Source organism: Orbicella franksi, chromosome 15 (assembly GCF_964199315.1).
Source record: "Orbicella franksi chromosome 15, jaOrbFran1.1, whole genome shotgun sequence".
In the NCBI taxonomy this organism is placed as follows: Eukaryota; Metazoa; Cnidaria; class Anthozoa; order Scleractinia; family Merulinidae; genus Orbicella; species Orbicella franksi.
In genome coordinates, this window is record NC_138159.1 from 20,279,016 (window position 1) to 20,420,602 (window position 141,587).

The 141,587-nt window shown below is 38.7% G+C and overlaps 13 protein-coding genes and 2 long non-coding RNA genes across 20 annotated transcripts in view; 8 read left to right on the forward strand and 7 right to left on the reverse strand.

The window, feature by feature from the left end:
• The first annotated feature begins 1,280 nt into the window (after positions 1-1,280).
• On the forward strand, positions 1,281-10,923 carry LOC145469371 (endoplasmic reticulum resident protein 44-like). The gene is made up of 14 exons (XM_081453075.1): positions 1,281-1,428; positions 1,582-1,657; positions 1,860-1,899; positions 2,898-2,967; positions 3,293-3,397; positions 4,574-4,690; positions 5,401-5,469; positions 5,906-5,952; positions 6,571-6,628; positions 6,853-7,084; positions 7,843-7,916; positions 8,450-8,517; positions 9,041-9,143; positions 9,276-10,923. Exons 1-14 carry the CDS (start codon positions 1,387-1,389, stop codon positions 9,471-9,473), a joined length of 1,299 nt encoding a protein of 432 aa, XP_081309201.1. The 5' UTR covers positions 1,281-1,386; the 3' UTR covers positions 9,474-10,923.
• Positions 10,924-11,057: 134 nt separating this feature from the next.
• Positions 11,058-15,632, reverse strand: LOC145469370 (uncharacterized). Of its 2 annotated transcripts, none has more exons than XM_081453073.1 (2): positions 15,297-15,632; positions 11,058-13,724 (listed from the first exon to the last, which is right to left on the reverse strand). In XM_081453073.1, exon 2 carries the CDS (start codon positions 13,714-13,716, stop codon positions 11,479-11,481), a length of 2,238 nt encoding a protein of 745 aa, XP_081309199.1. In that variant the 5' UTR covers positions 13,717-13,724; positions 15,297-15,632; the 3' UTR covers positions 11,058-11,478. The 2 variants fall into 2 exon arrangements, with proteins under 2 accessions (XP_081309199.1, XP_081309200.1); XM_081453074.1 differs by having other exon boundaries at positions 13,869-15,632.
• A 2,599-nt stretch (positions 15,633-18,231) lies between these two features.
• Positions 18,232-38,680, forward strand: LOC145469101 (uncharacterized). Of its 4 annotated transcripts, none has more exons than XM_081452757.1 (16): positions 18,232-19,198; positions 28,148-28,224; positions 28,753-28,791; positions 28,947-29,024; positions 30,005-30,123; positions 30,327-30,417; positions 31,098-31,176; positions 31,873-31,946; positions 32,726-32,782; positions 33,414-33,488; positions 33,603-33,659; positions 33,974-34,005; positions 34,306-34,357; positions 34,624-34,697; positions 35,160-35,371; positions 35,951-38,680. In XM_081452757.1, the coding sequence occupies exons 1-16, from the start codon at positions 19,102-19,104 to the stop codon at positions 37,714-37,716; spliced, it is 2,979 nt and encodes a 992-aa protein (XP_081308883.1). In that variant the 5' UTR covers positions 18,232-19,101; the 3' UTR covers positions 37,717-38,680. The 4 variants fall into 4 exon arrangements, with proteins under 4 accessions (XP_081308883.1, XP_081308884.1, XP_081308885.1 ...); XM_081452758.1 differs by lacking the exon at positions 18,232-19,198 and adding an exon at positions 19,209-21,575; XM_081452759.1 differs by lacking the exon at positions 18,232-19,198 and adding an exon at positions 21,584-22,960.
• Positions 38,681-41,222: 2,542 nt separating this feature from the next.
• On the forward strand, positions 41,223-42,936 carry LOC145469861 (small ribosomal subunit protein uS14-like). The gene is made up of 3 exons (XM_081453673.1): positions 41,223-41,333; positions 42,397-42,496; positions 42,787-42,936. Exons 1-3 carry the CDS (start codon positions 41,224-41,226, stop codon positions 42,793-42,795), a joined length of 219 nt encoding a protein of 72 aa, XP_081309799.1. The 5' UTR covers position 41,223; the 3' UTR covers positions 42,796-42,936.
• Positions 42,937-44,163: 1,227 nt separating this feature from the next.
• On the forward strand, positions 44,164-54,483 carry LOC145469673 (ectonucleoside triphosphate diphosphohydrolase 5-like). The gene is made up of 13 exons (XM_081453427.1): positions 44,164-44,934; positions 45,352-45,431; positions 46,765-46,908; positions 47,293-47,407; positions 47,704-47,792; positions 48,279-48,358; positions 48,775-48,842; positions 48,953-49,040; positions 49,276-49,355; positions 49,637-49,708; positions 49,933-49,989; positions 50,602-50,708; positions 51,012-54,483. Exons 1-13 carry the CDS (start codon positions 44,658-44,660, stop codon positions 51,087-51,089), a joined length of 1,335 nt encoding a protein of 444 aa, XP_081309553.1. The 5' UTR covers positions 44,164-44,657; the 3' UTR covers positions 51,090-54,483.
• On the reverse strand, positions 53,280-54,439 carry LOC145469294 (fibrinogen-like protein 1). Its single transcript, XM_081452976.1, has 3 exons — positions 54,432-54,439; positions 53,920-54,293; positions 53,280-53,539 (listed from the first exon to the last, which is right to left on the reverse strand). The coding sequence occupies exons 1-3, from the start codon at positions 54,437-54,439 to the stop codon at positions 53,280-53,282; spliced, it is 642 nt and encodes a 213-aa protein (XP_081309102.1).
• Positions 54,484-61,598: 7,115 nt separating the features above from the next.
• Positions 61,599-64,879, forward strand: LOC145469313 (uncharacterized). Its single transcript, XR_014042297.1, has 3 exons — positions 61,599-61,800; positions 62,251-62,320; positions 63,488-64,879. It is a non-coding gene; the product is annotated as an uncharacterized LOC145469313 (long non-coding RNA).
• A 105-nt stretch (positions 64,880-64,984) lies between these two features.
• On the reverse strand, positions 64,985-69,937 carry LOC145469315 (uncharacterized). The gene is made up of 3 exons (XR_014042298.1): positions 69,894-69,937; positions 67,176-67,251; positions 64,985-65,543 (listed from the first exon to the last, which is right to left on the reverse strand). It is a non-coding gene; the product is annotated as an uncharacterized LOC145469315 (long non-coding RNA).
• A 5,356-nt stretch (positions 69,938-75,293) lies between these two features.
• On the forward strand, positions 75,294-79,054 carry LOC145470168 (kelch-like protein 7). Its single transcript, XM_081453999.1, has 5 exons — positions 75,294-75,686; positions 76,384-76,673; positions 77,130-77,539; positions 78,013-78,165; positions 78,597-79,054. Exons 1-5 carry the CDS (start codon positions 75,294-75,296, stop codon positions 79,037-79,039), a joined length of 1,689 nt encoding a protein of 562 aa, XP_081310125.1. The 3' UTR covers positions 79,040-79,054.
• Positions 79,055-79,075: 21 nt separating this feature from the next.
• Positions 79,076-86,184, reverse strand: LOC145470170 (adenosine receptor A2b-like). Its single transcript, XM_081454000.1, has 2 exons — positions 85,488-86,184; positions 79,076-82,092 (listed from the first exon to the last, which is right to left on the reverse strand). The coding sequence occupies exon 2, from the start codon at positions 82,030-82,032 to the stop codon at positions 81,037-81,039; it is 996 nt and encodes a 331-aa protein (XP_081310126.1). The 5' UTR covers positions 82,033-82,092; positions 85,488-86,184; the 3' UTR covers positions 79,076-81,036.
• Positions 86,185-87,980: 1,796 nt separating this feature from the next.
• On the reverse strand, positions 87,981-91,529 carry LOC145469897 (allatostatin-A receptor-like). The gene has a single exon (XM_081453710.1). It carries the CDS (start codon positions 90,821-90,823, stop codon positions 89,798-89,800), a length of 1,026 nt encoding a protein of 341 aa, XP_081309836.1. The 5' UTR covers positions 90,824-91,529; the 3' UTR covers positions 87,981-89,797.
• A 2,843-nt stretch (positions 91,530-94,372) lies between these two features.
• LOC145469312 (uncharacterized) lies at positions 94,373-101,096 on the reverse strand. The gene is made up of 2 exons (XM_081452996.1): positions 100,873-101,096; positions 94,373-96,523 (listed from the first exon to the last, which is right to left on the reverse strand). The coding sequence occupies exon 2, from the start codon at positions 96,501-96,503 to the stop codon at positions 94,641-94,643; it is 1,863 nt and encodes a 620-aa protein (XP_081309122.1). The 5' UTR covers positions 96,504-96,523; positions 100,873-101,096; the 3' UTR covers positions 94,373-94,640.
• A 910-nt stretch (positions 101,097-102,006) lies between these two features.
• Positions 102,007-112,689, forward strand: LOC145469408 (angiopoietin-related protein 7-like). The gene is made up of 7 exons (XM_081453113.1): positions 102,007-102,142; positions 106,623-106,933; positions 107,868-107,969; positions 108,919-109,041; positions 110,187-110,423; positions 111,063-111,446; positions 111,902-112,689. Exons 1-7 carry the CDS (start codon positions 102,036-102,038, stop codon positions 112,168-112,170), a joined length of 1,533 nt encoding a protein of 510 aa, XP_081309239.1. The 5' UTR covers positions 102,007-102,035; the 3' UTR covers positions 112,171-112,689.
• Positions 112,690-114,575: 1,886 nt separating this feature from the next.
• LOC145469409 (uncharacterized) lies at positions 114,576-120,755 on the forward strand. The gene has a single exon (XM_081453114.1). It carries the CDS (start codon positions 115,527-115,529, stop codon positions 116,205-116,207), a length of 681 nt encoding a protein of 226 aa, XP_081309240.1. The 5' UTR covers positions 114,576-115,526; the 3' UTR covers positions 116,208-120,755.
• Positions 120,756-123,680: 2,925 nt separating this feature from the next.
• LOC145470800 (uncharacterized) overlaps positions 123,681-141,587 on the reverse strand; it is a 23,744-nt gene continuing 5,837 nt past the window's right edge. Inside the window, exons 5-11 of one of the 2 annotated variants that reach the window (XM_081454645.1) lie at positions 139,913-140,111; positions 133,062-134,858; positions 130,032-130,153; positions 129,224-129,371; positions 128,247-128,423; positions 128,038-128,112; positions 123,682-127,748 (exon numbers count right to left, since the gene is read on the reverse strand). In XM_081454645.1, coding sequence (XP_081310771.1) covers positions 127,686-127,748; positions 128,038-128,112; positions 128,247-128,423; positions 129,224-129,371; positions 130,032-130,153; positions 133,062-134,858; positions 139,913-140,111 — 2,581 coding nt within the window. In that variant the 3' untranslated portion in view covers positions 123,682-127,685. Of the gene's footprint in view, positions 127,749-128,037; positions 128,113-128,246; positions 128,424-129,223; positions 129,372-130,031; positions 130,154-133,061; positions 134,859-139,912; positions 140,112-141,587 lie in introns of both variants that reach the window. The other variant, XM_081454646.1, reaches the window with a different exon arrangement.

Here is a 141,587-nt window from a genome sequence, read left to right on the forward strand (position 1 = left end):
GTTCGAACACAGTTTATTTCTTCCTTTATGTTATATTCTCGAGCAGCAGTATTCACTGGGTGAGAAATTCCCAGTAAATAGGAGTTTAGCCGTCTAGCTGAGTATCAGAGTTACAATGATTTGACCAACAGAGACCAGGTGGGTAAATATTAGCTACTTTAAGAAATAACTCAATAATAAATTAAAGTTTGCTTGAGCGCGTTTTTCGCCATTCGCACGTCTCTATAGCGACAAACTCAATGTAGCCAGTTTTCAAAGTCATTATTTTCCAAAAGAAAAAGTCATCAATCTTCCTGAAGTTTTAGTTTCATCAAATGTATACCTTCTAATAACTTGATGTTTTGGAACGTTTAAGCTCGACAAAGTTCCTCATTTTGTTATAAAGCTAGCACTTTTGAATTTTTAAGTTTATGCGACAGAAAAATGGCGGCCCGATAACGCTCTTGCTTAGGTCAAAAGATGAATTGTCGCACACGGCTTTGCTAACTGATCAGTTCTTTCAGCGGTAACAACAACAACAACAACAATCCTTTTCTTCGTCTTTTAGTAGAAGAAGTATTAGTTTCAAAGTGTCAGAGGCTCGGAGCTCTAGAGTGATAACCTTTCGTTTCAATGGCAAAACTCAATGAAAGATGTTTCTATTACTTTACGGCCGCCATGTTGGTACCCCTCCGAGGAGCGCTAAAATGGCTTCTCTATACAAAGCTCTCATATAAATCTGGCCGAAACACTTTATCGAAAAACGCGCAAATGAAAAACCGCACGAACCTAAATCTTGGTGAGGTTATTTATACATCAATCATCAATCATATCCCAGATTCTTGACTTAATTTATTGACTGGTTATAATTTTTATTTTTCGTGGAGTGACAGTGTAAACCAGCGATTTGTTTCACTCGATTCGGCACCCTACCCCACGTGAAATATGTTATTTGTAGTGAGCGCTCTTATTCGGTCCTTGTACAAAGTTTGTAGTTAGTTAAGTTTTGAGAACGATACCTTTTTTAGGGTTTTCAGCCAGTTTAGAGTACGAATATATATTTGGAAAATTGCTTTCTCCTTTTTCTCGATTTTCTGTCAGATAAACTGCACAACTAGACAGGTAACCAGCTGTTTTTACTGCACCCAAAAGGCTCGTGCGCATTGGTCCGAATTTTCCCGCTAAAATGTGTGGACATTCTTAACTAAATTTTAATTGGTTGGTTCCCGGTGGGAGCTTCTGACCAATCACAGCTGCAGTTTTATTATGCAAATTTTAAAAGGCGCACTATGTCGCATGCGCATAACAGACCAGTCACAATTTGCCGTGTCAGTGAGGAGCCGGGAAAAACATGAGTTTTCTTTAGTCCTGTTAGCTAAATTATTTTTCCGACTCTTTTGTTTAGACATGGCGGATTTATCACAGATGTGGCTTATTTGCCTTTTAGTGGTACGTACTTATTTTCAGATGTTTTCTTCCCATTGCTATTTTTAATTTTGCATCGCTTGATCGCCCGCCTGCACATAAGGAAGAAGCCACGTCGTAAATATTCGTTCTTCGTGGTAACTATAGAGAAACTAACTCGATGATTATCTTTTGCAGGCTATACTATACTTTTCTTCCACATTTTGTGGCCATGTTGTGCAGCTTACAGGCCAGAATTTCGATCAAACATTAGGTAAGAGTTCTAAACGGATTGAAGACATTAAGATTTAATGTTATTGTAAGTTCACTTCAAGTCGCCAGCCGCTACAGAAGCTCACTTCATTGAAATACACTTAGTAGATTTTCGTTTAAACTGTCGCTTTACTGTTTGCGATTGTATTCTTCAAGTAAGCGTCCTGTATTAATTTGATTTCTGTTGTCATCTTTTCTTTCAGCCGATAACAAAGTTGTATTCGTCAATTTTTATGCAGACTGGTAAGTTTGGAAGCCAACGTGTAGATCTATGTTTTGCATAATTTGAAGGGCTTCCCATCAGCTGAAATGCAAAACAATATTCTCAGGCCGGTTCAATGTTGTTTGGTTTTGTTTTGTTTAAAAATGTCATGAATCGGCGTGGACAATTGATTAGTTTCTATTCAAAATTGAGTTTTTCTTCGCTTCACTAATGACTTGTTTAGCATTTAGTGTTGCATATTGTGTCAGCCTACAATGTAGCTTGTGTTGGAATCCGGCATCTTTTCAAACTGCTCGTCTAAACGTCTTTATAATTTAACTCATATCAATGAATATATATAATTTTTAAACAGCACACAGAACTGTTTATACAGCTGTCGCAGATAATTTGCAAATGTTCCCTTCTGCCACATTGTAAATAGATGCATAGAAAATACTATTTGTAAAATATCTGTAGTGTATTTTGTCTATGTTTATGTCTTCATCAGCTTTAATATGTATGATGAGACATAATTGAGGAAAAATCAACTACTTTCATTGCAAAATTCCTGGCCATAGTTGTCTGAACAACAAAAACTTTTATTTCACTCCAGGCCTCGAAATAATTTATTACAATATTGTAAATTGGGAAAAACAGTGTAGTTTTTTAAACAATAACATGTGGTACAAAATATTCTGACACTTTTGAACCTGACGTCAATGGTACAGAAATTTTGGGGTCAATTTTTGGAAAATGTGAGAATTACCGAATTTCTAAGATGTGAACCTTTCAACCAACTTCCCAGCATACTCAAATGGAAAATAAATTTTTGATGTTTAAAAACTTTTCAGAAATGTGTGTATGCCTTGGGAATAGATTGTTGTCAGTTTCCAGAAAATCTGAAGTAGAACTACATTTTTCAGAATTCCCGACAGTAAATTTCCAAATTGCACAGTAAATATTATGCTCTCAAGGTGGACGTTCATAGCTGGGGTCTTGTTTACCTTGTGTTCAACTTGTCCATGCATTGTCGTTGCAGGTGTCGGTTCAGTCAAATGTTGGCTCCGGTTTTTGATCAAGCATCTGATATTGTTCACGAAGAGTATCCAGTAAGTTTATCTCCTTTTTTCGTAGTACAAGGATGATAAGTAATATATCGTAATGGCCATGAAATTTATAGTTCCGTGTTTTGCAACAGCTTCATTGACTATTTGTGCATACAAAACTAGGCTCCTAGTCTAGTATTTTGATCAATTTTCATGCCAAACTTACTTGTATAAATTTCAGAGAATTTGAAGCTTTTCCTTGTTTGAAATAGTAAACTTTTTTTATTTATTTTAGCCACCTTTATTTTGGTAAACTTAGTTCCGTCTGCATGAGCACTATTGACAAAATTCAAGTTTTAAAAATATGTTTTGTTCCATTTCTTTGTAGAATGGTGTAGTATTTGGCAGAGTAGACTGTGAATCAGAACAGGAAATTGCACAAAAATTTCATATTACCAAGTATCCAACATTGAAAGTCTGGAGGAATGCACAGGTACATAGATTGTAATAAATAAATTATTTATTTCATAATTATTTTTTCTTTCTATCAGTAGCACATCTACATTAGATTCAAAAGTCAAATCTGATTGGTGTGCAAACACTGTTAGCTTTTGTCAGAAGCATATAACGCCTTTCAGGATTTATGCATCTGCTTTTACTGAATGATAGTTTTCATTGCTCCTGTTAATTTTTCAGCCATTGTTGAGTAAGGCAATTTTCACCCTAAGGGGGCTCCATAGGGTAGTCATTTATGGCATTGCGCACGCAAGTGTTATGTTTTGAATGCTGTGTTTACATTCGTTTTTACACCCAGTCCTCTCAAACTTATTACATGTAATAAGCAATGATGAGAGGAGCTCAGTCACGGTATTTTGAGTTATTTTGGTCACATACAAAATTACCTTTAAATAGTAGGAAACCTGAAAATAACAGTTTAATAAGATAGAAAACCACCAACGAGATAGTGATAAACCATGAAGGAACAAGGATGACTAAGGATGGAGGAGATTGACATGGATTACAGATGACAAATTTGGAAAATTGAGGCTAAACTTTTCAATATGCACAAACTGTGACGTAGCTCCTTTAAATAGTGTTTTACTACATCTCTGATAAAATTTTGGGTTTTATTCTTGAATTATAAATGCCTAAACAGATGTGTTTTTTTGCTTTTTTATGGACAGTTTTATTTGTGATTTTCTTGAATTTTCTTTGGTGAAATCTTCCAAAATTTTCACAGCACATGGCATCCTGCGGGATATGAATTTTTAACACAAAAACAGTCTACAGGGTTTGTAAAGGCAGATTTTTCGAGTTTTGCAAATTTATGTCTTTTACCACTGTGGCCTTATGTGCCTACTGGTGCCTCAAGAACTGATGATGATGACTGCTGGGAAAAAAACTGGTCATATAGATTTCCCTGAAAAATGGGCTCTGGCTAAAATGTAAAATATTTACTACTGGTACCAGTCTGCCAAATGTTATGGAATTTCACTGAAGGAAACCCTAGAAAATTCACTGTCAGTTTGCTTTTTGTGTTCATGTATCTTGACGTCATAAAATATTGAAAACTCTGTTTTCCTTCGAGCACGCGCAGACTACTTGAGCTGTTGTTCCTTGCAGACTGATAAAATTTTTCTTGAGACACTGTTGTGAATCATTCCTCTAGGTTAACAGAAGGGAATACAGAGGCCAGCGGTCTGTGGATGCATTCTCAAACTACATCAGGGAACAAATGAAGAGCAAAGTCATGGAATTTCATGCATTAAGTGATATCAATGTAGATGTAAGTTTGGTACAATATAAGAACATTCAAGCAAAATATTGTTTCATTAGTCTTGCTGGTATTAAAGGCAGATAAGTAACAATGTCATTCATGTTGCTGTGCAAGTGGTAAAAGACATGATTGTATGTGTAGAGTCATGACTTTTTAAACATCCCTATGTGCTGTGTGTACTTTCACAGCACCGATAAATATCCATGGGAAAATGTTTGCCTTAAAATATTGGTGGGTGTAAGTTAATTGTACAAGAGCCAGATATTCTCCCATTTGGCCCAACCTAACTCAGTAAGTTTATACAGGTATTCACCTCAAAAATTGTAAGAATGTCTTGTTGAACTTTTTCTCGTTGAAAAAAAGAAACTTTCTGAAGTTTTCTTAGAAAATATCAAAATTCAGGCATGGCACATAGTGAGGCTTTCTACTGAACTTCCATATTTGGAGTTAGTTCTTTATCAAGCCTCTTTTGGGAGTTATCAGACAAAGGAATTCAAGGAAATAAGCCATTTTGGGCTGAAAGTCTCAGAGTCATGATGGAAATTTAAATATATTGAAAAATTTACATACTATTGTGCCCAATTCTTTCACTGGATTGTCTCTGGGGGTCTTTTTTGACTGACCAGAGTTAAAAACCTTTGATTTTTGGTTTTACAACACTCAACTGAAAAGCACCCCAAATTAATTGAAGATTCTGTTTTCTTGTTTTATTTTTCCAGTCTTCAAAACGAAGCATCATTGGTTACCTGGAGAATAAAGACAGTGATAGTTACAAGAACTTTGAAAAGGTACATAGTACAGTCAAATGTCATGTCTCTTACTCAGTGTTTTCAAAACAAGACGGCGACCGCCAAGAGTTCTGCTGCCTACTTGATTATATATCATGGGTTACTGGTTATAGCAATCAGCTTGTGTCTAGCAAGCTCGGTACTGTATCTTATCAATAAATCTTTAAGGTGGCAGAGGAACTTCAGACTCAAGGGAGAGGGGAGATGATCCAGACCCCCTAGAATGAGGGGCCTTGTGGCCCCTAACTTGTCACAGCCGCCTACTCTTCCAGCAGCGGATGCCTACTTCAAAACATTTTAAAACCCCTGAACTTACTAATGTTATATTATCAGACAGTGTGATTATATACTTGAGCAACTTGTGAGTGGCATAATCTACATGTAGTAACTCGTAAATACCCTGTAAAGTTTTAAACTGCTTTTAATTAATTTGCAGGTGGCTGAGGAGTTCAGAGATGATTGTCATTTTCATGTAGGAGTTGGGTAGGTTACAAAAATTTAATATTTTTCAAGTGAATTTATAGTGAAAGTTTACAATATAAAAATAACTAACTACAGTTCAACCCCTATTAGTAAACCGCCACCCTCAGAGAAATGGATAGTGGCTGCTTAAAGGGGTTGGCCACTTAATAGAGGTAAAAACTATGGAAAATCCCTCATTGTGACATAGATTACTGGTCACCTAATAAGGATAGCCATTTAACAGGTGGCTGGTTAATAAGGGTTGGACTGTAGATCTTTGAGATAGTAGTTCTCAAGTTTTTATTTGTTTCTTGAAGACGATCTCAACACATTTTAAAGCACATAACAGACAGTTTAAATGTCCTACAGGTACATGTACATTATATACAGTATATATTTCAAGAAGTATGTCCTTAGACCATGTGAACTACTGTCCTCCCCCTCCCTAGTAGAATTGCCATGTCACTAGTAGAGTTTTGCATATATGCATATACAATGGTAATGAGCAGATACTACTGTCAGTAATTAGTTTCAGAAGTTATTAGGAAACTGTGCGTAACTGTTTACAAGTTTTTTTTTTTCTCTGAAGAACTTTTTAGCTTTATAAATTACAATTGTTGCCTGGGTTTGTTTTTGTAGGGATGCATCCCTCAAAGAAAGACAAACTGGAGAAAATATTGCCTACAGACCTCAAAATGTGAGTGGAAACTGATTCAATCTGTAATTAATACCAGTGCACATAATCTCACTGTCTCATTAAGTCTCTTATTAGCTTAGGATTCCTGGTACTTTTAGTACAGGGTATTGTTTCTCCTTTGCAGTATGCACACACTGTTGACAATTTCTGTAGTTAAATGTGCAGTTATATGTAATATTAATTTTATTGTTGTTCTTGTTGATGTTTTATTTTTTTTAATATAGCGAGGGCCAGAAGCAGACATGGTGTACATGGGAGATCTTGGCAACTATGATCTCTTGAAGACTTGGGTTTCTGACAAGTGCATTCCTCTGGTTAGAGAGATCACATTTGAGAATGCAGAAGAGCTGACTGAAGAAGGACTTCCATTTCTTCTGCTGTTTCACCATCCTGAAGATACTGCCAGCATTGAGCTTTTTAAATCAGAAGTTGCTAAACAGCTCATTCAAGAGAAAGGTAAGCCTGGAACCCCTTTTTAATCTACTGTAGGTAGGTTTTTAAAGGTTAAGTCTGCATATGAGCCAAGTAGCTCATCGGGTCAGAGCTTATCCTGGTTTCTTTAGCATGAAGCGACTAGAGGAATTTCTGCTCCCCGGGATGGGATGCTAGTCCATCCCAGGGTTACCTCCAGCATCAAATTTGCTGGTACCCATTTATACATTAGGGTGGAAAGAGGTATTGTGAGAGTAAAGTGTCTTGCCCAACACAATGTTCCCTGCCAGAGCTTGAACCCACACCACTCGATCTGGAGACGAGCACACTAACCATGAGGCCACTGCACCTCCCTATACTACTGTGGCAATGATTTTTACCCTTTAAGCCTAAGATTGTAACTTTAATAATTATTTGCCTTTTGCTGTGAAGTGATGGATGTCGCACCAGTACACAGAGTTTCTTGTTATGAACATGTAGGACCATAGTTAAGAGAAATCAAATGGTATGAGTTTTTTCTTCACCTGTTTCATTCTCTCCTCACTTCCTGCATGCTTTGTAAAAAGGTTATAAGTGGTTAATTAATGATTACAACAAGTTATCACATCTTTTTGCATTGCTTCTTTTATCATCACTGCCTAAAACCATTAGTTCTCAACAGCAGCTTTCTGCCAGCAAAATGTTTCTTCAGTCACAAAGCCACCAAGACCATGTTATTGCCTCAATGTAGCATACATGTAGGTCTGTATGTTTGTAATTTTTTATTTTTTATTTTTTTGCAGGAAGTGTTAATTTTCTCATCGCTGATGGCCTGAAATTTTCTCATCCACTCCACCATCTAGGGAAAGGACCAGAGGTATATAGGGATTACAAAAACTCAGTTAATGATGATGATGATGATCATCATCATCATCAGCTTGAGCATTTTACCATTACTGCCGCTAAGAAGTCTTACAGTTATTAAATACTTTTGAAAAAAAATTGTAAAGCATCCATTTCCTAGTTGGAGTTCGCAATCATTGCATGCTGTAGTTCAACAAGCATAGACGTGCAAATAGATTCCACAATCATAGTTTGCTTGATGTTTGTGCAGATGTTGTGGAAAACCTGGGTCATTTACACTGAATTTGAGTAGTTTCTAGTCATACAGGTAATCTACCAAAACATGTCCTTGCAAAGATTTTAAGACACTAGATTTCAAAATAATTTCTTTAGGAGGGAGAGGCTGGTTTCATGCATTCTTGGGTAGCTGTGTGCACTCTGCCGTGGCCCCCTATTAATGTCTTTTCAGTCTACTTAAAAGTGTAGTGACAGGTCTCCATACAATGTATCCTCCACAACTGGTACCGTCCTCTTGTCAAATGACTGTTCATCATGTTATATTTTCAGGACCTTCCTCTTGTTGCCATTGACAGCTTCAAGCACATGTATCTTCTTCCAAAGTTTGATGATATCAAGTAAGTGCAAAAACTTGAAGAAACCTTTGCTGCTAGAGCAAATTGCCACTGGTACATTACACAATAGTTTTTTCAAACCTCCTGGTAACTGAAACCAAAACTTGTTCCCTCCCCTCAGTTGAACACTGTAATTTTACCCCTTGATTTCTCCAATTTCCTGATTTTTAAATCAATTTTCATTTGCCTTCAAGGTTGGAAAGTAGGTATTTACGAGATTTTTAAATTTCTTGAGTCGGTTACGAGATAAGGAAAATGTGCCAGTAGAGGGGATAAGACTTCCTTTAATGTGATTAGATGCTTGAAGGTGTAACAAGCAGCTTTTAATGATAAGAGTCATATTTCTTCCCTCAAAGACCAGCAGTCACATGGTGTAGCCTGTTGTAACCGGTTTATCACTGTGGTGACTTCTGTGCCACTAACCCTCTGTATAAGTATGTACAGTGTATGGTGGATAATCGAGTAAGGTACTAGGAAAGATTTTGTTTGTTCTAAGTGCCAATGATAATGTTTTTGTCATTTGTAGGACACCAGGAAAGCTAAGGAAGTTTGTTCAAGATTTGCACTCCGGAAAGCTTCACAGAGAGTTTCACCATGGACCAGATCCTGAACAGGAACAAGAGCAAGAGGTAGTAACATTGTCCACAATCTGTGTCAATCTTTGTTCATTCTTGGTTTATCCCTACCCTATTAAAATTTTTCTGTATCTCTCAAAAAAAAATTCAATGGATTGAGATCATGAATTCTTTCATTCTATTTAGGATCCCACTGCTGACCAGACTGATGATAACACAGGAACAGAAACAAATCAAGGTACAGAAACTGAAGCTGAGACAGGCAAGACAGGAAGAACTGGAAGCGGATCAGGCAAAAAGGAACAAACCTCACCGCCAGAGACAGTGTTCAAAAAACTTGCTCCAAGTTATAACAGATATACCTTACTCAGGGATGAATTGTAATAGAAAATGTTTAATACTTAGCTGTAAATTTAACAAGCAGTATTTTTGAAAGAAACAACAAGCACAACAAGGGCAATGGTTGTGTTGTGAACTGGCAGTAAGAAGTAAGGGGGGGTGGCAGTTGTGGAGATTTAGGGGAGGGAGGGGAGGGGTTGGAGTCGTGTTATGCCCAGGTTGTCCAAGTTTTCCCAGTATGGCCATGTTTTTCAGTAGGAAACTGTCATCTGAAATATTATTGTTAGTCTTGAAAATGTATTTTGTTACTAAAAGGATAACAATGTCAGTTCAAACAGTTTTTAGCAGCGTTTTTAGAAGAGCTAAAAATAGGTTGCCAAAAGTGGCGCAAATTATAACTGTGTATTGGTAACTGAGAAGTGAGAACTTTCAGAAATGAAATCAAAGCACCCATTATCGACTGTTATCACTTTTATCCTGGGTAATCAATAAAAACAGATTTCCAGGTTGGAATTGTGATTCAACACCATACATTATATTTATGAGCAATTAAATGGGCAAATCATTTTCATTATAAGATCTTTAGTCTTAAGTTATCTATTGACATATACTACTATGTCAAGAATCAAAATTGAAAGATATTTCTTTGATGCTTAAAGTTTTTTTATTTCTATATATACAGTTTATTGTTTAGTGGAGAGTATAATGCGAGAAATCCAGCAAATCAATTTGAGTGGTTGTCAGTTGTGTAACTTGTTGTAGAAACTGTGCTGTTGTCCCTAGAAAGTGACATTGCGCAGTATTTTATCGTTATCTAGTGGGAAACAAAGTGTATTTTGCAAAATGGCTTACTCATGGCCCTGGTTAACTTAAAAAAAAACCTTGCGGTTTTTTTGTTTTTTCTTTCCCGTTCAGATTTTTGAGACGGAGGTGTGAGTATGACTTTTCAGACCAAGTGCGCATGCTCAAAACCGTCTCTTGTCACACCAGTCTCGTTTCCAAGCCCTTCACTTCTGTAAGACCAGGAAGAACGAGGGCCTTAGGAGCGAATTTGGGTTGAAATAATTCAAACGTCGCGCTCATTTTTGATTGGAAGAGAAGCCTGTCATATTTCATAAATAATGCAAACCAGCAAAAATAAACAAAGAACTTGCTTTTATGAATAAATGATTGGAACTACCAGACATATTTTGCATCTTTAACAAACGGTGCCTCTTCTATTCTTTTTAATTATTCATCTAGGTTTTATGCCTTGTTGTGTACTATTTTGTTAAGTGTGAGTTATTTATAAAATGACAAGAAATCTTGTCTGAAACCAAGCCTCTTTTGATCTAATAACATAATTTCCTATACCTGGGAGAAGACAATGAGATCTTCCCTAAACAAAACCAGTTATTCTTAGAACTAATAGTAAGTTAAAGTGACCTCTGACATAAATCTGAAAATCAGTGTTCTTTTGAGCTAATAAAATATCCTCTGATACCATAATGGTGAATCCAGTTCATTTTGCATGGAGTACTGACACTACATGTTCTGGAAAAAATTAGACGTTAGATTATATTGTCTTGCCACAAAACTTATTTCTGTGTATGTGAACTATTTGTCGATAGATCGAAAGTAGCCCTTCGTTGGTTTGGTCGAAAGTCGTCACGCAACGTACTTTGAACAACTGGGCGCGAGAAAAACATTTCATGGATTCTGCCTGATGCATTAGGCCAAGACAGGTGTTTGAATTCTTGTGATTGGTTGTAAGATCAGGTAGGGAAACTTCAAACACGCTTATCCTGTCAGCAAGACAAGAAAAGAAAGAAAACTTATTTCCACAAAGGAAAACTATTTACTATTGTAATAAAGCGAGTTTTTAAGGTCAATCGCAGGATGTAGAAAAAAAAATAAACATCAGTTCCGACATTCAGTTTGAAATCGCACAAAGTTACATTCAACCTCGTTCCCAGGTCTACCTTCCTCCCGCCTCCTGGAGCAAGAGAAAGACCCTGGGAACGAGGTTGATGTCACAGTTCGAAGAGAACAGATAGCGATCCTCAGCAAGTCACATTTCTTTTGTCTCGTCGTGATACTCATTGCTGACTCTCATGACGGCCTCATACCATAGGCCTCCACTGATGGTAAACGTGCGAAGTGGTGGTGGAGTGTTGTACTTGAAGACATGAGGCTGATCGGGCTCGCACCAACACCTTTTGAAACGATCGTATTTCTTGATATCTCCCCAAAAGGGACGCTTCACTTGAAATTTCACCTCAAGTCGCGTTGCGTTGCCTGGAACAGTGACAGACTTTCCGCTCCCACGAACTTCTTGTGTGTTTCTTTTACCTTTTAGGAAATAGCTGACAACCATGTTGGAGATCCAAGCACCCTCAGATATATATTTCACTTTGCAGTCTTCTGGTTCATCACTGACATTTGATTGTACGGGGACGACATCTTCATGATCAACAACTGTGCTATGCCTGACAGTTTCATCGTCGGATTGGTCACGGACGCCATCTTCTTCAAAGATTGTGCTAAGCGTGGCTCCTTGATCTTCCTCCGGGACAAGTGGCTGGTAGGAAAACGAGTATTTGCTATCGTTTCTCCAGTTGATCCGATGCTCGTTGTTTTCTTCAGATAACTCCCGTCTGACTCTTCCACGAGTGATATGTTCGTTTTCACAGTCCACACGGGGTCCGATCACGCTCGTATCATCATCAACTGAAGGAGTGATGAGCTGCTGAGAGTGCTCCTTCTTTACCCGCTTGTCAACTTTGAATTCGCTCCACGCATGCGATGCAATAGCACTACCGCTTTCTTGAACAAGACCTTTCACGCTGCTAACAGCCACATTCTGGACTCCGTCCACCAAGTGCTTCCCGGGGCTTCGATTTTCCACAGAATCGTCGAGTCGTTCCTCAGTAAACTGAGTGACAGAACCCATGACCGCCTCCGTTCCGTTTTCGGTTAACGCGCGAGGAATTCTTTGGGCGAGAATTTTGCCAAGACGTCTTGCTCCAGTGAGTATAGCAACCTGTTCCCCAATTTCTCCCTCGAGGTTTGCAGTGGCTGCAGACGCTTCAATGCCAACAACGGACTTGGTTACAGCACCTCCAGTTGCTCCTGCAGCAGCACCCACAGCAGCCCCTAATACCGCATGACCAAGGACCTGCTTCCATGTAACATTCTCTCCATCCGCAAACTTCCTGCCAGCATCTGTGGCAAGGGATGATGCAGCTCCACCCACAGCGCCACTTCCGGCTCCAATTCCTACGTACTGCCCCATTGTGAGAGCAGCAGACTCCATGGCGGCGCCTCCGAGGCCCGCTACTCCTGCTGTGATGCCTACAGCCGCACCTCCGGTTGCAGCTCCACCCACAAACCCGATCCCTGCTTTGATCAGCCATTGCTTTTTGTCACACTCATCAACAACGGACTTTCTGCTCACAGTGTGTTGTAAGGACTGCAGTCCAGCTCCAATTAATCCACCTCCAAGCACCCCTCCAGTGGCTACTAATGCTGGTGTCGCTAATCCACCTGTGCAGACAGTTAGGGCAATGCCTCCAATTACAATTCCAAGTGACAAAGCAAACATAATCATTCTATGCTTGCGGGATTTCTTTTGCTCCTCTGTGACGCATTCGGGCCAAAAAATTGCTTTGAAGCGTTTTAGTGACAACCAGCCATTGTCGTAGTCAGCCTCATTGTGGTAACGTGCTCTCTTTTCTTCATCCTTGAGAATTTCATGTGCTATTATTATCTCCTTTGCATTCTCATCATCGCCAAAATTTTTATCGGGATGCCAGCGCTGTATTTCTCTCTGGAACCCCCTCTTGATGGCTTTGATTTGGTCTTGCTTTGGCATTTTTCGAACTTGCTTCATGTCTAAACCCAAAATCTCATACAGATTTCGTCTACCGCTGGTACTTTTCAGTTCTTTGTCTCGTTGTACTTTTCGTAAACATATTGTTTTCTCTTCTGGGAAATCTTCCAGCCTTCCCTCAGAGATATCAAGTGACTTAGTGATCTTGAGTAATTTGTCTTCAGTCCACTCCTCAAGTTCTTGGAGGGTCTGCTTTGATCGACGGCAATCTTCAAACTTAATAGCCTCGAGCTTGAACTTGAAACCCTTACTGCTGCGATGAAGGTACTTCCCGCCGTTTGGTTTGATTATTTTTGACTCGAAGGAAAGCCAGCAAATGAAATCCCATGTGGGATAAAGGTAGAGAGTGACCTGTGCATTGCTTGATTCGTTTACGATTAACAATGATTTATACCTTTCTCCAGCTATATCTGACATGTCACTTGCTGCAATAGAAAAACAAATAGAGTTGCATTATTGTAATTCCACGAAAATCAACAGAGCATTCCAAGATGATTCCAATAATAATTCCCTCGGTCTTTTTTCCCTTAATCAAGATCTTAATTAATGTTTATCCATCTTTAACCAACCTAGGTTATCAGTTTATCATCAGGATGTCTGCCGCAATGTTGCAAATTAAAATATGGACGCGAACAGCTCAGTCAGTGGGAGCGAGCTAGAGCTCGAGGAAATGGAGCTTTTCCACTTCACTTCATCTGTCAGTCTTCGGGATAAACAGATAATACGATATCGCTCTTTAACAAATGTCTTCGATCTCACTGGGTTTACAGCGACAAGAAATCAGTCCAGCAAATTAAGGTAGTTTGCCTGTTTCCTTTACTTTTGCGTACGATCTCATTGCATTCCGACACTGATGCAAATAAAGCCAAGGGGCGGCTTAAATATTCTGCACAGACGTAACTGCTGTATGTGAGTCAAGAAACCTGTTTGTCAAGCTGATTCTACTTGGCGGTGCATTTACGACAGACTGACTAGAATAATCAAGACGAAGTTGCTACTGAACTGCTATTCTGTGCATGCTGGCCAAGAATTGCCATGCGAACGTCTGGGGGCGAGAAGCTAGGATTTGATTTACATGTACATAGGAAGTTGCGTTTGAGTTCACCGTGACAACGTTGGTATTCATCCCTTCACAGATACATAATTATAGACTGACATCTTTGTTTAGTGTATATAGGTAATTTATATCAGGGTGGACAGAGAGGCCCTGCTAGAAGCAAAAGCACCTGATATCGAAGCCAAGACGACTAATTCGCTTTGAAATTGGACAATTTCCTACGTACTCTGTAACCGATAGTGACGGCGTCTCCTGGGGGGGTACTCCCAGAAAAATCGGGTGGGGGTGTGCGGCCCGCTTCCCAAAACCCTTATCCTATTTATGACCAAAATCTGCGATATTCCCTACCCTATTTATGACCTGACCAAAAATTCAAAACCCTATTTATGACCTAAGCCTTAAATCAAAACCCTGTTTCAGACCTGCGTTATAATAAGTTCCCTAGTTCAGACCAATGTTAAATTACCGTAAACGTAATTTGTGAAGGGCTTTTGTTGATTTTCTTTTCGATAATGACGAAAAAGTGGCTTCTTTTTAAAAACATACCCATATCAAGGCTGGGGTGCAAAAACCATACTCTATTTATGACCAAAATGGCCAAAATCAGCGAAAATCGATACCCTATTTATGACCAAAACAGCTGAAAAACCATACCCTTTGGGGCCGCACATACCTATAGCCCATATGGGGAGAACCCCCTCCCCCCCGGGCGGCGTCTATGCCGGCCTACTGTATAAACAGTGGGAGTTTCTGATATTACCGACAGTTTTTACGTTCAAATTAGCTATAACTGGAAAGAGTTTTCCTCCGATCTCCCACATGTGAGAGACTTCTTGTGGAGAGAGCTACCAGAGGCGAGCGATGTATATATATATATAAAAAAACGTCTGCCCCACAACTCATTCGCAGAAATAAGCAATGTTCAAAAGCAACACCTTACCTTAGCTTGATCTCTTCAAAGTTTTCTCTCCCGTAAACTTTCTATTATGAAGTAAGTTCCTTTGAGTAACACTTGTATAATTCTTGATTACGAGTTAATCAGAATAATCGCAGAACCGTAAGATTGGGAATCCTTTATTTTGAATTGACTATACATTAATTCCCTAGGAAATTAATGTGTTTGATCCATGACACGTGATACGTTCTCCTCCAATCGGAAAACTTGTTTGAGTTGGCTAGCTCAAGTGATGATTCTTTTGGTACAAAGTCGATTTATTTACTTCCAACAGAAAAATGGGATTAAATCGAAATCACATGACAGATGACTGCTGCGCTTCTTCTGAATTTTCTGATAGTTGAACAGAATTTTTTTTAATCTTCGTTCCTCCTGATAATGGATATGAGGATGTAAATCAAAGAAGATTTGGTACGTGATGACAAAATCTACAAGTGTTTTTCTGTGGACTGGTTCAACTCTGTTTCATGTACGTTGGATCAAAGACAGGAATCAAACTAGTCAAATGATAAAATAAATTGATGTAGCAGAGACCGATACAATATATCGATTTCTTCGAAGTCTTGAGCAATCGATTGGTGCAGGGCAAACCAACATTCTTTTCCTTTGGTTCTTTAGGTGCAAAAAGGATCGCGGCCTTTAGAGCTGGGGATAAACTATAGGAACGAGAATGCTGGTCGCGCTTAAAGGTCTCAATCAAGGCATTTTGAGTTATTTTGGCCAAGTAGATATCTTAATAGCTCAAATTAATATAACGTGGATCCCGCATGCGCAATGGCAAGGTCGCGCGTGGCGAGTAAGGTTCCTCTTTGTGTCTTCACGCTAGCCTCACGTTTTCAGAATCCCGGGGATCCCGGGGGATCCCGGCTCTTTGGCGCACGAGAAAATGATGCTTTTAACTGGTAAAGAAGCGCAATACAACACAGTTGAGTTATGAAGATCTTAATCCGTTTCCGTCCAAATTTCAGCCGTTAAGAAAATGCAGCATATGTAGTAAACTTACAGGAACTTGCATCTAATCACGGCGATATTTCGATGCGATGAGTGTGATAATCAACCGAGTACCATCGTTTGTACATGAAATGCCGCTCCTACAACACCAACTATAATTATAGACACTAGAGCCTGTTCGCAAGCTATGGGTAACTCTATCCACCCGAAAAATCACTAACCCTGACTGAATAGTCGGATTTACCCAATGGATAACTTTATCTCCCTTTTGAACTACCTGACCAGATATATAGCTAGGGGTTGTTCAAAACTAAGTCATTTTTTATACCTTACACAATTACACTTTGTGGTTGAAGTTAAGTAAATTTAAGAAAATAAACAACAACAAAAGGTTTTTTTCCCTTAGAGTATATTATTTTATTTATTGAGCATTGCTGAAGTGAATTATTTCTGTCGTCATTGTTAATATCAGGATTCCGGACTTCGGATTCCGGATTCCGCCAGGATTCCGGTTCCGTATTCCATATTTTTTTCTTAATCTGTGGTTCACATGTACAACTTTATGTAAGTGTAACCCGTTGATCACTCCCTTAATAGTTTCAACGTTCTTATATACTAGTTTTTAACCAAACTAAATCAATATATTTGGGATTCTATCAATAAAAATGCATCTCACTAAAGGTTTTGACTTTTCAAGGCATTGAGATATATCAGGAGCCATAATCGGGGACGGAGACCGTAAGCGCGCGCCATTTCTAGTACTGGGGTTGTCCCCATGATATGGGACAATTTTTCTATTTTCAGAACAAATTGTGCCATCATGTGCGGTACACGCGCGTACACGCTGCGAGGATTTTTGCGGATGTACCGCAGGGAAATGGCGTCCAAAATTCCCGAAATGTTTTGACACTTTTGTCACACAACTCAATACGTTCATATCTGTTGGAATTTTCACTTCAGTATTTTCGTCGTAAGCTGCTCCAGTTTGAGTGAAGTACGGACAGTGTCGAATTTAGTATTGTCCCGCTTTATATCACTGACCAAGTTATGTTCCGCTGCTTCTTTTACAAGAGCCCCACATTACTCCACTCTACTGAAGTTTCACACATGTTGAACATTAACGGCTTTTCTATAACACAACAAAAAACTAGTTGGATATAGCAGCGTTTCAGGACTTCAAAATTTCCTTCCTCTTGCCACACGCTTGCGAGGATTTCGCCAGTCGATCACGACCGAAAAGTAAAAAAAAACATAATTGCAAGTTTGAGTTTCGCCTGAATTGTAAGCAACGCTTGATGTTTTATCAAGGCCCAATAAGTGACAATACGTTTATGTCTGTAGATGCTGCTCAGTTTTGTTTGTGTAAAAATCCAACAAATTGTCTGTTGTCGATGAATAAGAGCGCCCGCCGATGTGTGTTTTGTACAGTCAGTAAAACATGACAAATTGGACTCCCGCACTTTCGTGTGAAAACTTACATCGAACTCAGATAATATCTATAGTTTTTACATATGTTTAAGGTTGATAAATATTTGAGAACATATAAGAAGCCTAGCTGAAAATATTTGAATACAGCAGAAATAATCGGCAAAGTTACGATGACGATTTCTTAATCAACTCGAACAACGATTTCAATTTTGTTGGCTTAGTTATCAAAACTCCTTGTCTATCTTATTTTCGCAGTGTAAAATTTCACTGTGTTAAAGAAACACACATGATGTTAGTAGCCTTTTGGCGTTGGTAGAAATTTTTGCAGCATCTCAGCACAAAAGACAAAGAAAGAAATCTTTGTCAAGATTTCTTGACGATTGAAAACACCGACTCGGACTTGAAAGTGCACGCGCTGCACTATGCAAATGAAGTACTCAAACACTTTTGCAAACTCGCCAAATAAACAGAAACAATAACAAACTATCAATAACAGGTGCTGGTTAAGATTAAGCATTGTTTGAGAAACTCTCAAATTAGCTCGATACCAGAGTAAAGAGTTTTCTTTCATAATTTTTCTTTACAGAACAAACGCAAAAGCTTACGCATTCAACCAGCACGAGCAGATATTATTCATTCACAGCGCGAAATTGAAGTCTTGTTTTCGACCCTGAAAAATTCACCTTTTCTATCAGCTCGGAGCATAAACCTATATGTAAGAGCCCTGAATCTTATTCATTGCCTTATTCCCTGCCATCGCTGTGAAAAATCTGCAAGAGAATCTCGCAACTCTCACCATTTGATCACGGAACGTGACAACATCCACGCGAGAACCCCCGACATGTGCGTGGATCCGCGCGGATATATGTCGTCATGGTGGCGCAATTTGTTCTAAAAATAGAAAAATTGTCCCATATCATAGGTGCGAGCGGATCATAAGACTTACTTCTCCGTCCCCGGTTATGGCTCCTGGATATATAGCGCCCTTAAGTGAACTAACTTTTAAATTTTTTCTTCTGGCTGAAACAAGTCACACGTATGTGGAACCAGAAAAGATGTTTCAAAAAGCCAGCTTTCAAATAGCGTCCTTAGTTATACAGTCAGCCTCACAATGCATTGTATTTATAACCAAACAAGAACCTTAATATACATATTATGACAGTTCAAAGCATTGTTTACCAAGTTTTCCCATTGGTACATACGCGATTGTCAAATTAAACCAGTCACATTATTGTTTTGACTAATCATGGTTTGACCGTGAATCTCCTGGAATAATCGTACAGAACTCGAGCCCAGACGGCCAACACAACCATCGACAACAACCCAGTCGAATTGAAGGATAAAAGTTTGAGAATTTTTCCGGCGGTGGAGTATTAAAAGAGAATGTACCGAACAGCCCTGTCGAAGAGGAATGGAGGCAAGCGAAGACATGAACGAAACTGACGAAGCTGAAAGCCGTTTTGAACAAGAAAGCGTTCTTTCTGAATCAGGCTTTGATGAACTAGCTTGTAAGTAAAATATATATATTATTTTTCAAACAAAACGGAAGGTATGGCCAGTTTGTTTATCGCTATATTTGAATTTTTGTTGAGAAAAGTTAAAGATCATCGACTATGCGTTACCAGGTTTAAGAGCTTTCGTCAGAAGTATAATTATCATGGATTGTGTTTTAGCTAGGTCAGCTGTTTACAAATTTAAATTGTAATGGAAGAGAAAGTTGATCAGTGTGGTATCTCGCGCGCAAATTATAATCAAGATCTGTGTAAAAATATATGCTAAACAGACTGAAATTAAATATACGCCGTAAACTGGAAAGATTTCAGAAACATTAACGAGAGCCAAAGTCAACAATAATTTAAATGCAAAATCTAAGAGAATATTTCCTTGCTAATTGGCCCGAAAGTAAAACATTTCTCGCTTTGAACTTAAAACAGATCCGTTCTGTACCATGTTTTTGCAATGGTTTTGTACCCTGTTTTAGCGAGTTTTAATTAAAAGACAAATATAAACGATTTTGCGGTTCACTAATAAGTTTGATAATAGAACACATTGAGCTTTGCTTACCACATGTTTACACGCAGATTTTATTCTTTATCGTTTATATTTAATAGCTGCACAGTAAACGGTCTTGAAATATATTGCACTTCGCTAGACCGCTTCTATCGAAAAGAATCATTACGGCTCGCACAAAAGGCCGCGGCATTTTGCCAAAGCACAGTCAACAGCAATTTCAGTGTTTGAGAATATGATTCAAAAGGGTAGCCAAGTTTGTTACGAAACGGATTGAATATCGTTGGCAGGATAAAGTACAAACACCAAAATGCGATATTTTGCAAACCAAGTTGTGTCTGAAGATTTTGCAAACGGTTTTCGAAACTGGTTTTGGGGTACGAGTGAACAAGATCAATTATTTCATGGGAGCAAGGGATTACTTTTCTCTTTTTTACATTTATTTGAGGGAACTGAAGGGAGTTTAAAATTAAAGCGAACTTTAGCGAAAATGATGAACAAGGGAGAAGACGCATTTTTTTAAGCTTCTGTGATGACGAAGGGTATCATATAGTCCTTGGTGGGAGGCCCTCAGTTTACAACCAAATGTTTCGGTCTTGCCGATCAACTCAGCCGCCGGCAAATAAGAAAGACCTAGAAACATAAATTGTTTATTTTGGGGCACTCCGCTATCAATTCGAATGCAAAAAAATATATGGAAGACTGAAAATTGGGTGGAGATTGAGGAAAACAGTTTCGAATGTTTCTGAACTGAAGACAAGATATCCAGGAAATGGAATAGAATATTCATTCTTTAGCACTTGAGATCTTGATTTCTGAGTTCTAGCATCTTATTACTGTGTATGCATACCTAAAATGCTAAAAAAATCAAAATAACCTGCACGCTTCAAGCATGCTTTTATTGCCGGTCAATTAAATCCACCGAAAATATTAATTCGTGCAAGCGCAACTTCAAGCGCTCTCAGAGGGAAATCGACCTTACAATAACACATCACAAAATCTTCTCGGAAACAGTCTGCTAGAAAAGCTATATTTATTTTTTTGGGGGATAGTTGATGACTCTTTTGATAACTCTGATATATCTATCGACGATATTGTAGTCGGAGATAAAACAAGTCTGCAATTCTCAGAGCCTGAAAACCCAGGGAGTAGTCTCAATGGCGTACCACTGTACTGTCAGGTTTCACAAGACAAACTTGATCCATATCAATCCAGCTACAATATATTTTGTCTCGCAGGCGTAAGGTCTAACCTGTATGAGCTGTTGACAGGGTTCGGTTTCCTTGTTGTAAAAGAACGAATTACGACGAGATTAATAAATGCAACTAAGTCCATGACCTTTAAGAGTGTTAAGCTGAGTCAGGTTTTGGTCCCATATTGTAGGTCCAAACTAGAACTTAATTTGGATTTTTGTTTCAGTTGTAATCAGAGTCTATGCTTGCATTTCTGATACCCTTCTCTGGTGCACGTCGTTCTTTTGGATGTTTAGGAAACGTTCGTGAGCTTTTGTGTCCCTAGTAGTCCTAGTAGAAGAGTAAGGCAGATAGATTAATTGTAAATCAGCAGATTTCGTTACGCTCCAAGACAAACGTTTGTCAAAATAAAACAATTATTTAGAATCCTGCTTCCTATTGGCAAAGCATGCGGCTTTGTTACACATCACTAAAGCCACAACATAAACTTTGTAAGTGGCATTTCCAGACAGTCAACGCATTCGTGCAGAAACTTAGTAGTTGCACGGTCTTTTGAAAGGCTTAAAGCCGGTCGGCGGCTTCTGAATAATGTGCAGGTTTTGTCAAAGGGAGGCTAGAAATGGTGAAGGCTGCTTTGAAGAAGAAAGCTTTCTTTCTGACTCAGGATTTGGGGAGCTAATTTGTAAGTATACAAAGATCCATTTATTAAGGTATTAAAACGTACTTGACTATAGTTTCGATGAGTTTTCCATGTAAGCGGTTTGGTTTACAATCGATCTTACAAGACATAGCCGTTTATACGAGGGCTAGACTACCCGATTTACAGTCAAACTAAGCAGTAAAACATAAACTTAAAGATTTTGTTTGATGATGGGATACGTGTTCAATTTGTTTACAAAAGGTTTTACGCTTCTTTGCTCATATGAAACGAACGTGACCTTTCTAAAATTTTCCGCGAACTCGTTTCTCACAGTCAAGGCTAAGATTATACTGCTTCAGTTTGGTTGCCGATGTTTTGTGTACGATACCTGGGTTTTACATAATTGAAACCAAGGATTTAATCCTTTAATATTAAGTCATCTTGAGTTGTATCATGCGTAGTTGAAACCGAGCCATGTTTGACATGCCAGATGAACCAGTGCACGGAAGCCAAGTCAGCAGTTGTGCCAGTCTCACAGAATTCATCAGTACAAATTTAAAGTACTATGTAAACTTGCGAATTGGAAAAAGCAAAGGAGAGAAAGAAATCAGTAGAGCAGCTCTTTAATTTGTTTCAGTCAGTGGCTCTGACGTTTACTTTTCCTTGTTCATTTGTGAGTTTATTACGTACGTGTGCACAGTAATCTCTGGAGCATGACTGAATAGGGACCCACGCTTCTTCAGTTGAATTGTGGGCAATAACAAGACAGACAGACGTGCAGTGGAACACGCACTTTCGACTCGGTTTGTTGTCTTCCTAATTGAAAACTAACCGGAAGTCATACATTAAGGCAACAAGGACTGACAGTCAAAGCAGTTTTCTTGATACGAATGAACAGGAAGCAGACTATTTTTCAGACATTGCAGGGTCCCATTTCTTGTTAAACAAAAGCAGTTAAATAGCTAGCAGATTGGGCGAATCTCCGAAGATATCCGGCCTATAAGCTTGCAGCTGTATTGTTTGACGCGGATATTTAACAAAACATTCTGAACTGTCAACTTTCTTTGTCGTGCCAGGTTTTTTCAATGTTAAACGTTATGTTTACAACCCTGTCCTAATGGAAGCGGTTGTTCGATCTGCAAATGTATGCGGCGCCAAGAAATAGCTCACTTTGTGATAGGCAGATATTTATAAAAACTGAGTGGCATTTCCAGACAACACCGCACAAACGCACTAGCGACGAAACCCTCAGATTTAGACCTAAGGCAGAAATTAGCTTGGAAACATATCCGGCCGGTCATTTCTCGTTGCGGTTTTCTGGAAAACGCAAAGGTGCTGTCGAGTATAAATAATGGCGGTTAACGAAAATGAAGGTTATTTTGAAGACAAAAGCTCCTTTTCGGACTCAGAATTTCAGGAATTAGTTTGTAAGTAGAAATTTTAATACAGATACTTTCCCGACCAAATAAGGTCACTACGATTTGGGAGCGGTTTACATGACCCGGCTATATACGTGTGTGGCAACCAGCAGCCCTATTGTGTTTTATGTGCGCTCCTGAAGTCAGTATTTACAATTTATTAGATAAGCTGTAGATAAAGTCAATACTGAACAAATAGTTGGTTTCAAAACCGATTTCACTGTTTTCCTACGCCGGCTTTTGGGCCAGTCTCGGAGCACTCAAACAGTCAAATCTATACCAGAAAATATTACCTTAAATTACAGGGAAACGTGAATCATATATACAAGTAGAGACATCCAACTTTAGCCGGAAAGAAACGAGAAAATGAAAGCTGACGGAAAGCCATGCTTCGCTTTGACACATGTTGGCAAGAATCGTTCTATAGTTCAACCCGTTGACAGATATCTGGTTTTCATGCTTCCGAATTGAAATGCAAATTCGACCAGGACTCAGATCTGTACTTTAATATATATATAACATCTGCTATACACGCGTGAATCCAAACGAACTACGAGAGTTATCGCTTTTGCGTTTTTTGTCGACATGGTAGACCGTCTTGCAATAAAATATGCTTAAAAGCTGTCAAAATTAACCGACATTTAGACGAAAAACTTGTATTTGTATTTTTTATTTCTCTGAAAACGTTCTGTTTGTCCAGGTGAAAATGGAAATGACTTTCTGTCTAAGCAGCAAGCAATAACCAATTCCGGAACATCTGGAAACACGCAATTAAAAAAACAAAAAAGCAGGCAAGTTTCAAAGACTTATGTGCTCGGTGAGAAATCGCCTAGAAATGTTTAGAGCTGATCTGTGTACGAAGGCTGTGTCACACAGACAAAGGGTGGTCAATCTGTGATCTCACAACATGAGGCCCAGGTCACAAGAACAAGAGTTTGTTCCGTTTTTTGCCAGACCTTTTTTTTTTTCGATTCTTTGTTCTCAAAACACTCTCCTTCGGCAGCCATTGGCTCCTTCCAGGTTTAAAATGCTGCAAATGTATGGACGACCTTTGAATCTACTCCGCCCTCCCCCCCCCCCCGGTACATTTCTTACTGTTCCATGAGATCGAGGCACCAAGAGTGTGATGTATTTTACATAGCGCGTGAACCCAATACATGGCCAATCTCGGTGGCAGTTTGTTGCATTCCTTCGTTTTTTAGCCGGTTTTGTTTATCTGTTTGTTAATTCAATCACAGCAAGGTAGTATTGAAAGACAAGTCCTTGTTCTGAACGTTGATTAGGCGAAGGAAACCCTGTTTCCAGTGATAGTTACTCACAGGAGTCATTTGCCGGTACGTACATTTGATGAAAGCGACGCTCTCTTGCTGATATATTCGTCTTGAGCGACGGTTCTAGCCTGTTTCGAGGTCTTCTTTTACACTAAAGAACGGCAAAACTGGCGGGCTTGGAAATTCTGAAACAATCTTCGTTTATACAACATGGCGAAACTACTACTTCAATGGAGGAATGTGAAACGAAAGAGCCCCAGCAATATACTGTCGTCAACAGCAATACAAACGACGAGGACTCGTTTACCTTAGAGCACACAGACGATATTTGTTTTCAAGAAGAAACTCTATCTAATTCTGATAATCTGGAGGTGGAAAGTGGAGTAGAAAGTGCTACGGGAGATGTAACCGAAGCAGAATTGCTTGAATTGGGTTTCACTTCGGACTACTTCGACTACGCTGGTGAAAATTTGTCTTTTTTGCAACTGGGTGATCTAGATTTAACGACAGAACAAGCGCAGGAAACCTTGAAATATTTCAGTGAGTACAGTATAATCTTCATGCTTTAAGTTTATTTTAAGATTAAGAAACAGTTTTATCTAGAATTCTTCGAAATTCGAGAAGAATCGATCAAGATTTGTAATCATGGCTTATACATTGTATCATCACAATAGCTATAGCTTATGTAATGCTCCATATTTACGATGGAGTCTAATACTGAAATTTATTTCACGGATATTTAAGTTAATTCATTCCTGTTTTCCTTTTTTCTTTAACTGTATAAACGTTTCAACTTGTTGCCATCTTCAAATTTCTGTTCACATCTGAGTTTTGTACAGTTCGAATTTTAACTTCAAAGACAAAACATCTACAAGCTTCTGACCTGTTCAATTCAAAATAAGTGTTTGATTGTATTATTTTCCCCAGTTATGCAATCAGCTGTTAAATATTGATTTGTCGCACTATAGGCTAATATATAATTTTGATATAAATAATGTTATTAATAATTCTTACATGTAAATTGAAAGTTTACAATCCCAGATTATATATATAATTGACAGTTTTGTTAATCCTTTCTTTGTTCTCCTTGTTTGCCAAATGTTTTCTGTTTTCTATTGAAGCAGATCTTTTTTTTGTTTATATTTGGGGCATTCTGTTTAAATTTTGTTTTTGATCCAAACAATCCCTGGACAATTAAGACCGTTACCATTTTCTCTGTAGCTCTACTCAGATATCATTATTACTCTTACAAAGTTCATGGAACATGTTTCCAGTCTAAAGAGGACTTAAAGGGCTTTGTGTTCTCTTTGTTATCCAGATATTGTTCCTTTAGACTCTCATTCTCTCTGATCATGTGTATGGTGCAGCTGAACCTTCTTTTAATGGAGTCTCTTAGACCTAAAATATTGTCCGCTTACAGAAGGTTAAAAATTTAGTATGTATATTATGACACTACGGGTAAAGCAGACATTATCTCTTATGAGAAGCGAACAGTTTTTTAAGAGCGTAGCTGGAGATAAACTGTGAGCCTTGAGGAGCAGATAATGTTCAAGGACAAAACATTAACCGACTATATTTTTGCGCCAAGTGGAGGATATTGTGTTTATTATCTAAACGGTCACTGTCTTCTATCGAAGCCATTGCCTTACGAGTGAAGACTCTAGCCAAAATTTAACCTATTTAACATATTTTTCACAACAAATGCGGTTTTAAAAATTGGGGATTAACACTTGGATATTCCGCTGGGGCATATTCAGTCATGTGATGCATTTCAACCAATCGTGTGTAAGCAAAAATATTTGATGGATTATAATGTTCAATATTTATAAACCTTATCGTACCATTGTGGTACACTTCAGTGACATATCTGCTAATTTTGGTTGAGCCATGGTTCATATTTAGTGAAGCATGGAGTTTAGCCAAAATATAGTGTACCCATTATTTGCAAGACCAAATGAGCCTTATATGCCACCAAAGCATACCAAAAAGGTACAATTAGTTATTCATTCTGCCCAAATTCAGCAAGTGAACATGATTTTATAGTCAGCCACCTCCGGACACACCGTAGAAATTTATTAACAAACTAGATATCTTTGGTCATCTTCGACTACAAAGGATGAACAACATAGTCATGCATGTACCATGCCTTAGTAATTTGATATTGCAGGATAGTAGTCACAGCTCCTAATTGGTTTATTGTGGATTTGGGTATGGTTATCTCTGATAACATTCAATATTCTTAAATTCAACCTTTCCCCTTGATGGTATATTAATATTATTACTGTTAGGAGAAATTAGATTTTGGTTGCTTGATAACTAAAGGGCTGAAGCTTAGATGTATGTGATCACTGCAATTAGTATTGTGGTGTACTTAAAACCACTAGTTCAACCCAAAAGTTAACATACCTGTGTTTGTGGCTAAATTTGAGTGTTCTTGTGGTTAATGTGACGGTCATTTCTTAAAATGTAAACATCAAAGAAACTTATTTGGCTCTACACTGTATGGCTCTTGGCATTAGATTCAAAATGTAGTTTTCATTTATTTTCAACTTTCTTCTTTTCTAGTTCTCAAAATGTGCATAAAATTCTACAGAGTATTTGTTATTTCACTTGGTCTAGATCTCTAGCATTGCTTTGTCACCTTTACTGTTTTAAGAACAGACTAAGGGTCTCTTTTAGACTTAATAATAATATTATTATTTAAATTTTATTAATGCTGTTTCTGACGGCAGCTGATTTGATTCAGTGAAATTGTTTTTAAGCACTTTCTTCCAATAACAGTGTGAATGGTACTGAATTATTGATAATTTTCAGCCAGTGCAAGTCGGTTTAAAGAGAAATTGCAGCTTTGCTGTGATACGCTTATTGAAAAGTATGTGGCTCAAAGTTCTCATACTCATAAATTCAACTGTTATGAGGAGAAAAATTGGGTTGGTCTTCAACATATTATTTGAAGCTTAAGTTGGCAAGTTGAGGTTGAATATTTCACAGGCAAGCATGCATTATTGAGGCAATGGAGTGTTAAATGAAGTGCTTAATATCAAAGAGAATCATGAGATGTTGATTTAATGAAGTTTCATCCTGATGGATCACCAAGGTTAGATTTGCTTGCAGATCCATATATTGCAGTGTGTAATCTACTTTGTAAATAATGGAAATAATTTCTCCATGTTCCTCTGTTTAAAATTTACTTGTCGATTATAACGTAAGTGATTAAAGTGAGAAAGCTGCACATGAAATAATTATTTGAGTAACATAAGAATGGTGTACAATATCCTTGTGGTATTGGCTGGGCTTTTATATATTTTATTTTCATAAGTTGTCAGAAAGTTGGAAATTTAAATTCAAATGGAGTAATAGTAAATAACATTGTGAGCTGTCTAGCACAATATTATTATAATGATACCACTGCAGTGTTGTCTGTTAATTTGTTGGTAAGTTGGAGATAAAATTGCCTGTAAATCTAAAAGTAATGTGAAAATTAAATGATTTCAGATTGCATGTGGAAAAGCAATATCAGTGACCTATGTAGTACATGCATTGTTAGTGATGTTGGCTTGACTTCCATCCACAATAATTCGGTGGTGATTTTGTATTATATTATATTTGTGATGGGTTACTGAGACTTCAGACTTCTATTTGAACTATCCCTTATTAGAGACATGCAGGGTCATCTCAAATTTTTGCAGTAGCCAGCTTTGCTGTTAGATTAGGTGGTTATAATTCTGCCATGTTTTTCTAAAGAATCTGAAGAATATCCCAGTAGGGGAGCCAGCCAAGAACTGACAAGATCTATTTCTCACAACCTTGATTCTAATGTAAACATAAGTACCTAAACGTGAGTAACATGGTGGCAAATACAAGGTGTTCAGTGTTACAGTGATTTGAGATATTATTAATAAGTTATTCTTTTCAACTTTTGCAGCATTAGCATCAGACCGAACGAACCAGATGACCAAGACACACAATGATCTTGATGCCATTTTGCAACTCTTGCAAGAGGTGTGTTGCATTTTTCTGTATTAGTTATAGTTTAAGGGTCTGTGGGAGGTGCACTGGCTAAATGTTTAGTGCATGGAAAATCAATTGTGAAATCTTGAAGAGTTCAGAACAAAGATCTACAAATGTTAATGGTAAAAATGTAAATTTATACTTAACATGAAGAGAAAATCTGTTTTTGTTTTCAAGATGAAGTTCTGATAAGACTTAAGAAAAAAGGGGTCAAGGCTGCATACCAGCCAAGTGGCCCATCAGGCGGGTGCTTTCACATATCTCCGCTTACTGTGGATGGGATGTCAGTCCATGGCAGGGTTACCCCCAGCAGTAAGTTCCACCCACCGAATGGGTGGATGGAGGCACTGTGAAAGTACAGTAACCTGTCTTGTCCAAGAACACAATTGAACGTCCCAGGCCAGGTTTCAGACCCAGACCGCTCTCTCCGGAGGAGAGCATACTTTACCATGAGGCCACGGCACCTCCCCTTAATAAGACTTGGGATTAATTTTCATTTCATGTCTTTTTTTTCCACAGAAAGAGAAAGATCTTGAGCTTGCAGCACGAATTGGGCAGGTAGGTGTATGAATATATCACTGACATGCTTGTAGAAATTGTTGTTTAACTGTGATGCTTACATGTACATTGTTTAATTACAGTTTTTGCTTAAAGTGATTTGAAATTCTGTCAGATATCACTATTTTTACTTTCCATTTTGTCTTTTTTTGTAGTCCTTACTGGAGAGGAACAAGCAGCTTTTGGCAAAAACACAAGCATTTGAGAATTTTGTTGCTGAATGCGACGAAAAGGTCTGTGTTCTATAAATTTGCAATGACAGAATTCAACTAAACTTTTTCCATACAGATGCCTCTTCACAGTAATTTAGTAACATGCAACCATTTATTTGTACTCACAATTTATAAAATAATTACAATAAACATTAAATTAGTATAGAGTACTGCCTGCCCAAAATAACCATAAGGGCTAAAAAGAATGGGCAGACATTAAGTTACAGATTATTTATACAGTTATCGGTCGGTAACACACTTACACACACACTCACAAATATAAAGATACAAACAGAATGGAAACTTACAGCGGAACAGAATATATCCTTATGAGTTAATTAAAATAATTGTAACATTTAATATGAATCGATAAAGTGTATTTTTAATTTCTTCTTTAATTGAAAATCAAGTAATTTTTTGTTAGACTCATGAAGAGAATTCCAGATTTTAGGCCCCTGATATCTAATGTTGAAGATCCCGAAATTAGTTCTGGTTTTGGGCAATGAATAGGATTGTTTGGAAGCAAGTCTCATATTATAGGCATGAATTTCATTAACTGTAGTAAATGATGATTAAAAGCGGATGGCAATTCTTTATGATGGAATTTATGCATAAAGATTGCAATATTTAAGACATAAAAATCAGGGAGTTTGATTATGGTAAGATATTTAAAAATTGGACTAGAGTGAGCATCAAATTTAGAGAAGGTTATTATGCGCATGGCTTTTTGCTGTAGAATATGTAAAGGTTTCTGGGAGGTTGGATAAGAACTGCCCCGGGCGATAATACCATAGATGCACATCTTTACTCATAGAACTATACAGCACTTGTATGTGAAATAATTTAATATGTGCATTCCACCCTGTAATGTTATGCAGATACATAATATGCATTACTTTGTTAACTACATATAAAGCTCTTTTGATGAGCGTTACATGTTCGTAGTGTAAATATTTGTTAAATAACAAAAAATGATGTGTGAAATGTGCATTGATTTATAGGAGACACAACTCCAACATGAAGTTTCAATGAAGAATGAACTTCTTCAGAAATTTCTTAAAGATCAGGAGTTTGAGGAGCTCTATCAATTGTCTCATCGTTCAGACGAAGACAGTCGTAGGTGGGTGTTGTCTTAGAGAGTCAAAATAAGTATATTTCCTACAGTACATGTGCCTGGTTGATAGGATTTGTGCACAGTATAGGTGGTTATTACTTAGATCAAGTCCTAATTTTTAGGATCTAGCTGTGTGTTTTATTAACAATGTGGATTGTTGTTATAAACTAAAAAAATATGGTTCTTATTGTTGGGTATTTTTTTAACAGCAGTGACAGCTCATGTAGAGATGATTCCATCTCCTCACTTCAACAGAAGTGCCAAGCGCTAGAGCAACAAAACACACATCTCATCTTAGAGGTACAATCACACTGTTTCCTCAGATACATGTACATCTAATGTGTACTTCAGCTTTTGTACAGCCAAGATGAAAATTCAACCTTAAGAAGTTGTCTCCTATACAGGATGATCTTAGCTTAGCCATAGTCATTAAATTAATGTCAGAGCCACTTTTAATCAATTTCTTGGAATTCCACTAAATGAAAAGAGGAAGTCACATGCATTAAGGTCCATCATTAAGGGCCATACCCCGCAACACCTGTTATGGCTGAGTATGCTTGATTGTCCCTTGATTCTATGGGTGAAATCGTTCGTTGTTGATAGAATTCACCAACAAAGTAACAAGTTTGCTACAAGTGTGGAGAGATTTAAGACTGCTGTTGAATCAAAACTCAATGACAGCGCTGCTGCAGGGTTGTCAAAAGTTACTGGCTTCCAGTGAAAATCCTCAGATATATTTCTAAGTTATGGTGTCAGCCAGCCACTCTGCTGGGCTATTTCTCTGATTCTTAAGCAAAAAATAATGGCCTTACAACAGCTTTGGGCTACGTTAGCACAAGGAGATTTGTATTATGTACATTGTGTGAGGAAAAGGTGGTAAAATCAGCTGCTTACAGCAATAATAAATCTAGTTCAAAACTTCAGGACAACTTGTCATGTGACTTAATTTATAGGCTATCTGCATTGAATTGATTTTGTAGGCATTGCAGTTAAAGGAAGAAACAGCAACAGTGGAAATGAAGGAACAACAACTGGTGCTAGATTGTGTTAAACAACTAGGTGGGTGGATGGCAATGCAAACCCTCAAGTGTTAGCCAAAGGACAGATGATGTTAATGTTAAGGATAGTCAAGGATAGATAGCGCTAACAGAAAATACTTCTTACTGGATAATAAGTGTTAATGGAAACAATCTACAGTTTTCATTTGAGTGTCAAAAGGTAATTGCTTTTGCATCAACTACGCTACACCATTGGTTTAAAAAAATTTCACCACTTTTTTCATCTAATCAGAAGTAAAACCAAAACCAATCATAACTTGTTCGCACATGTTTTCCCATGCTTTGTGTAAGCCACTGTAGTGTAATTACTTCAAGTTTTGATTGGTTCACTGTATTGTCTGTGTCCTTTGTGATTGGCTTGAGTGATTACTGGTACTTTGGTTTTTGTTTTACAACACTCAATTGATAACCTCTCTATCCACTGGATAGTGATATATCTCCAGGGGTAGATAGCATTGCCCACCATTTCATCAATTGGACCCAGCTCAACAGTTCGCAAGAGTCTTGAAAAACATTCAACATGAAGGTGGAAGAGGGAGCGACAAAAATACTTGTACACCAAGACGAACAGACGTGGATTGTGAAGATGGATAATAATATTATGCATATGTACAAGTTGACGCCGTGAATCTGTCTTTTTGGCAGTCAGGCTATGAGAGATGTGTTTATAATGGGTGTTTTTGCTTTTTCTAAGCAGTTGAAGCTAAAGATCAGATATCCGGTTTGACTGATGAGATCTCCCGCAAAGCAGAGGACAACATCAGACAGCAGGTATGACTTAGAGATGAAAATATCAATTCTCTCGTTGATCACTATGCACTTCATTTCATATTAATTATGAGAATTTGGTGATACATCTTTACATCAAAAGAATTTTCACTACAAGGAGAAAAAGAAGAAAAGGAAACAAAAAAGGGAAAAAAATCAACTGGTCCTTGACAATTTACTGAGATGTTCAACAGGAAAGTCACATGTACATGTCGATGTTACCTACCTGTATGTAACAGAGTTGTCACAGGTCAGGAAATGGTCAGGAAAAATTATTTAATACAGCTGATTTAAGGTCATTCCCCAGTACTGCATTGTGCATCCTTACTGCCCATAATTTATGGCGTCATTAGTGTGCGTTCACTGCTCCTTAACGAGCATGGGCACCCCCCTTTTTTAATTTTATAATTAAAGTTCTCATATGATAAATATTCATTGGACAAAGTTTGGACAAAAATCTATGTGCAGTTTTATTTCAGGGGAATTACCTTAATACCATCGAAGGCTGGTAGAAACATTTGGAGTCACTATGATCTCAACGATATTTTTATGTAATGAAAATACGAATAGCAAAATTCTTGAAAACTTATCAGTCCTTGTAAAGAAAGAATGGAAAGGATGGATGTAAAATGAAGCTAGAAGTTGCTATTTTTTGTGCATCTGACATTCTCTATTTATTTGGTCAGGGAAGTTTTATTTTTATCAGGGAAAAGTCATGGAATTTTGAAAAGTTATGCCTGTGGCAACCATGTTTAATGATTTTCTGTCTTTTTAATTATTAGGAGGAAATCACTCATCTAATCTCAACTGTTGTGGATCTGCAAAAACGTCACAAGCAGGTATGTAATTTGTCATCAGTTTATTGACTGGGTGGGTATTACAGCCAAATATTTTCCTATCCAGCTTGACCTCACCCAGTTTTGACCTTGGTTTTGTTGGAAAGCGGTAAAAATGTCACGGTGAATGTTCTGAATTTTGTGGGCATCAGTGCTAAATGCTAGGGCGGTTCTAGGAGGGATTCAGGGGGTTCGGTCGAACCCCTTAAATGTAAAATGTATGACACATCATAACATGCTGACTTGGCCTCCAGGTTCCAAGGATGCCCCTGGACCCCCTACAGTAATGTATCTTGAACCCCTTCTCTAAAATCCTCCATCCACCCCAGAAATGAACTATTGACAGTTGCAGAGTGGGCAGCTTTTTTTTTCAACTGGCTCAAATCAATCCAGTGGTTCTACAATAATTGAGGCTGCTTGTTGTTTTCTTTGGGATTGCGTCAGTAGGACAGTATGGCTGTATGGGAAAGATTCCAAGGTGTAAATGCACATTCCAAACATTTTTACCTGAAACAAAGCAAAATTGTATGATTGTACAGTCACTACTTTAGATGAGCTCTGACTCTGAAAATGGCTTCTGCGACATGATTGTTTTAACTATTCCGCAGTATGATGAAAGTATTTTTCATTTCAGCTTTCAATGGACAATGAAGATCTGCAAAGTTTACTGAACTCTTCTCAAACTAATCAGAACCAACTTAAAACCAAGGTAACATTTCCTCATTTAGTTTGTGACTTTTTACTGCTGGGTCCTGTGGATGCTTTTGAACTCCTTGTGAATCTATTTGTATTGCAATACTCAATCCTGACTGTTTTATACCAGGTGGATGATTTACAAGATAAATACCATGAGTGTTTGGAGATGTTGATGGAAAATCAGGTACTAGTGAACAGAGTTCAGTCACTATTAATAGAAAACTCCTCTGAACTGGTAAACCAAGCTATTCTCTTCTGGTGGAACAAAACTGAATCACTAAATCCTTGTGGCAGTTGTAAATTTAGTTTAGGAATACGTCCATTGTGACGATGCGGTGTTATATAAGTTGTTATTTATATAAAAAATATCAATAAATTTGTAAATAATATTGAGGAGTGGGTATCAACTAACTGAGGATTTGCCGTGTCTTTTTCATCAGCAATAGTGTTCTGTCGAAGTTTGGTCCCCTGTTTTAACCCAAGTTCTTTCCTTTTCAGAGGGAAGTCAAAAAGTTAAACACGAAGATAGAGTAAGTGTCCTAAAGGCTTCAAAATAGCTTGATAATTAACCAAAAAAGACCATTACTTCACGCGTATAGACTTTAAGCAAATTTACGTATTGGTAAAATCTTGGAAACTGAGAATATATGGTGCAAATTGAATCTCAACTCAACCGTATGTCTGTTAAGAACAACTTTAGAATCTACGTCATTGTAGGAAAAATGATCTCAAATGGCTTTTCCTTGTCTTAAAACATGTATGTGTACAAACTGGTTGGGGATCAGTGTGATTGTAAAGTCACTTACATTTCTTTGATGTTAATATTTCAGGAGTGGGACTGGACCTAGCAAGATGTCACCCTCTTCTCAGCTATCTTATTATGTAAGTAAAGAATCATGAAATGTTAGATTCGCTTTGAGCAACCTTTCATGGTAAACTTGTATTTAAATGCAACTTTTAATAATGTTGATATCCAGTGGAGGTAGACAGTGACCTATTGGTGAAAAACAAGTTTTCAATCGTTGACCGACACGAGAAGGGTGATATTGTTTATGGTCCCGTGAGAGGAAAACAATAATATTAAGCATGGCTTAGAAGAGGATTTCATGTTGTGTTTGATATCGATCTGAAGTTTTTTTTTCCCCTAGGATTCCCGTGATTCCATTGCTCTGGAAATTGAGGAAAGCGTTAAAAGAGATCTGACTTCCCAGCAAGAAAAACGGTTAGGTCTTACTTTACACTTACGCTTGAAACTTGTCCTTGATTAAATAACGATAACTGTAAAAAGTCTGAATAAGGCTACTGGTCCATCAAGCCGGAGCTTATCTCGGTTCCCTTTGGCATGAAGCGACTAGGAGTATTTCTACTCCCCACTGGATGGGATGCTGGTCAATCTTACATGTAGGTTTAACACATAGCATCAAATTCGCCGGTACGCATTTATACACCTGGGTGGAAAGAGACACTGTGAGAGTAAAGTGTCTTGCCCAAGAACACAACACAGTGTTCGCAGCCGGGGCTCGAAACCGGACCGCTTGATGCAGAGTCTTGTTCGCCAACTATTAGGCCACCTCACCTTTACATAAGGTTATATGCGTCCTCACTTGACGAGAGATGACAGAAGGTGTAAATCAAGAGAGATTGTCGATCTTTTTTGTGAATTTGATCCATTTCTTGTTTGCAGAGAACACACAGCTCGTGTCATGGAAACTGTCCGTGCCATCAACGCTGGCAAAACTTCGAGAAGACCTCGAAAAATAGGGGCACATAATCACCAGAGCACAAGTTCTGCTAAGGATGGACCAGGCTTCAAATTCACACTATCCGACACCGCAGCTGAAACCCGAGGGGGAGGTGAAGGAACGAGTGAATCACAGGACGGGAACCCTGGGGCAGGTGTGTATCCAACTGTGATCAACTAGTGCTTTGTTTAGCCCAATATAGTGAAAAAAACAACAACAAACAAACAGATATACGGTTTACATCAGAACCCTTTTTCGAAAGACGTCGACTTGAATCTTTTGTACGAGTAAAATCTAGAGTGCACTGATTTCGAAATTTTGCGCAGTGTTAGCATGGGTAATCAAAATGGTGACGAGCGAAGTTAGGAAATAATTACGCGTGCGTTTTGTCAAAATTCTAATAATTTTCCGAGACTTTAGACGAGGGAGATTATTAGAATTTTGATCAAAGTTAAGTGAAGTTATTTCTTAATATTACGAGTATACCACCTGATTGCCTTTTAACATCATTGGCCACGAATACTTTGTTTACTGAGTCGAGAAATTTCGCGCCAAACGTTGCTATGGCAATTTTATAATTTCACATGTGAAATTGTAAAATAACGCTGAAATTTCGCGCCATAATCAAGGGGTAATTTGTCACTCGTGATATTACAGAATCAAATTACCTTTATGGGGTTAAGAGATGAAAGGTTTTAGACTAATGTTGCGAGTTTCTTTTATTGTTCAACAGATCGGCGAATGTCTTACACACGGCGCTCGTTCAGAGCTCCAGAGAAGCTGCAAATCGTTAAACCAATCAAAGGGTCAGTCACACTGCACCAGTGGAAGAAACTAGCCAATCCAACGCTGAACCTTGCAGAGCAACGCCCAGGGGTACACGTGAAGGGGAACGGCCAGGAGTTACCAGATAAGGAGCCAAGGGAACACACAGATACGATCGACATGGACCCAGACGAGTACGTGGAAGATGAGCCATTGCAAATGAACCTTTCTCGTACCTCGGAAGGGACTTCAGGGGCTGCCAGCCAAACAGGGACAGAAGATGATGAGGATGAAGACGAACCTATTCAGATGCGAATTGGTCGCAGTCCAGAAAAAGTAGCCTCACCCACTGGGGCTAAGAAAACGGGGTCTGTGAAGAGAAGCCCCGCTGTGTCCCCTCCACGAAGTCTGGGCCTGATCTCGCTTGTAAGCGGGCAAGGCTTTCAGAGAGGCTTCAAAGAACGTAGTGTTGACAGCGGTGGTATCTTAACGCACCTTCTAAACAGCCCCTCTACTTCATCACCTGGGACGTCTTCAGTGGGCCAGGTACTCGCTGACGTGTTGAATAAGGCCAGCAAGGAAGCATCAGAGAAGGAGCCTACTAGGGCCGAGTCCCTTCGCAACCTGGCAAATTACTTTAGTGAGAAAGAACGTGGTAGTAGCACCGCGCCTCCTAAAGTCAAAACCCCTACCTCTCCCCCAGTGGTACCGCTTACCAGCACCGTACCCCCAGCCGGGGGTGGTTTGCTGCTTAGTAAGATACTCGGCACGAGCGGTTTATCAGCAGGGTTGACGATTCCTTCGCCGACAACAACGACAGCTAAGACAAACACTCCTCCCACCACCACTAACAGTACGTCCACAGCACCCAGTATTTTTACACGAAGTACTTTGGTCAGGAACTCCAGTGGCAGCAACTTGCTTAGCTTGGCCCAAGAAGCAACAGCAGAGGATGCTTCAAGTAAGCGTCACAGTCTGGACTCATCTCTGCTTAAGAACACAAACAAGCAATTGGAGTCTGAATCTTCTCAGGGACTGGATTTTTCTCAGTTGAAATTTCCAACACTTCGCCGGCGTGCGAGTAGCGGTGATCTTCAAGAAATGGGAAGTTCAAGCAGCTTAGATCGGCTTAGCGGCGATGGGTTAGGAGCTCGATTATACAGGAGCTCTAGTATCGGAAATATGAAGGACCTTGGCAACGAGAACCTTTCAGGGCCATCGGGGGACGTCTCTGAAGGGGGATTTTTTGGTCGTCTTCGTCGCTCTCCAAGCATAGGGAGCCTCACAAACCTTGTTCAACGATCCAATTTTTCTGCAGTTCTTCCAAATTCACTTGAAGGATCTAGACAACGTTCAACGAGCTTAGAGACATTTCCAGTGTTCAAGGCGGGCCAATCTCCTCCTTCTCCATCCAAGTTCGAAGATGGTGGACATTTCTTTGGAAAGAATGCTCCCTCATCCAGTGTGGATGCGTTACGCGGGGCTTCCGGTGGGGTCGTCACTGCGGGGTCTCGGCTGAGTAGTTTGGCTGGGGTCCGCGGTTTTTGGTCCCAGGGATTGAGTAAAAGCTTGGAGAGTCCTGCGCCGCCAGTTGTCCTACAGCCACAACAACCCAAGAGTGAAGAGCGGCTTGAAAAAATCAACAAGGCCTTTGCTTTTGAGGATTTTGGAGGGCTAGGACTGATGTCGTTTTTTGGAGGCAAATCTCGTGGTTCTAGATCAGGCAGTCAGTGAGAGGAAGAGATAGGATTACAGACGAGCAATCGCTAAATTCGGCCTTGGAAGGGAGAAGATGTCCCCACCCTTCACTCGGTCAAGTTCGTATTGTTTGGTAGCGAATTCCCCCCCCCCCCCCCCCGCCCAAAAAAAACCACAGAATTCAAAATGTGCTCAATTTGAAAATGCCTACACAGCCCAGCAGGCAAGGAAAGGAATACGAAAGAATGAATTTAACAGTAATAGTAACTATAAATTAATAAGAATAACAGTCTGGTTTCAATTTGTAAACAATGAAAATTCGAGTAAAATTATTTCACATTGAGGACAATTGACGTGACACGTTAGTCACGCTCGATTCTTGCAATGAAGTTTGATTAACTGGAAGCACTCCAGAAAATTGAATCGAGAGTGCGGTGACGCCCATTATAAAGGTTTTCTCTTTTGGTGCTTTTTCAGTGGAAACTGAATGCTAAAAAATAGACAAGAAAAGGGGTCATTTATTGAGCGTTTTCTGGTGTTTATAGTGTTAAATATTTTCTAAAGGTTACATAATGTATTCTTTTTACGATTAACCGTATTTAAATTGAATTAAATTCCAGGGGGAATGAGGTAAACTTTATTGACCAATTCCTTTTGTTATTCAGTAGAAGGTGCTAAAATATAGTAAAGGGGTAGCTTTATTTCTTGGTAGCTCAACCAAATCAGTTACCCCAAGACATTTTTTGTTTCAATAAATAAGGCGAAAGAATTGTATATAGGTAAGCGATGGATTTATTTACTTTTGTTCCTACCATATGAGTAGCAATAAAATATAATAATGGTTAAATTGTCTTGTCTGACAAAGCGCCTGTTTATGGAGAAGGTATGTCTGGTCGGAGGGGGGTTGGGGGGCACACTCTACAGGAGCTGGGCGAGAGAACTTTTCGCACATTTCTTTATAATTAAGCGCAAACAGTTCACAAACTTAATTTGGCGGGGGTGGGAGGTGGGAGGGGGGGGGGGGCAGGGTGACCTTGGGTGGAGGCCACTCGATTTCCAGGCTAAGGAGGAGGGATGTTTCAGCTAATTTTTGCATTAATTAGAACAGCTCTGTAGACGACATGATATTGGACCAGTCCCCCAACTCCAGTTTAATCGTCTGTGAGTGGAATGGGTCGAGGTACGAGGAATGGATAAATGTATGAATCATCGAAGTTGAACTACAATATATTGCATAAAGACATAGTCTATAAACCTTCCAGTCTCAATTCCCACTTAAAGAGATCAGAGAAATTGTAAATTCTTACCGTAACATATTACACTCGAGCAAACAGTGGTAACGGGAGAAAACCTGTCACGAAAGGCTGTGACGAAGTTAAAGTGAGTGTGGATAGTTAATAAAATGAAAAATCTGGATTACAGTAGCTCGGCCTTAGTGTTTATTATCAAATTAAATGCTTTTCTTTCATGAAGAATACAAAAGCAAAAAGCGACACAACGTAGGATGATCAGCTTTTTTGAAGGTGTACTATATTTCGGCTGGCCAAACCAGCCTTCTTCAGGTACAATGAAATTGTTACATTGGGACGTGTTTTTATGTAGCCGATATTTTCGTGATACCGGAAATACGTAAAAGTAATTGACAGTGTAAATTAAAGATAAGCATACGGTAAAATCAAACAACATGATAAAAGAACATAATAAAAGAAAACAAATGGAAACAATATGTTCCTTCGCGGATGTTCAGACCATCAGGATCAATTGTTCTGCCTTTTTGAATTAAAAAAGCTTCCCTGGCCTTACGGATAGAGTCTCGGTTCGAAAAGATTGTTTCCATTTGTTTTCTTTTATTAGGCCATGCAGGAAAGCCAGACACAATTTGTATGGAATTCCAGGCGTCCAGTTTCCGAAATCAAACTTCAAACTCAAGTTAGGAAAAAATACAACAACAACCGGAAAGCAAAACTGCGCGGAGAGCAGCTAGCCCTGGCTAAATTCAAGCTATAAAAAGTCTGAAGAAGACTATGCATGTTATCTGGCCTTCCTTTTCCAAAGATCATTGACTGCGGAGGAATTGATTGAATAAAATCTTTATGACGATCTCTATTTGTCGAAAATGCAGAAAACCTTAAGTTGATCTTTTAAACGTTTGTCTGGAAATTTCGTTGCAAAATATATTTATAAATGGGGTGTGTGTAGGACACGCATTGACATTTAATTCAATCATATTTATATTAATGTTCATAGTTAACGAGATGTACCTGCCATTGCGAGTTAAACTATCCTCAATATAGAACGTCTTTAGGTATAATTTCTCACCAACAACTACACATGTGTAATTTAACTCGGCTGGAAAGTTTAAGTATCGACCAGTGTAAATTACTTAGTTATCTTGCGTCGAAAACATATTGAGGCTGTGAACGAAGGTGAAATACAATACAAAAACATAGAATAAGAATTAATGATGTGAACTGCAGAGACACAAATGAAATGAAGATGTAACCATTGCAGTTGTAACTGCCTACTTTAATTTATTGTGAGTTAAGCCCCGGAGCAAATTGGGTTCGAAAAGAGATTTTCGGAGCTTCAACTAGATTCATTGAAACTAGTGGCTTCTGCAGTTAGCGGTGAAGTGTTCTACCAACTGAGCTGTGAGGACCCATACAAGCATCACGAGCGGTCCAATTTATTGAAACTGCGATCGATGGTCCGATACCTTCATTTCGTTCGAAATCTAAAACCTTTTAATGACCCCCACTTTCGACTTTTTCTTATTTTTTTTTCTTCAATAAAGCTGCAGAAAAATTGGGAACTAAAAGCAATGCTAAAACTCATCCTGCGTACAGCTTTTGTTGTGAAAAAATCAAAACTGGTCTGGCTCCTGCCGCGCGCTTTAATCAAACAAATCTGCTTTGCGTTGATAGCCAGTGAAAAAGTCGCAGGTTGAAAAGCAATATTGTCTCCAAGAAATGCATTATGCAGATTTCTCTAATTGTCGTTGCCATAGACACAAGAAAACCAAAAAGCTTATGCCTTTCCAGTCTGCATTGTTTTGTAGTCTCAATTTAAACTGATTAATCTAGGCAACGATTGAAACCGTAGCAATGCTTCCAATGTGAGCACAACGCGAAGTGAATATTTTTCGCACTGAGTGACCAAAGGAAAGGAGTACTGTTTTTGACACGAAATTCAAATTCTTTCTATTACTGCCGGTAAATTCGAGTTATTTCATTTCCAGGAAGGCAGGCTTGTAAAGATTTTAAGGAAAACGACCATTTTTTTAAGTTTAAAAGACATGTTTCGAGAGAACTTCTGTCATCTTCAGTTGAATGAATGATTACAAAGCAAGTTGAACAATAAGTAGGCAGGCTTATTGTTAAAACAGTAAATTGCTTTAATTTCTACGGCTCCAGATCTATCCTTGGTGGCTTCTCATAAAAATGAAACTTTTCTTCGAAATTTACAAATTTTCAGGCAGCAAGTCGAGTATCGCCCCCACCCTACTCCTGAAAGGGAATTTTTTGACAATTCCCAGAATGCCATATGATCGCACGTTCTTCACGCGGCTTTCTCTTTTCGGCAGTTTTCATCATGGGCCACTCAAACGTTTGGTTTTCTCACCCAAGAACTTACGGACCAGGCTCAAGATCCTGGTAAGTTTGTATCCACCGTATATTTAAGTTATTGTTTGTTATTTTTTTCTGATGTTCTGGGGGACTACTGCTGTGTTTCGGCGTATTCGGTGGGTTTACAAGGCTCAACCGAGTCGAGTGAAAATTCAATATGGCGGACACGTGGTTCAAACCCGTAAATTTAAGCGATTCGTCTGTGTTTCACGTTCACGTTTTGTGCCCCGAGTAGAATTTACAGGAGAAGTGACTGTTTGAATACACCACTCTGAATGAAGAAATTTTGACAGTATTTGTTCGTTGGAAGCATGATTTCTTTTCGACTGAAAGTTTTGAATGTCTAATTTCAAGTTTTGTTGAAGCTCAGTGATGACTTTGTAGGTTCATTTGACTAGTCTCGTAAACTTTGTAGCTTAACATTTGTTTGCTAGTTCACTAGTAAACCATTCCTTGCAGCAAAAGCTTTTTCATGCAAAGCTCAAAATTAATGTATCAGTCAATTCGAAACTTCAACATCTCTCCCCAGAGCTTTTGACATTTTGGTCAATTTCCCATCCCCCAGGGTAAAAGCGGTGTTCAAATGCCTCGCCTTGGAGTTGTATATGCTATCAAGTGACCACCGGGATATGCATGGGAAAAATAAATAGTAGAAAAGAAACAAATACCCTTGACTGGCCACTTTCCTCTTCCACTGTGCCAAAGTGAGACTGTGCACAAGTGAGACTTTATATTTACCTTCAAACACTGTACAAACCTTTTGAAGGTACTACTTTTATCCACAATGTATATACAAAGAACATTGTTGTCTCTCAATGCCTTTTACAAATCTTCACCACAATATCAATGTAACTCGTTCAAATTTATCCCCGTTCAAATTTTCCACACCAATATCAATCACTGACATCAAATTCACATCCCCGGGGCACATCTAGACAGTTGCCTGGGGTTTGCCTTGGGGTTATGTTAATGTCTTTATTTGGTTGACACATGTGCATAAATAATTTAGTTCTATTGGTTTTGCTGAAAAGAATATATTTTTATTCAAAACATGCAACTAACAAATAGCTGTATTTTTCCTTTTTCATAGCCGTGTTTGCTTCAACCATCATGGCCTTATCAGAAAATATGGACTGAACATTTGTAGACGATGCTTTAGGCAGTATGCCAAAGACATTGGCTTTCAGAAGGTTTGTTCTACTTTCATCACTTTAAACAAAAAAAAATAAGTTATATAAAATTGACATGGAATAAGATTTATAGTCATACATATTTCGGAATGTTCTGCTCCATGCAGACCAGCTTTTTGAAATCTTCAGTTTAATCCCCATATTGGGAAACATTGTGTTTGCGAAATGTGTGCCATGATTTTTGCCTATGTTTGCTTTCTGGTACACTTGTGGCCATTTTCTTTTTTTTCATTTCACCTTGACATGCATTGACGTACATTGAAATTGGTTTCTTTCTTTTTTATTTGCAGTTCCATTAGTCAAGAGTGTACTGAGGTCAAAGCAACAATGCAGAATGAGAAGAAATGGGTGTTAAAATTCCAAAATAATGATGGAATAATTTTTGCAACAACTAACTGTAACATCTTTCTGAATGTTGTATTAAAGCATTGTTGATATTTATCACATTTCTGATCAGGTGTCTTTCTGTGTGAATGTGACGGAACATCATAATCAGATTCTAGAATAACCTGGTTGTCCATGAAGCCGGTGCTTACCGCTGGTTTTTGTTTTGTAATGACTTGGAGTAATTGTGTATTTCTACTCCCCCTGGATGAAATGCTAAGCTATTGCAGGGTTACCCACAATATTTCTGGTACCCATTACACACATGCAGAGCCTGAGAGGCCTTGCAAGTAGCCTTTTCCGGGTGTTCAGTGTAGTTAGGGCACAGCACGATTAAAAAAAGGCACAAAAAATAGGGACAAGTGCAATGCAGGAAGGCTCAGCAGTTTTTTGTTTTTTGCACTTCACCCCAACTAACTAAATGCATGGAAGAGGCTACATTGCAGGAGACTAGCATCTTGCAAAGTCAGGGTTCAGCACATTAAGGCCACTGTGCCTCTCACAAACCGCTTGCAGTGTACGTGTTAGACTTCAGAAGAAACAGTAACACTTACCTTGACCTTGAATCCTTGAACAATGGCTGATTATGTAACCTGCACTAGGACCAGTCATGGAAGGCTGCATTTCCAGGAAAGAGATCTTTGTGCTTATGCCAAATTACAAATCAACGCTAGGACACAGCAGAAACTTACAACTTAAAGTGCAGGAGCCATAATTTGTTTGTTTTTACTTTTTTGTTTTTTTACAAAAAAGTACCAACAAAGTGTTTGTTCTATTGGAATATTTCCAGTCACTACCAAAGTTAATGCCCACACTAATCTTCAGCCCTAATGAGTCATGAATTTGAACCTTTGTCCAACTCTTCCCTGAACGTCAAATAAATGGACATTTCATTTGCTGTATACTTCATCATTTTGAATGTATGAAATATAAAATAAAATGTGCAATCGGCCAGTTTCTGAGTTCTCATTCTGCCTCACATACACTGCAAAATCTATATAACTTGTAGTTAGCATGTGTGATTACATAAATATGAAGATTTTTATTATCTAAATTTCCAGTCTTTACAACCAAACAACATAATTTATTTTGCCTATTTTATACAATTTTAACATGATCCTCCTAGTTATACAAATAGCTTATGATATTTGCTATAACTTTGCTTCATACTGAAAGGTTGATTTCATTTCAAATTCTCAGGGTTGAACTTTGTTCCCTAACAAGTTCTGTCGCAAAAGATGACCGATTTTTTTGGTCACTGGGGTAAAAAAAACTTTGTTGTATGTCATGAACACACAGATCATTTTCAAGACCGCAAAATACATTGAAATTGTTAGGTAACGGAACAAATGAAGATTCAGCGAGTTGTTTACAGGTAACGGGTTGATTGGGGGGGGGGAACTCCCACGTTGAGGGAGTGGGAGGCTCCTACTCCTGTATATTTTGTAGGTTTTGCTTTTCACTAGACTTGCACAACGTTTATGCTTTTGCTTCTCTGCATTTTCAATAATTTTCCGATTTCCTTACCCGTACAATGTTGCCCTCAAAAATGCTGAAGTTATCGTCTATTTAACCTTTCGGAAAAATCCCGCCCCCCTCCCCCCACCACTACCTCCCTACTTGGGAGCGTAGTTCAGGAGCGAAGAGGCTTGGTTACAAGGCATGGTACACTGGACCGCCATCGCGTGGATTCTACCAGAAGACAGAGAATGTTCTACGTGTAATTTATTCTGTTCTTCATTTTTCTACGATCACATTGTTGCTTAGGGTCTTACATATGAATGGACAGGTTCGATCTCAAAGAGCAAAGGAAATGTTCGCTCCATGCCCGCCACACCGAATCTACAATGTTCGAGGCTGTAGAGTGGTGACATTGATCTTCTTCCTTGTGTTCTTAACAATATTTTTCCTGGTTAGTTTTGCGGACGTTTCCATTTCAAGACTGTTTTACTTATCGCCTTCACAAAGCTCTAGATCAGAGCTCCATGGAATCATGTTTGATGCCGGTAGCACGGGGAGTCGAATCCACGTTTATACGTTTGTGAAAACTGCAGGTAAGACGCCAGTGAAACCAAAACAGAAACCTCACTTGTGTAAAATGTTCTTAAGGGTTTCTTTTCGAAATACAACGTTGACGTTTTGTACTTGTACCTAAGGTGATACCTGAGCTTAACAAACAGAACAGCCGGCTATGGTACTTAACACATGCTTGAGAAAGCTGGTGCTACTAAAGGTCCTAAAGTAAGGCTTTGAAAGAGGTTTGTCAAGGTCTTGAAAAGTTAAATTGAAAATTTACCAGATCCTTGAAGAGTCATCGAAAATAAAAACACAGGTTTTCCCTCAGGACAGTCCTAGAATTTTAATAATTATTATCAGTAGTATAAATGTACTAGCGTTCTATCACGAATGCCGTTATAAATTAATTATAAATTTTGTTTTTTTTTCCTTTATTATCTGATGGGTGTATCTAGGAGGACAGTTGGGGCTTGTGACAGAGTTCTTTCATGAAGTAAAACCTGGCCTTTCAGCGTATGCTGATGATCCTAAACAAGTGAGAAGATAGCATGTGATCAACGTGATCAATGTTTAGTTCCAGAAAAAATCCATACCTCCCTCAAGGAAGGGGTTTTCGTAAGATCCCCCACCCCTCTAGAAATTCCAATTAAGCTTCTGCCATTTATTTCTTTAAATTTTTTGGTCTTACAGACTCTTCCCCCCACAGGAAATTCCAATCCCTTCTATGGGGTGGGGGGTAGAGAGTATGGATATTTTCTGGAACTGCACAACGTATAATTTCCCAACAAAGTAAATACATGTAGTCGGAAGAACAGTCAACAAGTTTCATTAAATAATTTAAAGATTTGTTTGCACTACATATAGTTGACATAAGTGTTATTGCTGGTTTTCAGTGTCACGCCATTCAAAATAGGTCAATATAATAATCAAAACCATTCAATAGATAAAGTTCAGAATCTGGGAAATGAAAGAAGGTAAATATGCAAAGACTCTTGCCAAGATTCTGGTCACAGCAATTTTTCTTATACAAGATACATGGAGAGATTTTTTACCCAAGTTTATAGAGATTTGTATGGAGACCCCATGCTGGTGCCCAATTGTATGGGCACCAACATGGCGGCCAGAAACCAACAGAAACATCTGTCACTGAGTTTTTCTACAAAAGCGTGAATTTATCTTTCAAGGAACTCTAAAACATTAAAATAATACTTTTTCTAAGACATGAACTGTTCAGCTAGCCAAATTCCCCGAAATAAGTCACTTTTTTAACCATGATGACAGCTCTCTAGGCTGTCATGTAAATGCTGCATCATGCAATAGCTTAGAAATTCAAGTGTAGTGTATCACAAAACCAAGAACCCGTTCGCAGCGAACATTGGCATGAATATTAGTTTTCAGCTGCTCTTGTACATCATTAATAAAAGTAAAATCTCTGGAAGATCAATAGTTTTGTAGTTTGAATTTTAGTGACGTCATGTGAAAACCGGCTATTGTACAAAGGGTGAATATCCCAAAGGTAATGGTTTTGTTCATTGTAATTATCTGTTTGCTTGAAAATGACTACTGAAATTGTAAGGATGATTTAGAACACTCAAGATATTAATTAAATAGTAATTTTGTGTGGTTCCAAAAAAATATCTATACCCACCCAGTGGATGTCTGCCATCACTGGGGAAGAGACAGTGCATTCTCAAATGCCAAAATTGTAAAAGGACGGTATGAAACTAAATTGGAATCTCCAGAGGTGGTAGGGTGGGGGCTTTAAACCATAACCCTTCTCACTGAGTCTCCATTCCGTCCTCACTAGTCAAACTATCATCTACTTCAGGTTCATAGCAAAATTTTATTCAATGCTTTTTGTTTTTCAGGGATCACATTCTATACAGGAGTTACTTCAAAAGTCAGATGCAATCATACCAAAAGAACAGCAGAGAAGTACTCCTGTCGCACTCAAGGCTACAGCAGGTTTAAGACTGCTTCCGTCAAACTCTTCTAAACAATTACTGGAGGAGGTATTACTCTTTGGACCATACTCATATCATTCTCAAAATCATGAAATTTAATTTTTGCAAAATACAGGTGTATGGCTATTGATTTTTTGCAAAATTGAATACTTGCAAAATTTAGTGAGAATAAAGTATTCACATGGTACATTGTACGTCTGCAAAAGTGTATTGAAAAGAATTGACCGTAATAAAGGCAGGCTGGTGTAATATTCACAGTAGAGAGGTGGTCGTTATAGAGTGATGGCCATCGTAGAGAGGTGGCTGTTGTAGAGAGGTGGCCATTAGTGGAGATTCAACTGTAATTAATCACGGTTCATTATTTAATAATTTGTTTCTACTGAGTGACAAAAGTACCACAGAAGTTTGTTAATGTTGTACACTGCTTTTCAGGTGCGTAGGTTGTTCCAGGATTCTCCTTATCTCTTCCCTGATCACAGTCATGTTAGCATCATGGATGGGCCAGATGAAGGATTGTTTGCCTGGATTACTGTTAATTTTCTATTAGGTTAGACATGCATTTCTCAAACTCATTTAATTAAACATTCAGCACAATCATAACTGTGACAGTCTTTGGATATCTGATCTTAACTTGCATCCATTTAACAATAAATTGAACTATGAGTCTGAGTTTTCAATGAACGAATAGTCAACAAGGCATAACAAAATTGACTATCACTCATAAAAAAAGACAACGAGCAGTCTAATTTATTGCAGTTTTCATGTTGCCTCTATTTTTTTCTTGCAATGAATGACTGACAGATATTTGTAATCTGCAGTGTTCTATTTATTGTTTATCATTAGGAAGTCTGACAAGCGACAGCTCAAACCTGTTTGGTACCTTGGATCTTGGTGGAGGATCAACACAGATTACTCTTAACCCAATTGATCAGGTTAATATATGTATAGTACTTGAAGAGCCCATGTATTTTAATTTGTTGTTAAATGTGCACAGTCTCACAGAGTGCTTAATCCAAAGTATTATGTTGACACGAGTTACGCTTACATGTAATAGACACTAATTATAGAATGGAAAGATACTGCGAATGTTCAATAGTAATCACATTTGAGGCCCTCAGCATTTAAGAGATTGTGAGATTTTATGGAGGTTTTAAAGTGTGGTTGCCTAATGGTAAGTGCGCTGGATTCCAGAGTGAGTGGTCCAGGTTCATGCTGTGGCTGCAGTCATTGTCTTTTGTTGTTAGGGAAGACACTTTACTCTCCCAGTGCCTATCTTCACCCAGCTAGGCATGTAAATGGGTACTGGCGCATTGTTGGTACGACCTAAGTTGTCTTAAGATGTTTAGGAAAATTAAGCTCTAAATCATGTTCAGTTTAATTAATAATACCTTTAATATTTGTATACTCTTTCCACAAAGAGAACTCTGATAGAAGCACCTGATGATTTCTCAAGAAATCTGAACATTGCCAACAACCATTTTACACTTTACACTCACAGGTACGAAGAGAGTTCTTACTTTCTAAATAGGAAGATACCCTCTTGTTGTTAAAATTTGAGGTATTTAAGTCCTAGTTCAGGTGAATTATTTTGTTTTTGAGACTTAATGCAGCTTTGAAGGACTAGTGTTCTTTTCCAGTCCATTCCAATCCATACCTAATATTAAAAGATACCAATACAGGCAAAAGTTTTCAGGTACCCGTTATTGGAACGGGAAATGGCCAACCTCGCCTCTTCCTCTGCTCTTATTCTGACATCCCTCTTCTGAGCAACTGAAGATTGGCCTCTGGCTTGGTGAGAGTTAATGCCATTGTGATGCAAAAAGTAACCTGCGATTGAAGACACTTTTTACATATTCATTAATATGGTTCAGTTGTTTCTTTTAATTAGTTTTTTATTGTTATCAATGTTTCTAGTTATCTTGGTCTTGGACTCATGGCTGCAAGAACATCCATACTGAAACTAGGAGAAGCTGTGAAAGATGGTAAGGGATCTTGGTTTATTATTGTTTGTATTCAATTTGGGGTTCATTGCAGTATTCTAAATGGCATCAGTTCTAAACGAAAAATTGTTGTCTTGTTAATTCTCCTGCAGATGGTAAAGAAGTTAAACACAGTCCTTGTATACACAGCAATTTTAAAGATTCCTGGAAATTTGGCACTAAACACGGTATTAATATTGGGTCAGTATGCACTCAGTTTTGTAATAAATTAATATCTAAAAAGTCTAGTTCAAAGTACATGTAATCTTTTTAGAACAATAACAGGGTTTGCTAACACAGCTTGACTATTCTCAAATCGTTTTGAGCAAGTAAAAATTTTAACTTTTCATTCTGTTGACCGTGTACTGATTTGTTAAAGAGTGATTAAGAAGTTGATTCTTCTTCAAAATTAAAGGGTTAAATCATTTCCTTTCAGTGGTCTTGATACCTATGGTTTCAATGCTTGTATGGAACAGGTCAAAAAAGTTATTTCTCAAGCAGAAGTTCACAAACCAAGTAAGACATTTAAAAAAAGTAGACTGTTCTCAGAAGTGATTTGTGAGGTCTTCAGAAGTTTTGTTATGGCTTATTTGTTTGTCGCTTGCAAAACAGGCCAAGGTAGTTTTGCTTGCACTCTGCCTTCCTAAACCACCTCTGCTGTTCTGCAGGCTTATTGTTTGGGGTTAGGGAGAGGGAAGGGGAAGGTTTATGCATCACATGATGTTAAGGTCATGTTCTATTCGGATGAACTGTTTCTGGTAATTAATATTCTCAGCACTTTTTCTCTTCTTCAACAGCTGCTATTAACTCAATAGAGATGTATGCTTTTTCCTACTACTATGATAGAGCTATGGAAATGGGATTAATAGGTAGGGACAAGAAAAGTTTATCTTCTCTACAGATCACCTGTACTATATCATTTGCTGTATTCTAGTAGGTTATTTGTTATTGTCGAAGCCAGTCTTGTAGTGACCAAAAATGCAGACCACAGTATGCAATTTAGGGAAGGACAATCAGTTTGTACAAACTTTTATTATCACTACTTACAGTGATACTACACTCTGAGTTAAATTGTAATAAATTTGAATTGCAGATGAAAAGAAGGGTGGTACCATCATTGTGGGAGATTTTGTAGCTGGAGCTAAGGAAGGTATTTATGAAGTTACCAAGTGACTATAAATTAAAATCTTCTCTTGTATCTGCAGCCATGTCTGTTCCTTTCTTAAAGATGGCATGGTGTAACTGGAAAAGCAGTTAATTTGTAGTGTAGACTGTGTACAGTCTGTTTCTGCTTTTTCATCCTCTAAATCAAGGATGGAATACATAATTATACAGGGCAAGATGCTTTGGATGATAAGGGATTGGAACAAGGCAGAGTCATGTCACATGTCTCGCCCCAGCCTATTGTCATCCATACCACCTTACTGTGTTTGCGTTCGTGGGAAAATAAACTCGTCAAACCCTAAGAGAAAAAACAGCTGCTGGCAAAATTATTTGCGGTGTTGACTGTCACACAACTGTGCAAGGATTAGTATTGAACCTAGTTTGACAATCATGTCATCAAATTGAGTATACACATGCATAGCCCGGGGGGTACTCCCAGAAAAATTAGGTGGGGGTGTGCAGCCCGCTTCCCAAACCCCTTACCCTACGACCAAAATCTGCGATTTTCCCTACGCTCTTTACGACCTGAAAAAGTTCGAGACACATTTGCACGTAACTGTTTTACAATGCATATTGAGTCCTTTGTGTTTCTCTGTAGCATGTTCCAAGGGATCTAAATCTTCTCCATACCTCTGTTTGGATGCCACATACATTGTAGCTTTACTAAAAGAAGGATTTGGCTTCAAGGAGAACAGGAGATTAACAGTGAGTATCGGACAAACGTGCGTTATTTTGTACTCTCTATTTGCCTCTATTCACCATAAACACAACCCTGGCAAACTGTTGCCTAGTTCCAAGGCCTCGATATTTTGCCACGGTCGATCTCTTTAGGGTCAATTTGTCACCGAAATGAGTTGACCGTGAATTACCAGCACTAATAAAAAAAAAGGAAGTATACAGACAGATCTGACGACAAAATTCTAAACCTCACCTCCCGCAAGATACATTCCACCCCTACCTTCGTTAAGGCCTGTGTTTCATGCTTGTGTTTTTGTTCCTTTCTTGTAGCTTCGAAAGAAAATAGACGGTGTTGAACTTAGTTGGGCGTTAGGAGCAACTCTTGATCTGTTTGACAAAATGACATAACATCGAAAGAGACTTCCAATCCGTGATTTGACAACATGAAGCACTGTGGCTACCATCGCACTCAGTTTGTTCGTCCGGTTGGTCGTCCGATCGCCATTTTGAATAATTTATTGACTGTGCGCGATCTGGGGGAAGGATGAAGCAACTCATGGGAATTAGGATCAAGTGGCTGAGAAAATTTATTATGTATTTATAAATTTTTTTGTAACTGAAAGGGAATTTTAAGGGATATTTTGAATTTTGTATGATAGGAAGTGACTGTGATGTAATAGCATTTACTTAATATTTAAATTTTGGACCTTGAGAGTGGGCGCTTATTCGAGGCTTTGCGCTCATTGAATTCTCACCATTTTACGCGAGTAGTAAGTTTATTTTGCAACAAAACAATCAATGATAACAACAACACGTGAAGATGAACCAAAGCAGAATTTTAACTGTGCGTTCAAAGTTTCTTTAAAATACTAAGAAAGCTCGGTCTTCGGGGAAGTCTGCGCCCACATGGACATTACAGTTGGATTGCGGGGATCCCAGTGGAGAGAGGGATTGAGACCAGCGTGGGAAATACTCACACCGAAAACTAGCCACGCGCACAGTAAAAATTGCTGAACGCTCCACAACGCCATTTTCCTTCGGCGAAGAGAATTTATTTTAGCGAGTTACGCGCATCAATTTCATTAGTAGTGGATTAGCTCAAAAGCCCTTTATTGAAATGTCAAACAATGGTTTTATAATTCGCTAGCTTTTAATGATTAGCGCTATCTGCTTTAATTTAATACGACTTGTTAGTCTCGAGGGAAATAACTTAAACTTTATTTACCGAAAAGCAGTTTACAACAGCGTATTTGGACTTGGTTACTTTCAGTGCTAAAAGCCCCTTATTAAGCTTATTTGTATTCTAAACAAAATGCAGGGTAAATATTTCGCCACAAACACTGTAAAACCGAAAAATTATCTGGCGTCTTGTAGGGGTCTTGTACAGAAACAGAGTGCTAATTAACTAATGGCTTTCCATAGTTTTGTCCATTTGCGGGTATTCTATGACCCAATGGACGAAAAAATACATGAAGCTTTGATTTCATTATTTTCAAAATGTCAGAGCCATGTTATAATCCAGCACGGCGCTTGCTTGCCCGTTGGGTTAGTTCAACTTGTCTTTGTCCCATTCTACGACCAGATTCAACCTCATTATACACTAAACACCTAATACACTCAATGGTTTTGCAAAGAAAAGGGAAGATTTGATATGGAATCAGTACCCAGATGTTGCTTCACTGATAAATCGAACTTTTATCAAGTACTATACAAGACGGTGGACGTTATGAAGTAGGAGAATACTTAAGAGATGTTTTGACGCAAAACAATTAGGAGTCTAAGTCGTTTATTTGCAATCTTTTGTGAGCCTAAACAAATTTGACTGCCTAAAGAGCTGGGAGACCGGGGACAAGAGTTAAATGTTTCCGCTGGGTAGGGCTTTTGAAAGGGTGGATGTCTGTGTCGGTGGACTTCAAGATTTTAATTTTAATAAGTTGGAACCTACATAATCCTCCGTAAGAAAAAAAAAAAGGTAGTGACTGGTACATTTACCCATAATTCTTGGCACACGAGAACTTTAACAACACTCATATATACGTACAGAGAAATTCGAAAATCCTCAAACCTAGCATACACAATGCCTTTAGCACAGGAACAAATATTGCAAAGAGATGGCTTTCCTTGTACTTGACAGTCTATGTAAGGCTCGCATGGTACTGTGGTAAAACATATGGTCGCCATCTTTTTTCCTCCGGAGTATTGAATAATGAGCTCTCAAAGCGAAAAACCTGTACAAATGGTTTGTTTGTTCATCTACGCTTTCGTCCGTTTTTCCATGCCAGTAATTGTTTTTTCTTGGCATTTACACTTTGTATATTATTTTCGCGGTGCGTGCAAATTGGAGAAATCATTCTTGTAGTGCCGTTGCCAAAAAGCATGAAAAGAGAAGACTAAAACTCTTAGGTTTTCAATACATATGTGATTTGTTCACAGTACATGACCTGTGCGTCACCGGTGCTATACACTAAGGGAACAGTTCTTATTTTCAGTCCATACGTTCTCGTCAATTACTGGGATAACATGACTGGTCGCAGGTCATATATGATTCCACTAATAAACACCATAAATGGTTCAGTGTCACAAGACGGCAGACAAAATTCAAGATGGCTTGATCTTCATTTCTACTCTGGACAGAGAGTAATTACCTCCTTTCCACGAAAACCATTGAATTCCCACAATTCCTGGAGCGGTGTGCGTGCCATTCTTGTATTTACCAGTGAGGCAGACTTCTTGGCAGTTATTAAACCACCAGCCTCCGAATGCTAATTTAGCACATGATTGCGAAGACTTGTCATTGTCGCTATTCTTGGTCGAGAATTTCATGTTATTATGGTACGAAAAAGAGTCTCCAGCGTCACCTATAACATAACAAGAAAATTACTCATCAGTATCGAGAGAGGATTCGCCAACTCGTGCTCAAGCCTTCTGTGCTCAAATTCAAGATGGCGACCAGTCCTGAAATTAATAGAACGTGTTGGGAGGGGGGTACTCCGGATGGAATTTACGAAGGGGTGGTGGGAGGGAAGCCATTGCAGGGGTAGGAGAGGGGTGGGGAACTTGACGGTTCCCTTCGACATCCAGCTACTGTGAGCGCAGATGATGGTGATAACTTAACGTAAAAGAGTTTTCAAATCCTTTCAGTGTTATGGAGACAGAAGCAAATCTTTGTTTTGTACTTGCTTCATGATTCTACAATGCTATCCATCCTCACCCCTCCCTCCCTGGTGCTGTTTCTCACCTGTGTAGCTTCCAACCGTTATCCTGAATTTTGTCTTCGATGTTCCCAATGTACTGCCATTATACTCTGCGTACCTCTTCTCGCCATCCGGGGACTCAAGATCGAATCTTATGGTAAAGGTCGCACCACCGGTGAGCCTGCGCATATTGGCCAAACCTACCCAGAATTCGCCTGTCAGATCCCCTAGTCCGTCCACATATGCATTCCAACCCCGATCAAAGCTCAAGGTACTATCATATCGGCGAAGAAGCACTGTCCAGCCTCCTCCATTCCCATGGTCGCAGTAAACTCCAAATCCGCCTTTGCCGTCAGCCAGCGGATCAACGCGGTAAATACCGCTCAATTTGTAGCCAGCTTCAAAGAGCTCTTTACAGCTGCGAAACACTTAAGAAAAGAAGTGAACAGTGAGAACATACACTGCTAGTATGGTATAGTTACATGCATGCATGCTATTGTAATGTAAGGCTTAGTTTACACTATTGATGTAACTACATTATGTCGGTGATGTGAACCTCGACATAAAGACATAGGAAAAAATTAAAGTAGTTTTTCTTCCTTATGTCGTTATGTTCATGCTGTTATGTTGCTATGAAGAAACTGTAAGGCATAGTTCACACTTGCAACATATGGATGGATGCTAGTGTGAACTTTGCCTTACAGTCACATATCTAGTTCGTTTGAGGTTTTTACTCAGGTTTAACCCAAACAAATCCTTATAGCAAAACTGATTGTTAAGCCTTTAGCCGTATTTCAGGAAACTGGATGTATACTGGCCCCGAGACAAATTATTGGTGAAAACTTTGGCCATTTTTGCGACTTGTTACAACTAGATTCCAGGCCCTGTTTTGGTGGGCAAAACGCAGTGTGCTGGAGAAATCTGAAGCGAGCGAGAAAACTTCGAGTAAGACTCGGTAGAGGACCGCGCTTGAGGTTCACGCCTCCCGCAAATTTGCGAGTGGCGCATCGATATCTGGAGAGAAAAAGGAGCAACTGTTTGCAGTCTATACCCAGAACAGCCACTTACCAGGAGCTTGAGTTCCAAGAGGGCATGCCGGTTGCACCGGAGCGGAACTCACGTTTTGTACAATTGTACAATTCTGTGTTAACTTTGTGTTTTGTTCAGTTTGCGTCTGGTTGAGTGACTTCATTGAATAGATTCCTCGTATGAGGAGCTCCAGATCTGGTATCATGGATGTATAGTTGTAGATCAATGTTAAGAGGTGGGTCTGGTTCTTGAATAAAGAGAGGAACTCTTCTGGAATTGACGACTCTGAGAATAAAAAAAAGCAAAAAATTGTCAGAAAGTTGAATCGCGGGAAAGAGAAAGAAAAAAAGTTCGAGATAAAGCCTGCATACGAGCCGAGGGGCTCATCAGGCCGTAGCTTGTCCTGGTTTCTGTAGCACGAAGTGTCTAGGAATATTTGTAGTCTACCCTGGATGGGATGCTAGTTCATACCAGGGCTACTCTCAGCATTAAATTCGGCACCGATACCCATTTCTTCGCCTGGGTGGAGAGAGGCACTGTGAGAGTAAGGCCCAAAGTGTCTTGCCCGAGAACACAACGCAATGTCCCCGTCCAGAGCTCGAACCCGGACCGTTCGCTCCGGAGACGAGCGCATTAACTATGAGGCCACCGCGCCAGTAGTAAGTGACGACAAATTATATTCAAGGAAAAATGATTTGAGTTCGAGATAACCGAGCTCAGCTCAAGACAGCGAGGTTCTACCGTACATCATGAAGATAGGTTGATTGCAATCTTAATTCTCCTCGCTCAATACCGTACATTTCGTGTGATGTTAGTTCTGAGAATTTGGTGGAGATCAAGATAATATCCTCCAGTTGATGGTTTTCTTTGTTCCTATTACATAGTTCCTTGACACTGTCTTGGTGTTGTAAGGAGAATTAAAATGTTAATCACTCTCGACCGTGGACTGGCAAACAATAATGATGGTAGCTGTACTTGCTTCAGCTAAACTACATTACTTGCAGAAAATTTCGGCCGTTTAATTTTCGGACACTTTTTATCTCATTTTGGACAAATTTCGGACAACAATTTCGGACACTTTAAAGTGAGTTTACACTTCAAAACAAGAATTTGACTGAAGCAACATCAAACGATGATAGTATTACTGCATCCTCAAGGTTCTACGAATTCACCGACGAGAAAATATCACAAATTCTATCAAGCCGTTACATATCTCAAGCAGTGTCTTAACTATAGTTCGCTCTCTAAATCCCGGCATAGAGGAAATCAGGAGCTTTGGAGCTACTTCAAAGATGTATACTGTTACTGTAAATATTTCGGACCCTTTAATATTTCGGACGGTTTTATTTTAGGATCGTCCGAATTCTATTTTTGCACTGAGTAATGTATTGTTGAATTTAGTGATTATTAAATATTCTTACTTTCAGACTGGACAGCGGTCGATGATGTCAGCGCAAGCGCGTTTGTTGGACTGGCAGAGATCTCTGCTGATAAGATTTGAATTGGACTGGACTGTTGGACAAAGACTGAGGATGATATGGCACCAACTGAGCAGGTTTGCACTGGACTGGACTCATGCTCGAGGACTGAGGATGACATGGTACCAACTGAGAAGGTTTGCACTGGACTGGACTGTTGCACAAGGACTGAGGATGATATACCACTACTGAGGCTCGGCGTTGTTTGTGTCAGAGGTGCACTCAAAATGGATGGAGAAGGGGAAACGGTTTGAGCATCAGTACATTTGGGGTCTAAAGAAAACACAATTAACAACATTTGAAGAACTTAGTAGTGGATAAAAGTTTTTTTCAGTTGTCTTGCATGGGTGAAGATGTATAAGCTAGAGAAACTATTTTGATGAAAACTGATCAGCCTTGTCTAGTTATTCCAGTGTAGGTTTTGTTTGGAAATAGGTTACAGGAGGGGTTGCTATTAATAATAGCTCTTATTATATGGCTAGCTCCGTGAGCGGGCAAGATGAATCAAATCCTGCGCTGTGATTGGCTACCCGCTAGGGACTACCCGCCGTGTCCCGCAAGAAAAATTTCCCCTAAAGCCATAAAATAAATCCTTTATTGACCAAGCTTGTTCAGTCAAGATGGCTGGATATTGGCCTCGTTCCTTTTTTGCGAGTTTATAGACCTCGACTCCGTCTCGGTCCATGAACACGCAAAAAAAGAACTAGCCCTTGGCCAATATCCTGCCATCTTGACCTCACACTTGGTCAATAACCCATACATAATATATCACCCCTATCTTTTTCCCACGACGAGGTTGCGGTTTTGACAAAAAATAAGACATGCCTCCCTTAAATTTCCATAAGTTTCTAGGGTTTCTAATAATCAGTCATTTTTTTTATCTCTAAGACCACCAGCCCATAAGCAATCAATTTTGAGAGGTGATTCTGAACAGCTCGGATATTTTACCACTTACCCCCTCTAATTATACTCAGGAATATTATCATTCCTCTTATTCCGAGAAACAAAAATTAACCCAAACTAAAACTTGAAGATTGCTCTTACCCGAGCTTCCATTGCAGATATAAATCACCATCTTCATGTTAGATGTCCTACAGTGTCCCCCATTGTCACTGGACAGTGAATTTTGCATGCCGTTTGAGGTTGCTGAGGAATTCAAGATCATAAATACGACGTAAGTAATTTTGCATTGCTGAAATTTACTCAGAATTGTAGGTCTTTTGGATCCATCTATTTACTTAAATCGGTGTTAGAAATACTGACTAGCAAACCTGCTTTGAACCAATTCCTCTCGAAATCGATGACGTATGCTATTCTCTTTGGTGTCTGCCTGTGTCTTCTAGCTTCATGTTTTTTACAGGGCCTCCAATAAGCGATCACTTATTGACTAGTGACACTTAATATCCGAATTAGCAGTGTCCTTACTAAGCCGCGTACGGCCTTCTTGTAGTCCACGACGACATACAATATCTGCGAAAACGATCTCGAGGTCTCCTTAGGGCGAGGTATAGTAGTGGTTAGGTAATAGCAGTGGTTACAGATAGTATTCGAATTAACAATGTCCTGAGCACGAAGTTGACTTAAAAGCCTACGGCCTTTCTGTATTCTAGAACCAAATACAAAGTCTGTGAAAACGAGCTCGAGGTCTCCTTAGGGCGAGGTAGGGAATAGCAGTGGAACTTGGAAAGCCTTATTGCACAGAAAACAGATTTCACCAATTAAAAATGGTACAGGACTTACCTATGAAGTAATATTTTGTTCCTGGCACAAACTCTATACCTCCTAATAAAGCGCTGTAAGATCTAAACACCATTGGGTAATACTTTAACTGTAAGGGACTATTACAATTCAGTAGTTTCTTATTTGCCGTGAAGCTGGCGACACTTGTGTTCACTGTGCACATGTCATACTCGTGTTTGTCCACGATCCACATGTTCTCGTACATTTGTTCCTTGGGTATGCTGGCCTCTTGTTCATCTAACACGCTCGCTGGGTTTGGACAGACGATGTTAAGTTTGGAATGCCGAGAAACGTTGATCTCCACATTTTTTTTGAATCTGTTCAGGGATTTCAAACAGTAATTCAGTTAACCAGGAAGGTAATTAAAGAGAGGCATGCAAGTATACTCTTTTTTTCCTTATAAGAGTATATCAGTTATAAGAATATCCCGGGTGAAATTTGCGAAATTTTAAAAACATTTTAAGAATAAACCTGAGGCTGCGATTTTGAAAAGAATAAATTTTTTTATGTTGAAAATTTGCGATACAATACAATTATATGTGAAAAGTGAACTGATCAACATGACACGAGCCTGAGACAAAGGAAAAATCTGAGCGCCCGCCCGGTGTTCGGGAGGTGATGGGTTCGATTCCTGTCGGGGACTCAGATTTTTTCTTTGTCCCACGCTTGTGTCATGTTGATCAGTTCACTTTTCACATTTCATTACCGAGCTTAAATTCACCATCTTTATTCACTTAATACAATTATATGTTTTTAGTTAAACCGTATAAAATTTATATTCTTCCTTTCCCTAAACAGTTATTGACGTTATTCATCGAGCCAGAAGATCGGAACAGTGAGATTTGTAAATCCAGGGGTATATATTAGCAGTTCGTCTTGAGAATAGCCCTCAGTTGTGAACCGTTAGCTTGAAGTACTTTCAACCGTACATAAGGCCGGGTTTGATCCCGATAACCAATGAACAATACATTGATCGAAATATGCTATCGGTATGTACAACATCTTGTACTGTTGTAACAAGATTTCAGTTAGCTCAACAGGTATACCAACGCTCCGCGGATACATACGTACATAAATGTGTTCTTCAACATAAATGTTGTTCTTGTGAACAGCACAAGGTCATAGCAGTTTTCATGTTACCATCAGGTCTTAATTCGCCGTATTGATGTACGCGAGGAGAACCAAAACAACTTCAAAACAAAAACAACAGAACTCACAATGGATTTCTTGGATCCCAGTGAATGGACGGCTTATGGCTTGCTTCACCGAATGACGAAACACTGAAAATGAACCAAACTTTCACAAGATACACAAGTGTGAACATGTTCTCCACTCTTTAACTAACAAAGCGCAGTGCCGTGGTTTCTGACAATCAATATTCGCATCTTTGTCTGCTTGCAGTCGAACCGAGCCATCCCAAAGAGCTAAATCGCTTTATCAAAAGAAAAAGATAATTTTTCAGAATCACTCATTTTTTCTTTTGTGATTATAATTTCAATGTACGTCATTTAATTAAGTGAGGCATCTAAATTTTTCGCAGTTACGAAAAATCGGGGCACGAAAATCAGTTAGCTGTGCTCCGGTAAACGCTAAGTACGGTTATAGATTGGATATTGTTCTGTCATAATATCCTTCTCACGCTTAAAGAAATATTTACAGTAACCCAGCTCTAAAAAATTGAAAACTTATATTTTTATTTAGTAGATCAGCATCGCTCATGTTAAGTAATCCTATTAGAAAATCTCTAGGGACATACTACAAAGCAAAGCTACCTTAATTATGGTTCTAAAAGCGTCGACTAGCTGTCTTTTAGTAAGATGTAAGAAAACAGCTATGCCTTAACTTTCTCACGTTTGACAAATTACAGAAGCCTAGCACTTATGAAGTCTGTATTTTTTTCTTACTTAATGTACCGGTGTTGCCCTTGGTAACTAGTCGAGTAAGCTAATCCTATTGAAAACTCTCAAGGGACTGACAACAGTGTAAGGCCTTTTTAATGCGTCAACCTGGATTTATCCTAGATGACTTATAACACGCCTATGGCGTTTAGTTACGTCACGAAATAAAACGAAAAAGATCTTCTTAGCCGCGCGTCAACCGCGCGGCCTAGGCCGTATTTGTTTCTTAAAATCGGGGAAATGTCACCTTTTTGTCGCCTTTTTCCGGCAGAAATGGAAAATGTTGGCTAAACTTTCAACTAACGCTTGGGTTTTGAGTTTCCTGGGTTGTTACTATATGAAGAACTGATTATTTACGGGCAGTTTTTCCAAACATTTTTTCTCCAGCCAAGATCTCGCAAACGAATTGAACACGGTTTTTCTTTACATTCCTCTAGCGTCCCTATCTCCAAGATTTTCGCCGTTAATTCGATAAAGAAAAAAAGCGGGAATTTGTCCAAATCCCCTCCCCTCCCATATGTTGTCAAATTCTCATACCCTGGGCTTGGCAACGAGAGGTATGCCTAGGGAAAAGGTGAAGGAGGCGGCGGCGGCGGGGGAGGGGGTGGGGGGTTAGGGTTGGTGTTTCTATTTTGTCAATACATAATTTTCTGACCGAAAACGTTTTTCGTCGAAACTCTCTATCTATACAAACCATACCATCTTAAATTTTTAGGCCGGTCTAACCTTTTATTTTTAATTTGAGACTCTGTGAAGATTTCAAAAATTTAAGACCTTAAACAGTTATCAAAACAATAACACCAAAAAACCGCACCCATACAGTACATCTCAACACAACGAACCTCTAAGGCCCTGTCCTCATTACGCCGGAGAAATTTGAAAAAGGATCAACGTTTTCCGCCCACACTACGCCAGAGGAATATAAAAACGCAATAATCACTGGTCATTTTGGATTTGTGTTTGAAGAAAACTTGGTCAGGAAAGTCACGTGATTAGACTACATTGTTTTAGAAAAGCGTCGTTTTCAAAATGTTTTCTGTCCAAACGAAAACGAAAAACCGGCGTTTTCAGATGTCTCCAATTTGAAGAGCGTTTTCGAAGATCTCCGTTTCTCGTGTCGGATAAGCGTGGACAGTAGGCCTAACCGTAGAAATAAAGCTGCGTCTTTGAATTTCTCCGGCATATTGTGGACCGGGCTTAAGCTTCTACTTATTTTTATAAGCAAAAAATGCGCTTTAAATTTCACCGCGCGGTTTTAAGCATCCGTAATTATAAGCTTCTTATATTCCTCGATCTGCTTTGTGATGAAAATACGAGTTGTCGAAATAATAATTGGGGTATCGACTTTGCACAGTTTCCAGAAAAAACAAAACTCTTACTCGTATTTCTTTACATACAAATGAACTTAAATATCCCGCACGGACTAAAGTGAGATGACGACCCAATCAAATGATTGCATTAATCAGCCATGCGGTGCATGGTCACAAAACGTGTGCGAATTTAAATTGCTAATTATACATCGCTGAAACATTTGCCGCGTGGAGTTTCTCGGTCGTACTTTTACCATCATGTCGTACTTTACCATCATGTTCTAGAATTTATGTAGCAAAAATTTAACTTTGCTCTTGACCACTTCAAGGAACAAGTACCAAGCTTTCACTTTGGACTGTCCTTTGTTTGGGGCTGTTACTAAACACCAACACCTGCAACAAGAATTTACTTCAAGAAAACCTTGCAAGAACGCGCTTCGAATAAGATATGGTTACCACGTTTTGCCAAGGTAAGAACTGAACACAAAACTAATGTATTTTGTAGAGGTAACTTAGCCTTTCTCTTCTTCTAGATTTCTCTATCAATAGTTGGTAAACTGATTTCAAAACAATTAGCTCTCTTCAAATATTTTTCCTTGTCCAGTCGGTAATGATAAGAACGTCGACATGTAGAACTTCTGACCATCGGTGAATTCATTTGAGCGACAGTTACCTTTTGTGAAAACATTCAAAGGACAGACACAATTGAGTTCTTGTTCTCTAAAATGGAATTTGGACAGTCTCATTTTTATTAGCTCATACTGTTTTACTTGTTTCGGGCCCTTGTTTCATGGCATGTTCAAAGTATGTGTTATTTTTACCAAGCCGAGTTTTATTAGAGAGTGCAGAATGCTTAAGTATCCCTCTAAACAATCACAAATAACTCTTGTAATTTATTTTTTAATCTTAACCTTTTCCAGGACTGCATGAGAGATGACGATGAAACGGACACAGATCCCAGTGGTGTGATCTATGACACGATTACCTCAGGTAACTTGAACTTTTCAGTCACATCTTTCCGTCCCAAGCTCATAATTTATATTCTCCTTACAGACTGCTATACATTTCTTTTAATATCAGTCCTGAGAATTTAGTAGTACATCAAGTCACAGAAAAGTGGCCTTGATCGATTGGATGAGATCTTGAGCTTGAGGATAAGAATTGGAATATTTTTCTGTTCGTTTCAGAATTTAGCCTTCCTTCAGAGGTACACATGTCTAATTAAGCCCCAGAAATTGCGTCGTTGTTGCTGTTTCTGCTTTTGTGCATTGACTATGTTTAGTCTCTGCGTGGCTCTATGAGGAACAAATTAAATGATAAGGAATGTTTTTTGACGAAAAATCTTTGGAGACCACTTTTTGAGCTTGAACAAGGCAAACAGATATTTTCCAGGACCAACCGAGATTCAAAAATTGTTTTTGCTCTGAAAGGATAAATCTTGACGATATTACATAGCGGGCTTTTGAAAACCTCTCTTAATTACTAGAAAACATTATTGAGATTTTTACGGGTAATCCTAAACAGAAGTGTTTTGTGGGAGCATGTTTGCGGACTTCTCTTCGAGGCTACACATTTTTCAAGGACAGATAACTAACTTATCGGATGGAATTGTATTTCTCGCTGGCCTTCATCGTAGTATTACATGTAACAAATATAAAAAAATGGTTTTGTTGACACAGAAGACTTTCTTCTTATCTTCCCCTCCGGAGTTGGGTGACCTTGAATGACCTTCAAAGGGCGCGCTCGCTTATTATTATGCAAATTAATTATTAGCCACGTGATTTCTGCGAGGTAAACAGAATCACATCGGGATCACATCTGTTCATTGTCTGTTGCTCTCCTTCATTTGAAGGGTCGACGTTTTCAAAATGACCATTTTGATTCCGGGTTTTTTTGTCTTCATCTTAGGACCGCATGGCTAAATTGCTTTATAACATAAATTATTATCTTGAATATACATTCTATCACAATGCAAACAAAATGCAAATTGTTTTGGCACAACAAGTACCGCACTTGTGATAAATCACCGTGGATTTCTTTCCGTGCTGGAAATTTTGAGTTCAGACCTTTATGTGCATATTGATAATTTATCCAGTGAGATATGTGTTTAGTTAACTGCAGAAGTGTTGACCTTTTCTTTTGCTTATATTTCCTTAGTAACTCCTTGCTGCGGATTGTGATGGCCTCTCATCGGTGGATTTTCATGCTTTGCATGTCTTGGACACTTATGGATGTCAGATGCCTACTGACATGAAGGAGTTTCTGGCTCATGCTTGTGTAGTTTCTGATCTTGATGCTTCGTTAGGTAAAGGACAATACCTTAGATAATTGTATCGTTGGAAACCGTGATTGATCGAGAGTAAATTTCTCCTCACGAAATCAAAACATCGTCAAGCAGAAAAGTGACGAGATAGTCTGTTTCTAACTGTAGTCTTGATGTATCACCAAATTCTCACAACTGATGCTTAAGGAAACGTATAGGAATAAGGAAAGAGAATTTATACCGTCAACTCGAGACTGAAAGGATTGAGTAAACGCGGATCCATGTTATTGAAACCACAAACTAAAACAAATTTCTTGGAAGAAATTGTCATTTGCTTGTTTACCGCAGTCAGTTGAAATTGTCTTGAATCTCGCTATTTACAGTCAATTGGACACGCACTGAACTACACTCAAATCTTTCAGCAGATAAGAATTTTGAATTGCATGTCGTTTCGCGCATTCAGGTAGAATTTTCATGAACTATCTCTCCAGAATTTGCTCTTTGATTCCAGTCAAATTCGGACACGCACTAAACTATACAGAAAATCGTTCCAAGAGCAAAGTTTGAAAACTCAAAGTTAGCAAATGAATTTGTATATTTCGTGACGTTTCGATTTATAACACGGATTTTTTTGCTGACCATGCAACTCTTTTGCAACTCAAAGTTGTTTTGGAAGAAATTTACGCTTGCTTGCTTACTGCAAAGTCAGTTGGAATTTTGTTCTATGTCACCAGATTTCGCCCTTTGTACATTAGTACATTCAAAAGCCGACATATAAATAGTAATTTTCGTGTGGTTTCAATTTAAACGTAGATCCGCCTTTAATTTGTATCCATTGCAATTTAGTAGTTTCAGCAAATATATTTTTGCAAAGAAGTTATTAAGTAATCAACGCACGAAATTTACTTTCAAAACCAGTCAAAGCAAATGGTTATGTTAAACTGATGTAAAAAGGCAATGAGCCACTTTGAATTTCAATATAACATTGCTTCGTAGAAATAGGATTATTCCCACTAGTTTAAGTTTCGATTACTGTGTTTCTTAAAATAAGGCATTTCGCAGTTAGTCTTAGCCAGAATTATTTTTATTTCTGACAACCCTTGTAATAATTTTAGATGTTTCAGAGTTGTTTCTTCGTCTTATTAGTTTCTACACATAATTTTCAGACTTTAATGTTTTTCAACTTCTTTAATAAGATGATGTACCAATATCAGTGTTGTAAACAAGTTTACCTTATTCAAACTTGTAAATTACATTAAAGAAAGCAATAAAATATTTGACAACTATTGTTTGCTTTATTTCTCTTTTGTCTTTCATTTTCCAATAGAAATAAAAAAATATTACGCTTTTAAAAGGGGACTGGAAACTAGTCGGAATGTAGGCTATCTCTTTTACTATTTTTTGACTATGTAGGGTTGCCAAAAAGAAAAAAAATTCTGCACTTTTGAACAGAGTCTAGCCAGAAATCAAACATATACTTTGACTTTTGATGAGAGAAATCTATTGCACAGTGCAAGATCTTTCCCGCCAAAAGACTTAGTATATTTTTGACTCAAAACCAGACACCATTCAAAAGCGCAGACTTTTTTTTCTAAGGACAATTTTCCCGCCAAAAGACAGTTTTTTTTTCGACTTTTTTTTTGGTCTCTTTTAAAAGCGCAATATATCGTTAACCGAGAAAAATTTTCCCGCCAAAGGACTTAAGTTTTTTTTCGACTTTTTTCTGATCACTTTGAAGGACAAAATTGCTGTCAAAAGACTTTTTTTTTTCGTCGTTCGCTTTTAATCCAAGACAATTTTGTCGAATTTTTCCTCAGCTCCTTAAAAAAACAACATTTCCTCCGGATAATTTCCTGCCAAAAGTCATTTTATTACAATCTGCTTTATCTCGCTTTGGCTTGCTTTGCTCTTTGGTGACTCCATGGAGCTTTCTGGTGTTTGTCTTTGAATCTAGAAAGAAAAATCACAAATAAAGTAAGTCATACAGCATTTTCTGTAGATAATGTTTTTAAGGTTTAAGGGTTACAATGTTTGTTCCCCTAGTCACAAGAAATATGAAATCAGCTTGGTAAAGTTACAACCCATGTTAAGGTTAACATTTTTATTGAGTAGAATTCTTGCTATTTTGGCACTCTTTTCGGGTCCTTAACTGCAAGTTCCAAAATATATAAATCAACATCCATTCCTAGCATTACATTTCAATTCGTAAAACAATTAAAACAATATTTTGAGGTTTTGTGCTCAATTTTATTTAGTTCTTAATAACCGTGCAGAAGGTTTGTACATGTATGGGAGAATCTTGACCTTGGTCAAGATTCTGTATGTCAAGATTCTCCCGTACAGAGCGACTAAGCTTGGTTAATAAGATTCCATTATAAATTGGCCGAACAAGGAAACTGAAACGATTCGCTGAAAGTTACTTGAATTAGCCGGTTTGCAGTCACTACCATTTTGCTTTCAATTGGAATAAAAAATTTTGTCAGAAGAAGGTCGAACTCATTGATAGGTGTGTTTTGACTTCTCTAGCTTCTTTTATTGTCTAAAAAAATTTCTTACAGTCAGGCGTTTAAGTCAGTCCTTGTCTTGTATAGAGTACTTTTTACTTGAGGACTATACCGGCAAAAACTTATCAATTTTGTTTTCAGCTGGTGTTTTGATTGCTTGAGTTGAACTTTCATTTACCAAAGTTTGCTCGTTTTATTAACTTTTATCTCTTCAACTTTTGGGCTCTTCCATTTAGTATTTCTAGCAGAAACAAGCCAAATAATATTGTATGTTGTCTCTGACAGCGAAAGTAAAAGGTTCTTGAGCGATTTAGAAGCTGGTCTAAATGGGAAAATATTGATTCAATATTGATTTTAGCCAATCATATTTGTAAATTGAGCAGTTTCCTCGCAAAGCATGACCATATAATAAAGCTATTTTATTACAGCCTGACATAATGCCCAGTTGGGGGGGGGGGGGGGAGATTTATAAAAAGGATGGGGCTGCTCATCGGAAATTTTGAAAAGAACCATTAAGAGGAACCAAGATCTTGTTTTGTGGGCGTGGCTTGAAATGTTTTCACCCCCAACGAGGTACCAACCTAATGCCTTGTTTGGGAATTTGATAAATTCTCAAGATGCCAATTTGAAGATCATGTAGTGTTTTGATGAGCAAAATCTACTTTTAAAAATTGACAAAAGAAATCACTAAAAATCAATACATTGTTGTGAAATCTTGAAGAACTGAAGTGATAATCATAGCAAGTTTAGCCACCTGATTCTTAACAGTTGGCATGTTACTGACGGGAAAATTAACAATGCAAATCGATGAAAATTTCTTAAAGCAATCTTCAGTATTTGCCAAGTTAGTATTGGAAACATCAGAATCACGGGAAAAGATCCAAGGGATCACAAATGTTGGAAAAAGATGGATCCTCTGATCACAAGTTCCGGGTCTCTTGATAAGTTTAAATAGTTTCCCAGAAGAATTTGGGACTTAGGAGTTCTCAGAAAAAACGTTTAATCATGCACAAAAACAGGCCCATACTAGGAGATATACATTTGACTAAAAAGAAATAAAGCTTCAAGCCATACTCACCATTTGCTATGATAGAGTAAGATCCTTTCCTTTCTTGTTAATTGTTCCATTGTTAATGAAATCAGTCATCCCGAGACTGCTAGGAAAAGAAAAATCAATCAATCATTTCTTGCTCGTTACTGGAGATGACAATGATACACTTAGCAAATGAACTGGATAATGGTCTGAAATTTCTCTCAGCTGACCAACTAAATTGTTGTTGCATGTAAAACAACTTTAACAAAAAGTACTGTATGAATACTGATGAATGAGGGTGGTAGATTGATTTATGAAGTAGAACCTCGATGCATCTGTTTTATATTCAATAAAAGAAAAGGGTTGTCCTAATACCACCTGTGTGGGGGCATGGTGGCCTTACGGTTAGTGTGCTCACTTCTGTTTCAAGCAATCCAGGTTTTAGCCCTGGCTGGGGACATTGTGTTGTGTTCTTGGGCAAGACACTTCACTCTCACAGTGCCTCTCTCCATCCAGGTGTATAAAATGGGCACTGGCAAATTTACTGCTAGGGGTTTACCCTGTGATGAACTAGCATCCCATCCAGGGGCCAGGGGAGTAGAAATACTCCTAGTTGCTTCATGCTACAGAAACGGGAGAGAAGTTGTGGCCTGATTGGCCGCTTGCCTTAATTATACAGACTTAACCCTTACATTGGTAGCAGAGTGCCTGTTGTAATCTTGCACAGTTATCCAAAACTCACAATATCAACCCTAGAGAAGTGCAATTTAACTTTTACAGTGCTGGCAGTTGTTTTTCTTGACACTGCTTTTTCAAGTGTTGATTTCTTTGCTAGAATTGTATCAAGTTTGTGGGAAAATGCTTTGTATATTATGCAATGATGTCAGTTCAGAAACAGAAACAACACTTCTCAATACCAGTATTTATATACTTAAAGGTAAAGGATTCCAAAACCACTTCCAGAATATGCCACCCACCAGGCCAAGTGAAAATGTAGGCTTCAATTTATCAGAGTAAGCTCTCTGGCTTCTCAGAACTAATTTTTTGTAATCAAAAAAGAAACAAATAATTATAATAGTAATGATAGTAATAGTTATGTAATAATATTGATAATAAAGACATTTATTATAACAAGAAATTTCAATGAGTCCGCAGAAAAGGGTAAATAGTACATTTCAAGGAATACTCATTAACCGCGTGGCCATGGGCCGAGCGCGGTTCATGGTTTACCCGTGGTTTTTTTTTTTTCGATTTGTGTGTGAGCAGACCCAAGCTTCCACTCGGCCAAATTTTGAGTCACGCAACCTGTGATGTTTACTCGCCAAAAGCTGTTGAAACATTAATAAATCTCATCTTTCGCGGGAAAAAATTAAAAACCCAGCGCTTGTCAAAAATTATATTTTTTCACCAGAAATTTAGCTCGGAACATATACATATTTATATTCGTTTGAATCGTCGATGAAATGACCTTTTCCGGATATTTTTTCCTTCGGGGTCAACCGAAACCTCCGATTACAAAATCACGCCGAACCCACACGTTGCAAAAAAATCTCTTCAAAACCCTGACTTTGAAGCGATATAACACTTCAGCGTTAATAGCTACCACACGTTGGCAGGTGGTAAGTCTATTCCTTAACAATCCAGCTTTATTGTGTTAAAATTTCAGCGAAATCAAACAAAACCAGAATTAATTAGAATTTTTTTGTGACCTCACTCCCCAGACTTGACCTAACAAAGGAAGCAACGGTCACCCATAGCAACCGAAAAACACGAACATAACAAAGCCGACGTTTCGGCCAAAAACTCCAGAATTATCGCCTGAGAGCTTAAACTTGAATGGGAACATCTTTTTCGAACTTTTTTCAACTGATTTAGACGAAAGACTGGCCTCGGCGGGCTACAAAAAAGACCAAGAGAAAAAACAGAACAAGACAGCAGAACAAACCGATAATATTTCATCGCATGGCTTTCAGCACGAAAACGAAAATACAGCTTACTTCTGGATAAATTCAGCCTTAGAAGCCACCAACTGGTCCCAAATTACTTTCTGTATCCTTACAAATGTCCTGATTTCCATCTCCAAAAGATTTTGCCCCAATTTTGAGCAAATAAACATTTCGCCGCGGTGACCGCCATTACGGTGGCTTGCATACTAAATTAGCTAACTTGACAAAATTCTCCCGAGTGGGGAGGATGTGACGAAAAGAGCTGAAAAATGGCCTGTAATTGGCTAATGATGAGATCATCCCACTGTCCAAATTTGGTGAGAATCGAAAGTAACGCCAATTTTCTGTCACATTTTCAATCTGTAGCCACTGGAGTGACCAAAAACCGATACATCGGTCAGGATAGAGTTTCATTATTAAATTACATGACTTGTGTGACTACTTTGCTAGCCCTTTACTTGTGGAAAACACCAATCAAATTTAATCATGTCTTTAAAGAAAGAAAGCTATTGTTAATAGTGTTATTATCGTGTGGTTCATATCGTTCATGCCCATACATATCCCAAAGAAAGTTCTAGATTAGGACCATTATGTCATCGGAGATTTGTCAACGGCTACCACTGATGGTGCAATAATACAGTTTGTGTTGATCAAGTGATGTGATGTCTACAGTAAGAAAAGAATCATCAATGACTGCTTTGCAATGTGCACTACGTTCCGACGGTAGTGCTAAGCAAACAGTTAAATTTTAAAAGCGCGGTTATAAGATCTAAAAGATCTTCTTGTTTTCTTAAAAATGAAAGCTCTGCAGACTCACCATCTGGTATTGATACAGATACTTCCTCTCCACTCTGTTCATCTGCTGCTCTATTGTTACTGAAATCAGTCATCATAAACTGTAGGAGAAAGCAAGATAAATCAATTCTTTCTTCCTAAGTATTGGCAAGGACAGTAATACACTTAAGACATGTAGAGAACCATGATGATCGGACCAAAATTTCTGGCAGCTGACTAGCTGCATTACAGTTGCAGGTAAAACAATTCTCAATATTAATTTTAAAAAAAAGTCTCTGTTTAAGGCACTGATGAATGATGGTGGAAGCCTAGCTTATGAAATTGTACCTGTAGGGTCTGTATGGAGTACCAAAGTGTCATATCCCAGCCAATCTGAGTTAACCGACTTAAGGTCATTCTGCTGAAATAGAACCTGCACTGAGATTTTTGTGAAACTTATCGATTGTTTATATTATAGGAACTTAAATTTTGAAATAAAAATGAGGGGTCCCCATGTTCGTTTAGGAGCAAAAGCACCTTGTTTATATCCATAAAATCCTTATAATAGCACCATGATTGTAGTCACGATTGCTCGCTAAATTCACATTTTTCACGATTGCTTTTTGTTCGACACTGAGAAATGGTCCATATTTATTTTACACAGAGAAATTTATTACTCATTTCAAAACAACAACAAAAAATGGTAGGTCACCATACTCGTTTGCGAGAAAACGACGATTTAACTCTATGGCGATGTCCAGCTGTAAAGAAAAAGCCGCCATTTTTTAATGCACCCGTGCTAATCACGTGTGAAATTATGCACACTAGGGATGTGCAATGCAATACTGGGGAATGACCTTAAGATAGAATGGTTAGCCATATTACCCACAGTTATTAAGAGGTAATGGTTACTTTGTGTAAAACACACTGGAACTGTTGTTGTTCAAGCAATTTGCAGGTGGGTCATCACACAACACTTCTCCCTTTTCTTTATCGGTAATTGATGTATTGATGTATGTATTTCGGAGGCAGTGTGGCCGAGTGGTTTAGGGCACTGGTGTTGTAATCAGAGATCCCAGGTTCAAGGCCTCTGCCCTGCCACTAGTGGGATTTGTTTCTTGGTTGTCCCGAGTTCAAATCCTCGGTCAAGCTTTGTAAATAGCCAACTGGTCTGCCTCCTGCCAGTTGGGATTTTTGACTATGTTACGTTTATTTGAAATATTTGTTTCCTTTGTTTCAGTGACATGCCTGAAAACTAGCTAAGCTTAGTGCTCGTATAGCTAAGTGCATGACCACTATAAACAAGATTTATATTTTAACATTTACGTGTATGAAATGCTGGAGAAGAAACTGTACCCACCTGTTGCAATAGAACACAACTTAAAGAGGCTGTTTTGGGTAGACCCAATCCTTTATAACTTGTTCCATCATCATGAACCATCCAAGAACTGTGGAAAAAAGTATTTTACATGTAAATTATTTTATAAATTTCCTGCAATCCTGCAAGTGATATTGGAATTGTGAGTAAAAACTGAAAAATTAAAATTAATTTCATTAATTGCTGTGTTTAGGATTGCAAAGCAGTAATTTCTTGGTTCACGGCTTCCAAGTGATGAGATTTAAGTAAACCTTGGCAAAAAGACTTTTTGTCCAAATCAGAGAGTTATTCCCTCCACATTGACCATGCTGCTCAGATTGTTTACCCAACAGATCACACGACCACGGAACAAATAGGTCTACTGAGATAAACTTCTTACAGTATACGTATCGACAATAATGTTGCTTTTCTTAAAAAAAGCTTTCAATTTTCGAGTCTTAATAATTTTCTTCAACTGGATTTTATCAAGCATGAGAGGGAAATGTTTAGTATACTTATGGCTTTGAAATGAAGTAAACTTACTATTGTACCATATATACATGTATTGCAAAAATAATTAATATTATTGTAAATTGACAAAACAGTGTACTAAAAAAGATGGCAAGTGATACATTTACCCATAATGCACCAGTCAATGTAATTTCCCACCCCTCCCAACCCTGGGACAATGGCGGGATTAATGGGGCATTCATTATATAATCACGCTTCAGTAAGAGGGGCATCAATTAAAAACCTTATATTGAATCTTGCGGTGTTTTGAGCAGGGATTAGGCCATGATCAAACATCAAAACAGTTCACCATTGTGTCTCATTTGACCACAGGGAATTATTTGAGTCTAGAGAAGGAGTCACAGGTGAGCTTCAAGTATGCTGTTGATTATGTTTTGATCACCTTGCATATGACCGGTGTGCTTGAAATTTGAACTGACCAATCAGGATTCAGTACACAGGAAAAACTCTGGTACTGTCCTGCTGAATTCCGCATATCAACAAATATTTTAGATTACATATTTATTAATAATCATGTAGATAATTATATAATATGCCAAAGCGTAGGGTATTTGACAGACTGAGCATTACCCCTATGGCAGGGAAACCCTCAGCGGGGAGGGGGGGGGGGGAGGGGACCGCTGAAGTTACATTGAAATTCTCATGCAGGCTCATAAAACCACAGCAATGTCCTAAAAACGTCAACCTAAGATGCACAAAGTTGTTAGCGCTGGGGAAAATTTCGCCAAAAAAAGGCTTTCTAATGTGCCTAACTTTGCGTGTTAAGTTCACAGGGCATTGTAGTAAAACGGAGTCAAATGTACAGCCGCCATCTTTTTTTGTACAGTAGTTCTACACCGAAACAAGTTTCCTAGCCCCAGAAGAACTAACGATAAACAAATCAACGAAAATAAGATTACAGTTCAGGCACAGTATGAGAAACGAAGCCATCCACATGCTACTAAATTAAACTTCTCGTTTTACGCTGAACTTTGGCGTTTCCGAGAGATTGAAAGCCATTCGTTTGCTTCCTTACCTCAAGCTTGCCTCTCATAAACTGCATTTTCCAGACAAACCGAAAGGTGCTTCTTGAACTTTCCAAGCTTGTGAATTGCTCAAACATTCTAACTCTACAACTTTACCACAAAAACGCTTTCCTGATCCTATTTATCATCATAACCTCGGCGAACTCTGGATGGTTAGGTCAAGTGTTACACGTGCTGCAATTTTCGAATAAATTAATTTTCGCTATTGTTTCAACCACAGGTCACCCAAACGTAATATAAGAGTTTGTATGGGGAACTGTAGCTAAAATATAAGAGTTTGTATGGAGATCAGGAGTTAACATTGAATTCGTTCAATGTATCGGTAATATATTCGGTAAATTACCCATGCATTGAACGAATTTAATGTTAACTCCTGATCTCTATACAAACTCTTATATTTTAGCCACAGTTCTCCATACAAACTCTTATATTACGCTTGGGTGACCTGTGGTTTCAACAAACGTCAATGAGATGGCCCTCGCCAAAAATCCTGCAAAAATGCAAATTTCTTCAAGAAGCTCTAACAGCTTTAAACTGGACCTGGCTTAATCGTTCAAAACGATTTTTAGGACCTTTCTAAAAACGCAATGAGTCCGAGTCCGAGTCCGGGGACGGCCCTAACTAAATGCCAACTAAATGTCCAGCAGTCTGAAATTTTCAAAGATTTTCGTCGAAAAGCCTTATTCAAACCTTTTGAGAGTGTTCTATGTCTTCTATTCTACGTTTCTTTTAAAATGCCAAGCCATCCAAAATATCATCTTGTTTTTCTGGTGGATGAATACCCTGAGCTTGAAGATGCTGTAAAATTACCACGTTCAACATTTATGGCCAGACTCACACTCAGAAACTATTACAAAATTTCGACGCAAAGACTCGCACAAACGCTCCCAAGACTAGTTAGTAGTAGAGTATTATATGTTTATTTAGAAATGCTAAGCGAAATTTTGGCTTTCCTGTAGACAAATCTTCCAAACTTGAGCATGCTAATAAACAACATGTTAACGGTCCTGTCAGACTCACTGGCACGAATTCAACAACAGCAACAACAACTAGCTTTATTTGCATGACCATATATACATACAGTGTTGCAAAAGCTTTTGTAAACTAAAATTAAAACGGTAATGATTTCTGTGAACATATTTCAAAGAAACTAAATGCCGGGCAGTCAGAAATCGTTGCAGAATTTCGATGGAAAAGCTTATTCAAACCTTCTGAGGGTATTAATGTTTATTTATAAATGCCAACCAAGGTCAAGGTCAACTTTATTTAGGCAGGGTGGCCCAATCAGCACTTGGCTGGTATCAAAAGGGGCCCTGCGTAAATTAAGACTACATTAAATTTCTATACATAGAGATTAACGTTTACAATTATAAAAATTAAAAATAAAAACTACTCTCTAAAATAAAGTCTAAGAAGATTTTTAAAAATGGGGAGCGATGTTGCTTCTTTTATTGTAGTGGAAAAATAGATGGCTTTTTGAGGTCTGACCTTTATCTCAAAATTTTCTGAACAAACGTTCACTTCCGGTGATTCACTTTGCTAAATAATATTAACACGTTTTTAAACCCTTTTGTCATCTTCGATTCACTCGCAATAATTATTTTCTGGCTTGTATTTTGACTATCTTGCGTAGTGACAGAAGCATTTCCAACAAAAATAACACTAAGTAAAAAATTAACAGCAACAAATGATTTATAAAAAAAAAGGAAAAAAAAAATGAAACGGCTATAAAAAGACGAAAAATAAAACATTATAGGTAACTTCAGTTGAAAGAGTTTAGTTAGTTTTTATTTTGTGTTTTTCAAGACCTCCTGTGCCGCGTTAGCTCATTCCAAATGAGTTATCATTCCAAATGCATTGATATTGCAGTTTCTGATTCAACGAGTGTAAATGCAATGTCGAATTGAACCCAAAGTATAGTGTTAATCGGTTCCCGATCTAAATTGACAAACTTACCTCTGTAAAGAATCATTATCTGCGGACAAAAAGAAAGTGACTAATTGTAAGATCACGACAATACAAAAAGTCAAGTTTAATTAACACTTTTTCATCCACGGCGAAATTCACATTTGCAGTATTGTAACAAAAGCACAAAAAATTTGGTAATTGTTTCAATTTACACTTTCTTCTTTTTGTGTCATTTGCTCACGTTTGTCGCAAGTTCACCTGTCATACGAAGTGAAATGAAATGTAAATTCTCCCTAATGATTGCCATACAGTTTCTTTATTTTTGTTGTAAGAATTTGATAATACATAACGATCATTTCACTCAGTTGATTATTTTGTTAATTCTCTTCACTTGCCTGGCTGTCAGAGGCTCTGATATTGCAACGAGAAATTGGATTTTGATTACGTTTCTAGAATTTTAAGGGTTGCTTATAAATTATGCAGAATATCGGATGATGCAAATTTAATGTGCAGGACCGTAGTAACAAAAATAAATTAGTAATAACAAAAAATCTGAAAGGTCTCTTTATGTTTTCTTGTTATCCGAACTTGAGTAATAACGTTAACAGGGGTCAACATGAAGATGTCTTCAAAGCAATATTATTTAACTTCTTCTACACAAACGGTAGTAGCTAATGAAACTATTTTCTCTTCTGAAATTCACAATGACAGAACTTTCCAAGTTTTTCAGGATATGCGAGCGAAAGATGAGCTCTGTGACACTTATCTCTGTAGTGGCGGTCAACGTTTTCCCGCGCATGGCGTAATTTTGGCGGGAACTTGCCTGCTCTTCCGCGAAAAACTCGCGACTGCACAAGAGGAAATTAGAAGTACACGACGCTACAATGAACTGGAAATCCCAGAGAATTTTGACAAGTCAGTTTTGCTAAATGTCCTGGATTTCGTGTATGAGGGAAAACTTGTTTTGAATATGAATCATATGTCGGAGTTATTGCAACTGTTGTCCTACTTGAAGGTAATTAACTGTGTTTTGACACTATGCAGTAGTTTTAATTCAGCGAGAGAGGATAAGGTAAGAGAGTTTTAAAATTCCTCATATATTCCGTAAGAAAATCCATCTCAAGTTATTTTCAACCATGGTACTCAGTCTTTCCGAGGATAACGCTAATCAGCTTGTAAAGCCGCTCAGGCTGTCCGCGTGAGCAAAATCCACGTCGCATGATTGTCTATTTCTAGATCTTCCTGGTATTTCCGAAACCGGAACCGGAACCGGAAGTGATTTCAAAAAGCTTGAGAAGGATTCCTTGGGAATATTAAAAACCTATATGGGGGAATAAACTCTCTTAATCTTCCACCTCCCATCTACTGTATTTCATTTGCGTGCGTGTTTTTCCACGAAGTGTGAGCTCAAAAAGACCCTAAAGAAAAGATGAAAAGAAAACACATCCCCAAATAACCACATTTTCGTACTCATCTGTATAACTGAAAATATACCACTTGCAGTATTGCAACCTGTAATAGACATTTTGAAAAGTTTTGTCAATCCGATCTGGATGTTTTTGTGTGTGTTTTAAATTTCCGGAGGCTTCTGTAGACCGAAAAGTTAACAAAACAACAGTACGATAAAGAACCTTTTACACTGTATCTCTACGAAGAACACAAAAACTTTTTAAAGACTCATCTGTATGTTTGTCTTATTTTTTACATATTAGATCGACGAGGCACTCATTGCGTGCGAGCGATTTACTATAGATCATTTGCGAACACAGAACTGCATTGAGTTTCTTAAATTAGCTCAAACTCTTGAGCTTGAGCAGCTGAGGCACAAGGCGATGGAATATATAGAGTGGAACTTCCTGCAAGTCGTCAAAGAGGATGATTTTGTCGAGCTCTCAGCTTTTCAGATAACTTCTCTGCTCGGTAGCAATAATCTGAAGGTGAAGAGGGAGGATAGAGTGTATGAAGCAGTATGGAGGTGGTACAAGCATGATCCAGAAAATAGGTGAGATCTACTAAGGTGTAATGCAGCTTGTGCGGATATAAAGCAGTAGTACAAAAAAGCGCAGCTCTATAGCTTTCATTTGAATGGTCACACATTAGGGTTTCATCCACAGACTTAAAAGTTAGAACCACCTTGTAAAGCATAAAAAACAGTACCACATGAAAGAACTACTCAATAGCTTTCATTTGAGTGGTCACACACTAGGGTTTCATCCACAGACTTAAAATTTAGAACCACCTTGTACAGCATAATAAACAGTATCATATGTAAGTACTGCTCAATAGCTTTCATTTTAATGGTCACAAGCCAGGGTTTTATCTACAGACACAAAACTCGGGATTAGATTCTCCCAGAAACCACGCTACAAAAAAAGTCATTATTTATCTCTGCATACACTGAGATTCCACATTTCGCCAAATCTGAAACACTGATGTTGGTCTTAAAACTAACCTTTAGGGATCAAGACCTGGACGTGGTTTTAAAAAAAATTCGATTCCGTCAAATCAGCACAAAATTTCTCAAGACGCGAGTACTTCCTGAACTTGTTGAAGGTGAAGGAAGATGCCGCTTGGATGTGGAAGACGTTCTCACATCAAGACGACTGTCACAAGAAAATAACGATCCAGGAACACCGCGGAACTCACGGAAGATTATCTACTTGCTCAGCATGAAGACAACCCGGGTTGACACGTTTGACGAGGAACAGCGCGCATGTGTGCCTTGCCCTGATCTTGCGTCATGGGATGTTGGAAGAGATGATAACTACCGCTGTGCAGTTATTGTGCAGGACGAGTTGTATGTTGTATCCAAAAAAGCGGTGAACCGGTTTAATCCGGTTACAAGAAAATGGACGTGGGTCGGTGAAGGTATGCTGTCAGTGTAAACTGAATAATGTTTACTAGGGACCATATCCCTCAACAACGTTTTCTCTAGCTTGATTAAAATTATTGCGCCATTACTTGATCACTTTACCACTTTTAGAGCGGTTTTCAATTGAGTATCGCAAAACCAAAACCAAAGTAACCACTCTAGCCAATCTCAAAGGACACAAACAAGACAATGAACCAATCAACATTCGAAATAATTACATGTAGCTAACGCAAAGCGCGGGAAAACCTGTGCGAGCGAGTCGCGATTGGCTTTGGTTTTGCTTCTGATTGGATGAAAAAGTGGCGCGAGTTTTCCAAGCCAAAGGCGTAGCGTAATGACGCAAAACCAATTACTTTGCGACACTCCAATGAAAACCGCTCTGAGGTGCATTCTGAGTTAGTATAAATCTCAGAAGAAATAATAATGATAAAATATAAACCATAGCATGACAGTATATTTGTCATTTCAGGCCGTTCTGTACGTGAAGCTGGGGTTTGTTCTTATAAACACAACATTTATGTACTTGGTGGCAAACCTGATGCTATGGCTGCGCACAAGTTTGATGTGTGCCTCGGAATATGGAATTCCTTGCCGGAGATGATCAGGCCTCGACGATGTACCGGTAACATTGATTCATTTTCTGCCTCTATCTTTGCTTTAAAAACTTTTGAGGTCTTGTTTTATTTTTAAATGAAGTTTTTAGGCTGAAGTGTAAGTTTGTAGTCTAACCAACAGAACTCGCAAACCCACTCATATGCATATACATATTCACTTATTCCCCTTAAATTGTCCGGCCCCTCAGCTTTTTTTAGCTTTTTCGTTCATTTATACTTTCGTTTGTTTGCCCGTTCGTTCGGTATTTCGTTCTACCGTTTGTTCGTTCGTTCGTTCGTTCTCTTGGTCGGTCGGTCGGTTGGTCGGCCGATCTGTCGTTCATTTGTTCGTTTACACGTTCGCGTGTATGTTTGTAGTTTTGTTCGTAATTCAATGGGCCAGTTTGTTTCATACTACTACATAAACTAAACGGATACCTATACCAATTTTCCTTTTAAGGTGTGGTCGTCTTGGGTCGAAAGATTTACGTCGTGGGTGGCCTTAATGACGATGGTCTGCTGACCACCATGGAACGCTTTCATTTGAGGTCTCAAAAATGGAAAGAGCTTCCTGGCCCTCAAGAGCCCCGCTTCAGTATGGGCGTGGCTACTTGGGCAGGAAGTATTTTTGTATTTGGTGGACGGAGTGACCGCCAAAGTTTAAAGAGCATGGAAGTGTATTACCCTAAAGAAGAGAGATGGGTGTCTGCGCCTGCGCAGTTAAACGATGACAGGAGTGAGTTTGGTCACGTGGTATACAAAAACAAGATCTATTGTTTTGGTGGGCGCGGAGTAAACACGGTCGAGTGTAATGATTATTTGAATCAGCAGTGGCGCATTGTGGGTAGAGTCAGCGATAACACTTACTCTGTCAACTGTTTAGTTTATCCTCCCTTGAACTGAATTGAACGCGCCGAGAAAAACTGTAATTTTCCTTAGTGTAGACCGAGAAATTTTGCTTTCGCTTCAGTTAGTTCTATTTCCTTTTGCGTTTTTGAGAGCGTACGTTTTTGGTCAGGTGGCAAAGGATGTTCTACAAAACGAGGAACTGAAGTATATTTCCAACTGGCTCCTAATTAATCTTTCCGTAGTTCAGATTTATCGGCTTTTGTCTCAACGATTATTAGATTTTTTATTATTACATGGCTAGCTCACCGCGCGGGCAACATGAAACAAATCCTGCACTACGATTGGCTGTTCTAGTGGGTAAGAAAGCTTGGGCAATATACAGCCATCTTGACTTCATGAATCGGTAAATACCCGAATTTCTCCTTGCAGTAGTGTGTGTGTTAAGATGAGAGTATGTAAGCCCGGTTGTGATGTTTCAGATTCGCGCGTATTGCTTGATAAATGCCATATAAAAGCACTAGCGTACTTTTTCGTGTTGACATGGCCTCAGCTAAACACTTGGGGTTTGTGAGAATTCTCGAAAGTTGTTCAAACCTCCGCTACGTCCCGGGTTTGCATAACTGTGTTGAATTCTCCGACCCACCCCCGGCCTCCTCGTGCCCGGGCTATGTGCTCTGTTGCTTAAGGCATAGACCAGTTCCACGCGATGTTTATCTTTAATTTTCAATCATTTAATTTACTCTGCGTGCAAAGAGTCTTCATCAGTTAACTTCAAGAGTTGTATTCAGATATCGATTTACTGTTGGTAAACTTCTCTGATAACAATACATGCAGCGAAATATATATATCTTATAAACCCAGCACGAGGGCCGTACTGGGAGAATGTCGGTCCGAGGTCTTCACAGTACGGATCGTCGCTGTGCTCAGGTCGGTACAAAAAAAGACCGGGGGCCGACAGTCTCCCAGTACGGTCCCGAGCAAGCTTGGCTGATAAGAGAATCATTACAAGACTGAAACTACCCAAAAATCTTCAAGAGTGATCTTGCGGGATCATTTTCGGGACAGTGCCCTGTCAAATAATTAGAGAATAATAGACCAGCGTTGGAGCAATCTGATTAGTCGATTTTAGTTATTGGCCCTCTGAACTGACTCAGTCGTGTAATAAAGATCGTTATATACCGGCAGAGGGAAGTCTTGTCACCATCGCTGGTCTTTAAGTGGGTCCTCTATTCCCAGATTGAATATATCAACTCTTATTATTTTTCTATGATTTCTGACTTCCTTTTTAAAAGGGCAAAAATGAAGATTTTCATCTCAGTGTCTTCGGAATAGTAGGTGCATAACGGGATTTTACAGTCGTCACAAAACTGATAAGAAAATAACGAGTTCATATGGTTTTGGGAATTAAGCTGTCTTAAAATTAGGAGTTTGTATGGATTTTGAACCTTATTATATGATTACTTCATTGTTTCTGTTTCCTGCATCTACCCAGCAAAGGGATAGTTGCAATGTTGTTATCCATATAAATTTCCTTATAGTGTGGCCAAGGAGCCAAATATCCTCGCTGGTACTGTTAGATCTGCCCCTCCCCTTGTATGGACGTGGCTTTAATATATTAAATTGCACAGCAGCAGGGTCTCATTAACCTTACTATATGACGAAGAAAATTACTTCATTGTGATTGGCTGAGAGCAGGCCAATTCATTGATATTTCTTAATTTGCACTGCAGTGCATATTAACGCGTGCGCATTCGCAATATAATTTTCATGATATTCGAAAATTATTTCAAAATGCACTCGCCTAAAGGCTCATGCAATTTTGGAAGAATTTTCAAATATCACTTGGGCTGAAAATCCTTAATTGCCCTCGCATTCATACGATTACCTATATATATTTCATGGTCTATAACCTGGTCTCTGTTCACCCTAAAAGCATCCTACTTGCTCACATGACCAATCTCAACGTGAGCTTTTATGTTGTGGCATCAATTTATCGATTGGTTTAAATTTGAAATTCCCTGCGCAACTCCGAAATGGCCAACATATATTTATCAAGCGGTGGATGGCCGTGTCTGTTCCTTTGTTCTCAGATGGAAGACGGATAGTCTCGCTTCGTGACCACACACATGGGAGGGCTCAGGCTCGGCAAAAACCCTATTGGCGTGGCTACAGCAAAACAACACATACAAGGGTTTCCTGAAGCCCTGCATATTCCAGCACAACAAGAATGGGTGCACTGCTGAGTTCAGTAAAATTAAAAGCACCGTGATGTTGTACGTATTGGAGCCGTAACTGACGGCGGGGGCGTAATATGCCAGTAAATAGGTCGTGTAATTCGGCAGACGGCAGACGGTGTGAACAAAAGTCACCAAAATCAACGATTTGGTGATGTTCCTCCGCGCACGCAGTCTGGCAGTCTGAGAGATCTCCGTCGCCCTCCGCTGACGATTCCACAACGTGTAAATAACTTGGGAGTACAGCACATACATAACAATGACCGAGCTCGAGCCCAAGAAGAACATACACATGACGTAGGCTTTGGGAGAGACCCAGCTTGGCCAACTTTCCACGCAAAAATCGCTCTTTTCGTCATAATCAAACACGATCAGCGTTGGTAAATTCGCCGCAAACGCGGAAATCCAACAAAACGCTATAACGCCCTTGATATGTGAAGACGTAATCGGCGCTCTTCGGTTTTGAATCATGATAGAGGTGTAGCGTTCCACAGCAATGGCGATCAGGAGGAAACCCGATGTTGTGGAGCTTGTCCACAGGATTCCACTCCCGGTAATGAACTTGCAGAAGTAGTCTCCTGTGGTGTCTGTCGGATGCCGAAATGCGGGCTTGCTGAAGATCACGTGACGAGGAAGTATAAACAAACCAGTCAGAGCGTCTGATATTGCTAAGTTGAAAATCAAGTTGTTCATAGGTATTGTCAGTGATTTGCTCCGATAAAGAACCACACAGACCAACACGTTGAAAGTCAGGCACACTATTTCTAAAATCGTGAACAGAGAAATGAGTGCTAAATCAGCACTGTCACTCATTGTGGTAGATAGCTTCTGTAGTTTCTTGGTGCTGGGAAGATAACGCTCTGTTGTTTTACCCTGCAGGAAACAAATTAAAATTTATAGTCATTTGTATAAACTTTTTGCACACACTATAATTCAATGTATGCTTTGAGACGTGTTTACAACACGAAATGGCGAAATCAAGAAATGGTACAACGGGTAAAAGTCAATGTGGGATAGGAGTGTCTATAAGTTTAACCTTTCCTATCTTTGAGAGCTAACCACGGTCGAGTCAGCGATATTTAGGCCAACCGGATCGCTATTTGGGCTAACCGTAGTGCCATTTCGCCATTTCGTCTTCAGTTTAAACACGCCCTATATTTAGTTGTCTTTAGTTCTTAGTTTTATGAAAACGAAAGAAACGCTTATTCTAAACACATTTCAGGATCGAGGATTTGACACTACTGATTCCTTCAAAATGACGTCTCTAAATATTAATACAATAATTGAACAAAGAACTCGATCGGTGATCGCAGCCAGACGCTTGTACGTGATTCTGCCAACATAGAGCGAAAGATTTGAAACCATGAACTTCGTATTAGATCAGCTGTGCTTTGCTGTCAGTCGATAGAGCAACCGTCAATTATCTAATCCAGAGGTCGTGAGTTCGATTCTCGCTGAGATCAAAAGATGTTCTACGTTTTGTGGATCTCATCAAATAGAAGATGAATCTCACTTTCATGCGTATTGCACTAAACACTCTACTCTAAGAGATGAATTTTAAAGAAAAATAGAAAATATCGTTCCGAATTTTAAACAATTTATCTCCGTTACAAGCTATCCGCGAACTTCTGACTTAAACAAATCATTATACTAATATTTAATTAGCAACATTCATTTCAACGTGTTTTGATCTTACGCAATATTCCTCTTTGAGTAATCAATCCGTTGTAACTTGATTGCTATATCATAACCTTATTATATGTGCACGATAATCATTACTGTATAGTTTTAGTTTACAAAAGCTTTTGCAACACTGTATGTATTTATTGTCATGCTAATAAAGCTAGTTGTTGATGTTGCTCAGGAGCTAACGCTCAAGTCCGCAGGGGTTGTTCAGAAGGTGGACACCGCTATCTATCAGATCAGTAAATCACTATCCAGGGTATAGCGTAGTTTGTTTTGCTAACACGTATCCTCTGGATAGCGATTCATACTTCGAACAACTGAGGCTAGAATGTTATTCATGAGTTTAATTCACCACTTTTTACTCACACCCACAGAGTTGATTCCATTTTGTATCTACCTTTCCGTTTAAGAAATATACCTCTATAATATTGACAGATGACGTGATTACCGGGAAAACCAGAATTCATGAAATTAATTTTTATCCGTACGAACACTAAGCTCTACTCCTTGAAAATTTTCGTGTCGTACCATTTTTCACCATATTATTATTTTTTACCATATTATGCGCAAATTGGGTGGCCTTGAAATTTGGAGAACAAATTATTTCTTCAAGGGGTTGCAGAAAGGAACCAAAGAATAGTGGGCATAACAAATTCAGGAAATGTTACAAAGCCGGCATAATCGGTTGATTAATTAAATTTTCTTCGAAATTATATTTCTGGATATTCCTCAGTTATATATTAAGTTACGTATGTCTTGAATTAATGAACTATTTTTTTTCGGGGGCTGGGGGGGGGGGGGGGGAGAAGAAATTTTTTAAATGAAAATATTGCTGCAAATGATTTTTTTTTTTCGTTTTTGCTCAAGTCACCCTTAAGGCTTAAAAGGTATACGGAAATATTGACCAAACTATTGACACAGACGTGTTTCTAAGTCAATCGGTTTTAGTCTTGTTTATTAAAATGTTTCCTAGAGTCGCACGAAAGTTTGTGGTATTTATTATACTGTCAGAAAAATTCAATTTATTCAAATTCCCTTCTCGATCTCGTGAAAGGAATGCTGAAGTTTGCGTCCTATTTACCGGTGGTAATTGTCTGTACCGAACGTAATACAACTTTATACAATTGCTTTGAATGAATGTTTAATGAAAAAAAAAATACTATTTACTTTTGACAAGAAATGGCACAAGACATTTCTAATGAGATGTCGGCTGAAAGAACTGACAGTTTTTCTGCAGTTTCATATTTATTACTAATATAAAAAACAAATTTTTCTCCTTCGTAATTTTCTTCAATGTCTGAACATTTGACATTGATCATACGTATCAATATAATTGGTCTTATGTCCAAATTGAGCTGAGCTTGTTGCTAATGTTTTTTCGACAATTTTTTTGCGCATAATTCTTGAATTTTCTTATTTATTTAAGACTCCGGAAAAAGCGACCATTATTTTACGTCTTCTCAGTCATTGAATAAATAAATCATTTTTGCAGAAATTTAAAGCTTAAAACAATCATCTCTTTGGAAACTGCGAGGATGATTGCAAACATAAACAAACTCGGCGAAAATTTTCTTCCGATGTGAGTGGTCCATCTGCGAGACGAATCGAGAAAAAAAATGTTCGTATTTTTGGGACAATTTCATGTCGATTCTAGCCAATTTTCATTAATGGCCATCTTCCGCCGAGATAGAGGAAAATGTCGATTAAATGATAGTAGAATTCCATTCCCTCTTGAAGCAATGTAAAATAAAGAAACACGTAAAAGGGATTAAATAAATCTAGGCTTTAGCTCGGCGCAAAAACACGATCCCTTTCAAAATTGCGGCAACTTTGATCACCAAGTTAAACACATATACACCTCTGACCTTCGAAGTATTATTTTCAAAGTTCTGCTTTTTCAAACGTAAATTCTAGAGCGCTTACAGAATCGTTGATAAACTGCACACAGTAGAAATTTCTAAAACAGAACGTCGACCAAATCAAGTAACTTATCCAAACAACCTTACATATGGTAATCTTTTGCTTCAAGATGGCTTGAAAATGAGACAGATATTTTAATTTCACTGTGTTAAAAATGCGAAAACACAAATCTTACTTTCAATTATCCGACTTCGCTAAAGACAGTGCTTATGAACTAAGCTTTACTGTAAGGTTTTATGAAGTAATTTACTAATAAGATGCTGAACAATGGGACTTGCCTTCAGTTAAAGATTGCCAGAGCAGGTGAAAAATGGACAGTCAAGAAAGCGACAGGTTCAAATTTCATCCCTGGTTTTCCCAAAAAGCAACTTGTAACCTTCACGTTAAGATACCGAATGATAAACAGTTCGAAGGTAACTACACTTTATATAATTGAAAACGAGACTCTCTTCATAAACTGCATGTTTTTTCCCTATTCAAAAACATTAGACTGAGCTAAAATACAAACAAAGTGCTTTTAGTGCCTTTTGCGCCTAACAAACAACGAAATCGCAATACCAGAGTAATTCTGTCTGTAAGAAAAATCTGGCTTCGTAAATGTATGACCAGCTTCGCCCCTTTCAGCACAAAATGTCCAAGCAAGGAAAAATCATCACACTTACCTTAAAAACGGTGAACTCTTTTAGATGGAAGCTTTAGATGAATACGTTCAAGCAGCACTCGCCAAAAATGGCACGCAAGAACATACAACGACAGATGGATACAATATTTGATCGACAGATTGTCAAACGATATAAAGAACCTCGCAGTATGACAACAGAAAGACGCCCAACCTCAATATCACAGATCTGATTAGCATTTATCACTCCGGCAGCTTATGGTAGCTCTATGAAAAATCGACGAAACCCTGTTAAAATCATAACAGCTTTTTTTACAAATACATACAATTGCTTGTTTGGCCTAAGCAATTCTCGTATCTTATTCAATTCGGTGGGTGGGTTCTTCATACAAAGTGTTTTGCTATATATTTTATGCCGAAAATTGGGATCGGTAATCAATGCTAACGACTTGTCCGAGCTCCCATTGTTATAAGCTAAGACTATTAAATTTACATAAAATAATTCTCAGCACGTTCCCTAACCGAGGTAACGCATATGTTCTGCTCGCGCGCACTGAGATGAAATCCGAAAACTCCCCTTGATGACGTAGCTCGACAGTTAATTCTGATTGGTTATCGGCTCTTGGTACAGCCAATCGGAGGCCAAAGAGTTAGATCATACATGCATTGAGTTGTGCATGCCAATCGAATTCAGACTTGCGCATAGTGGATGGAAGAAAAGTGTGGACAAATACACCTGTTTAGACTGTTCAACTGATCGAGATGAACTTAGCTTTTGAAGTTTTTGAACAGCTTACATGTAGAAACTCGGAGAAGTTTCTAGTATTCTTGCTGTACGTAATTCTAACTCGCTTAGTTCTTATATAAGATTATCTCTTTTTGATTTCGTATTTGTATCTTTTGACTTCGTGCTTTATTTTAACAATTTTAGATGATTAGTTTTTTTTTAAAGAAATATATGACTGAATTGAGGAAGTTACTTCAATGGGATTGGCTGAGAGCAGGTCGATTTATAGTTAATTCTTGATTTGCACTGCAATGCAAATTAACGCGCGTAGTTTTCTCAGTCATATAGCAAATGAGAAATCTTATGTAAGCTTAAGATATACAGCTACTTGTCAGTTTTGAAAATTCTTTCAAGTTGCACTCGCCTACTTTATTAAGGATCGCTCAATTTTGAGAGAATTTTGAAATATTCCTGGCAGTGTAAATCCTACAGTGCACTCGCAAGGTTTATTTTAATTGAAGTATGTGATGGAACACGTTTTTCACAGTAATGACATCGAGTTGACACCTAGCTATCCTGTACGTGTTGTGACTAACACTAGTTACCCATTTACCTACCCATTGCGTGTCTTTCTTGTGACATGGGACACTTCTTAAAACTTAAAATTATTTGACGCACTCCATTTCAAAAGCATTTTTCCGGGTATTTGCTGGGTTTTCGCTTCCGCTAGGGCTGTTTCATTGCTTTTCATCACGTACCAAGAGTCTCGAGGTTTTCTTTTAACATGTAAAAGTGCGTCGAGATTTCTTCATTTCAACGGATTTAATTACGGTTGTGTTAATAGTAGTCCCTTGCTCCGACACTGTTGTATTCAATCATTTATCGCCTGAATGCAGAGAAAGGAAATTTCCAGAACAAAAATTCCCGCCTTCTGTGATGGTGGTGTTCACGGCTCTATTCACACATGTTCGATTTTGTGTTGACATAAGAATTATGACCGGTTAGTCGTGTAGATATGATGTAGAGTATATAATCCCTGGAGTGAGAAATACATGGAGTGATAAATATATATTTGTCAGTAGCTCTTCCTGCTAGTAGCTCTTCCTGCAGCCGTCCGCTTTACAATGGGAAGACAAATGGGAGTGGACATCACGAATTTGGAAGTTTGTACATGTAAAGACACTGTTGATCACTGATGCAGACAGATTTCCACGATTTCGAAAATGTCCGTTGAATTGGATGACCGGGGTAAAGTGTAAATGCGATGAGAGACATTATTTTTTTTTGAAAATTTTTTCAGTGGGTTTCGTTTCAGCATTATGATAAATGTGTAGGAAAATTGTAAATTAATTCTGTCAGCAAATCCTTGCAAGCACGTCCGCCAGAAATTAAACAAGCTGCTTTTCGATCATGTTTGCGCCTCTTCAAAATCGCAAAAATCTGGCTGCGAACTCCGTTTCTAGAAAAGGTCACCAAGTTTAATTATAAAATCTTAAGGAAATTTAACTTACTCACCGCCAAATTCAAATTTAGGCTGCGTCTACGGCCAGAAAAACCAAAAATAGCAGTTATTTCAATTGTAGCGCGAAATAATGTTTTAAACTCAAACCAAACGCGTTTTAAACAGGCTTAAAAGACTTTATCCTTATCATCTTATTTCGGGTCGAGAAAAAAAAAAAAAAAGAAAAACTGTGTTTTTTAGCATCTGGTTCTTTCATATAATTATTTGGTAATAATAATTTCCGCAAATAGAACGGAAGGACATAGATCTTCATCAGCAATTAAGAAAATAGTGAACAATTTCGGGACCGTATTGCAAAAATTAATCTCTCGCGTATATAAGCAAGGTGCAGTGAATTTGCGAAAATCGAACAGTTTAAGAAACTTGTCATGCCTCAATCAAAATTTGAATTTAAATTTAAGTCACTAGAATGCTTTGCTCAATACTCAGTTTTGAGCAAAGCTGCGGGAACCCACTGGATAAAATTAAATGAATGCCATCCTTTTATTAGAAGTTTTGGCATTACTAAAAGAACAAACTATCATGGTTGTTTTTTTAGCAGTATAGCTTTATTAAGCGTCGTCTCTTATGGCTATACAGTCGTTCCCGAATCAGATTGAATCGGGTCTTTCTCATACGTTGTCAACTTAATGTGCACCCCAAGACTACTTAGCGTGACATTTTCTGTCAGTTGTTTATTATTTCCTTTGACCACAAAAATCCATCCGTTCCTAGGCGATATTTGCACTAGGCAGGGTAAATAACTGTGTCGATAAGATGTTTTCACAAAACTCATTCAAATGAATAATATTTATCTTTCCGAACAACTAAAACCGTAATGACTAGCTTAATTTACATCGGTTTCTCGTTGGCGGGCCATACGCATTTGAGATACTGATCTTAGCGCCAACATGTACAAATATTTAGCCGTATTTCGCCGTCTGCTTACAAAGCAACAAAGGTGAATATTAATAAAATTTCTCTTTTTTTCTTGGCTCTGAAATGCGGACACACGCGTGTTTAAATAAATAAATATATATTTATATAGCGCCATTTTCCACTAATTGTCCATGGCGCTTTACAATACTTTAAAATTAAAATCCTAAGTTTAAAATCCTAAAATTAAAATCCTAATCCTTTAAAAACAAACTTCATTGTAAGAGTCATGAAAGTGGTTCGAGCAATCCGTTCAAAACTATGTACATTCTTAGGTTAAAAATTCCCTTTCTGTAATCCAGTATTTCAGGCGTGAATTACAATTTCTCCTCACAGATTGTTATACATTTCTTCGAATGCTTGTAATGAGAATACAGTGGTGTATCAATTGCAAGAAGATGAAAAACTGCCCGCCGAGGCAGACAAGCTGACCGGCAAAATACTGGGCTAGCCCATGTCAAACTAGCATGAAATTCCAGCGAGAGAACCACTAAACTTTTAGTATTTTAATGCTACAGAAACCAGAATTACTAGTGGTGATGGTGGAACAACAAACCTCGAAAGGGGTGCCGAATACCATGTGTCTCGCAAAATTTTCGTCGAATTTCACGGGTCTCGTAGTCTCGATTTTTTCACAAAGCGGTTTCGCAGTCTCGAGTTTTTTTCATCAAGGCTAAAGTTCCAATTTGTTTGCTTTTTTGCTATAAGCTTGAATGAAGTCTGAACGACTTAGAACCTGAACGTCTTGAGCTCGCATTCAAAATACTTTGAAGTCTCGGTCTCGCAATTGAAGGAGTTAAAATGTCTTGGGTTCGCAAAGAAAAATGCTTGTCTCGCCTTTTCTCACAGTCTCGCATTTACTAGTCACCACCCCTCTCGAAAAATACATTTTGCTTGTTAATTAACACTTCCTGTTTAAATCCTATTTGTGAAAATTTGCTAAAATGTCAGGAAATTGTCTGTTTGTTGATGAGTCTTTTGTTCCGCTTGCCCGCCTACTCGCAATTGGCAAGTAGATATTAGTTTGTGAGGAACAAATATCATTTACGTATGTTGGTTATTACGACTAGCGAATGTTACTCTCGACAGCTTCTTCAAAGCCTCTCCAAACATTGAGCTCAAACGGTCACGTTCGTTTGTTTTTCTGGTTTTGTCTCGCGGTTTTGTCATTGTACTTTTTGGAAGATTTTCAGAGCCATTTGGTAATAAACGTTGCCTGAGTCCTTGCGTAAGATGCTGGTGAAGTGTCCTCCATTTCCACGTGGGGCACCACCATGTTTTCCGTCTTTTTGCAGGGGACCAACTTCCAAAACTCTATACGAAACGAACGATTCATGTAGCCATATATGAAGGGGTTACAAGCGGAGTTTAGAACCACCAGATATGACACAACAAGTGTACCTTCAGGTGAAATGTGGAGTAGATTTCCACGGCTTAGAAATCCGATCACATAAGCTGGAATCCAGCAAATAGCGTAGGTTGAAACAAGCAGAAATAAAGTTTTAGTGACTCGAATTTCCTCCACGCTCGCTCCGTTTGTAAGACATTGCGCGTGAGGATTCGCAGCTCTTTGAAGTGTAGATACACATTGAATGTTATGCTGACGTACGGCCCGCGAAACTTTAAAGTAACATACGATTATCGTGGCTGTGCAAGGGATTAAAATAAGACCTGTGTCAAGAGATAGAAATATCATCGTAAAGTTTGGTTTGTGGAACTTTAAAACGCACGCCGCGTAACCGCTATGAAACGCGAACTCCGCCCAGCCAACGAACACGGGAAACGCGACAATCATTGCCATTAGCGTCCACAACGTTATCAGAAAAGCGATCGAGCGTTTTCTTGTAAAAATCTTCAAATAAAGCGACGGTTTTACGACCCTACAGAATCTATTCACCGCCATAAAAGCCATGGTTAGCAGAGAGACGAGCGATAAAACATACGTGAAAAATCCCTGGATAACACAACCGGCTGACCCATAACGCCAATGTCCTGAAATAAGAGCTGATATTGTCAGCGGACCGGCGATACATGAACGAGCCAAGTCTGCCACAGCTAAAGCTGTTACCCACAAATTCGTAGTCGTTCTGAGGCTGGGATTTCGCGCCGTTGCCAGACAAATGAAAGCGTTTCCTCCGATAGCTGTGATGTCAATAAGCAGCAGTGAAGTGGATTGCAACACTACCAGTTCAGCGCTTCGCGTAGGAAGCTCCATAGTTCTGTGAAAAACCGGGAAAAACCTTCAGTTGCGCGGTATTGAAACAGGTGGATTTCAAGAGACCGCAAAATTGGAAGCCAGAAAATTGCACGAGATATAGTTTCCTTTTCTTGGCTGACCGTCGCGGAAAAAAATTGAGTAAGGTCTTTCAGTGATCGACGGAGTTGTAATAAAACTGCGAGATAACTCGATTGCCAAAAATGGTTAATCACCAGCACAACCAGAAATGAATTGTGCAGCTGACCTAATTGGCTTGTGTACCCAGTGAAAATATGAAATGCTACCCAATGACTTAGCGCTAGCTTGGTTTACTAGTAACACGTAAAAATGAGAAGATCTGTAGCCGGCGACTGATGGAATATTCTTAGAATTTCCAATTTCATTTAGCTGTCATTTGAGTTGTATCCCCTGTAAATGGAAAAAAATTAATATAGCCTCGATGGATCTTTTACGCCTCAATTCGTGAAAATACAGAGCGATAAGAACATGCGGTTTTTTTTTTCTGTCAATCAACTCGGGCTAGCGTGGTTGTCTTTTGTTTGTCAAACATAGAGCTTTGTTATTAATATTTATAATTATTTCAATTCGATTACGGTATCTCTCCATTTAAACACTTTAATACTCTTCAGTTGAAAAAATCGCAGATAGCGATAAAGAGCGAAAAGAAATAGCGGTCTTTTATAACGTATCAACGATCGTTTCTCCAAATACAGAGAGGAAAAGAAATGCATTGGGTTTAAATTTAATTTGCAATGTCATAGTTATTTGACAGGTTTAGTTCTGACATATGTTCCGATTGCACAAACCCTAAGCAACTCCCCAGTGTTAAATAGCAACTGCTAAAAGAGGAAATTGGGTTTTAGAAGTTAGATTGGGTAGATGATCTGTCTGAAGCCCAGTGACAGCTTTTGGAAATCAGAAAAATTCAGAAAAAGATTGCTTGTCAAATATATATATAACCTCTTAAATTAAAATAAGCCACGTGTTTATAATGCTAGGCGATGTCAAACTAGACAAGTTCAATATCAGTTTTCTAGAATCTATAAACCTAAGATAAACTTCCTGCTCTCGTCTTTTATGTTTTATATCTGCAAGTAATTCCTCTGACAACTTACTTCGTCGAGCCAAGCGAAACCAAAAAGCGAGAGAGGATGTTATTAATACGTTTCTTTCCTTTTTCCTCTTCTTGCCCATCAAAACTATCTATTAATGCATATGATCGTTGCTTGCGAAAAACGCTTCATTTTGTTTCACCGAAACGTTTTGTTGTTAATTGCAAGTTGCATTGCAAAACATGAAATTGAACGATATTTAACTGGACTGGCTCACTCCAGTCAGTCAAAGAACAACAGGTCACGTTCAGGACGTGTAAAGACTGTAAACTTCAGGGTAACAGTAGAAAAGAAACTTCACCGCTGATGTTGCGATTTCATGACGAATGACAAAGGGACCAAATATAGACACAATTAAGCAATTGGAGTCAGGTTTCCTCGGTCGCTTTTTATTTCACGCGAGAGACAAACCTCTTGCATCTCGATAAAGAGGAATTTACGCAACGTAACTTAACGCTGTATGGTCAAATACGGTTGCAATGAAACTCCTTACAGTCACAGAAATTTTCCTCTCCTAACCGTGACCGTGTTACGAAGATCAACAATACTGTTCGCCTCGCATTAATTTCCATGTGTTTTTATATTCCCTTTCCCATCCCCTGAAAATCAACTAACGGGTAAATTTGAATGGTTTTCAACATTACAAGGACATTAAGTGGTGTTAAATTATATGAATATTAACGCGTCATTTTAATATTCTGCTGTCGTTTAAATCATTTTGACGAAGGTTGTTGATCAGTTTTAAACGAGTGATTCTATACTTTTGAAAAAAAATAATAATAATAAAAAAATAAAACTAGAGTTGAACACGTTTGTCTTGACAAGTGTCCTTGACAATTGTAATTTTATTTGCAATAATAGCAGTACAGCTGTGTCCTACATAACACTCGGAAATCCATTTGTGTATATTAAAGTGCTGAAAGAATAATTTAAAACTCCCGGAGTTACAGTGCCCAATGAACTCTTCTTTGAAATTGTGCAAGTAATAAATTTATTTCACCTTTTAGACAAAAATTGAGCCCGTTTTAAGGCCTTAAGATCTGGTTTCCATATGGACCAGAAATTGAAATCTACGTGCATACCTTGTCGAAAATTTCGCGACAATGTAGTTTACCAAGAGTAGATAAAGAGTAAGAGAGTTCATCGCCCATACGGGCCTTATTTTCCCTCTAACCCCTCTAAAGTTGTTTTTAGATACGGCACCCAGTTCCTCCGTGGATAATTCTACCACGCGCGTTGCGTGGAAGTTTCGTCGACGATAAAAATGCGTGTAAAGCCACGCGCAAACTTCGCGCCACAGGATTGGCTGTTTTTAGTCCTTCCTGGGATGTGCGAAACCGGAAGTGATCTAAAAATGCCTTGAGAGAGATAGCCTTGGGAATAAGGTCTACATGGGGGACCCCTCTTACCATTTATCCCCTCTTGAACGATTTGTTCATACCATTTTACGCTAAAATTTTATATTTACTTCAGTGACGTAACTGACCTGAGATTTAACAATAAACACTTAATGACTGACCCCAAGGGAAACAGTGAGTTGTGTTTCCCCGAGACCCTCAATGTCGCCGAGGGGAACATTGAGGGTTGAGGGAAAACAAAACTCACTGTTTCCCGCGGGCCAGTCAAAATAAGTGTTTTGTTATGTCTCTCAACACAAAAATAGAAAAAAAAAAACCCTGCGGGGCCGGGTTGTTCAAATCCCGATTAAGCTAACCCAGGATTAGCGAGAATTTTGATTTGAGTTTTGCAACTTGCCGGTGCTGTTTTCTGTTTATATTGTTTGCCCTTCAGTTTTGAGTTTAAATAATATCAAACTCCACAAAATATAAGAAGTGAAAAACATTTTTATGTAAGAAAAAATTAATACTTCGGTTAACTTTTAATCCTGGTTTAGCGCTAACCTGCTTTCGAACAACCGGGCCCAGAGTTTTGATCCACGACACATGACACGTTCTCTTCCAATCGGAAAATAACAATTATTTTTGAAACATTCAGTCAGTATTCATGGCGAGTTTTTAGTGCTCCATACATTTGTCCGTATGAAAAAATCCCTCAAAGTCCGCCGCGAAAAGATTAAATACAAATGCATGGAAACAACATGCAATTAAAAGTTGGTATAAATACTGCGAAATTATCATTTTGAAAAATAAAATCTCGTTCCACAGAATATATAAATTCTAAAATGAACGAACAGGACAATCTAAAAACAGGTATTTTGCCACGCGTTTAAGATCTAAAGGCAAATTTTTATGTGGAAATTCTTTTTTGCTCGTGTAGACGAGGAAAATTGGCCAATTTCTATGTGACGAATTTATTTGCTGAAAAGCTAGCGTGTTAGCTTTTATGTGACATAAAAGTTGTCACATACGAAAAATTGCCCGTGTAGACGAATCGTCACATAAAATGTGGCAAACATGTTCGTAGGCGCCATAATTTTTTGGGTAGGGGGGGGGGGGGAGGTGGGGTGGGGCGGTGACTACGCAGCCTCGCCTTGTTTCTGCGTATCTCTGCTGTCTAAAGTCATCACTGGCGCACTAAACTTTGAATTGCTGACAAATATGTGCTGTGCCAGCTATACGATCAAACATATTTGCCACATAAAAATTGTTACACAAAAATTGCTCGTGTAGACTAGGCTTAACTTTTGCGATATAAGAAAATCCAATGGCGAGGGAAGAATCTTGCACACGCGTTCTGAAATCTTACTTACGCCCAAAAAGCGTCGCAAAAAAACCTTTTTTCCACCTGCCCTGAGTCTCATTACTTGTATCACCTTCAGCAGACGCAGAAGAACCCTGTCGGTCACTATTGCTAAAGGAACCTTGCTTTCTCAAAGCCTGCGCTTTTTTCATCATTTCTTCCTCGGCTCGCTTGAGCTCTAGCAGTTCTTTCTTCTGTATCTCGTCGCGTTCCCGCTTTCTCTTGTCAGCTTCTTCACGAAATTTCTCCTCCAACCTTCGACTTTCTTCCAGCAGCATCTTGCTGCTGTCGGCCGCTCCTTTAGATCGTTCATCTTGCCTGTTTCTTTGTTCCTGCAGCTCGGCTTCAATGATTGCCGCCTGAGTTTCGCTATGCTCAAGTCTCTTGCGTTGCACTTCCAAGAGTTTCTTTCTTTCATGTTCTTGTTTCGCCTTGTTGGCTTCTCTAAGTTTCTCTTCCTGTTCTTGTTTCCGCATCGCAAGGTCTCGTTTCGCTTTTTCCTGCTCTCTTTTCTCTTGATCTTGCTGCAATACCCGTTTCTTAGCTTCTTCTCTCTCCTTCTCCAGTTCCTTTCTCTTTTGTTCTTGTTCAAGCCGCTGTTTTTCCGCGATTTTCATGGCTTCATGTTCTTCTCTCTGTCGCTGTTCTCGAGCGCGCCGTTGTGTTTCAGCCATTTCTGCAGCCTTCGCTTCATCTTCTTTTCGCTGCTCCGCCATTCGCTTTTGCTGCGCTGTATCTCGCTGCGTCTTCTCGTCTTCTTTCTCTCTCAATTGATCCAGGTATCTTTTCCACTCCTGCTCCTTGATGCGTTGTTCCTTTTCACGTTTCTCTTTCTCATTCGCCATTAACTGCTCTTCTAGTTCTAACTTGCGTCTCTCATCCTCTTGCCTTTTTTCTTCTCGTTCTCTTCGCTTTCTATCTGCTTCTTCTCTCTTTCTTGCCTCTTCCTTCGCCAGGTCGTTCTGTAACAACTCCGTCACAACTTTCTCCTTCTTGGTCAAAAACTGTTGTCTTACTTCTGTCTCTAACAAGCGGGCTTCTTCAGACGTCTTATGTCTTTCTTCTTCAAACTCCTTCCTCTTTTGAGACTCCACTGCTCTCCTTGTTTCAACATACTGATTGATCTCCTCGTTCTCTTTGTGTTTTTCCAGTTGCCAGTGTTTTTGCTTCTCGGCTTCTACTTTGGCTTTCTCTTCTTGTTTACGTTTCAAATCTTCTGTAAAATTCACCCACTCTACTTCCTGTTTCTTCTGTTCGTCTTGTTTCCGTTTTTGTTCTAGCATCGCTCGTTCCATTTCTTGCTCTGTGTGTTTCAGTTTTTCACGTCCAACTTGTTTCTGCTTCTCAAGTCGTTTTTGTTCTTCTGCAGCTTTCTTCGCTTCTTCTTGCAGTCGCCTCTCCTGCTCTTTTGCGAAGAAGTCTTGACTTTCTTGTTGTTTCGCAGTCTCAGTTTCACGTATCCTTTGCATTTCTAAAGAAACAAGTTTATCTGCTTCTTCTTTCGCCTTACTTTTCTCCGCTTGCCGAAGCTGCTCAAGCTGTCGTTTCTTTTCCATTTCTTCTCTAAGCCATTCGTCCTTCAATCTCTTCTGTTCTTGAAGCAGTTTATCCCTTTTGCTTTCGTTGTTTTCTGTCCCTTCTTTCTCCTTGGCTCTTTGATAAGCAATCATTTTTGTGGCTTCTTCCCATCTCTTTGACGCCTGTCTTTCGCCACCAAAGGCTTTGCACTCACTTTGCAACTGTGATTTCACTTCGCTAGAGATCTCTTTCTCTCTCAACATGCGCTCATTCTTCCAATTGTTCACGAAATCGTCGTCAACAGATCCGGCCGAGCTATGTTCTGGAGAATCTACACTTTCAGCCATTTCTTCCTCATAAATCTTTGCTAAACAAATCAAAGAAACGAAAACAGCGTCAAAAGAGCTACTTAACAGCTCACGTCAACAGAATGCTTGTAACCTCTTTGGTGCTTTTCTACATTATAAGTTAACTGGACTACTATTACACAACTAACAACAACAACAACAAACTTTATCCCGTCAGGGGAACCCTACGGGTCTGAAAATTGATATCTGTTACCCAGCTAATTTCTTGCTAGCTGGAAACCTCAGAGTCACCTATTGACAGAAACCAGTCCTCCCGTTTGAACAGGTCTTGGATGGTCGTCGTCTCCTCTAGGCCGGCTGTAACTCAAGGATTCTGGTTTCACTTAGGCTGTTCAGGAGGAAACGCTGCTATTTTTAGCTGTCAAAGTAAACCCGAGTCCGGCGTACTAGCGCAGGCTCCTTTACCAAACAGCGGCTGATAATCGAGCCTATGCCATTTTAAGTGGTTCCTTTTCAGGGTCAAATAAAGCTGAGCCACACCCAGATTGGTCTCATTTAAGGGTTTAATTCCAGTGTTCAGAAGAGCATGGGAAGCAGGCCGCAGACCCCCACCCAATTTTTCTGCAAGTACATGTACGTATTTAAGTTGGTTGAATAAACAAACAGGTCCTCTAGGTAAGATTACTCAGACAAATAAGTACAACTAAATCATCAATGAACAACTCATTGTTCATATTGATACATAAAGCCCAGACTAAGCTTTACCAATATATCACCTAATCCAGATTATACATCTAGCCATAACAATAGACCCTATTCATAAATAGCTGCCAATTTAAAATTCTCTTGTATACATTTAAATTAGCCCCACTAACCTCATTTGAGAGAAAAATGATTTCGAATTATCAACTCAAAAACGAGGTAAGTTGGGCTAATTTTAATACTTACAAAATAATTTTTAATTGGCAGCCATTCATGAATAGGGTATAAAACTGTTTTCAACTAGGTGTGTGGTCTCAATTGAGGGGAGGCATGGTGATAAGGTCTGGATTAACAAAAGTTACAACTACTTGTATTAAATGTCAGGCAGTATAAAATGGCAGGCTGTGGACTGCAGACTGCAGGCCAAGTGTAAAATGCAGATTGCAGACCACGGGTAAAATGAAGACTGTGGACTTTCACTGAATCATGTTACCATTTCCATCATTGAGAACTAACAGAGCTAACTTTAAACAGGCTAACTGGAGTATTATTCAGGCTAACCAGAGTGATATTCAGGCAAACTGGAGAGCAGGCTCTTTATAGTTATGGAAATAACATGATAATATTATATACTTAAAAAGTCTGAAGTCTGCAGTCCTCATTTTACCTTCAGTCTGCATTTTACCCTTGGTCTACAGTACGCAGTCATACAGCCCACAGTCTGAGTTTTACACTGACCGATTAAGGTAATTCCCCTGAAATAAAACTGCCATTGATTTTTGTTCAAACTTTGTCCAATGAATAGTTATCATAGGAGAACTTTATTTATAAAAAAAGGGGGGGTGCCCATGCTCGTTAAGGAGCAGTGAGGCATTGAAAATGTCCCATTTTAGCATTATTCAATGCTTATTACAAGAACGCATTCCAAGTTATTGTAAACTCTTTGTGAGCCCAGACTCATGAAAACACACCTCAAACTACAGTCAAAACTTGTTTCGGACACAAATAAACTTTTTAAGTTTGATTTTGACAGACAGCTGATTCCTTGTTAAAATATTGGAACCAAAATGCTTGCCACAGCTATCAAACTGCAAAATAGAAAAGACTACAGTGCAGCTGCTATTTTCCTTATTTATTCAATTATCGACAATAGAAATCAGATCAGTCTTTTCTCACGCAAAGCTAATGATTAGTTGATTAAAGTGACTGGAAAAAAATTTGGGGTGCCCGAGCTCATTGGTGAGCTATAGCCAATTTTCAACTGACAGAACTCAATATCAAGGCAAATCAGTCATGTTTTCAATGTACGTGTGCACAAACGCGTGCTAATGACGCCATAAATTATGTGCAGTAAGGATGCACAATGCAATACCGGGAAATGACCTTAAATATTGACCTACTGACTGCAAAATACTGCGAATGAACAAGTTAAAAAAAACAATTTAGGTAGGAATGATCTGACACAAAGAGCAATTAAAAATTTTAGTCATCCACGAGGCATATGACTTCAAGAACTTCTTAATATATCAGTACAGTTGAACAACCGCTAACGGATAACTGCCATACGCAGACATGTCCCATAAGCAGACAGGTAGCAATGGTCCCAGCCACAATTTACAAACACTATATTTTTATACTCCCGCATGCACTGAGACACCTCTCTTATGTAGAGGGTCGTACAGGGAGGGGGTCTCTGGCACGGTTCAGGAATGGAAAAAATAGCGAATCACAGATCACAGACATCAAAATTTCATTTTCCTGATTCACAAAAATAAGCAAGTCATATACTCTTTTTAATAACCTGCTCTTACACTAGAAAAACTGTTTGAAGAAAGCAAAATCATAAAGGCGAAGTCAAGGCTCCATATTGCAAATCGCATACCTAAATCACTCTCAATAGACGTTTCTAGCCATTTGGAGGGCTTGCGTCTCAAAATCACGTAGACTAGAGTGTTGAAATCACGAATATCAGTTAATAATTCAAGTTCTTCTCGGGTCTCGCAAAACCTTCAGGTCACGGATCATGAGGAATAATTTTTTAAATTCATGTTTCACGGAAAATAAAATCAGCTAATCACGCATCAGGAGAATACCCTGTACAACCCTCTATGCAGACACTTAGTAATGGTCCCAGCCAAATACAAACACTGCATTTTTTAACCTCCCATAGGCAGACACCTCTCCAAGACTTATCCTAAGCGTGTCCACTTAATTGCGAGGTTCAACTGTATTTGGATTTTCAAAAATAGAGCAATTATCTTGAAGCACAACTATTAGTCTATAAAGTGAAGTAAAACTGGTCAGAAATTATTGTTATTTTGGAAGAATTATTCATTGATTGCCATTGAATTTGTTTTAGTCCATCATGCTGGCCCATTTTCAGTGGAGGACAAGATAACTTCCAATCATGTCTTTGGCAATTTAATTTATTTTGTAACAATTTATAACTAAAGTATAATAACAAACATACTTCTTTATCAGTTCATTGGCATAATTAGTGCCTCATTAGCACCCTCCAATAAATCCACATGTCTTTGATTGAACATAAACTCGGCTGTTAGGAAAAATTAACATAATGTTGCAAATTTGACCACAAATAGATAATTAAAGGTTTTAAATTTTAATAAAAAAAGACTAAAAAATATCAAAAGTTATGTGACCTTTAGGTATATCGACCAAAGATTTGAGCTAATGTAGACAAATTTGCTATCTATGGCAATTTGGTTTTATTGTTGCCAAGCCAGAATGACTTTGAGATGAGAGCAGCCTGAACTAAATTTAGGGTGTCTGGAAAACCTGAAGAGCGAATAGCGAATAGTCGCGAATAGCGAACAGCGAATAGTCCAGAATAGCGAATAGCGAATAGTACGAATAGTGCGAATAGTGGTGAACAGTCTCGAATAGTGGCGAATAGTGGCAAATAGTGGCAAATAGTAACAAATAGGGTACCCAGTATCTTGCAGTTAACCTCGTAGCAACTTAGGATGGGATTTTTCCGCTAAAAAGCACAGACGCTTATCAGGACAAAAGGTGTTTCTAAACGTAATTTCTTCTCTTTTAACCGCTGCAAAAGCGTAAATACGTCTTTATTAGGTTATCCTTGTTTTTTCTGTTTTCTTAATGTCGGCGATGGACAGCCTACTAGCCTGAGTCCGGAGAAGAAAAGGTAATAAACTCACTGAAATTCTGTTGCTTATTTGGATAATTAATTACCGCAGGATATTAGATCTAAAGCGGTGACTATTGACGACTATTCGTCACTATTCGCCACTTTTCGCGACTGTTCGCCACTATTCGCACTATTCGAGACTATTTGCACTATTCGGGACTATTCGCTATTCGCTATTCGCGACTACTCGATATTCGCTATTCGGGTTTTCCAGACACCCCTAAATTTAATATTTGTGGTTAATAGAAACTAGTTTTCCACTGCCTGTCGGGGATCACAGCGAGTGAAACAGCCCTCAAAGATCAAAATTGGACAACAAACTTACGTGACAGACTTCAATGTATCTACAATACAATTTGATTTCACGATCTCTTGACACGTAGCCGGATGTATTAAAACAATTGAGTTATCCCCTAGCTAACAAATTGAAATAGAATCTCAAGTGTTAAACATGCTCGGTGACAAAAATGCCTAGTTTCTCGCCACATAAACTAATGTAACTTTATTTAAGAAATACAAGCAATCCGTTTAACTCACCTGTAAATTCCACGTGAAACACTTGACTCAATCTCAGCCCAACAATGTAGGCTTACGGACAGCTGCGTGTTCCTTGATGTTCAGAATATTGTCGAGGGTTGTGAATTTGATCTGTTTTAAAATACTTCCATCACTTTGAGAGCGTTTAAAATCCTCGAAGATCACTTTTGCATAACAGTGAAAGCCTCATAACCTTAAAACAACCACTGTATTTCGGTCCTAAAAGTAGATTTACGTGCTGTTATGCATGGTTACATCGACCAGGCGTCTTATGGGCAGAGACACAGCTAGGGACTGGTACCCAATGACGGAGGAAGCTGACCCGAAAACCCGCGAGGAAAGGGTAAGAACCCGTATTGAAACCGCCACTTCAGAACATCTCCAGATCGCTCTTCTAACGTACATATCATATTTTAAACTGTATATAGTTTGACTTTGAGTACAAAAAACGTGAAAACAAAACACAACTAGACAACAAATCCGAAATGCGGAAAACAAGAGGTGGCCGAATTGCCATGGTATCTGACGAATTTGGGGTCTACTAAATGGTTACCTCAGGGGACCGGAAATTCCAAGGCAGTACTGAGTAGGAATAAAATTAAGAAGTTTACAGTCGATTAGCAATTACTAAAATGTGCTGTTTTGATAACTGTGAACACGAGTGACGACGGACATTCCTTCACTACCCACCCCACCCTGGATATTCTCAAAGCAGATGTACATACTTGTATGCATACACTAGCGAAATCTGCCCAGTTTATTTTTTACAAGGACATATATGTGTGTTGTAGATATAACCCCACCGATAACATGAGAATTTCGTTTAACATGAAGCAGTTTGGTTGAAGGAAGTAATCGAGCCGGAGCTAAGAAGAGAAATTTTGTACTACGATTTCGCAATGAAAGATGACAGCTGAGCTGCTTAAAAAAAAGATCATTTAGTTTACGTGCATTCCGGAGTGAAGCACTCGCAAAAACAACAAAGTAGAGGAAATTGTTTGCTTATAACTGTTTACACAGCGCATATCACAATAAAGGTTGACGCGATATGTTCTTTCATCTTTGTTATTGAAATTAAACCTAATCTACTTTGAAACTTTGCATTCACTCAAAGGCACAAACTATTTAGCCGCAAACATAACAGTTGAAGAAAGCAGAAAGCTATGGAAGTCTTCGGAAAGTTGAAACTTTTACAACTAATTTTACTGGGTTGCAGCGCTCTTGGTTTTCGCAACAATCCTTCCGTTTTGTGGGATTCAAACAACCCCATGTAAGTTACTTCATAGAGTTATATTAGGTACTGAATTTTAGCAGATCTATTTTAGTTCGTGCTGTTAGTCGCTGTTTTAAAGAGTTTTTGACAAATTCACAGCATAGACCAAGAATGATAAAGAATCGAGTGACTTACGTTGAAGTTTTACATTGCATAATTTGGCGGGGAAGTTTACAGAGACGCACTGGAATTCAAAACTTAAAAAGCCATGGTTATCCAAAGAGATGTTTATTTTAAACATCTGAACTGTGTAATGGCAACACTTTGAAAGAAAAACAAAATCAGTCGTCAGTTAAAAATCAGTTTGTTTATTTCTCAGTTTTCCGGCAATAACACTGACTGGACTCGATAAAAGTGACTCCGACTTAATTTTCATTACGTTTAGTCTTTTGATCACAGAAAGGTTATAAGTCGACCACAGTTTGCCAGTAGTTGTCAGAGAGAATTTCGGTCAACACTTCGGACGTTTCAAGACACTAACCAACAATTCAGCCAATTTCAAGAATGCAGTTATTTATGCTTTTAATCGCTCCCTACAGGATTAGAAAAAGTGAATCAGTCTTTAATACCATCTAACCGAATTTAAAAGTAAACGTATTACATTGTTTTAAACAACATTGCTCTGACCATGTAAAATATGTCAACAGCTTTCAAAACCAGTCTCAGCAGTCGGGGAAGCAACTTCATGAAGGGCAAAGACCCCCTCGCCAAGGGTCGGGACAAAGAGATCAACCTCAGGTCTTTTAGTCTATTAAACTTAAATATACTTAAGACTTTTCTCGGTCACGGACAAGTTTGCATCCGGCGCCTAATTGGTACATCTGCACATTCCCGGATTTTAAGCGAGCGAACTTAAAATACTCGTGTACCAAAACAAGTATTATTTTTCTAACCCTGTGTTCAGATTAAAAAGACAATTTGTTTGTTCAGATCAGGGTCACATTTTATGTCTACGTGTTAAATGTACACGATTCCCTCATTGTATAGATTTATTAAGTCTTTTTCATTGTAGATGAAACAGAAAGTGAAAAACCTGTCTTCCATGAGTGCGATCGCTGTGAAAGCAAACGGGAAAAAAATCTTTATTGCAAGTTGAAATCTTTTCCAGCAATTCCAAGTCAAACGCCAAACGAAAATATTCCACTCTTTATAATTTGTACCGCAAACGAAAACAAGCTGTAATACCAATGTTTACCACGGAATTGTGCTAATTATTAAAACAGAAAAATGAAGTAACCATAGAGAGAAATGCTGAGGCGATTCACAACCTCCGTTCCCTACAAAAATATCATAGCAAGCATGCAAAATTTAGTCTCGAACCTTTCCAAAGGGGTTCACGTTACTTGCCATTGAAAAACCTTCAAGAAGAACGCGTCATCGTAGATTACACCTTTGTGTTAGAACACGTCATGAGATTTGTTGTGGAATAAAACGGAATTTTAATCACTAGTCTTTTCTTAACAGAAATAGAATGCGCGACCTTCGTATTTTATTCTTTCTTTTACATTTCGTATTGACGACTTCACACTATATTTATCCTTCAATTCACTGGACACCTCTTAATCCAATGTAAGTAATCTGATGTTATATTTTTTGCTCGATAAAATTCGATGCTTTGCTCGGTTGATTCAGCTTTCTTTGTCCCTCGAGTTGTAGAATTGAGATAGCATTTTATTACGCTAAAAACCACTTAAAATTTTCGTTTAACATATCGAATGTTTTTATATTTAATAGCTCTTTTTATTTATTTATTTATTTTTTGATTGGAATTGCATAGAAGTTATTCATCTGGTTCGAGAAGTCCTTTATAAAACAGTGCAGTATTGTTCCAAGCCGAATCAAATTCACAACTTTTTTTTTATGTCGTTGCCGATCTATGGAATAACTAGGGATTGTGTAGTATCGAACAAATCCTCCGTTCTTCTTTTGTTACTAAACCTCTGACCGAGTTCGAGTTCTTCGTTACATTGAACGACTGCTCGCAAATCTCGAAAACCTAACTGATCAAAGCTGTGAGAGCTTTGATTAGTTTTCGAGATTTGCGTTAAGGGTCACTGCAGGATTTCTTACCAGATACTCGTGCGGCTTTATAGCTAAAACACTTCGAAAACTCTCTGCCACACTGCGGTCATATGCAAAACTAAAAGATGGTGACATCAAAGAAAACAATTCAGGGGGAGACACGCAATATGCCAGTTTCTACTAGTGATCGTAAACAAGGACTTGCGAAGATATCCTAGACTCGTGGATCTGCTTATGCATTAATTAAGAGCGCGAGTTGACTGAAGTTTCAAGAGATTGCGGGCTATCCGCAACGCGTCCGTTTCACTTAAGAATCAAGGCCTGAACTCATTGATCTTGGCCACATATCGAAACAAATCACAGCGCAACTTTGGCCTTTAAATGTCCCACTCTGCAATCGATACATAACCGAACAGCTCGTTTGCCGCCATAACTGCGCCGGAGAACTGTTTGTAAGTTTTTAACTACGCCATTCTGCAAAGTTTTCCCGTTGCAAAATGACCTCAGAAACATTGAACAATTTTTCCAGAAGAGCTATTGTTTTGAAATAAGGCTGATAAATGCCACGATCGTTCTTTCCGTCGCTTAAGATATCAGTAAGGGGAAAATTTGCAATTTTGCATAATTTTACTTTTTTAAGCGGTTGGATAAATCTTAAAGTAATCTTCAAGATAAAAAAAAACTCCACGAAAAAATCTTATATCTGCCGCTAATTATTGCGCGAGAAAGATTGTTTTGCATATTAATTACTTAATTGAGAGTTGACAAGTTCTGTCAAATGAATTAATTATCGAGGCAAGAAGTCACATGACATCAAGATCATGCTGAGTTGACACGCGATTTGCGCGCCATAATCAGTGGCGGATGTCTTCGAAGAAGACAGAGCGATCTTGCCCGTTTTCATCGGCTAAAGGAAGGCCAAAGAAGGCGAAAAACACTTTCAACAAAGAGTGGGCCGCTAAATTAGCGGAAAGCGGCAAAGGGTTCGTTTTACAATCAAGAAAAATTGCTGGATGAACGCGACAACGATCGCGATCACGAAGACAGCGAGCAAGCCGAATTGAGCGCAAGCCGCGCTAAAATACTGTTGCAAGAAACTGTCGAAGCAGAGGAGATTGACGAAGAGAAGTGGACGAAATTGAAAGGCAGTTCGATTGTACAAAATTAGAATCAGCAGTGCAACATTTTTTTTTTCTTACCCAGCTATTGTCATTTCTTCCAGTATCTTTGCCTTTGCATCAACATCAGTCGATGTAGTCCCGTTTACGACGTCCTCTCCAACGTTTCCCTTTGTGCGCTTGCATTTTCTCGGGAACCTTCTAGGGGCCTTCGGCATGTTAACAGTGACATGGTCATAATTTTGAAGATTAGTCAACCGATACGTAAAATTTCGAACGCTAATATGGTAAATCAAAAGATAATTTTACGTTTACTAACTTTGGAATTCTGACTTCACAGATGAAAAAGCGGTTTATTCACTGGTGAATAATTTACCGCGCGCCGTCGCGGAAATTTGTATCTGTTCCATGTTAACTATCACAGTCCTATTGTTATACAGAAAGTTGATTCCTCTGCGGTGTCTCCCTTGGTGTGATAATCTCATAACACTTGGATGCCGCCGAATTTTATTTTTTCTCTGTTTCTCGAAAGTAAAAAATAGGCGACTTGTACGTGCATTTCGAGTTCCAGGTCGGCAGCCCCTGGACCAAATTGGCTGAAATTCGGAGAGAATGTTGTCAGAACGATCGCCGACAAAACCGTGTCTGCGAATTCTGATTACTCTTTTCATTAAAAATTTATGCCTTTTTTTCGCGGGCAGTCCTATTTTTTTCCCTTTTCTAACTTTATCCTCTTGTAAAATAATAACAAACGCATGTGCCAAAAATCTGAGACACGGTTTTTGAGGTCAATGTGTGAAGAAACGGATGCCATGTTAATCGTTTTCTCCGACCTAAATTTAGCGAGCGTATACCTTGATTTATGGGTTCGTGAAGCTTTGTAAATATATTCACATTTTCGAAACACGGTAAATTTTTACCGTTTTAAACAGGTCAGGTCATAATCTGTAGTTATTAAGCTTCCAGTAAATATACGGTTTATATGGATTTTTGTCAAAGCCACGAACGCTAGAGCGGACTGTGCGCGGATGGTCAAATGGGTTATACTGATACCTTAAAGGAGCTATGTCACAGTTTGCGCATGTCGAAAAGTTTAGCCTAAATTAATCTAAATTTTTCAAGTTCGTCGGTTGTAATCCGTGTTAATCTTCCCAATCCTTAACCATCCTTGTTCCTTTACGGGTTATTATTATCTCTTTGGTGTTTTTTTCTGTCTTAGTAAACTACCATTTTCAGGTTTCCTTCAGATCAATTTAAACGTAATTTTGTACCTGGCCAAAATTACCGGCTTAAAATAGCGTGACTGAGTTCCTTCTATGTTGATTTATTTCTTACAGATTTCAAACCAACTATTCGTTGGCCGTCCTGGCTAACAGCAAGATCAAAATTGTTTGCCCGAATCCCGCGATGATCCCGACTGCTATCGAAGGGAGCATTCGCTTGGAAGAGCTTTATGAAAATCTGTGGATAGTGGACAAACAGGCTTATGACACATGCGCAGTAAACACCTCTAACTATGGCAACAGAATTCTGATGAAATGCGACACTCCTCTGAAGCTGCAATGCTTCAGTATAATCTTTCAGCGGTTCAGCGCCGTTGGTCCGGATGGCTTGGAATTTGAGTCTGGAAAGGAATATTTCTTCATAGGTAAACCTGTAAACTAGCTAGTAAGCTAAGCGTAGCTCCACGTTAAATAAAGTAATGTATCGTATCGTAGGTAACTAACATAAATTATCTGTCTTTTCACGTTCATAATGCTTCTTTGAAACCTTCTAAAGACAGGTAAACAATTCTGATGACTCACTCGCGGACGCTAAAGAAAAGATTGATAGGCACGCAATGCGTGCGTATTCTTTATTGGTGTGAGGAGCAGTTGTTGTTGTTGTTGGTTTACACAGACTTTCCTCAACCAAAAGGGGTGCACTATCCTATGAGATCTACGTGGTTACTGACGAACGAAAATCACAGAATTGCAATAGGAGCTAAGACATTGTTCATGTTTTAAACTAAGCTTTTAAAACAATTAAATGTAGTCTGCACGTAGAGAGGGTGCTGTATCGCGTTAACCGGCAAAAATTGAATTTAGTCCACGCAATTCTAGATATTAATGTGTCGTGTCTCCTAATGTAAAACACGATACACTATGTAATTTTATTGTAAAAATAACAGCAGACGGTTAGAATAATTACAGAAAAATCATCTTGAATTTGATAAAATTTTAATCCAAGCTAACCTGAAAATTTGGCGTTTCGAGAGTGGGTGTGTTTTAACTCGTTTGGAGCAAAACGGAAGGTCAGAGAATGAATATCAATCAATCAATCCATCAGTCAACCAATCTTTATTTACAGAGGGTAAAACACCTTATACTTTTAGAACTAACAAACTTGTGGGCCTCTAAAATATACAACAACTAAAAATCTCTTTAAAACCTATGTAAAAATACTATGCAGTTTTCTTCTAGATTTGTGTTGGTAATTTTCCACTTTTCTCAGTTTTTTCAATATTCCGAACAGTATATTCCTCAACGTGAGCTCTGTTTGTCCTGCCTCCGATTTCTGAACTTGTTTTTGTTGCATTTCAGCTACCTCTAATGGACAAAAGACGTCCCTGGATCAAACCTCAGGTGGAAGATGTGCCACTCATAACATGAGGATTAAGTTCTATGTCTGTAACGATAAAAATGGTAAGTGCTGTATCGATGGAGTAACGCCGGATCAAAAGCCACAAGAGTTTATAGAAACACACTGCAAATCGCAACCAGACACTTAAGGATCGGAACGTAGTCACTAAGCATAGGAGATGGTAAATGGTAAATGCGAGACTTGAAGAAGGCGAGACTAGCGTTTTTCTTTGCAAGCCCGAGACATTTTGACTTTTTAAATTGTGAGACCGACACCGCAAAGAGTTTTAAGTGCAAGTGCGAGGCGTTCAGATCAGTTTTAAGATGCCCACATCATTTATAAAAACAAACAAACGAACAAATCGGCACTTCAAGAAATTCTTAGCCTTGCAAAAAATTGAGATTTTGAGACAGCTTTGTGAAAAAATCGAGACTGTGAGACATACATAACCACCAAAAATCGAGAATGTGAGACCGTGAAATTCGAAGAAAATTTTGCGAGACCCATGGTTTTTAAAGGACCATTATATTCGTCATCCGTAGTTTATTCTCAGCATGCATAAAATGACTTACCAAGACTTCACAACGCTGATTGGTCGCAATTTGTCTCTTAAACTGTAGTCGCTCGGCCACAGTCTGCGAAATCAAACAGCCATAATTTTCTATAAATCACGTCTCAGAGATGACGTTAGTGTGCATATAGTCTGCGGTTATCGACCGAGACATTGCCAAGACAACACGTGATCGCCGACTATGCTAGCGAGCCATGAACGTTTTCCAGTCTACGGCAACAAGCTCATCATGTGACAATTTTCAGACCAGTTGTGCTTATTCTAGCAAGTATTCTGATTTGTATATCCATGAAAATCGGGAATTCTTTCTATCAATTTGAGGATATTTTGAAATTTTCTCTGACCGATTAGACAATGTAGAATCGATCGGGTATTCGTGAGTTTTAATTTAACGTTCTTGTGACCATTGTCTGACAATTTTTCACTGGATTTCTCTGCAGATCCAAAGTGTCAAGACAGCCCTGTATCAACTGTCCAACCCTCACAGACAGTTACTGTGTGTCCCTCGCCAACTCAAACTATTCAGGCTTCTTTCATACCAAAACAGCCCCAGTACTGTTCTGGTGAGTTAACGAGAGTTTTTTCCCTTAATATTTAAATCTGACTTATCTCGAACATACAAAAAAATTTATTGTTGAGGACGTGAAGGGCCACGCGACACACTAACTTGAACTGAGGTACTGCCTTTATTTCGGATCTCTCGTAAAGGAGCTACGTCACGTTTAGCACATCGTGAAAAGTTTTGCCTAAATTTTTAAAGGTCATCGTTTGTAATCTTGTTAATCTTCTCCATCCTTGACAATCCTTGTTCCTTTATGGCTTATTATTATCTCCTTGGTGTTTTTCTATCTTAGTAACCTATTCTTTTTTAGTTCCCTTCAATTTAAAGGTAAGTTTGTACGTGGCCAAAATAACTCAAAATACCGTGACTGAGCTCCTTTAATCAAGACAGGCATTTTTGTGCAAAAATAAAACAATTTAAAACCCAAAACTAGCAATAAGAGGTAGAAATTAACACTTACTGCGCCTCTCAATAAAATGCGCACTCTAAAATTCAAAGCTCAACCAACAAATGCGTTTCTCGCTACCGTCAATCAAATGTTCGGCGGCTCCTCCCAGCTTCCGACTACAACCGAGCACTGTTTCGTATCATGAGATTTCTTACTTAGTAACATGGTTCGCAAATACAGAACCGCGCGCTCGGCAGTAGCCAAAGCTGGGAGAAATAATTGAGTATTTTACGCTCAAAGTTCCAAAGGCAACGACTGACAGCTTGTGGTTTTGCTGGGCAACTGGATCCGCGCTCCCATCTGGCACGAAGTTAACCCTGTAGCTCAGGTTGTTCGAAAGGTGGATGGCGCTATCCAGCCTTCGAACAACAGGGGCCTGGGGCCCGTTTCTCGAAAGCCCCGGAAACTTTTCGGGCCCGTAAAGCCATTTTTAATTCATCTGAATCTAAAAGCAGAGAGGTGTATGCGCCTGAAACTTCTTTTATGAAGAGAACCTCTGTTTATATTTAGAATATGTGAATAAAAGGTTTGAGATTTTGCTATGGCTTTCCGGGTGCGAAAACTTTTCGGGACTTTCGAGAAACGGGCCCCTGGTCATTATTGCAAACGCATTTCTCAATATTGATATGCCAACAATAATTGAAGGTATTGCATGGTATTACTAATGATTCAAAATTCTTTTATCAATCTGTCTCAAGCAACTCCAGACAATCAGCAAGTGAGCGAACTTCTTAATTACACTAGACTGATCCCAGAGATCTTCAACCACACCAGCCAGCTGACCACCCTGTGGGCTCAGGTCAAAAACATGTCTGAAAAACTAAACGCCGTTCAAGAAAAACTTGAGAATTGCAGCTTTGGAGCAGGGAATGGTCACGTGACTTTACAAACGACGACTACGATTCCGACTCCAACTCCGACTCCGACTGAGCCAGGTTAGTGACGTCATGTTACAGAAACACAGAACCGAATAAGATGACGAGAAAGTTTTAATTTGGCAGAATGAAAATATGTTGGAATGTCAAAATAACAAGTAAGCTTATCTTCCGGCATTCTTTGTTTTTTTTTTGTATTTTATTGATATTTATATAAGTTTACAAATAAGAGTGACAATAACAATTGAAATTACATTTGCCTTCCGGCATTCTTGATCAGGAGATGCTACTCATCAAAGCGTAACTGGGCCTGGAGGGGCGTAAAGGGTCTTGCTCGAGAACTCAACACAAGGAAACTGGCTATGCTCGAACACGGACCTCTTGATGCGGAGTTCCAGCGTGCCAGCGTGGCTGAGTGGTTAGGGTGCTGGACGTGAAATTCGGAAGTTGTAGGTTCAAGTCCCGCTCTGACTACTAAGTTGGAGTTGTTTCTCGGTAGATCCTAGTTCAATTCCTCATTCGTGCTTGTAAATAACCAACTGGTCTGCCTCCCGCTAGTTGGGATTTTTAAGCCTATTATGTTTATTCGATATATTTCTTTCTTTTAGTTTAAGTGACATACCTGTGGCACACATTTGAACCCCTGCGGCTCACATGTTTTAAAAGCAACTTAATTGTATTTTTTAATTATTTTATCAGTTTATGCCAACTGCACCGATCTATATAACGCGGGATATAACATCAGCGGCGTTTATAACATCACCCCTGGAAACGGACTTGGTTCGTTCCCAGTCTACTGCGACCAAACCACACCCGGCGGAGGCTGGACAGTGCTTCAGAAGCGCTTCGATGGCTCCGTGAGGTTTAGCAATAGGACATGGGTGGAGTACCAAAATGGCTTCGGCACCGTATCAGGAGAATACTGGCTTGGTTTGGACAGGATTCATCGGCTGGCCAAGAATCCAGTCACGCTTCGGTTCGATCTCGGAGCCCCGGATGGGAGAACTCGATTTGCTGTTTATCAGGGATTTACAGTCGCAGGCGCTGATCAAAAGTACCAGATGACAAGTGGAACATACACAGGTGAAAGATTTGTTCCGGCATGATCTAGCATACTTTAGTTTCTTGCGTACTGTGCATGGCAACCATTGCCTCCAACATTGGTGAATGACCCTACAAGAACCATGGGTCTTGCAAAATTTTCGTCGACTGTTCGCGGGTCTTGCGGTCTCGTTTTTTAGAGGTTATGTGCGTCTCGCAGTCTTGCTATATTTCACTAAGCTGTCTCGCAGTTTCGATTTTTTTGTTTTTTGAAGACTCGGTCTCACAGTTGAAGAAGTCAAAATGTTTCATACTCACAAAGAAAAACGCTAGTCTCGCCTTTTCGCAGTCTCCCATTCCTCCCCCCCCCCCCCCGCGTTTTTTCATTGCGTGTTCTCCTATTTGCCATTCACCGCCCCTACCATTGTAGCTTGTTTTATCAGTGTTTTTATGTCATCTTCTTTTTCTTTTTTTTTTTTTTGCATTTCCTTTTACAGATGGAGATGCAGGGGATTCATTCTCATTTGAAAGCGGCAGCAAGTTCTCCACTGTAGACCAGGACAACGATAAGTTTAAGAAAGGGCACTGCGCGAAAACATTCAAAAGTGGCTGGTGGCACGCCGTATGTCATAAGGCTAGTCTTAATGGTCTGTACCTCAATGGAAGCGACACAGATCCCGCGCATTATGCCGCGGGAATCACGTGGCACAGTTGGACCGGGTACAAATACTTTTTGACGAAATCAGAGATGAAGATCAGGCCATAGGAAAAAAAAGCATTCATTATACAAGAGATTTACTAGTCATGATTTCTGTTATATAGATTATGACAAACATTTGTAAGCTAGGTTATAGACAAAGTAGAAAAATTGATTTAATTTGCCAAATGTTAGCTTCATCAAAAAGCTATTAAAGCGTGGTTGTGTGTTTTCATTGTGTCTTTCCGGTCGAATCATCATCATTGCAGCCAGAACATCCCGAATGAATAAACACCAAACAAAGGGAATTAGTACATACACACCCTGTTATCTTGGTGTTTCAAGCAATCTGATTGGTTCGCTCTCTCTGGCTAATGAATATTATTAAAAACTGGATCATTGGATAATAACCGATTATTTTCTCCCTGCCGAGTGAATAATGCATGATCCAAATGTAAACAAAATGGCCGACGTGTTTCTGAATCAAAAATCCTGTAAAATGCAAGGAGATGCTGTACCAGAAAATACAAAGAAGGCTATGAAATTTGGCTTGAAAGTTTTCAAAGGATAGAAAAAACTTACCGACGTTCGACTTTCGAGGAGTTTCAGGACATACCCTTGGCGTCCGTGGCAATCACAGATTTCATCAATCTAAGCAGACCCAACCGCTAAGCTGCGCTGAGTCGCTCTTCACCCGGCGTTGGCAGAATTGAATACCGCGGGTTCATCGGCAGAAGCATCAAGTGCTATTCAACGAAGCAGCTCCACAGGTATTCAGGAGAACTTCTCTGTGAAAGAATTCATCTACTTTAAATGTCGTAGCGGTCGTAACGGAACGAAACGAATGGCGTCCACTCTCGTACCCAGGGCCTCCGTATCCTTTGGTCACGTGGTCAGCGAAACGACATTTTAAAACGAGTATCACTGGGGACGAGAATGAACGGAGCCTGGAGCGAGATAGAAGAAAGGTGTAGCCTTTCCAAAATACGTTATCTATTCTCTATTTCCCAATTGCCCATAATTCGCTCTGTTTGCCCCCCCCCCCCCTCCCGCAAATTTTGCATAAACCATTGTTGTGAAATACTCTTGAGAGGTCTGCATATTCCCAAGAGCATTTCACAACAATAGTTTATGCAAAATTTGGGGGGCAAACAGTCTGAATTATGGGCAATTGGAAAATAGAGAATGGAGGTGCGATTTCACTTCCGGTCCCTTCGGGGTGCGCAAGAAGCTCGAAGATCAAAAGATTCTAACCATACTCTTTCTATAGTACGATGGGATATAATTTGCTGACTTGAATATCAGGAACCCTTAGTTGTTAGTTAGTCATCGTTGTTACATGTGAATATGAGAAAGATCATATATTTGAACTGCGGAAAAAGATATGAAAACATGATTATAACTGCGATGATGAATCATGTCTCAGCTCAGTCGCGTTGCTATCTAGTGAAAACAAAATTAAAGCTTTCTGTCATTTCGAAGGAATTTTCATGACAAAGAGTTTGCCATGGCTTTCATTTCGCCGACCCGACGAAACCAGACAAGTGGCATATTGCTCAATCTTTCAGCGGGAAGGCAACTGAGACATTTAGCGGACTCAAGTTCGTATATGTTATGTTTGCTGTGTGCCTGGCTCTGGGATGAAAAGTAGCGAATTATGAAATTCAACTTACTTCACCATTAGATATTTCGCTTATCTTATAATATTAAAATGAATCTCTATTTCTTCAGTTCGCGGCTTTCAAAATGCAGCGGCGTTGTTCCTTTGAAGTAGCCTCTCCCATTTTGCTGTATTGTTGCGCAATATTAAGTGTAATGGCCTCCTTTCCAAACGAGCATTCTATTGGCTTATAGAGCAGCTGCCGTGATAACCGGCCAAGGTTCGCCGTTAAAAAGGTCTTTGACATCTTACACCGAATGTTTAGTCACTTCCGTAAAAGAGTGGGTGTTTCAGGGTGTATCCTTGAATTATCGCCCTTAACAGGCTTCAATTCTTGTCAAACCTGTATTCGATGCTGCTATAAATCGTTGAAGGATTGACCGACACGATATTGTGAACTTTCTGTGAATTCAAAAAGGTAAGTAAGTTCCTGTGCTCTCAAACAAAGTGATTGTAATATTTGGGGCTCTAATGAAGAGCATGATGTATAATTTACCCATGTTAGAGATTCTGAACGAAAATTGATTGTATTGCAGTCAAAGAAAAACGAAACAGTTAAACGAACTGGGAACTGAAACGAAATGTTCGCACAAAAAAAGCAATTAATAGGAACCAATTAAAGGAAGCTGAATTGGTATCTTGATGAATTTGTTACTTTAATTTAATAACTCTAACATTATCGTCAAGAGATTACCCATTTATTCTTTTTTTTAATCTACAACAAAACTAAAAAGAAATTAAACGTTAAGTGATTATGGTAAGTTAAAACTTGCAAATAATTGCGATCAAGAGCTACATCGCAGAAGATTAGAGATCGAGAATGAAAAAAAGGTAGTTCCCTCTAGAAAATCAAGATATAAAATAAAGTTTAAAAAGAATTCTAATTTAGTTTTTAGTTTTCAGTCAAGTCATAATCTAAAATTAAAATCTTTTTGTTCATCGTTGTTTAAATAGATTTTATGGAAACTTTCGGGCCGGTAGCAATGGCGAAGAAGTCGTTCCACCTGGAAAAGAAATACAGCATTTGGGAGAGGTGAGCCTGGTGAACATCTCCTTAATGAGAAGTTTCAAGTGTTTAACATAATGTATTTCTTTTAAGTGTTTAATTAGGTTGTATTGTATTCTTTCCCATTGGGATAATTAGACCTTTGTGTACCACTCCTTGTGAACATCAAATCACTTGACGTCGACCAGTTTACTCGAGGCTGTTTTTCTTTATTATAATTATCGTTGTGTATCGCTGTCGTTGTTATATTTTCTGGCTTGTAACCTGTATTCAACTTGTCTCAGGTTCTTGTGAATACTTGCTCGATTACTGGTGGCGGCTCCCTCCACTATTTGTTGTATAATTTGTCTCCTTTACTTCAGGGCTAGCTTTTTCAGAAACAAATTTCCAGGACTTTTCCACGACTCAGATTGATTTTTCCAGGACTCTAAAATTCACATTAACCCTTTCACTCTCAAGATCTTAATGTTAATTCTCCTTACTGTCTGCCATACATTTCATATTTTTTTACTTCAGTTTAACAGATTTCCAGAACTTTCTAGGACCAGTAGCCCTTTTCCAGGACTTTCCAGTCCTGGAAAATGCCACAATAAAATTCCAGGACTTTCCAGGTTTTCCAGGACCCGTGCGAACCCTTTACTTGTAATAGAAATATTCTCTATTCGGCTGATCGTTGCGAAAGAGAATAGAAAACGCGTTTGTGCCTTTGGAATGCCAGTGCGTTTACTCTCACAGTGAATCTCTACAGCTAGGGCTAATATGCTAAAGATTTTCTCATTTCCCTTTTTCCATTTCCTGTTTACTATTTCTGGTTTATTACTTCCAGTTTACTACTTCCGGTTTACTGCCTCCAGTTCTAAAACAACGTTTCTTCTTCCTAGTACCCGGATGCACCCATCAACAACTACTGTCTCCTGGCAACTTTACCCAGAAACCACAGTTACAACTCATTGTGAGTTTCCCAACTGCAATATGCATCCGCAGTTCCGCAGCACAACCAAGGCTTCTCCTCTGTTGGAAGCGTATCACTTCAATTACAAACCCGCGGTACTCCCGTATATCAGCGGTGTGCCATCTATGGTGCCTACAGTGCCACTGAGTCAGACGAACAACAAGGCCAAACAAGACACGTGCAAGAAATTGGCGTGTGAAATCTGCAACAAGATGTTCCTGCGACCCTCTGCTCTGAAGGTGCACATGCGGATCCATAGTGGAGACAGACCATTTAAGTGTACACACTGCCCCCGAACCTTCACTCAGTCTGGTAACCTCACTGTGCATCTGCGCAAGCACTCTGGAGAGAGGCCCTTCTCCTGTGCTATCTGTCTTAAGAGATTTTCTCAGTCTAATTCCCTTCGAGTACACATCAGGAGACACACAGGAGAGAAGCCTTATCAGTGCATGGAATGCAAAAAAAGCTTTGCCGACAGGTGCGTTTAATATTCATTGCAATTAAAAAATCGATCTCGTTTCTACAATGGTCTTCACTCTTTTAGTCCATAGAAATGACGTCATATATGCGCACCATAACTAGCTCTCGACCACAGGGAATTCATATAGTTATTATAACAGCGGTTCAATACAACGGTAACTACTCCGGTACTAACACCTATTAGAGCAAATGATAATTATAGTTTAAAGTCTCATCATTATTATCATTATCATCGTTGTCGTCGTCATCATCACGATCATCGTCATCATCATCGTTTCAGTTTCGATTTAGCTGAGATATTTTTTGGTGTCCATAATAACCGTTGCCTCTTGTTCTTTGTCTCATTTACACAGGTCAACACTAGTCAAGCATCACCGTATCCACAGGTAATGGCCAGCATCAAGCAACGAGTCCCTGCTGCTATTGAAAGGCATTAAGCATCTTACTTCCCTTGTTAAAGGAGCACATTGACTTTGCTGGGTTTTTTTTTCAGCTAAGCCAGCATAGAAATCATGACTAAGTCTTTTTGCTCTTACACCAAATTTGTTTGCAGAGTACCAAGATGAAAATATTAAGTGAACTGTAATCAGTTTTTGTGGGGTTTTTTTCCATTTTCCCAAAATTTCCAAATTTTGGTCAGAGTGTAATTTTTCATTTGCGCGTTTAGCTTTGATTGACTTTTTCCGATAAATCATGTTAGATTAATTGTAGAATTGATTAATTGATAGAAGTGTTATTCATAATTCATAAGGCTTATTGGCTTCCCTGGACTTCATTGCCTTATGGATTGAAATTTTATAAATGTATTTATTATATGGAAAAATAGTAATAAACTGAAGGAGAATTATATTTAGGCTTGATTATTAAAGATGTAACTTTCGCATTTTGACTTTTTTTGAAATCATGTTCCAGATAGTTCCCCACGTACATAATGTTAATTTCTTCAGATTTTACGATTTGTATTATAAACAATTATTGGATGAGGTTTTTGTGATATCTAGAATAATCAAGGTCGAGGTAGGGGTTATCTGTCGAAGCCGAAGGCTGAGACTGATAACCCTTACCGAGATTTTGATTATTCTGGATATCACAAAAACCTAATCTAATAATTGTTTTGTTATACATTGAACGAAAAAAAAAAGTCATGGTTTTGCTTCTTCACTGACGGCAAGCAACACAAAGCGCGTGAACTTGACATGATTACCCTTACAAATCATGCACCGCGGTCATACATGACATGATTACCTGTGACCTTGAGTGTCCTTGACATGATTAGTGTATAATCTGCAACTAGATGACGTCACAAGCGCTGATTTAGAAAATTCACCGTACGCTTTCGGCCAATCAGAAAAGAGATAATGAGTTCAATGTATAATGATATTTTTAAGTCATTTCTTCATTATTTCAAAATATTAGACCGCTTTAGAATTACGATGTGAAGTATTTTATGTAATCTTTTATGTACGTTGTAAATTTCAATGATATAATAAAATGGTTCTCAGAGATCAATACGGTTTTAGCTGTTGTTACTGTTGTCCTCTTTTTAAAAAGCCAAGCAGTTTAGCCTTCAATGACTCTAGCTTAAAGTCCTTTGTCCTCATTTTTAACCTCAAATCAAAAAGTAAACCTGACATTGCCAACTCCTGCTGTCATCTTCTGTTCTCTCGGTTTTAACTTTCGCCAACGTATGATTGTTTATTTGATCTTCAAGCGCGCAGAATGTGAGTCTCTAGGCTAAAGGACAAAGAAAATATGTCAATTTATGAAACTAAGTTGAGAAGATGTTATTAGAGAGCTTAAGCAACGACGATGGCGACGGCGAGGACGACGCCCAGTCAAAAATGAATTTACACTTTACCAGCGAAATTCGCAATTGTCTAGATCTGTTCAGTACGCCAATTAGGCTAAACATACGCAATGATAGCGTTCAGTTCCAAATGGAAATACAGTCGAACCCCCCGTAAAATGTCAAGCGTAGGTGGTCGCTTACGGAAGGTGGTCGCTAACGAGAGTTTAGACCATATTGAATCGAAATTTTGCCTTATTAGAGTATGGCAACGGCAGAGATTTACCCCATGCGGCAATGTCAATGCAATGTTTTATTCATATGAAAAGTCAATTTCGAGAAATTTCCGTCTCTTGCACTACCCAGGAATACGATGATGTTACAGCACCTTATTATCCAATTTCCTCTCCATTATCTGTCAAGTGGTCGCTTACGGGAGGTGAAAAACAAAAGACAATTTCAAACTTTTAGCTCTAACAGTGGTCGCGGTTGCTTACGAGAGGTGGTCGCTTACAAGAGGTTCCCAATGTAGTGATTTGAAATGGAAACTTTTGGTATTTTGGAAAACTGGTCGCCGAGGAGAGGTGGTCGCAACCGGAGGTACGACTGTACGAAGAATTGGCGTCGTCGTTCGCTTTCCTCAGACTACGCAGAATTTGGTCATTTCACGTTGTTGTTTTGCGGAGGACAGCAAAAAAATGTACCAAAATTTATAACGCACGTGCACAGCTATTGTTTTGTTCATTAAACCGCTCCAAAGCATTTGACACAAAAATCAAACATGCAGTGAACGTTGTTAGAACGTGCTTCCTTTATTCGCGAAAGACTGGGTAGAGAAGTGGCAGTGATGACGTCATTTGCATTTGAAACTTTTCCTCCTATTAACCTCAGTTGCAAGCTAGTTCCAGTCCAATGCCGAGAATACGAATATGGCCTATTGTTTGTCTGCAAGAGCAAGATTCTTATTCACCTTGACCTGTGGTATTGATCACCATAGAGATAGAGACTGTTTTCCAAATATTTGTCAACAGACTTAGTGGTTGCCAAGACGATAAATGCCCGTTGAAGCGAAATCTTAATGCTCTGGAACATGTTTTTGAGCTTGGAAAGGGTTTTGGAATCAGATCTATTTACTACAGCCTCCAATTCAGATTTTGAAATCAAAAATTAATATTTAGGAAAAAGAGTTCAGTAGTGAGGTAAAAACATCTTCATAGCAACAGAGTAAATATTTAGAAACCTTATGAATTTCAAAGTTGCCGCGATGTCATAGCGGTCAATAATTAGCCATATTACCCCGGATTGTAAATCAATAAGACCAAGTTGCTTTGGCAGGCACATATCATTTATTGTTTCACTCGGTAGGCGCATAGTCTCTGTTCTGTACTAGCTAGTGGACTGACAATATAGAAAAAGAAAATCAAGTAAGTTGCTTTCTAAATTTTTTCTCCTTGAAAGAAAGGTTAGCTAGTAAAAAGAAATCCAAGGTAACAGTATGAAATTCAAGCTTTCAAGGTTTTGTTGTTTCTTTTTATTTAGAGATCTACATTCGAAAAAACTGTAGAAAGAAAATTGAAATAAGAAATAATTAAGCATTTCACCAGTATTTTATGATTTGGTTTAATTCAACTGGCTCTAGCTTTTTGAAAACTTTTTTGCAATCCAATCTGTTGCTTTTTAACTGAATTTTCGGTGATCTCTGTTCACCTCCATCAATACAATATAGATTAAAAGTGAAGATGTAAGGCCGAATTATATTCGACCGTTGTTGTTTTTATATTAATGGCGATGAAATGCATTTTCAAGCCAGATAGAATATTTTTCGATGGAAAATGAAACAAAAACCATGAGCACTTTCTATTCAACTTTTGAAACGGGCGCAAAAGGTATGGGAATTTTCTTGGAAAGTTGTCGAAAAATCCGAAAATTGTTCATGCAAAATATTCAAATTTCGAAAATTCTGAAAATTCCTCGACGAAAATCCATTGCAACGGAAATTCACGGTTAGAAATTTTCGAAAATTTAAGTATAGCTCCCTAGGTTGTCCTTTTTCCTGGAAATTCAATGAAAGTCTATTCGCCACGGGAAATTATGAAACTCGAGAGTTCTAATTGCTTGCTAATTGCATAATTTAGGGAGTTGACTTCACTAATGAGGGTTTTTCTTCCTATTAAAGTTATTACCGCAATTTTGATTAATTAAATAACAAAGCACTACTTTTGCGTCACTTACTAATTAATTCTTGCCCACATACTAATTAGTATTTGCTCATTGCCTCATTCCCTAATTAACACGACACAATGTTTTTGAAAGGGCAAATTCGAATTGATAAAAATTGGATTTATTGGGGTGCAGAGTTGCTTGTAAATGAGTAGAGCTGAAAATATCTAGTATGTATATTTTCGTTCACGCTTAATGCTGTTACAGTCCCAAAATAAGTAACTTTGAATTTTTAAATCAGTGCGTCTTTTAAACTTACAACAGTAAGCTTTACTCTCTGTCAGGTCCGCGGAATAACGCTAAGAGAGAAGAAATTAATCGAATTTATGTATTTGATACTCTTGCTGATGATATATAAAATACTTTTCTGTATTTATGTTATCTTCAACTCCTTGTCATTAATTATCATAACTACATGCATGTTTGTCATCGTTTCTACAGGTAAAATGCTACAAAGTCCAAAACAGAATGACTCTCATCCTAACACAAGGCTTACAGTTGTACCTGAAGTCTGCAAGCTACTGGCCAACAGATTTGTCATAAGCTACAGGTTGGTTCGTTGTTAACATACGCGTACGAGCTGGGAGGGGGGGGGGGGGGAGGGCGCTGTAGCCCCCTCAGCTACGGAAATTATGTAGCTTTTCGGGCAAAAATTGACAAAACTTGAGACTGTTGATAGAGGACATTGAGTATACAAGCCTTCAATAGAACTAGTTTCGGAATTATAGCAGTTTTATTAGAAGTGAGAATTGTGAACATTTTTGTTTTTCGTGCAATCTGAGTGCGTAATTTTTTCGGGCAAGAAGGTCACTCCCCCCCAAAAGTCCGACGGTGTCCGTATGCCTATGGTTTTGAAACTGGTTATTCAAAATGAGGGATTTTTTAAAAACTTGAACAATTCGAAAAGATATAATTATTTGTATTTTTTTAAATGTTATCATATTTTCCATGCGTTTGGTAACAGCTACTTTCGTTTTTAACAAAGTTACGTAACAAAGAGCTATTCTAGGCTAGCTGTTAATGCCATTCGATCGAGCACTCTTTGCCATGTTCAACTCATAAATTGGATTATCCTAACGAAGAACTATTAACCCAGTGTTAAATTAGTCGAGAAAGAAAGGAAGATGGGCGACAAATTTGAAATGGTAACAGCCACAAAATAAGCATTTTATCAACTCCCGAAAAAGACTGTATATAACCGTAATCACCACCCAGTCACCAGTCTTAGATTTGCGTTCAGCAAGTTTGCCACAGGGTTCCCACCTAAAATGCTGCCCTACCTAGCCACAGCACAAACGAGAACAAGGTATTTATTTGGTAAATGGATATCACGACCGTGTAAGATACATAACTTAAACTGAAATTATGGCTAGATGTGTTTTTCTATCTCTACAAATATGCAGCCAATATCCAAAGAAACTAACTACAAAACAGTTGAAGCCTCCATGCATCAGTTGTCCTTGTCAATTTCCCTACATTGGTAGAGACGCCCTGGCTCAACAACCTCCACAATATGGCCGTCCCGTGATTAACTCCGCCGCGCATGTGCTCTATGCTCTGAGCCCGCAGAGCGCACATGCATGGCCAGCGGTGCTGCAAGACGGATCACCAATTAATTTTCAGGTAACAAATTCTTTCATCTAGTGTCTGTTGATACGAAAATTCAATTCTCACTAACTAGAATATGAAAGACATCACTGACCGATCGAGGGAACTTGCATTTCCGAAAAGAGCAGAGTTTTGAAAATAACACTCCATGTGGGGCAGACTGGCAGTATATTAAACCAAGAGAATCAAGTTATTTTGGCCACCTACAAAATTGCTTTTAAATTGAAGGAAACCTGAAAATAGTAGTTTGCTATGATAGAAAAACACCAAAGAGATAAAAATAAGCCAAAAAGGAACGAGGATGGATAAGGATGGAGAAGATTGTCACGGATTACAAACGACGAACTTAAAAATTCAGGCTAAACTTTTTAAGTTGTGGAAAACCATGACTTAGCTCCTTTAATCTCTTTCTATCGCAGTAAATCAGTTTAAGTCGTCATTGTATAAAACGTACTGTCTAGTCGTGCAGATAATGAAATGGTTGCAATTATTTCGATTTCCATCCTTTTTTTAAAACAAAATATCATGCAATGTTGTGAATTCAGTATCTACCGATTCCCTCAACATCGAGAAGTTTTCTTCTCCACCTCTTTTTTCTCATCTTACGTAGGACCCCCGGGGGAGAAATTTTAAAAAGAACCCCAAGGGGAACCAAGGTACCGTTTTGTGGCCGTGGCTTGAAATTTTTTTCGCCCCTAAGGGGTACCAATTCTAAAACAACACATTAACTGCACTGACTTTTTTCGGCTCAATACCCTAAAAGGTACCGCTAAAACTCCTGATGTGGAGCTTTTGAGGCTGAATACCCCAAGAGGCACCGAAAGCGCTTTTTTAACCCGTAAAAGGTATGACGAGCACCCCCGTCCGTCCTTTATACGTGGGAGTCCCCCGCACGTAGGACTTCGTGGCTCTCGAGCGACTGTTCCTTATTGTCGTGGAGCAGTTTGCCTTATGAAAAAAACTGTATGTCTCTTTTGTCATTAAGAATGCCGCCATGACAAAGGCAAAGAAGGACTGCTCTAAAGCTCTGAAGAAAGAGGAATTTCAATGCAAAACCTGTAACAAATCCTTCTCTCGCAAATCGTCTTTGGTTGTTCACATGAGAAGGCATACCGGTGAAAAACCTTTCAAGTGTGTTTACTGTCCTAAAGCCTTTGCCCAGTCAGCAAACCTGGTGGCACACCTGAGAACTCACACAGGAGAGAAACCCTACCCTTGCCCTGTGTGTGGAAGATGTTTCTCCCAGTCCTCCTCGATTACTACGCACATGCGCACTCACACTGGTGAGCGGCCCTTTAAGTGTGCTGAGTGTGGAATGACATTTGCTGAGAGGTGAGTTTTTACAACTTTTCATCTAATTTGGCTGCAGTTTATAGTTTTGTTGGTCTGTTGCAAACAGTGTTGAGATTTCCATTAGAAGAAATTGCACCCACATAACTAAATTAGGACGGTGTTAGTTGTATTACAGCGATGTTTTGAAAATTTTATTTGTGAAATTAAAAATATAGATAGAGAGATTTGCACCTTAAGGAGCACAGGCTCTTCACTGCTGCTTTAAGATTGAGGACAAAAAAGAATTCCAGAGTGATCAATCTCTAATTTCTCTTGTAACAATATCTGTATAATGTGACACAAACATGTGAAGAGAATAACGAAAATCATCAATTGTTTGCCGTGCAAATAATAATAATAATAATAATAATAATAATAATAATAATAAATTAATAACATAATATAATACATTAGCATTTCAAGAGGAGGCCTCCAATCACCTAGAGGTGGTTTTCAGGAGGGTCCCCTAAAAAATAAAGTCTGAAATACACATTAAATGTCTAAAATACAGAAATAATAAAATCAAAAACGTAAGACTACAAGTAAGGTTTAAAACTAGATCTAGGACTAAAAATACTACTACTGACTAAGTAGTAGTAGTAACTGAAATTTACTAACTGAAATTTTCAGTTATTAAATCGACGAGGGGCTTTTCAAGGTTCGCCATGAGACGAAAAGAGTTAGCTTTAATTTCCTTTTTTCTCTCATTCAGATCAACTCTTTCAAAGCATCAGCGTGTTCACACCAGAAAGCTTAACTTGATAAAAGCCAGTTAAATGAAAGGTGAGTGACAAGCTGTGTTACGACTATACTGAAACAATTCAAAGCTTGACGACTCACTATTACCCAAGTCAGTATCTCCACTGGAGAGGAGTGTTGTGTGACATGATCATCTGGGTAACACCATTTTCGCCAAGGGAACACTTTTTAACACTTTAAAGGAGCTACGTCACGATTTGCGCATCTTAAAAAATCTTTAACTGTATCATAAGTTTTCCTAAAATGCCTTTACTAACATGTTATTCCTTTGAAATTGACAGGATTTGCCGCTCATACCTGACAACGTTGCCTTGATGGGTTGTTCGAAATGATGATAACATTTCTTTGACTTATTGCTCTATTTACACAAGATGGTTCTAGTCGAGATGACTAAATCTTCTATATATCTATTTAACCATAGATTAAGAGTTGCACAGTAGTTACGTGCACTCTTTTTTTCATATAAGAATAATGCTTTTCCGGCCGAGGCTGAATATTCTTATTTTTCTGCCGACTTTAGGCTGAAAATATTCTTGTGAATATTCTTAAATTATAACGTATAACATTTCTGTTTTCGAATGTATTTGGTGTCTGCCGTGGATGGTGTTAGAGTAATTTTGGAGCAAGTCTGCAGGCAATATAGCCTGATATGACACACAGAACTTCTTGCAGAAATGTTATTTTAAACATCGAACATACGGCTAGTGCTGTTTTTGTTGCTTTTTGGTCAGTTTTGCCGTTTAGAGAAACAAATAATTTAAATGATTTAGTTAAAAACATATAAGCATAATTGACCATAGATTTAGAGCTACACAGTAATTAATACGTATAATTGTTTCAGTAGTAAGTTAATTTACCGTAACACTTCTAAAGATCTATTTAATGTGTTTTTTCAGATAAGCCACGACAAATCACTCTTCTAATTTCAGAATTTTTACATTTCTTTCTCAGATTTTACAAACAAATATAACCAGTTTTGTCATTTCCAGAACAATAGATTTCTTTTCGAAATAATATTGGTTGTGCTAAAAATCAATTTCACTCAAAAGTTGTTTGCATTAAGAGCGATTGACTATACAGATCATGACTTAACCTTCGGATTTGCTAAGTTCTCTGACTAGTTTAAAACTCGTACGATATGTGACAGCTACGCAATTGAATTGAGATAGATTTTTCTTCAACCAATAATTAATAAAACCGAAATTAATCGTCAAATGGATTGGGTGTTTTCGCGCCCTCTGGGAGCCAGTTGTATGTTTGTTGTTTTTGAGTGACTGAGCATTACATGCAAGTCTGCGCGTTATAAATTATAATTAATTGTTAATTATGTTTCTGCTTTGAGATCTGATTGGTTAATTTCACCCTTCACATGTGCTGTGATTAGTCAGTTGTGGTATCACGGCATGTTGATAGCAGCATATTTATATTGCGTCTAAATTACCAGTGTTAGTATTAGTGGCTAGGTATTTATTTGTATTGTTTAAACGTGTTCTTTGATGTTAAGGTCCACGTCAGTCCTGAGGCTAAACTTGTTTTAGACCTTTGCAAATGAATTATGAGTATGTATGTATAGAGAAAAAATTTCTATTTCTTTTCCTTTTAAATGTTATGAAGATGTAAGTTTAATTAATTTACCTGTTATCTGTGATGGACCAATTGTGTGATAGCGTGCACGTGCAGGTTTAATTGGCAATGATTCTATATACCATAATTAATCAAAATTGGGATTTTGGAATCCATTTTAATCTTCCCAAGACAAAATTTTTGTTGTGACATTTAACTTGAAACCGCCTTGCATACGGCGAGTGCAACCGCAATACGAACGGCAGTCAAAACCGAATTGTTCTACCGAAACGAAACGATAATAGTCTTTTTCTTCGCAGCCAACAAAATTAAAGACAATGCTAAAGTTGCTTTGGTCTTTTCTAATACTTAACTCGAGAATTCTGGGTTTAATTTGACGAGGAACAACATATTTTGTTCAAAATAACACAACTGTTTTCCTACCTGTCGACACTCGACGAAGTACGAGTGAGTTGCGGGACGCGGGTGACCCATTTTTGGCGCCAAATTAAAAGCTTGGAGACACAAAATGTTTTCACTTTCTACAATCTGATATGGTTTTTGGAATTATAAATCCCTTTCCGTGAATATTCAGTGCCGTCTCCAGTGCAAAAAAGTTGCCCGACTGCAATGCTTTTCCTGTTAAGACTGTTAACATACATTGACGTCAGGACAGTACAGTTTTTTCCCCGCCATCTGAATCCTGATTGGTCAATTCGAATTCCAGGCGCGCCAGTCGTATGCAAGGCGATGAATCCTTGTCAAGGGTGTGGATTCATCGACTCCTTTGACATTTATCTAAAAGGAACGTTCTATGTACAAATCATTAAGGTTTTATCCATCCATCGGTTGTAATTGGCGATTTAAGAAAAGCAACTAACAAAACAATATCATTTAATTGTATACTACGTGGAATTTATTGCGTTTGATATTATTCAGATTACTTTTCACAAAATAAATATATATTACTTATAATAATTTATTGCACGTAAATTTTTCTCTAATATATTATAAGCTATGCTGAAGTCTATACTAGGTAATAAATTTATAACTTTTAATAAATGATATGGATATTATCATCCATGGTTACTGTGGCCAGCCACAAGTAAATTTCTACTACAAAATATTTTGCTTTCATTTTTTACACCTCGGTGAAAAGCGCGCGGTCGCATAACGCGTTCAACGCGGAGGACTGGCTGGCAAAAGATCTGCACCACACAGCGCATGACCAGCTTTGATTCATAGAGCCCATTCTCGTCCCCAGGGCCTCCGTTTCTTTTGGGGACGAGAATGCACAGAGCCTAGAAAACAATTTAACTACAGTTCAAGATAACATCTAAACATTGAACGATACAAAAACTCTAGAGCCTTAATGAATTTTGCGGTTTAAGAATCCGCCTAAGTTTTCCCCAAACTTAGAGATCTGGTCTTCTCTATCAGACAATCTCATCCATCTGGTGTTTTTCAACACTGCCAAATTATTATTTGGACCATTTCTTCAGTCTGAAGAAAGTTTCGTGTGACAAAAAATCTTAGACATCATGTCACAGGCCCAGATTCTCACGTTAGTGCTCCGCGCTAAGTTACTAAGCAGCGCATATGAAATTTTTTTTCTAAACACCTACATCATTCGATGTTACAATCCTTGTGGCGTTGGACGCAAGTGCTCAGTAGCATTTTATGTAAGGTAATCTGAGTGTTGACCTGCACTGTTTACAAGATTCTTTATAATTAGCCAAACGAAACAATAGGTAAACAACCCACACAAAAAAACATAAACAATGCCCCTAGTCCTAAGAACAAACGAGCTACGTGCAGATAACCAAGAGCCAAGCAAAATTGAGGTTTTAAAGAAGTACAGGTCAACCGTAATTTGAAGGCGAATTCATTTGTGACACAGCACAAACTTATGGTACACACATTATAAGGATACAAAAACTAACTATAAAAAGGAGAATTATTACATTCTCCCAACTGGGATATTACGATATGTATGGAGTCCTGTAATGAGAATTTGAACATTGATATAGACAGTAGGTTTAAACGTTTCTGTTTGTGTGTGTGTTGCGAAAGAATTCGAGTTCAAAGCTCAGCTGCGAACGAAGCAAAACAAAAATTTGCACTATAAGAGAACGGCTAGCAAAAGTCGTTCAACTTATTTTTTTCCTTTCCTTCTTTTTTCTTTTCTCGCTGCTTGCCCTTTTTCCGCTCTAAGTGTTTAGTCCTCCAGATCTTTTTGTTCCTGATTCTTCATTAATTGTTCAATTACTGCATCCTTGGCCTGAAAGATAATAATAAAAAAAAATGATTACCCAGGGAGAGCAATGCACGGGACCCTGCTGGAGAGGCACATGCCACGTGCTTGCGTGACGGACCAATCTCCCAGCCAGGGGGGTGGTCGAGGCACTTGTGTGGCCGCAGGGCATGTCTGTGAGCTTTTTGCGAATACGGTCAGTATATATATTTCTTATAAAACTGTAAATGTACGAGTGAATAAAGTTGCTGTTGTCAAGCATGCGCATGCGTCTGAGTCACACGACATGAAACACAAAAACACTGCTAAACCTTACCCGAACTTCGTGACGAAGCAAACTGATTTCACTTGAAAACTTTTCACTTAGTTCACGGGCAAGAGTTTCCTTGATCTGACAAAAATACAAAGGAAAGTTCAGCTTGAAGGAGTAGCTCAAATTCATATCTTGATGGTGCGAAACAACACAACAATACCAGAGGATCTTTTTGGAACAGTAACAATAAACACGACATGTGTAAATCTTACCTCTTCACGAAACTCTCTCATGCATTTTTCTCTTTCTTCTTTCAACTCTTTCTTAGCGCTATCAATGTGAGCGTATATTCTGGCCCTGCAAGACGCCTTCTTGCGAATCGCTAATTCATCACTAATGTTCGATAGCCCAATATTCAACGACGATTGTTCTCGAAGAAGATCCGCCATCTTAAAAATAAACGATGGAAAGGTTAAGAATGAAATGCCAGCTTAAAATCTTCATATAGATGGAGACATTAACTACTAGAACGACATCTACCAAGAAACAGAACTAACATGCACAGTATAGTACACAGTACCACATGAAAGTACTGCTCAATAGCTTTCATTTGAATGGTTACACACTAGGGTTTCATTCACAGACTTAAAAGTTAGAACCACCTTGTACGGCATAATAAGCAGTACCACATGAAAGTACTGCTCAATAGCTTTCATTTGAATGGTCACACAATAGGGTTTCATCCACAGACTTATGCAGCATAATGCATAAGTTATGCAGCTTAAAAGTTATAGAACCACCTTGAACAGCATAATAAACAGTGCCACATGAAAGTACTGCTCAATAGCTTTCATTTGAATGGTCAAATACTAAGGTTTCATCCACAGACGTAAAAGTTAGAACCACCTTGTGCGGCATAATAAGCAGTACCACATGAAAGTACTGCTCAATAGCTTTCATTTGAATGGTCACACACTAGGGTTTCATCCACAGACTTATGCAGCATAATAAAGAACCCCACATGAGAGTATTGCTCAATAGCTTTCATTTGAATCTGGTCACATACTAGGGTTTCACAGACACAGACTTAAACGTTGGAACCACCTTTTACAGCATAATAAACAGTACCACGTGAAAGTGTTGCTCAATAGCTTTCATTTGAATGGTCACACAATGGGGTTCATTCAAGTACTCCAGGAGTCGAGACTCTGTTTCAGTGAAGTTGTTGAACTTCTGTAGGTAAAGTTACCTTTTGAGTTACGCCAGAACAAACAGGACTCCTTGTAGCTCCCGCAAGCAGCATTTTCCGTCGCTCCGAGAGTAAATACCTCATCCTTTCCAGTTCTGAACTGATCAATAAACGAAGCTCGTGAATGGCGTTCACTTCTTCTGTTATACTACAAAATAGAAGAAAAAACTCCATTAGTATTTCAGAAAACAGTTTGCTCAAAAGATCATTTTAAGCTGGTACGGTGATTATCACTGCTTCTTATATCAATTAAGTTCTTTACCACACCATATAGTTGAAACGAAGAAAGTTTAACGAACTAGTGTGGCGAGAATAACGAGCACTTGCATCAAAATGAGTGTCGTTAATCGAAAAATATTTGATCAGACAGGAAAACTGTCAAAACAAAAACGGTTATAATTACACAAAACCAGTCAAAATAGTGACCTAAGTTTTGCTTCATTAAGGTTTACAAACTATCAATAACAAGTAAGTGAGTTAGAAGAGAGAAGACGACATTTTCGACTGTATGAAGCCGTCTTCAGATCAGTGTAATTTCTAGGATCTCTGTTCTTTCCGGTCCCATGCCTGGTGCGAGACACAGTTGGAAAGGAAGACGGGAGACCTTGCGAACGAGGTTGAACTCGGCCTCTGTGACGTAAGCTTTGCTGTCTCCGCGCTATTTCCGGAAATTCTTCTTGCATCTTTGTGAGGATCAGTCGGTAACTGTACCATTTCCGACTTGAATTATCCGATGAAATACATAAGAACAAATGCGAGCCAAGAGGCAAAGAGAGAACGAGTCAACAGAACAAATAGCGAGACTTACCGTACAAGCATATGTTTAGTGTAACTCGAGGCTCTGACTCCATCCAGCGGTCCTTCACAAGACAAGTGGGATTCGTACTTTTGGATGCTCTGCTCGAGAACGTTAATTTCATGAAGGTAATGCTACAGTGCAGGACAAGAAACGAAAAAAAAGTAAATTCACGAGGGAAAATGGATCTCTTAAACTATGCAATACGGTTTAGAGCATTTTTCATGATGACTGTTGAATAGCTAAGACCAGAGTTCGTGTGTTCCTTTGCCTTCCACAGCGCGGCAACACAATCTAATCTGTGTGCACGATTTTAACCGATAAAAGTGTGCTCGGAACAACATGAAGCTTGTGCCAAGCTCGACCACAATGTAATCAGTGGCAAGCACATGAGAAGACAAATAAAGATTGGTTTCCCCTAGTTTACTATGAGAGGTTTTTTAACCGATTTTGAAGATGATCTATGAAAAGCCAAACAAGACGAATAACCCTTCTTGAAAGTCATTGAAAAGTGCTCTAATACCAAAAATCAACATTAAGTTATTTATGTAACAGAATCAACACTGGGTTATTTATTTCAACTACTGTTTAAGCTAACAAAGTCAAATAACGCTATCAACCATTTCACCGTCTTCGTTCCTCGATCCTGGTCATGTCTTCACAGGAAACAGTTCTCGACATACCGTACCCCAGGACGCGACGAGTCAGCTTACTTGTAAGGACGTACAAGGTTTCCTTTCACACCTGCTACTTCACAACACCTTGGAAGCTCATGCAGATAAGAATCAAACAGATCAGAGCACATGTTGGAGGGCATCACTTGCGACCTTAAGATTGGGTGTCAAATCCCGCAAGAAATAAGCGCACCCCATCTGACTTAAGACTTTCAAGACTTGAGTGTTAGTAAATTCATAAGACACTATACCCACTGTTAGCAAAAGCTAGCCTAGGGATAGTGTGGGTAGTGTTAGAGTCAATAGGAGAGATTAATTACAACTGAAGATCTGCTACCATTTCGCTTGAATTTAGGACACACACGAACAGGAAGCACTAGGAATTCGCCCAGATTCAAACTTTAAGATCACCTTGTACAGCATAATAAACGCACCAAAGTGCTACTCAAAAGCTTTCATTTGAATAGTTACGCATTATGGTTTCAGCCACAGACTTAAAAGTTAGAACCACCTTGTACCGCATAATAAACAGTACCACATGAAAGTACTCTCGAAGTTATCTTTAGCTGTGACTTTAAGTCGCACCCTTCTATGAATCGTAGAAATAGTATTCATCCTTTTCCGCATCAATTGTCATTGGCGTCCTGCTAGTTCCATTATCATTAATTTATCATAATTATCACCGTTAATTATTATAATTATTAACATTATTAGCTTCATACTTGACCCCAATTAATCATCTGCAACCTCGTCAATATGAAAATCACTGAAACTGTAGGTACTTTGTTAATTGCTGTCACCAACTCGTTTGGAAGAAGTTACCCAAGTCCACTACCATCACCAACAGTATAATTAAATCTCCATCGTCTTCATCACCGTTGTTACCATCTCCATTTTAATCTTTATTAACATCATCATGTGCATGTTGGTTTAATCTCCTTGTCACCACCACAACTACCCACTGTCAACAACAAAATCAACAGCGCCAACACTGACACCATCACCACTGTAATCTCCCTGAACATTCTTATCTGATCAGGATGTTTGGTGATTAGGATGTTGCTGCTACTGCCACTAATGATAATGGTGATGATGATTTTTTTCACGGCACCGGCAGCAGTAGCAACAGATAACCACTCCTTTTTGCCCGTATGTCCAATTCCATTGCCACACATCATAATTCGTCCCTACATTCAACTCTCTGCCACTAACAATGATGATGTTGATTTCCTCAACGGCAGCTGCAGCAGTATCAACTGACAACCACTTCTTTTTCCACCCGTATGTCCAAGAAGACAATTCCACATCATAATTCGTCCCTACATTCAACTCTCTGCCACTAACAATGATGATGTTGATTTCCTCAACGGCAGCTGCAGCAGTATCAACTGACAACCACTACTTTTTCCACCCGTATGTCCAAGAAGACAATTCCACATAATAATTCGTCCCTACATTCAACTCTCTTTTTTAAAAGAGAACTTGGAAAGCATAACGATTTATCGGACTAAAACATTGTCCACGCTTACGTCCAAAAGTACCAATGCTTCAAATTACACTCGGACAAAACAACTCACAAATCAGATTTAAAAAATAAAACACATTTATTTAGAAACAAACAAGAGAACAAAACAACTCCGAAAAATAAATAAAACGGCATTTTCGCGTATTTGAAATCTACCATCTATGTTATGCCTATCACTATGTTATCCCTATTCACTATGTTATGTACACCGCTTTCATTTATGCCGTTCACCCAAAACGTCGAAACGAAAATTGTTTCGACGTTTTTTTTTTTTCGCTTTTGCACTTGATTGTTTTGCAACATGCGTCCAAATTAAAAGAAAAGGATCACGTAGTCCTTTCCCACTGGCAAGCTACGTGATTTAAAACTCAAATCCAGGTCTTCAAACTTTCTTTGGTAGTCACCATATACGAAAGCCATGTACCATCGAGTTCAATTCACGTAATATAAGAAAATCTTTAAAATTGTCATAGTTGCTATGTATATCAAAATCACGACACCTCATTTCAAAGTTGTCAAACCCAACCCCATCGATCACAAACCACATTCGATTCGGTTTTAACTTTGTAAAATACTTAAAATAAAAATTAATTTTCTTTTTCATTTATGAAAGCTAGACTCAATTTTCGCCGCCCTCTCTAATCCGCTCTACGTTCTGCACCGAGCAGCGCGGGCTCCTTTCCCGAAGAGCGGCTGATTATCGAGTCTACAGGAAAACGGGCTAGAGAAAGGCCACTCTTTATGCCTCGGGAATACTACCTGACGCAATTACATCTTTTTCAAACATACCTTGTTCCACAATGTCCAAAAATAAATATATTGATACAATCATGTTCGACTGACCTGTTGACATTCGGAATCAATCTTTTGCAAGGCCTTTTGGGATTCTTCCCTCTGTCTTACTTCTGCGCATGCACCAGCTGATTCGCTTTCTTCAGACAAAGATGTCTGAGATTCCTCTTCCTGTTGAATATGCGTGTTAGGTTCATCTCCTTGGGCAGAAAAACAGGAATCTGTCATTTTAGAGACATCTCGCTTACTTTCACATGCACCTTCATGTGCGATTAATTCCTCTTCTGATAAGCTTGAGTGTGAGATATTTTCTTCGCCATTAAGAGCTTCCTCACTTCGAAGATGAAAGCTAAACTCAGATTTTCTCATCGCACTATTGGTATCATCAGGATGACTAGAGGAATCTTTATTGGTTTGGATTATGTTTTCAAAGCTTCCCGCTAGTGTCTCGCCTTGTTTTTCAAAACTGCTATTACTTTCTTCTAACTTGGAAGGTTCAACAGCTACCGGCAGTTTTACAGACTCAATTTTTGACATTCTGTTACAGTTTTCGTCTGTTTCACCAACACAACTACGTAGGGTAGAATTCAAATACTCAATCACTGGTTCCTCAGCACTATCCACGAGAAGACTCGACCCAGTATCTTCACACGCCAATGCTGTATTCGACTCTTCGTGGCTTACACCAGTGCCTAGACTATCATCAACATATTTTGCCGCAGATGGCCTGGGACTAAAGGCCCATGATGCATACGTTTCCTCGTCAATGGGTCGTTGTTTAGTTAAGGACTTTGTTCTTCTCTGCGCGAAAGTCGCTCGCGGGGATTTTTCTTCCACAGCCAAGCTTAACATTTCAGGATCCAATAGTGCTTGCAAAGGTCTTCTATCACTCACAATAACATGTGCAACACTGGGAAATTCCTTTGCCTTGAGAATCGGTGAAGATGAACTTGGACTAGCTGATTCTTTGTCAAGGAGCATTTCTTCAAAACCGCTGCTTTCTCCGCTATTTTCTCGCACCAGGCGCTTTTCCGAAGACTTGACAACTAGACTGTTTTCTTGATCTGTTGAAGCTGACAATTCTTTTTCGTTGAATTCCTCATTTCCGATTTCCTCGAGTTCAAAAGAATCCTGCACAACAATGTTAGCGACTCTTAAGCGGGCAGGGACTGCCGAGGCTGGCGTAACATCTGCGACTGTCTCCTCTGTTTCAACGGCTAGATCTTGATTATCATAATCACTAACACTCGACTCGCATTGAAAACTCTCTATGCTGTCATTACTTGAATTAACCACCTCGCTTGAAGATTTCACTGAGTAAGCCAACACAGCACTTTCAGGAAGAAAAACACTGGTGTCTTCTTCAACGTCTACATTTACAAAGACCCCTGACTCATTGGCAACTATCTCAACGTCTGTCGTTAGGTTTGTCTCGTTGGAATCAAAGCCTGTTTGCTCGCTTCCTATAACTGGAACACTCAGAAACAATTCTGATTCTACATTCCCAGCTTGTTCTAGAGATTCCTCGCGTACAATTATTGTTCCTTCTTCGTTTGAAAGTTTTCTAGATATCTTTGTTCTTACGGTGCCACTTCCAACAGACGAAACTTCCAGTTCTTCCGTGACCGGTTCTAGAAACATTCCTTTGGTCACGTGCTGTGGCTTGTTCAGCCTTAGGTGCCTCATCAGGTCAAACGAGTCCTCGGGGACTTCTTCCGGTTCGGAAATGAGGGGTATAGAACCAATGCCCCCACTAAACACCGGGCTTATTGGCTCCGCGTGAGACGCGATGAACCTGAGAGGGATCCTACTGGAGCCTGGGTCCGACCATACCGGAGAGTCTTGAGACTGGGAAAACAAGAGAAACAGGAAAGGGGTCAGTAGTTATTAGAATCTGATTTCGTCTTACAGTATCATTAGAGAAGAAGCTTTAGGCTATGAGAATATACAAAGTGAACACTTGAGGGAATTTTTTTTTGGCATGTAACTAAGTTCTCCCAACTAGACCTATAAGAGATGTTTAACAAATAAAGAAGCCTCGACTGTGCTCTGTTCTGTTGTAAAGCACGCAGGAAGCGGTAGAGCACGAAAGAAGTGTAGGGGAAAACACGAGACGAAGTCGAGTGTTTTTCCCCACTTCTTGAGTGCTCGACCGCTTCCTAAGTGCTTTACAACAGAACAGAGCACACTCGAGGCTTCTGTATTTGTTTTATGATAAAGAATCTAATAATTTCCCCACGCATTTGGCTGAATTTTCAAACCAAACTTTATTAACCAAACGAACAAAAGTGGCGTCACCCGTGCACTGTTCTCTGATAAAGCACGCTAAAATAAGCCAATCACAATCCTTGTTAGAATTGTTCAAATAATTTGATTGGCTAACGAAGCGACAGCTGTCAACCACTAACTGGACTTCGGCTAAGCTTTTAGTTTCGAGTAGTTTGAGCGGCTTTTGAGAGAAGAACGATGCCTTCAAAGTTCGCTTTGAAGTTAATTTTTAAATACGGATCTAAAGGCAGGTGAAGGTTTATAGTCGAGAGGAATCCGGCCGTATCGTGGCCCATGGAAACGTCCACTTTTCCAGTGGAAATTACGAAACGCGGAGCTCAAAGCTTGTGGATGAAAATGCGAAATGCCGAGTTGAATTTGAAAGGAGTTACAGTTATTTACGGCTTGTAGCCGCATGCAGCAAGATTGCCCGAACTAGCGTAAAAGTTAGAAAGACGAAACGGCTCCCACTGGTTCTACTCCGAGCACAGAAGAGAATATCAGAGCAAGCTTTGCACTGAACATTCGTCGGTTCACTTCGCTGAGATGACCGGAGAACGAGCGTTACTACACTGCATGTAAGTGTTGTTTGAGCAATTGAGCATTTTTACAAAAATAAAGCTTCTCATCATAAACAGAGACACTTCAATTGTTGTTTTCTATCATTGTTTTACTTCTTAAGTATAATTTCTGCCTTCGTAACAAATATAATGTCTTTTATCGAAGCACTGTTTAGGTTGAGAATTTGTTTATTTCGTTACGTGTTTTGTCGGCGGGAATCTAGCAAAACTTGTTATTTTAGTACAGTTTTAACAATGGTCTCTGTGAGCCATATTTACTACAGACAAATAGCTCGTTTCCATTGCGTTTGTCTGAATCACAGGGGATGTTTAATTTGGCGCAAATTTGTCAAAATTCCGACGCAAAAATTTGAAAGCCAACTTACCGTCATCAACCCGTGCTCTGTTCTCTGATAAAGCACGCACTTTCAGCCAATCAGAGCGCGCGTTATATGGAAACTTTATTATAAATGGAGATAAGTATTGAGAATTGATGTGTTGACATCGGGACTATAAGAAATTCTAGAAGAGTAAGGGAAATTTAAACTTTGCTAACAAATGTTCCCTTTACACTGTTTCCACAGGCAACACTTTTCAAAATTCCCTGACTTTTCCCTGACAAAATAAAATCAGTTTCCCTAACAATATAGATACAAAATGTCAGATCTATCTAGTAACGGCTTCTGGCCTCAACTTACAGCCGTCGTTTCCTGCACCCATCCACTAAGACTGATCAGTTTTCAACAAATTTTCCTTCTTCACTAAGGGAAAAAATCGTTGAGATCGCAGTGACCCCAATGATTCTTCCAACCTTCACTGGTATTTAATCAGCCGAGTTAAATCATTTCAATTTTCCCTGACTTTTCTTCAAAATATCAATTTTCCTTGACTCAAAATAAATTTCCTGACTTTTCTCTGACCTTGACGAATTTTTCTCCCTCACCGTGGCAACTCTGTTTTACCGTAATTCAGTTTCAAAAAAGAAAACTGAACATGCGCAGATTATTTATTTCGCAACAGAAAGAAAAGACTAGAAAATAACCATTCCCACATCACGTTAATTCTAAAGTCAATGGTGCTACGCTTTCACGCAACAAATTTAACCTAAAGTTGATCGTGCGTCAATCTTTCCCGCTCATTTAAAGTCATTTGAGTCACGTTTTCAAGCTAAATTAAACAGCTGCCCAGTTACAAGTCACCTCGAAGCTGATTTCAATATTGACAAAAGGCACCCCTTTATCTCTCTATTTAAGTTCGCTAATGGTTATTTGGCGAGTTCTTACAAAAACTCAGATCGCAATAAAATGTCGTTCGGCGGTTTCGCTTAACGGATCAATTCGGGTATTTTCTATTATGTTATTCATAACCTCAACGAAACGTACTTTCCAACAGTATGTCCCTCGATAAATAGCGTGTTTATTTACCTTGGCAGGTGTTTCGCAAGAGAATATTTCCTCCGTGCCATAAAATAAGTATTAAACGGAGAAATAACTACACACGTCAGATTTAAAAGCCTTGAAAAACGACCAAGTTGGAGACGATGGAAATGTCAATATATATTTTTGTAAAAAAAAAAACCCTTTAATTAAGACGGTAACTTCTCTTTACATGTTTGCTACAAAATTAACCAAACAGGTTGCGTGAATAAATGAGTTGATTAGTAGATAAAAATATTGACTTAAACCGGACTCTAATTTTACAAAATGTCTTGAGGAGAGCGAGGAAAATCATGACACTAATTTTGGGAAAACCCATTTCGCCAGTACCTCACCATTTTTTGCGTTGTAGCTTTAAACGGTATGATTTAATTTCGTTTAACCTACCAGTTTGATAATTCTGAAGGCGGCGAAGTGAAGATACCCTTTATAACTCGGTCTTGCCGTAAAGAAGCTCAGTTCTGTATCAAAGATTGGCAACCAACAAGGCAACAAGAAAGGAAAACAACTTTCAACGTTCAACACGCTCGCTGGCGTTTGTAGAACAAGTATTAAGACACGACACGAAGGAAAAGGTAAAAAAAGAAAAGAGAGCACTGTCACATTTGAATAAGATCCATCATTGTCGTAATTATACCTTCATTTATCACCAAAGCAACAACTGATGTGCAAGCCGTTTGACACATTCACGCTGACGAAAATTTACATTTGAATTAATTTTGATGTTTCAAAAATAGCAAATATGAAGGAAATTTCAATGAAAATTGCACTTAACGAAACAGATGACATGCTGCCTTGTACAGAAACAAATTTAAACCAGCCACTGTCAAAGGCATTTAGAAATATAATTTGTTTCGAAAACATGAGCCGGAGACCCAGTGACCAAATGGTTCAATTCTCAACTCTGAATTGACCGGTCTGGGTTCATGCCCTGGCTCGGGACACTGTGTTGCGTTCTTGCGCAACACCTTTTTAATACTCTCACAGTGGCTCAGGCTGCCCCAAAGTCGAATAGCAAACGGGACCCAGCGGCAAATTGCTTGTTCGACTAGAGAAAACTTTAGGCCGGTGGGTAAATCGGCGATGGACAAGCTTCCCCTCGAGGGGGAAATTCTAATTATTTCTACCGATTTTAGGCTGAACATATTCTTGTGAATATTCCTGGATTAGACAAAGGAAAACGTCAGATTATCTGTCATATCATGACTTTGAAGGCGTTGAAGACTTGAAATAATTCTGAAGTCTGACTAGATCTGTCTAAAGGCAATAAAGCCTACTATGACATAACTAACTTAATACTTAGCTCTTATTAACCGAGCAGGAGGTCTGTATGGGAGAATCTTGACCGAGGTCGTGAGTACAGACCGAACGCACTGAGGTCTGCACACACGACCGAGGTCAAGATTCTCCCATACAGACCGGCTTAGCTCGGTTAATAAGATGTTTATTATATGGCAAAGAAGAAAACTTTAATGCGTTTAATGTAACTGGTTTGTACTAGCTGACATTTTGCTTGCGAACGGCGATGAACTTAACTTACACCTGCCAAAATTTGCTCGTCCTCTCTATTTTTTTTGTCATCAGGCTTTTTGGCACTTTCATAAATGATTGAGAAGAAAATAAAAGAAAATGGTGAACATTTTTGTATTTTAGTTTGCTACTTTTTCAAAATGAAACCGGTCTGGATTCCGGTCTAGATGGGAAAATCTAGACCGCGGTCAATATCGATTTCAACCAATCAAATTCGTGAATTCTGTAGTTCCCAGTCCTTGTGAGACACAGCCATATGATAAAGTTTAGTAAAACATATAACTGTTTTGTATTTACAAACTTTCAACACACAAAATTATATTCGTTTCAAAATTCCAGAATTCGCAAATTTCAGCCTCGATATCAGTATACAATATATTTTTATATATACAAAGAGTGTATGATTGTACCTTAGAACATAATAAATGCGTCCCGCTTTCCAGAAAACTCTGAAAAATGCCTTGATCTATCGAAAGGATAATGATTACTGATTAAGGAATCAACCTTCCCGTAAGCTCGCCAATTTCAACCGACTTCTCATTTGTTGCATGGCAGCTATTTCATCCTTAAAAATATGGTTAAACAAGATCGAATTAAAAACAAAAGCCCTTGTAAAACAAAATTACAAATGTCGCCTACAGTTCACCCATCAAAATACCATTTTACCATTCTAAAACTAATGTGATTTGTTTGGTCATACAACAAGTCAATCACGAAGTGTCTTGCAGAGTAGGGCACTCCATTTATATTTTGCACTTGTTTCGTATCGAAATTTAAAAAGAAAAAACAAAACACTTCCGTGATTTAAATGGTAAGAATACGTGATACACGGAACCGAATAAATTTTAAAAAGGCAGACTAAACGAGTTTCAAAACAGGCACCCATTCTTACGCGAAAACCTACGATTTAAGCAAGATTCTTCGAACTGCAATAACAAAGCAATTCATGGCTTTTTCAGCGAATATCTCCGCACAAGTCCGCAAAGAAGGTCATTATTTCTGGAGCGTCGCGCTGGTTTAAGCGGAACACTGCTACACCAGATTTCAGCTACTAAGGGCAATTTTTGCTATGATTGTAAACTATAAAAGCTAAATGTCTCTCTCTTACCGACGATCCATACAGATCGTCCTGTTCCAAGCTGCGCCGAAATGTCTCCACATCAATACCCTGCGCTTGTGAGGGTGACTCAAGAAATCTGTCTGGAATACGCATGCGCATGTCTGATTCAGCAAATCCGAGATCCGCGAGAAATTCCTCTGGATCCACGGTCATTGCGTTCAGCAGTGAACTCACATCATGGGAGGTCCTACATGGGAAGGTAAAAAATCAAAATGAGCGTTAACTTTGAGCGATTCTGACTAAAATTCTTAAGGCTGGTTTCCACTTGCGACGAAGTCGGGGTCGAGATCGTAGTTAGAGTCGTAAGAGCGTTTATGACCTAGTGAAAATCGAAAATCGGAGTCGTGAGCGGAGTCATAAGGTCGACGGAATCGGAGTCGGAAGAATCAGAACATTTCCATTTCTTCCGATTCCGTTTGCGACTTACTCGCTTATGATTCAGTGAAAACTAGATTGTCGAAGTTGGAAGCAGAAGCGGAAAAAACAACCAATCACAAGGCCTGGAATCGAGTATTGTGATTGGTTTATTTTTCCGCCTCTGTTTCCGACTCCGACAATGTAGTTTTCAATAGATCGTAAGCGACGGAGGATAAGCGGATGCGATGTTCTACTTCTGACTCCGTCGGTTTGCTTTTCACTAGACCGTATCGCTCTACGCTTCTGATTACGACTCCGACTATGACTTCGTCGCTGGTGAAAACAAGCCTTTATAGAACCACACCACAGCTCAAGATTCCTTACTAAAAAGTTAAATTCTCACCACTGATCGTAATACATTCGCTTAAATGTTAGTTTGGAGAATTTTGAAGTAGATCAAGGCAACAGCCGCAAGTTGATGAATTTATTTTTTCTCTTCACACGTCTGCTTGAGAGTATATTGGTAATATAAAGCGAAAATAGATTTTGATCAGCCTTAGGAGCAATGACCATACACCTTTGAGAAAACAATTCGCAAAAGCAAACAGCTTAAATTCCCTCCAAATTGTTACATTAAAAATTAAAGTCATAATCTTGTTCAAAAAACAATGCCGCGAGCTGATGCTTAAACTTGTAAGAGTAAACACATCTGAATACTCAGCAAACGGGTGAAGTATTAAAATCGTCAGTCTTGACTGCAATCTTTCACTTGTACTCAAAAAACAAGAAAAATCGTTCAATCGCAAGCGAGCTACAATCTTGCAACACGTGACTTAAAAAAAAAGTTCAACTGTTGTTGTTTATAGTGTTCAATGCGCTTAGCTACACCTAGCTAGTTCACAGGCATGCCACTTGAAAGGAAACTGAAACTTAAAAACTTAATTAAACTTAATAAGCGCTACATCTCACACTTTCGAACTGGGTTTCCTGAAATGTCATAGAGATGGCGTAAGTAACCGCTCTGCCTCCCGCTAGTCCAGCACACAAACCTTGCAAGAACACGACGCTGCGGTAAACCAGCTTAGTTCTATTACAGAAATTTCCGCGTTGACGAGGATGCCAGGAGAACAAACAACAATACACATTATGTCATCACAGGGACCAGTGGAAACATTATCATAACGAGTTACAATAAAACCACCCGCCATCTGCTAACAAGGTTAACCAGATCTCGTAATGCATTGTCAGTACATGTATTTCACGACTATTGATTTAAAAAATATTGCAACTCCGACATAATAAACAA

Excerpts from the sequence above, each read along its gene's own strand:
- LOC145469371 (XM_081453075.1), top strand. The coding sequence starts at position 1,387 with ATGGCGGATTTATCACAGATGTGGCTTATTTGCCTTTTAGTG. Across the intron at positions 2,968-3,292 it reads TTGTTCACGAAGAGTATCCA|AATGGTGTAGTATTTGGCAG; the intron begins GTAAGTTTATCT and ends ATTTCTTTGTAG. Across the intron at positions 6,629-6,852 it reads TTGCCTACAGACCTCAAAAT|CGAGGGCCAGAAGCAGACAT; the intron begins GTGAGTGGAAAC and ends TTTTTAATATAG.
- LOC145469370 (XM_081453073.1), bottom strand. The coding sequence starts at position 13,716 with ATGTCAGATATAGCTGGAGAAAGGTATAAATCATTGTTAATCGTAAAC.
- LOC145469101 (XM_081452756.1), top strand. The coding sequence starts at position 24,453 with ATGGAGGAATGTGAAACGAAAGAGCCCCAGCAATATACTGTCGTCAAC. Across the intron at positions 30,124-30,326 it reads TCAGACGAAGACAGTCGTAG|CAGTGACAGCTCATGTAGAG; the intron begins GTGGGTGTTGTC and ends TTTTTTTAACAG. Across the intron at positions 31,177-31,872 it reads AGATTGTGTTAAACAACTAG|TTGAAGCTAAAGATCAGATA; the intron begins GTGGGTGGATGG and ends TTTTCTAAGCAG.
- LOC145469861 (XM_081453673.1), top strand. The coding sequence starts at position 41,224 with ATGATCGCACGTTCTTCACGCGGCTTTCTCTTTTCGGCAGTTTTCATC. Across the intron at positions 41,334-42,396 it reads GGACCAGGCTCAAGATCCTG|CCGTGTTTGCTTCAACCATC; the intron begins GTAAGTTTGTAT and ends CCTTTTTCATAG.
- LOC145469673 (XM_081453427.1), top strand. The coding sequence starts at position 44,658 with ATGAATGGACAGGTTCGATCTCAAAGAGCAAAGGAAATGTTCGCTCCA. Across the intron at positions 47,793-48,278 it reads CTCTTAACCCAATTGATCAG|AGAACTCTGATAGAAGCACC; the intron begins GTTAATATATGT and ends CTTTCCACAAAG. Across the intron at positions 49,990-50,601 it reads TGTAGCTGGAGCTAAGGAAG|CATGTTCCAAGGGATCTAAA; the intron begins GTATTTATGAAG and ends GTTTCTCTGTAG.
- LOC145469294 (XM_081452976.1), bottom strand. Across the intron at positions 53,540-53,919 it reads AACGGTTGGAAGCTACACAG|GTGACGCTGGAGACTCTTTT; the intron begins GTGAGAAACAGC and ends GTTATGTTATAG.
- LOC145470168 (XM_081453999.1), top strand. The coding sequence starts at position 75,294 with ATGTCTTCAAAGCAATATTATTTAACTTCTTCTACACAAACGGTAGTA. Across the intron at positions 76,674-77,129 it reads AAGCATGATCCAGAAAATAG|GGATCAAGACCTGGACGTGG; the intron begins GTGAGATCTACT and ends ACTAACCTTTAG. Across the intron at positions 78,166-78,596 it reads CAGGCCTCGACGATGTACCG|GTGTGGTCGTCTTGGGTCGA; the intron begins GTAACATTGATT and ends TTTCCTTTTAAG.
- LOC145470170 (XM_081454000.1), bottom strand. The coding sequence starts at position 82,032 with ATGAGTGACAGTGCTGATTTAGCACTCATTTCTCTGTTCACGATTTTA.
- LOC145469897 (XM_081453710.1), bottom strand. The coding sequence starts at position 90,823 with ATGGAGCTTCCTACGCGAAGCGCTGAACTGGTAGTGTTGCAATCCACT.
- LOC145469312 (XM_081452996.1), bottom strand. The coding sequence starts at position 96,503 with ATGGCTGAAAGTGTAGATTCTCCAGAACATAGCTCGGCCGGATCTGTT.
- LOC145469408 (XM_081453113.1), top strand. The coding sequence starts at position 102,036 with ATGGAAGTCTTCGGAAAGTTGAAACTTTTACAACTAATTTTACTGGGT. Across the intron at positions 109,042-110,186 it reads ACAGCCCCAGTACTGTTCTG|CAACTCCAGACAATCAGCAA; the intron begins GTGAGTTAACGA and ends ATCTGTCTCAAG. Across the intron at positions 111,447-111,901 it reads GACAAGTGGAACATACACAG|ATGGAGATGCAGGGGATTCA; the intron begins GTGAAAGATTTG and ends TTCCTTTTACAG.
- LOC145469409 (XM_081453114.1), top strand. The coding sequence starts at position 115,527 with ATGCTAAAGATTTTCTCATTTCCCTTTTTCCATTTCCTGTTTACTATT.